The 144,179-nt window shown below is 43.3% G+C and overlaps 4 protein-coding genes across 7 annotated transcripts; 2 read left to right on the top strand and 2 right to left on the bottom strand.

Annotated features, from left to right (window-relative positions):
* Nucleotides 1-13,210: 13,210 nt before the first annotated feature.
* LOC121530972 (sodium- and chloride-dependent GABA transporter ine) lies at nt 13,211-55,969 on the bottom strand. 2 transcript variants are annotated; one of them, XM_041836398.2, is made up of 13 exons: nt 55,032-55,969; nt 45,934-46,068; nt 39,931-40,141; nt 39,549-39,681; nt 36,119-36,253; nt 35,779-35,882; nt 27,554-27,678; nt 24,914-25,026; nt 20,333-20,473; nt 19,953-20,052; nt 19,657-19,757; nt 19,283-19,453; nt 13,211-16,647 (listed from the first exon to the last, which is right to left on the bottom strand). In XM_041836398.2, the coding sequence occupies exons 1-13, from the start codon at nt 55,285-55,287 to the stop codon at nt 16,537-16,539; spliced, it is 1,836 nt and encodes a 611-aa protein (XP_041692332.1). In that variant the 5' UTR covers nt 55,288-55,969; the 3' UTR covers nt 13,211-16,536. The 2 variants fall into 2 exon arrangements, with proteins under 2 accessions (XP_041692332.1, XP_041692334.1); XM_041836400.2 differs by having other exon boundaries at nt 55,732-55,969.
* Nucleotides 55,970-72,735: 16,766 nt separating this feature from the next.
* On the top strand, nt 72,736-105,622 carry LOC121530971 (LIM domain kinase 2-like). The gene is made up of 16 exons (XM_041836397.1): nt 72,736-72,948; nt 75,128-75,224; nt 87,560-87,695; nt 90,737-90,846; nt 91,364-91,552; nt 91,956-92,061; nt 96,829-97,043; nt 97,194-97,380; nt 97,499-97,585; nt 98,067-98,198; nt 98,815-98,871; nt 101,040-101,105; nt 101,896-102,073; nt 102,192-102,247; nt 102,457-102,614; nt 103,108-105,622. Exons 1-16 carry the CDS (start codon nt 72,933-72,935, stop codon nt 103,328-103,330), a joined length of 2,013 nt encoding a protein of 670 aa, XP_041692331.1. The 5' UTR covers nt 72,736-72,932; the 3' UTR covers nt 103,331-105,622.
* A 726-nt stretch (nt 105,623-106,348) lies between these two features.
* On the bottom strand, nt 106,349-133,993 carry LOC121530970 (phosphoinositide-3-kinase-interacting protein 1). 3 transcript variants are annotated; one of them, XM_041836395.1, is made up of 15 exons: nt 133,815-133,993; nt 133,230-133,437; nt 132,804-132,890; nt 130,521-131,057; nt 130,257-130,407; nt 130,060-130,137; nt 121,498-121,648; nt 120,047-121,249; nt 119,741-119,901; nt 119,345-119,432; nt 113,470-113,598; nt 112,791-112,907; nt 110,291-110,458; nt 109,895-109,973; nt 106,349-108,155 (listed from the first exon to the last, which is right to left on the bottom strand). In XM_041836395.1, the coding sequence occupies exons 10-15, from the start codon at nt 119,385-119,387 to the stop codon at nt 107,936-107,938; spliced, it is 756 nt and encodes a 251-aa protein (XP_041692329.1). In that variant the 5' UTR covers nt 119,388-119,432; nt 119,741-119,901; nt 120,047-121,249; nt 121,498-121,648; nt 130,060-130,137; nt 130,257-130,407; nt 130,521-131,057; nt 132,804-132,890; nt 133,230-133,437; nt 133,815-133,993; the 3' UTR covers nt 106,349-107,935. The 3 variants fall into 3 exon arrangements, with proteins under 3 accessions (XP_041692329.1, XP_041692330.1, XP_041692328.1); XM_041836396.1 differs by having other exon boundaries at nt 130,060-130,134; XM_041836394.2 differs by lacking the exons at nt 119,345-119,432; nt 119,741-119,901; nt 120,047-121,249; ... (5 more) ...; nt 133,230-133,437; nt 133,815-133,993 and adding an exon at nt 113,978-114,432.
* A 3,285-nt stretch (nt 133,994-137,278) lies between these two features.
* Nucleotides 137,279-143,806, top strand: tctn2 (tectonic family member 2). The gene is made up of 17 exons (XM_041904256.1): nt 137,279-137,412; nt 137,527-137,640; nt 137,743-137,813; nt 138,135-138,333; nt 138,453-138,553; nt 138,639-138,838; nt 138,982-139,102; nt 139,250-139,406; nt 139,521-139,715; nt 139,852-139,944; nt 140,051-140,146; nt 140,371-140,488; nt 140,871-140,974; nt 141,114-141,261; nt 142,946-143,083; nt 143,214-143,302; nt 143,400-143,806. Exons 1-17 carry the CDS (start codon nt 137,325-137,327, stop codon nt 143,519-143,521), a joined length of 2,154 nt encoding a protein of 717 aa, XP_041760190.1. The 5' UTR covers nt 137,279-137,324; the 3' UTR covers nt 143,522-143,806.
* Nucleotides 143,807-144,179: the final 373 nt, after the last annotated feature.

Raw genomic sequence — 144,179 nt, 5'->3', positions numbered from 1 at the left:
GATCGTACGTTTTGGAGAAATGTCATCTGGTCTGATGAAACAAAAATAGAACTGTTTGGCCATAATGACCATCGTTATGTGTGGAGGAAAAAGGGGGTTGCTTGCAAGCCGAAGAACACCATCCCAACCGTGAAGCATGTGGGTGGCAGCATCATGCTGTGGGGGTGCTTTGCTGCAGGAGGGACTGGTGCACTTCACAAAATAGATGGCATCATGAGGAAGGAAAATTATGTGGATATATTGAAGCAACATCTCAAGACATCAGTCAGGAAGTTAAAGCTTGGTCGCAAATGGGTCTTCCAAATGGAAAATGACCCCAAGCATACTTCCAAAGTTGTGGCAAAATGGCTTAAGGACAACAAAGTCAAGGTATTGGAGTGGCCATCACAAAGCCCTGACCTCAATCCTATAGAAAAATTGTGGGCCGAACTGAAAAAGCGTGTGTGAGCAAGGAGGCCTACAAACCTGACTCAGTTACACCAGCTCTGTCAGGAGGAATGGGCCAAAATTCACCCAACTTATTGTGGGAAGCTTGTGGAAGGCTACCCGAAACATTTGACCCAAGTTAAACAATTTAAAGGCAATGCTACCAAATACTAATTGAGTGTATGTAAACTTCTGACCCACTGGGAATGTGATGATAGAAATAAAAGCTGAAATAAATAATTCTCTCTACTATTATTCTGACATTTCACATTCTTAAAATAAAGTGTTGATCCTAACTGACCTAAGACAGGGAATTTTTACTAGGATTAAAAGGTCAGGAATTGTGAAAAACTGAGTTTAAATGTATTTGGCTAAGGTGTATGTAAACTTCCGACTTCAACTGTACGTCTCATGTCTGAGCCGTTGAATTGTGACTCCACTTTGTCTCTATACTGGTGTTTTGCCTGTTTGACTGCCTTACGGAGGGCATAACTGGATTTAGTATTCTATCATATTCCCATGTTTAAATGCGAAGGTTCGCACTTTCAGTTTTGCCATCTATGCACGGTTTTTGGTTTGGATAGGTTTTAATCGTCACAGTGGGATCAACATCCCCTATAGACTTCCTGATGAACTCAGTCACTGTGTCAGTGTATACGCCAATGTTATTCTCAGAGGCAACCCGGAACATGTCCCAGTCCACGTGATCAAAACAGTCTTGAAGCATGGATTCCGATTGGTACGACCAGCATTGAATAGACATTAGCACGGGTACTTCCAGTTTGAGTTTCTGCCTATAGGAAGGGAGGAGCAAAATGGAGTTGTGATCTGATTAGCCGAATGGAGGTCAGGGGAGGGCCTTGTAGCCATCCTGGAAGGGAGAGTAACAATGGTTGAGAGTTTTTGAAGCGCGAGTACTGCAGGCGATGTGTTGAAAAAACTTTGGTAGCATTTTCCTCAGATTTGCTTTATTAAAGTCCCCAGCTATAATACATGTGGCCTTAGGATATGCAGTTTCCAGTTTGCACAAGATCCAGTGTAGCTCCTTGAGAGCTGTTGTGGTATCGGCTTGAGGGGGAATATACACGGCTGTGACGATAACCGAAGAAAATTCTCTAGGGATGTAACGCTGTCGGCATTTGATTGTGACAGGGGGTGACTCAGCTGGCTCATGATCCAGGAAGTCACAGTGACATACTCCTCTACAGTTGTAGGATTTTAATTTGATCACTCTTTTGTTGCTGCGAATTTTCCTGCACCGCAGGAAATGCAGATGAGCTTCACTGAAAACCTGCATTAACACATGGTTATATTAAGAGTATTGCACTTTTCAAGTAGCCTAATTTTGGCCAGCTAATAGCCTAACCACCGATCAAGCAACATAATAGACTACAGTGCCTTCGGAAAGTATTCAGACCCCTTGACTTTTTCCACATTTTGTTAAGTTACAGCCTTATTCTAAAATTGATTAAATTAATTATTTTAGGCATCAATCTACACACCATACCCTATAATGAGAAAATGAAAACAGGGTTTTAGACATTTTTGCAAATGTATAAAAAATATATAAAAAACATTATTTACATAAGTATTCAGACCTTTTGCTATGAGACTAGAAATTGAGCTCAGTTGCATCCTGTTTCCATTGATCATCCTTGAGATGTTTCTACAACTTGATTGGAGTCCACCTGTGGTAAATTCAATTGATTGGACATGATTTGGAAAGGCACACACCTGTCTATATAAGGTCCCACAGTTGACAGTGCATGTCAGAGCAAAAAACAAGCCATGAGGTCAAAGGAATTGTCCGTAGTGCCCCGAGACAGGATTGTGTCGAGGCACAGATCTGGGTAAGGGTTCCAAAAAAATTCTACAGCATTGAAGGTCCCCAAGAACACAGTGGCCTCCATTATTCTTAAATGGAAGACGTTTGGAACCACCAAGACTCTTCCTAGAGCTGGCCAACCGGCCAAACTGAGCAATCGGGGGAGAAGGGCCTTGGTCAGGGAGGTGACCAAGAACCCGATGGTCACTCTGACAGAGCTCCAGAGTTCCTCTGTGGAGATGGGAGAACCTTCCAGAAGGACAACCATCTCTGCAACACTCCACCAATCAGGCCTTTGTGGTAGAGTGGCCAGACGGAAGCCACTCCTCAGTAAAAGGCACATGAGATCCCGCTTGGAGTTTGCCAAAAGGCACCTAAAGACTCTCAGACCATGAGAAACAAGATTCTCTGGTCTGATGAAACCAAGATTGAACTCTTTGGCCTGAATGCCAAGCGTCACGTCTGGAGGAAACCTGGCACCATCCCTACGGTGAAGCATGGTGGTGGCAGCATCATGCTGTGGGGATGTTTTTCAGCGACAGGGACTGGGAGACTAGTCAGGATCAAGGGAAAGATGAACGGAGCAAAGTACAGAGAGATCCTTGATGAAAACCTGCTCCAGAGCGCTCAGGACCTCAGACTGGGGCGAACGTACACCTTCCAACAGGACAACGACCCTAAGCACACAGCCAAGACAACACAAGAGTGGCTTCGGGACAAGTCTCTGAATGTCCTTGAGTGGCCCAGCCAGAGCCCGTACTTGAACCCGATCGAACATCTCTGGAGAGACCTTAAGATAGCTGTGCAGCGACGCTCCCCATCCAACCTGACAGAGCTTGAGAGGATCTGCAGAGAAGAATGGGAGAAACTCCCCAAATACAGGTGTGCCAAGCTTGTAACGTCATACCCAAGAAGACTTGAGGCTGTAATCGCTGCCAAAGGTACTTCAACAAAGTACCAAGTAAAGGGTCTGAACACTTATGTAAATGTGATATCAGCTTTTATTTTGTTATTTTTTTTTAACATTTGCAATAGAATGAGGCTGTAACGTAACAAAATGTGGAAAAAGTCAAGGGGTCTGAATACATTCCGAAGGCACTGTAAACATTCAAATCCTGTTGCTGCAGGATTATTTTTCTGCCACAATACTGGTCAAATTAATATCCTACATCTGTATGTCACATTCCATCTCCTCCTCCCACCCTCTATATCTGTCACCCTGTGAAGAAGAAGTTAAAAGGCCACCGGCGCTCACCTGACTAGACTACACAATCACAAGGAAACCTGGATGAAGCAAATTAGGAAGTGTAGTAGTGGTCGACCAGTGCTTTAGGACCATGCAGATGCCTCAGAGCGGTCGGGTAGGCTGTTTTCCTGTTTCAGCCGGAGGATTTATGACCGCAGGGACACCACAGAGCGTGCTGACAGGCTGTGTGAAGGCAAAGCATCTGAAAGGCTGGCGTATAGGACCAGCATGGGAGAGATGAACAGAGGCAGCTGCTGTCTGTGTTGCGCTTTTTCTCCGAGTTTTAAAAGCAAGCAGAGCATAAACTGGCTACTCTTTATTTGACTGATCTAGCTGGCAGAAAAAAAGTATGTATTCCCAGTGCTGAGCTAGTAGTAATTGACATGTTATGTTAGCTAATGTTTCATCCCCTCTCGACTGAAGTGAATGAACTACTAGCAGCTAGTTAGCTAGCTAGTAGCCTCTAGCTATCTGTCAGGTAGCAGTACCTAACAGCTGTTGTGTGTATGGAAATGTCTTGTAGCCTTTGTTTTGTCCCGTTTTAACAGAAGTAATTTGATGATGTACCATTAGCTAGAGCTAGCCAAAAGTTGGTTAACTTTAGATAGCTAGCTAGCTCACTAACTTTAGCTACTATTTTTGCTCAATTACACTAGACCTGAATCAAACAATGAATTGAAGACTGATATTCTGACGTTTTTTCAGCGCAATGTTATTTCTTATTAGTCAGTATAGTAATGTAACGTTATTGATCTGTCAGTTTCCCTAGCTAATTCCCTACTTTTCACACTGACGCGGTATAAACAGCTCTACAGGCTTCACTGTCATGGTGAACAGTCAGTACACACACTATGCTCATCATGTCTTAGCAGGATCAGATGGTGACAGGTGTCCCTGCAGGGTCAGACAGCCAGGGAAGACCAGTCTACGGAGCTCAGGTGAATTTTGCGATGTATTATTAGTGAATTGATACAAAGTTCCATCTTGAGTTGATGGGTAGGCTACAGTCTGGGATCTGGGAATAATGGTAATTTCAATTATTGAACCATTTATTCTATTCACAGATAATATAATGTATAAGTGTACACCAAGGTAATTCTTTGTCATGCCTGATCTGAGCAGGATCAGATGGCCACAGGGGTCTCATCAGGGTCAGGCAGCCAGGGAAGACCAGTCTGTGACAGAGCAGAGGTGAACTTTTGCCGATACAACACTTTATTCTTTCTGTGCAGCAAACACTGGACAAGCAAGAAGCTTCAAAGATTGAAACTATTGTAAGGCAGTCTGACAAACCTCTAAAGTTGATTTCCAAACTGTATCAAGGGTTGATATTGACTTTAACAGTTGACACAAAACATGTTAAACAAAAATGTGAGGAAGACCTGGGAGATGCTATTGATGATGATGAATGGATACAGATATGTTAGAATGCCCAGTCATGTTCATATAATCGCAGACATAAATTACTGCAGTTTAAGACCATCCATAGAATGTACCATATGCAAGTGAAACTGAATATCATGCACTCAGAAATTGTATTATTCTGCTGGAGGTGTAAAGCACAAAAGGGGACCTATTTGCATATGTTATGGTCTTGTGAAGGCTGGCTGAATTCTGGCAAACAGTATGTTATTTTATCTCAGCATGTCTACAGATTCTCCCTTCACCCTGTTTTTGTTTGCTTGGAAAGGATACTGAAGACTGTTATCAGAAGAAACTGCGTAACCTAGCATTTATAGCGGCTAAGAAATGCATTGCCATTAATTGGAATGTTGGTTATCCTCCCACAATGTATGGAAGAAATGTCAAGTTATGTACAGTATCACTAAATTTGTTTTATTACAAGATTAAGGGTATGCTGTGCAACTTTTATAAGGTCTGGATGCCTTATATGGAATACTGTACAACAAAAGGAGTCTGTATCGAAAACATGCCCACGTCAGGGGAGATACCTATTTAGGCAATCCCTAGCTGATGGGCTGCTCAGTCCTGGCCCTGGGGGTCTGCTGTACTGTTGTCACACTGGCCTTGACCTAACACACCTGAAACCAGTAATTAATGTTTCACTAAGATCGTAATGCTGAGTGGGGTGTGTTGGGTTGGGGAGCTACAGGGCCGTGGACCCCTAGGGGCAGGACGGGGTGACCCAGCTATATTGTGTGCAAGTAAAAAGAGCTCTACAGCACTATTAGGCCTTTGATATTAATTATATGGAGGGTGTACTGTTTCTGTGTGTTAATGTGTAGGTGTATGTGTGTTTGAATTCAACTTTTGTTGTCCAAACCTTTCCCTTGAGCCAAGAAAAAAGAAATTGAAGTTGTGTTGGGAAGTTGTTTTGGGGAGAGAGTTGAGTTATTGACTAGACTGGCTGGGCGTTCTGGCTGAAATGTGATGTAGAGGATGTCTTAATAAAGGCAATCAAAAGTTAAGTCTTTGTACATTATTTGTAAAAGTTGTTCATTTGTTAGGCTATTGGTTAAAGGTGCAACACAATATTGATTATTTAATTATCATTGATCTAGTTCAGCCTTATCAATCACTTAACCATATTTAATAATCTCTTACTGGGCATCTTTGCTTAATTTTTGTTGTTCTAAATAGAGACGGCTAGAAGGGCCATTGGTCAAATTAGATTGTGTAGAAATGCAGGAAATGTGCTTTAGATGCCCCCAAAAATGTGAGGATCCCCAGACCCCCCGCCAAGTTATGTCCCCCCCACTTCTAAAACCAAAGTTGCACCCCTAATGTCTACCCACACCTACCAAACACATCACAGCTACAGTGGGGGAAAAAAGTATTTAGTCAGCCACCAATTGTGCAAGTTCTCCCACTTAAAAAGACGAGAGAGGCCTGTAATTTTCATCATAGGTACACGTCAACTATGACAGACAAAATGAGGAAAAAAAATCCAGAAAATCACATTGTAGGATTTTTTATGAATTTATTTGCAAATTATGGTGGAAAATAAGTATTTGGTCAATAACAAAAGTTTCTCAATACTTTGTTATATACCCTTTGTTGGCAATGACACAGGTCAAACTTTTTCTGTAAGTCTTCACAAGGTTTTCACACACTGTTGCTGGTATTTTGGCCCATTCCTCCATGCAGATCTCCTAGAGCAGTGATGTTTTGGGGCTGTCGCTGGGCAACACAGACTTTCAACTCCCTCCAAAGATTTTCTATGGGGTTGAGATCTGGAGACTCCAGGACCTTGAAATGCTTCTTACGAAGCCACTCCTTCGTTGCCCGGGCGGTGTGTTTGGGATCATTGTCATGCTGAAAGACCCAGCCACGTTTCATCTTCAATGCCCTTGCTGATGGAAGGAGGTTTTCACTCAAAATCTCACGATACATGGCCCCATTCATTCTTTCCTTTACACGGATCAGTCGTCCTGGTCCCTTTGCAGAAAAACAGCCCCAAAGCATAATGTTTCCACCCCCATGATTCACAGTAGGTATGGTGTTCTTTGGATGCAACTCAGCATTCTTTGTCCTCCAAACACGACGAGTTGAGTTTTTACCAAAAAGTTATATTTTGGTTTCATCTGACCATATGACATTCTCCCAATCCTCTTCTGGATCATCCAAATGCACTCTAGCAAACTTCAGACGGGCCTGGACATGTACTGGCTTAAGCAGGGGGACACGTCTGGCACTGCAGGATTTGAGTCCCTGGCAGCGTAGTGTGTTACTGATGGTAGGCTTTGTTACTTTGGTCCCAGCTCTCTGCAGGTCATTCACTAGGTCCCCCCGTGTGGTTCTGGGATTTTTGCTCACCGTGTGATCATTTTGACCCCACGGGGTGAGATCTTGCGTGGAGCCCCAGATCGAGGGAGATTATCAGTGGTCTTGTATGTCTTCCATTTCCTAATAATTGCTCCCACAGTTGATTTCTTCAAACCAAGCTGCTTACCTATTGCAGATTCAGCCATAGTGGAGTTTGGAGTGTGACTGTTTGAGGTTGTGGACAGGTGTCTTTTATACTGATGACAAGTTCAAACAGGTGCCATTAATACAGGTAACGAGTGGAGGACAGAGGAGCCTCTTAAAGAAGAAGTTACAGGTCTGTGAGAGCCAGAAATCTTGCTTGTTTGTAGGTGACCAAATACTTATTTTCCACCATAATTTGCAAATAAATTCATTAAAAATCCTACAATGTGATTTTCTGGATTTCTTTTTCTCAATTTGTCTGTCATAGTTGACGTGTACCTATGATGAAAATTACAGGCCTCTCTCATCTTTTTAAGTGGGAGAACTTGCACAATTGGTGGTTGACTAAATACTTTTTTTCCCCACTGTATGTCTACTCTACCAACACCTACCAAACACGTCACAGCTATGTCTACCCACACCTGCCAAACACATCACAGCTATGTCTACCCACACCTGCCAAACACATCACAGCTATGTCTAACCAGACCTACCAAACACATCACAGCTATGCCATCTTCTATAATCCCATCATCCTACACCTCTGCATAATTTTCTCTGTTTTAAAACCCACCATGTCTTTTTATATAATCCTTCTTTGAAGACTTCTTTGAGGGTGGCTGGTAGATTCACGCCCACACTTCACCAAAGTTCTCATTATTTGGAGACCCATCAAATCGGGCTCCTTCAGAGTTCATGCATATTCAGCTGCTGCCGTCTGCCTGCCTGGCTCCAGGCTCCACATAGAACCACTGCCTCCCGCTCAATCAGGGGAAACAAGAAAAACACATTCATCTGGTGGCCCTAAGAGCACTCATTCACTCTCGGGACTGTTAGCAGCAAACAGCCAATATGCTGTCTCAAGGATGCATGGAGAGGACTGGAGAGGACACCTCCCATCACCATATAGCAAATAGGAAAATGTGGGTACTTGAGGTAAACCAGCTTAAAATGTCAAATGCAGCATTAATTTTCAAATAAGTGGAACCTCAGCCTGTAAACGGCCATTGTAAAATGTTGATATATGTATGTTGGGCTTAGCCATACATTCAAATGTGACCTACCTTTCTTTTTTTCTGTCTCCCATACACACCACTGTTCTCCCTATTTACTTGGGCATACACACAACAGCATCCTCAGCAGGGAGTCATGGGAATTGTCACTACAAAATAATCTGAAGACAGTGTATTTATTGTAGAAGGAAGGAAGCCCTAGTGAAGCTTTGATTTTTGCCCTCATTTTCTGTTGGGAGGTGAGCTCTATTTTGGGCTCAGCTCGTTTGTTACCAAAACAAGCCCAACAACCCTTATTAAACTAAAGCGGAACGAACGAACGTGCCGCAGGAGCGCACTGTAGAATCTGCATATGAATAGTTGTGATAGTTAGCATATTAATAGGTCAAAAAGCCAAATATAAATAATCAAAAAATGCTTATTTAAAAATGGAAGATTTAAAGGTGTGTAGGCCTACATGAGAACATAAGGGATCCCTGGGGATTCTTTTCAAATAGGCTGAGTATATGCTCCTGGTCTACTGAATTCAGCCACTACCTGGCACTACAAATAGTTGAGCACCAAGTCTCAAACCAGCACCTCACCTCTCCTCCACTTTGTCAACCCAGGTCTCTGATTAGCACCAAGCCTTTGGGCTGGATGTTTTCTTAGCAAATTGCATTGCAATATCTAATTTCTACAAAAGGTAGCTGCATCCACAAATTGCATTCTAACAGTGCTCACCAAGGAGTTTACAGTTAATTGCACATGAAAATGAACAGCGGTTATAGCAGATGACAACATGATCAGGAATAAGAAAATATTAACCAGCTGAGGTAAGCCATGTACTTTGTCATCTACATGGTAATTCGTACAATATCTACTGTATGATGCACAAACAGAATAATTCTTAAACCCAAACAATGTTTCCCATAGAAAAAAAAGTTGTTATTGTCACATACACCGGATAGGTGCAGTAAAATGTGTTGTTTTACAGGGTCAGCCATTATAGTATGGCACCCCTGGAGCATATTAGGGTTAAGTGTTTTGCTCAAGGGCACATCAACAGATTTTTCACCTTGTCGGTTCGGGTATTCGAACAAGCGACCTTTCGCAACCTCAACTGGTGTTGTACATGGAAAGAACAAGTCAGATGATGATACATCAATTTACCTCCCCCCTCCATGTCCAAACTGTCAGATATATTTGTTTCCACAGGGTGGAGGGCTGAAATGTGACATCACAGCATGGATTCATCGGTCAGCGCCACATCAGCAGCCTCACTCACTCTGCCAACAGAAAGACTCTGACATTTACTTTAGCCCAGCAAAAGGACAAGAAAATACATTGAGATGAATTGCCTTTGCCATCGGAGAGTAGAGGAGCATCACAAATGAATAGGAGAGAATAAAAGGAATACTTTTTATGTTCTTGTCTTTATAGTTTAGCTCCAATAGGCTCTTTAAAACAGGACCCACACTATGACACATTATTGTCAACACAGATCCAAGCCTGAATATTGTAACTAACAGCATATCAATGAAGCCATACTATCGCTCAGCAAACCTTATGGCTTATCACACTGTGGATCTGAAGGCCATGATGATCCTCAGCCACAACAACCACCCCCAAATTCACATCTAAACTGACATTTGTAAATGTTTCTAAATAATGATTTATTGAACATTAATTGAATCATTCTAAATGTATGATGTTTTTATAGTATTTATTTTATCATTATTTTTTATTTTAGTTTAACATAATCATTCACCATAATGACAAACATACAGAATGAGTGACAGGATATACTGTAGCAATGCTGTTTCCTGTGTAAGTCTGTCAGGGCCAGGGAAAGATACGTTTTAATTTCCCACTATTGCTGATCGTCTTTCACAGGCACTGAACCCTGTTAGACACACAAACACAGTGCTTCTAAAATACCTGCAGTGTTGCTGGGAGCCTGAGGCCATGCTGATCAGATGGGCCGAGAGGCTGAGAAAGCAGATGTGCTCTGCTTTTCTGTCAAATGACTTTTCCCCAAACTCCTACCTCCTGCCTTAAAGCGAGTGTTTGTTTCCACAGGCACTGCAGAGGTCAGCCAAGGCCTGGAACTGCTTCAGTTTTGGATTCTCTCTCTCTGGCTGCCTTTCCCTTCCTGTCTCTCCACTCTGATTAAGCTTTATTGATCAGAATGGAAACGTTGGTGAAAATAAATCCATTAGGTCTAAATTGTTTCTGAAGTATTCAAGAATACCAGTGTGCTAGAGTTCATTTTTTCCTCCCAGATGCCTCTCCACTTTTACCAGAGGCCCATCGTTTAACAAACCTCTTCCATCACACCAGACAGACCTACATACACTACTGCCCACTCTTTCCTGCCCATGAATTTACTGCCCCATTGGCTGCAGAAGTCTATGGCTATTGATCTAGCAACCCCGCCAGCAGTAATTTAGTGACTGCGATACATTTGTCACGAAGGGGGCAGGAAGGGGATATCGATCACAGTGCAGGCCTATGGTACAGACCCTGCTCAATGCTCAGGGCACTGCACTGCTCCACTGTGAGGCTAATTAACTTACCCACCTCCAAAGGCACTACAGTCAAATAGGCTCTGACTCCCTCTCTCCTCTGCTCTGCTCTCCCATGCATGCACAGATCTGTCCCTGTTTTATTGCACACTTCAGGAATCCCACATTCTCAAAATGAAGAATGAAAATGGATTTGTGCTTAATTATGCCAATAATTCTTCACAATGACTAATTAGATCAAATAAATATAAAATTTGGTGAGTGCATAACTGCAAGCAGGTAACCAGATACATTCATTCATTCATTCATACATTGGTCCTCTGTAGCTCAATTGGTAGAGCATGGCGCTTATAACGCCAGGGTAGTGGGTTCGATCCCCGGGACCACCCATACGTAAAAATGTATGCACACATGACTAAGTTGCTTTGGATAAAAGCGTCTGCTAAATGGCATATTATTATTATTCAGCTCGGTCTGTTTTGCATGCCAAATTATAACTATAGTATATAATATTTGTCTAAAGTGCTGAAAGATGTCCACTAGTTTGAGATAGGCTATCCTATAGGATTACCGTCTGCAAAAAATGTGTAATGAGTGTATTAATACTAGCTTCTGGTTATCACATCCTGTATACAAGTGACTAAAACAGCTTGAGTGAGTTTTTAGAAATACCAAAACTAAAAATTATACATTTTCAAAATTGTATTAACATAAGCTGATGTACATAGAAATGCGTGTTAAGAATAATCATTGACATTTGTACTGGCCTGTATGGCAACATGGCCACGAGCTGCATGTTATTTACTGTCTGTACTATACTGCCATCTACCGTTAACACATGTTCTTTAGAACGGACACATTGATGAATTGACAGGGCTCGTAAAAATCTAACATATTTGCCAATAATGTTCTTTATTTAACACAAATACCTCTGTGCAATAAACAGACATTATGAATCTCTTTTTCTTTTTCAACGTTTCAGATAAAAAAATAAAAGTAAAACAGAAAGTACACTTTAAACAAGATACATGTAAATAAACAAAGAGATAAATCATTATTTTATGCTAAATCAATTTAAAAAGGAGAAACAGTTGCTATCTTAAAAGCATAATATGAGCAAAAACATTTCTACCATTAGAGTCAAGAGCACCACCACACACAGAGTTAATGGAGAAATAGTAACCGTGTGTTTGTTATTCAATATAGCATTTTGTTTGTTACAAAAAAAGACATTTGAAAATAAATGTATAGAATATTTGGTTTGAATGTACATATGAGAACAATTAATAAAAAACAACCAGCAGCAGTAACCCTGCATTTTGTCCAACTGCAATTATCACTGGTTTGAGAGGCCAATATAACGGAAAGATTCAACATGTTTTCAACATTATGTAAACTAATCTCTGATGCGACTCCATTGAGTGTAAGGAACGTGGAATCAGGGGAAATCCTGATCTATATGGAAAATCATCTGGAGAGAAAGTTTAGTATACTACTAGTGGTCCTCTGTAGCTCAGCTGGTAGCGCACGGCGCTTGTAACGCCAAGGTAGTAGGTTCGATCCCCGGGACCACCCATACACAAAAATGTATGCACGCATGACTGTAAATCGCTTTGGATAAAAGTGTCTGCTAAATGGCATATTATATATTATCACTACTGTTGGGTAAAATTCTAGAGGCTAAAATGGTGTGCTTTGTGTGTTAACATGTTACATGAGAGCCATCCTCCCATTGCTAGGGCAACAGAGAGGCAATGTGACACTACAGAGGGTAGTGCGTATGGCCCAGAACATCACTGGGGCCAAGCTTCCTGCCATCCAGGACCTCTATACCAGGCAGTGTCAGAGGAAGGCCCTAAAAATTGTCAAAGACAAGGCAAGCAGTACCGGAGCACCAAGTCTAGGTCCAAAAGGCTTCTTAACAGCTTCTACCCCCAAGCCATAAGACTCCTGAACAGCTAATCATGGCTACCTGGACTATTTGCATTGCCCACCCCAACCCCCTCTTTTACGCTGCTGCTACTCTGTTTATTATTTATGCATAGTCACTTTAACTCTACACACATGTGCATATTACCTCAATTACCTCGACTAACCGTTGCCCCCGCACATTGACTCTGTACCGGTACCCCCTGTATATAGCCTCCCTACTGTTATTTAATTTTACTGCTGCTCTTTAATTATTTGCAATTTGTACTTTTTTGTCTTATCTATTTTTTACTTAATACTTTTTTTTCTTCTTTTTTTTAACTGCATTGTTGGTTAAGGGCTTGTATGTAAGCATTTCACTGTAAGGTCTACCCCTGTTGTATTCGGCGCATGTGGCAAATAAAATGTGAGGTAATATTACAGCACATATAAAATAAGACAAACCATACAATTGCATAGAATAACAAAAGTGTATTAGGCATGATTATCTTTTTAACCTCTTATTGTGGTTTGGTAGAAATATAGACGATTGTCATTTAAACTAATTAGTCAAAACTAAATGCTGTTTGGCAAACAGACACAAAATGCACTCTAAACAGCTCACTAAACGTGGATTTGATCTTGTAAACACTTTAAATTAGAATTTTGTGAATTTTTTTAATGATCCTTAAGATGGGTTGGTGATCATCTCTATGATATATTTATATATTTTGGTATTTTCATTAAATATTGATCATCCAAAATCTATATTTTTGATACATGGCACTTGAGGCAGGTGGCAAACGTATCTTCACTTAGTCACATATTTGTGAACCCTCAAAAGAAACCCCATTGTATTTATTTCATACATTTGACCATCTAATCATATTTATTTCTTTGAGCCTTTCAGTCCGATAGTCCAATGACAATTCCAATATCATTGGATCTTTTAATGACAAAAGGCACTCCTGGTAAAGCTGAGCTCAAATTGTAATTGTTGTAACAAACATGAAGACACACGACTGAGGCCCAAACTATGGCAGAGCAAGTCAAATATAAAACTCCACCCAGAACCCCAAAACGTCAATTACACTTCAATGTCCATTCAAGTGTAAAAAAGCTGATGAATGGTGTCAGAACACTGGACTCTCCCCACTAACAGATGTCATGGCAATGACACTGCAGTGTTGCCTCCTCACATTTAACCTATATACATCTAATTGTATACATCTCTCTAGGAGAGGAATGTATATTGTTTGAACAAAGATCATATGCATCTTCCTATATTAGACTAGCCTGGTTGTCCAGTCAATCGCAGAGATCAATATTCACATGAGCCCCAACTGACCTCACGGTGTGAGTAAAAACTTTGAAATGGCCACAAGGTGGCGATGTTGATTCAATGTGGACCTTAGTCCATGAACTCTGTCTGGTGAAAGGGAAAAGGTTTGTTTTCTCACTGCTTTGCCTGGCCATCATTTGTTGCATTGAGCGGATTTCATATTTTGAGCATGCATATTGCCTAAACATGTTGTGTGGGTAAGCCTGGGGAAAGCTCTGCACATTTGGGCGTCTACATAATTTGGCACTCGCATTCCTTGAACTGAACGAAGCTAACTAGCAAAAACAACCTGACAATGGACACTATACTGCACCTCAAACAATCACTGAGTGGTTCACCCTAAAGGACAACGAATGGACTTCATTTACAAGTAAAGGTAGGCCTAAATTCATTTTCCTTTGCAATTTGCGGTTTAGGCTACTGTTGAATGAACATGGCTGGCTAAATTCCCAATCTGGCCCCATACCATCCACTCGATTAGACAACAATCACCCCATTAAAAGGTGGAAACATCTTACCAATCACACCTAAATCATCCCCAGCTTCCAATTGGATCATTTATCCCCCCTCCTCTCCCCTGTAACTATTCCCCAGGTCGTTGCGTAAATGAGAATGTGTTCTCAGTCAACTTACCTGGTAAAATAAAAACAAGAGAATAGACAACCTCCCTTTAATGCATTTGATTTATCAACCTAGAATTCTTTTTTTATGAGACTGCATTTTTTAGTCATTTCAATTGTTGATATGGAAATGCATTATGTGTGTGTAATAATATTTCAAATAGTAATATTATTATGGGTGTTTGTGCAAGACTCGCGCATTGCATTGGAAGAATTATAAATCATTGTGAAAGGCTATGGAGTTTGCGTTGCAAACCATTCAGATGAAATGTGTCCATATATTGGTCTTTTAGTGCCACCTATTGGTTGTAACTGTGGATGCTACATCGGTCTAAGGCTGAGCTGAGTTGAGTGAGCAGTGTCATTTTGTGATATGAAATATGCCGCTATAGGAGGCTATTGCTTGTGTGTGTCTTGGCTACATTTGTGTTTACATTTGGTGAAAACTGTTTGTCAATTTAAGTTGGGAGACACAATATGTTAGGTCCAGGGGGAGAGGAGTTGGTTGAAGAGATTACCAGAGGGACGAGTTGTCCTCCGGAGCTCATAGTCTTGTGACATGATGATTATGATTATGATTATGTTTACCATATCATAATCAGGGGTGGAAGTAAGGCGGTACGGTCCAGTATAACGTCCTGGCAAAATAAATAGTGGGGGTACGCCGTACCAGTAAAACGTGAGCCTATCACAATTAATACAACATGCCCCAAAAACTATAGGCTATTACACCATTATTTAACATTACTGCATGTCAGCCGCATGAAAAATTAGTGAATTGACTTGAAACTGGGTGGTATATGCTCCAATAAAAAATAAAAAAATCTGTTTATTGTTTTAAATCACATAGCTTACAGTCGGAAGGGCATACAATTTGGGCAGCGGGCGCTGGAAATACCAAATAGGCTAGATGATTGTGGAGTTGCGACTGTCAGTGAAAAGCAGAGACCCAGCCAGGCATATCGCAATATTTAAAAATACAATCACGGAAAAACTGTTTGGAAAGCAAATAGCTATTGCTGTAAAGACCTGACAATGAAAAGACTCCAATCTGTCTTTTAGTTATCAAAATTCTTAACTTAATTGAGCGAACAGTAGCCTATCTTATTGGTACCAGCGGAGAACATCAGCCATATCCCCGATGAGTGTGCATATTCACTTTCTTTATCATTGGTTCAATGGCACTTTTTGTTTTTGGACAATAATTTCCTCCTTCAGGTTAGATGGACGTCATATTGTATTTGTCTTCCTCTTTTTCGTTGGCCGATTATATGAATCAGACAACATCGTTTTTATTCATATGTTTGTCAGTGTCAGTAAAGTAGGCTACCCTTTTAGTAGTATAAAAAAAAATGTGTGTGAGCACTTGGGTGTCCAGTACCGGTAAGAAAAATCTACTTTCACCCCTGCAATAAAGTGCTTCAAGGCAAGGACATGTCATGGCACTTGAAGTACATCTTTGAGGTCCATAACCTACTGTTTTACGTTGACTGTTTTCCTATCAAGGAATATTTTAACTTGCTCAATCCCTGTCTATTTCACTATAGGTTAGGTGTCATGTATCAGTGATTCATAGAATAAATATTACGGTAAATACATGAAAAAGTTATTTACATAAACTACCCAACAGCCCCCACCTCCCCATCCTAATAGAGCACTCACACACAGTCACAGTGACTCACGCACTCACGCACCTAGACACAGTGGTTTTGTCCCTGTTCACGGAGGACTGATAAAGTCAACAGACTCCGGTATGTCCACTCTCTGCTTCTCTGGTAAATGGTTGACAGGGTCCAACTCTATTGTAGGAGTCATGGCTGTTTTTATCCTCTGAGGGCACAGAGAATCGATAAAAGAAGAAGTTCAGAGTCACATACATAGTTTAACTTCTACGGTTTCTGCCAATGCCCAGAATGTATTTCCCATGCATTTTAGTTATGTATATGACTGCCATGTGTGATAGAACGTACAGTATCAAATATATCTGTCTGTCTCTCTCTCTTCCTCTTTAGGGTTCCTCTCCCAGAGGACCGGAGCCTTAGGACCGTGCCTCAGGACTACCTGGTCTGACGACTCATGGCTGTCCCTGTCCGCAGTCCCCCCCGGTCGTGCTGCCGATCCAGTTCTGCTGTTCTGCCTGCGGCTATGGAACCCTGACCTATTTCACCGGACGTGCTACATTCTCCCGGACCTGCTGTTTCGACTCTTTCTCTTGCTCTCTCTCTCCCACACTTGCTGTCTCAACCTCTGAATGCTCGCTATGAAAAGCCGACTGACATTTACTCCTGAGGTGTTGAACTGCTGCATCCTCTATAACCACTGTGGTTATTATTTGACCCTGCTCGTCACCTATGAACGTTTGAAGAACGATCTGGTCTTAATGGCCATGTACTCTTATAATCTCTACCCGGCACAGGCAGAAGAGGACTGGCCACCCCTCGGAGCCTGGTTTCTCTCTAGGTTTCTGCCTTTCTAGGGAGTTTCTCCTAGCCACTGTGCTTCTGCATCTGCATTGCTTGCTCTTTGGGGTTTTAGGCTGGGTATCTGTAAAGCACTGACAACTGCTCATGTAAAAAGTGCTTTATAAAATACATTTGATTTATTGATTTCTGTGTGTGCGTGACTGTGTGTGTGTGTATATGTGTGAGTACCAGTATACGTGTTCAGTATGTATGCATGATGCTAAAACAGTATCTGTGAGCTATACGTACAGTGAGGGAAAATAGTATTTGATCCCCTGCTGATTTTGTACGTTTTCCCACTGACAAAAGAAATGATCAGTCTATAATTTTAATGGTAGGTTTATTTGAACAGTGAGAGACAGAATAACAACAAAGAAATCCAGAAAAACTCATGTCAAAAATGTTATACATTGATTTGATTTTAATGAGGGAAATAAGTATTTGACCCCTCTGCAAAACATGACTTAGTACTTGGTGGCAAAACCCTTGTTGGCAATCACAGAGGTCAGACGTTTCTTGTAGTTGGCCACCAGGTTTGTACACATCTCAGGAGGGATTTTGTCCCACTCCTCTTTGCAGATCTTCTCCAAGTCATTAAGGTTTCGAGGCTGACATTTGGCAACTCGAACCTTCAGATCCCTCCACAGATTCCCCGGGACCACCCATACACAAAAAATAATAAAAAATTATGCACGCATGACTGTAAGTCGCTTTGGATAAAAGCGTCTGCTAAATGGCATATTATTTTCTATGGGATTAAGGTCTGGCGACTGGCTAGGCCACTCCAGGAACTTAATGTGCTTCTTCTTGAGCCACTCCTTTGTTGCCTTGGCCGTGTGTTTTGGGTCATTGTCATGCTGGAATACCCATCCACGACCCATTTTCAATGCCCTGGCTGAGGGAAGGAGGTTCTCACCCAAGATTTGACGGTACATGGCCCCGTCCATCGTCCTTTTGATGCGGTGAAGTTGTCCTGTCCCCTTAGCAGAAAAACACCCCCAAAGCATAATGTTTCCACCTTCATGTTTGATGGTGGAGATGGTGTTCTTGGGGTCATAGGCAGCATTCCTCCTCCTCCAAACACGGCGAGTTGAGTTGATGCCAAAGAGCTCGATTTTGGTCTCATCTGACCACAACACTTTCACCCAGTTCTCCTCTGAATCATTCAGATGTTCATTGGCAAACTTCAGACGGGCCTGTATATGTGCTTTCTTGAGCAGGGGGACCTTGCGGGCGCTGCAGGATTTCAGTCCTTCACGGCGTAGTGTGTTACCAATTGTTTTCTTGGTGACTATGGTCCCAGCTGCCTTGAGATCATTGACAAGATCCTCCCGTGTAGTTCTGGGCTGATTCCTCACCGTTCTCATGATCATTGCAACTCCACGAGGTGAGATCTTGCATGGAGCCCCAGGCCGAGGGAGATTGACAGTTATTTTGTGTTTCTTCCATTTGCGAATAATCGCACCAACTGTTGTCACCTTCTCACCAAGCTGCTTGGCGATGGTCTTGTAGCCCATTCCAGCCTTGTGTAGGTCTACAATCTTGTCCCTGACATCCTTGGAGAGCTCTTTGGTCTTGGCCATGGTGGAGAGTTTGGAATCTGATTGATTGATTGCTTCTGTGGACAGGTGTCTTTTATACAGGTAACAAGCTGAGATTAGGAGCACTCCCTTTAAGAGTGTGCTCCTAATCTCAGCTCATTATCTGTATAAAAGACACCTGGGAGCCAAAAATCTTTCTGGTTGAGAGGGGGTCAAATACTTATTTCCCTCATTAAAATGCAAATCAATTTATAACATTTTTGACATGCGTTTTTCTGGATTTTTGTGTTGTTATTCTGTCTCTCACTGTTCAAATAAACCTACCATTAAAATGATAGACTGATAATTTCTTTGTCAGTGGGCAAACGTACAAAATCAGCAGGGGATCAAATACTTTTTTTTCCTCACGGTATGTATGTATCAGTATGCGTGTTTGGTTTGGTTTACTGAACGGATGCTCACCTGCATCAGTGTGCCCTTATTTCTGCAGATCTCTTGCAGGGCTCCCAGGGGGATCCAAATGATGGAGACCAGGGAGATTCCCCAGCCCACCACCTCTGCCCAGACAGGGTATGTGTATGACTTCCCATAGCGAGCTGGTGTGTACTGGACGATGCTGGAGATCAGAATGCACTGCAGGGGAGAGGAGGTTAGGCTTGGATGAAAACTCTAATACAATGAAAGGATCATGAAGTCTTAGGTACAACTATCACTACTATTATGACTACAAAAAGTAAAACAACTACAAACCACAACAAATCCTCACCACCGTCATCATTATGCTTATTGTCCTCATCATCACCATCATAAAAACATGAGTCAGCCATAGCACTCACCAGGACCAGCACAGGGGAGAAGAACATCCAGCAGGAGCAGAAATAGATGTTGGGAGCCTTTCCCAACATCCTCTTGACCATGATGGTCATCCGCCGCAGTCCTGCAATAACACATTGTATTAAATACTTACATTTACTCCGAGACATACATACATACTATCTATAGAGCAAAGTGGGTTTTATTCCTTGTGTAAATACACAACATAATTAGGATGTTATATGTAATCAATTCCTGTAAGAACCAAGTAATTTTCAGGCTGTTAAAGTTCATCATAAAGGGTAGATTAGAGTGTTACCAAAAACCCAGCAGACAGCGAGGACCTCAAAGAAGGCCAGGAACATGAGAGACACCACAGCAGTGTAGTGGTCCATCAGCTGGAACACATACATGCCCCCCTGTGTGTGTGTATGTGAGAGAGAGTGAGAGTGAGATTTAATTTTAAAAGGTTAATTTCCTGACGGCATCTTGTTCTCAATTTACTGGGGAAAAAGCAACCCACTCCACAAGACAGAGAATCAGCTGGTCAACCATGCACTGCTTACTGGCTGTATGTGTCTTAGTCGTCTACTGACAGAAACCAAAATAAAAGTATGCTGTCTAAGTCAGAGAAAGAGAGATAGGAGGGGCGGGGCGTTACCCAATGGATAGTAATAATATCTGACAGGATCACCTTACCTTAGTGATGTGAGGAATGCCTAGAAGAAAGCCGATAACACAGACAGCCAGAACGATGATCTCCTGTCTCTTCAGGACACGCAGCACCTTGGGGCCACAGCCGTCCATTATGGACGTCACCGCCACCTCCACCATGGCAAACTGTAGGGCACAGTACAGTACAGCGTAAATTTACACAGATCTAGGTTTGAGACAGGCGCCTGTTTTTGGGTAGTGTAATGTAAAAACAGCAAATATCCATTGATATCTCTGGTATTGTTATGTGATTTCAACACTTTGAACTCACTAACCCTTTAGCTTTGAGGAAGAATTGCTTCCTGTGTATTCTATGATAAACAAATAAAACAATAAAATGCACAAACATAGCCTGTGTCAGAGTTTGGTTTAGTGGTAACACTGACAACTGTGAAATACACCCGAGGTCAGGTTTCAATTCCCTGGTCTGGCAAGTCTACACTTGCTCTCAGAGTGATAGGGCAGTTTTCTTCTCTACTGATGGTTACCTGCAGCAAATAACTGTCGGTCTCACAGTAATAGACCGTTAATTAACATAAACACATTTAGCATGTCCTGGCTTCCACACATAGCCTACAAGCCACTGATGCAGACCTTTGGAACATCTACATTAAAAAAAGTCTAATAAATCCATGTAATATAGCCTACACCATCACAATAAATCCATTATTTATTTTAGACAGGTCTAAAGAAGCATAATATGAAGAAAATGTAGTCTATTTCAGAAGAACAGAATAGCATACTCTGAGTTGTCCTTATGTTAGATCCTGATCTGGCTATGTCAAATGGCTTTGGGCTACACTAGTTCATTTAGCAGACAAGATTTGCTTAGAATTCCGTGGCATTATTTTATAGTATTAAGAATACAATTAAACATTTCTGAATAAAATAGAAAGGACATTTTCTCCTAACGATTTGAGGGAATGCCGCACATGCGGTTATTCTGTGTTGAGCTGTTAACAAATAAATATGTACTCCTATATGCTTAATTTAGAGTAATTAATGTAACTTTAGTTGTTCTACAAACGTTGGGATATATGTTTTGATTTTTAATACATTGTAAGGTTGCATGATGCGACTCTAATGATGATTAGAAAAAAGTCACTTGAAATGCATGAGCTCTGCTGTATTTTTTGCGCAGGCTGTACACACTCAGTCTCTCATTCCCAATTTGACAAGCACTTGATAATGCCTAGAATTTCACGGCGGCATCCCCTTTCTGTGGCCGTAATGCACCCTAAAAACATCCATGCCTTTTGCTGCCAGTGGCCGTTGTGCCCTTCTCGCCGAGTGCTGCACGCTCCATCACATGATCGGGTCTTTCTCACAGGCTATAAGTGAAGACAGACACATCGGGACGCAACTGCGCGCGTCCTTATCCAATTCTGAGGTGCATATTGAAGATATTGGAAGAACTGTCCACATTTACTTTTCATCAGCCAACAAGATGAGGAGGCCTAACGAACAGCAAACGCACTAGCCTATGTCAATCTACTATCCCCCATAGTACAAAAGTCGACCTCTTCTAATCTGTGCGAGAAATAAATATTCCAACATGTTGTGGGATGCGATAGATCCCAAATTAATACAAATTAATACAACCTCTAGCATCCCCAAAAACATGTTTGGAATGTGGCTGACACAACAGATCAGAACGTTTAGCTTAAAATGTTGATAAACTATTAGGCTATTTCTTTACATTATAAGCGCAGCAATGCGCACATGGTAGTAGGCTATAAGCGCGAATGTTCCAATAGTGGAAAACACCATTATCAAAAGTGACTGCAAATGCAATTATGCATGTAATGCTTTTATTATCAAGGTTCATTTTTATGGTGAAAATTATCTTCCCCAAACATGAAACTCACACGCTGCTTATGTATGCCAGTTAGGCTCTACACCCCTTGTAAAGCGGATGAATGTGCTTAATTTTAAGAAGTTATTTGGCCACTTTAGTTGTGATACAATCCTTATTAAAACATATAGGCTTATCGGCTAGGCTACATGTATTTGTATTTTTTTTATTTAACCTTTATTTAACTAGGCAAGTCAGTTAAGAACAAATTCTTATTTACAATGACGGAGGTGTGTGACTATGATTCGAAAAAGGTCACACAAAAAAAAGACATTGTTTCTTATGCTGGGCATCATTCACAAGTGATATATTATCACTTGTGAATGATATATTATCACTTGTGAATGATATATTATCATTCACAAGTGATAGGCTAATATTGTCACCCATCAGACTATTCTTGATTTAATCTTGTCTTTACATATACTAAATAATATATGTATTAAATTTGTTTTTATTTAGAATGGACCATTATCATGCACCTGTATCGAAACAGGGGCAGCGGGAAAAAATACATGTCATCTATGCACTTAAATAGCGAATGGAGTATGCTTTTCCCCGTGGTTTATTTTCATGCCAGCCAGGTAGGCTATCCTCCTGTTGTAAATATAAGCAATGTGCTTAATATTAGGAAAGTTGAGAAATAAATAGTAGGCCTAGCCTATAGAAAGCTGATGGGATCCTCCTCTTTTTAGTAGAGGATATCACTCGGTTTTCTCGTGCAATTGCATAGCCTATTGAAATGTTGCGCAAAATGAGCTCACATGAAGTGTTTGATTAGATTTTCGAAGGCATTTGCATTGATGTCAGAATGATTAGAGGGACAATATAGTGCTGAGTACCAGGCAGTTAGCAAGTTTGGTAGGCTACTAATGACCATCAGCAGCATCAGAGCTTGGAGAAGCCTAATTACCGTGACTAAACGGTCACGTGGAATCTGACTGCCTTTATGACTCGTGACCACCGGTGTGGCGGTAATACGGTCACCGCAACAGCCCTAACCTGCATGTAAAACTCTGGAACCTAGATGTAGCAGGGACCTTCAGGTTTTCCCTATGCCTGGGGAAAATGAACTGAGCAGTCGGGCAGTTGAGCCTGCTCTAAAGTTGCCCCAGGTGATTTATTTTTATGAAAACAACAAAACTGTAAGGAATTCCACTAGGCCTATCCTAAAACGGATCTTTCTCATTCACCCCCATTGTTTAAGTGAAAGACTGACAATTTATGGCATTTATGGCAGTCGGAAAAGTTGAGCCTGCTCTGTGTTTGTTCCATTAGGCAAGGGATTAAAAAAAAACTGAAAACAACCAAACTGCAAAAAATTCCAGTAGCCTAACATATCTACACTGGGGCGTCGCAAAAGCGGTCTGTTTCCTTTACCTGCTACACTGGAAGCGTAACTTTTGGTTAGGGCGTGGAGAGTGCGAGCCACCTGATTTTATTGCTCTCACAAGGGGGGGATTTACTTTACAAGCGGTATTCACCTAGCAAGAAGGCTAGGTAGTGCTAGGTATCAACAGCAATTGTCAACCAATCCAGTAGGAGCTGGAAGGTATGGTGAACTTCGATTGGTCACTCACGCCGCGATATATCGGAGGATTTGCATAAAGTTCATTAACACAGTCTACCTATGTCATCACTATTTGTTGATTTGAATAATTCCAGTCAATAATTTTGTATTAAAAATGGCCTAGCCAACCAAAGTTTGAATATAAAACAAATTTTTACACTATAAATACATAACATTACCACTTTGTTTCCCCTGGCCAGATGGGACAGGGCGCATAGGTAGGCTACAGTTGGTCAAACCGATTGCTAATGTTTACGTGTAGGCTGCTACAACACTTCTGTAAAAAGTTTTAGCTTGTGTATGTCGAGAGTGAGTTCTTTTCCTGTTTGCTAAAATAATACCGGAGGAATGTGGAGTAGCGAGCTCTGCTTTCTATAGACGTGCGCCATGTCCAACCTGTGATTTCTGTGAGTCTTATTGGTCAAGACACACACACACACACACAACCTGCAGCACTCTGATGAGAAGGACAGACTACTAATTGTGCTCAAGTTGACAAATTATGAGGCAAGTCAGTCAAAAAAAAAAAAACAGTAGGCCTACTTTGTCCCTGTTCTCAACACTTTTACATCCAAAAAAAGTGTATTAAACCAAATCAAAAGTGGTTGGGCAAATGCCTGCTCGCCACACGTTTGCCGGCGGCCCTGCTTCCTCTCTTCCCTCATCTGTCAGCCTAGCAGTTAAGAGTGTTGGTTCAGTAACCGAAAGGACGCTGGTTCAAATCCAAGAGCCAACTAGGTGAACAATCTGTTGTTGTGCCCTTGAGCAAGGCATTTGACCCTAAATGCTCTGGATAAGAGCGTCTGCTAAATGACTCAAATGTAAATGTCAAATGTAATCAATCTAAATAAATATTAAAAGGTATTGTAATTGTTGTATGACCTACAATGTCTGTTTTTTACCAAAAGTGGTCTCTGAAAATAGATTACATGACGACTAAAGAAAAACACGACGACTATGACACAAACATGTTATTTAGTGGGTATATTATCGTTACACTGTATGCACTGATATGGGAAAAACATGTGCACTGAAAACTATAATTAAGTATGAGAGAGTGGCTTCTTCTTTTCATTATCGGCTTCATACCATAACCACAAGCGTGTGTGTGTGTGTGTGTGTGTGTGCGTGCATGTCTAACCTGACTGTCCAGTCCCAGGCAGAGAAGCATTAAGAAGAACAGAGGAGCCCACAACTGGGGCAGAGGCATAGTGGAGAAGACCTCTGGATACACCACAAACACCAACCCAGGACCTGTGGCACACAAACACACATGCACCATAGGGTGTCAAACAAGAAGGGTAAGAAAACACCCACAACATTAGCACTGGTGAAGTCACTGGTTTAGAAGTTGACAAGGCCAAAGATGCCAAATTGGAAACATTGTATTAATGAACCGGTTTCCCAGGCACAGATTAACCAGTGGTTATCTCATCCGACACTAGGAAGTCAAAGCGTTCAATAACAAAACAAGGTACGCGGAACACCTTACCCACCCTCAAAAGACTTCAATAATTCATGCGGTTGACCTCATCAGTATTATGACCTAACAAAAAACATGTTACATTAAGGAAAAATTGTGGCATACAGTAAGATGATAGCAATGGTGATGTTATAAAGATATCTGGGTCGGTTTCATTCCATTCACAATTACCTGAGGAAGTGTCATGCTTGGAATGGGGGAAAAAACGATCTAATCATTCATCATAAGTCATCTTCCACAATAAATGATTCACTCGCAGACAACTGAACACTGTGAACACTTCTGAAGTCACCAGAGGTCAGTGGGTGTCAAAACAGTTAGTCAGCAGTGAGTCAGCGGTATCCAAGACCATATTTGGGACTGATCCAAGCCTGAGCAGGTGCTTATCAGCAGAGTCCAGCAGGCACAATGGCTAACCCCAAATTTACTTTCTACAAAAAGGTCCTAATACACTGTGTGAACAATGGAAACGTTTGCTGTTACACCTACAGTTCACCTCAAGCTCATCCAAGTTTAATTCACCTTTCATTTCAGATATAATACAGTATTATTTTTGAACAAAATCCTAGAGGTAGACGTCCAAGTGGTAGGTAGACATCCACTATTCAGGGCACCATCTTGTCCTACTGTCTATGATTAGAAATACTTAGTGGTTATTTACTTAGTTACTACCCAACAAACCAAAGTAGGTTCTGTGAAAGTTTCCCAGAACATTAATGGGAATCTTAGCTAATGTTCCCGGTTTGCTGGGTATTTTCTGTCCTGGTTATTCATCGACAATGACACTCTCATTCATGAAATAACTACTTGATAATCCATAATATTGAGCCAGTAATAAACACTTGTGGTGAGAAAGAGCGAGCACTTTCATCTCTTAATCCATTGTCTATCCCTATAACCAGTACAGTAGTTATGGTATTCTGTCTGAGAGAAGAGGGAGGGGGGGGGGGGATAACAGTCATTATTGATGCCTCTTTTCACATAAGTCAAATAAGTCCCACGGGGGGTATGAGAAAAAAAATATTTGTAATGTATGCACTAACTGTAAGTCGCTCTGGATAAGAGCGTCTGCTAAATGACGTCAATGTAAATGTAAGTCACACTGTTCACCTGTTAAATGATAGCAGAGAGAGCGAGAGCGAGAGAGCGAAATAGAAAGGGTTCATTTTAAAAAGGTTAATTTCTTGACCGCTTCTTGTTCTCAATTTACTGGGGGACGAACAACCCACTCCACAAGTCAGCAGTGACTAATGCATCCTTTATAAATGTATATAGATTTTTTTTCATATTTCCAAAATTATCTGTGTGTATTTTAGAGCCTCACCAAATCCCGTTTCCCAAATTGTAGTATGGGAAATTCCTATTGGGTCACAGCTTAGGATAGGACTGAGGCTATAAATACTGTTCTGTTGATACAAATGTCTTTACACGGGTCATGACAGAAACTACTTTGGAAGCCCTGGTGACACTTTGGAAGCCCTGGTGACACACAAAATAATCTCTCCTTCTTCCTGAAGTGTGCACTCATTCACTACTCCACAAACATTTAAAAGCATTAGATTGGTGTAGACATGGGCTAAATGGAGTTTTCTATGTACAAGTCATTTCCATTCAAATCCATGAAGGGAAGTGAACAAGTGCACACTTCAGGAGAAAGGAGAGATTACTGGGACTCAAACCAGTGTGATGCAGCCTGGCCCAGCCCTCTGAGCTCCACCTGCCTCCCTGCCGCCGGCCTGCCTGCCAGGTAGGGAGGACACTGTCTGCCTCTACAAAAACACTCCCTCCAAACGCTGTAGTTTTCCACACTAGCACCCCAGAGAGAAGTGCATCCTTGTGAATGAATTCCTTTGTATTCTACTCTGTGCCCTTGTACGTTTTCCAGGAACTAATTAAATGAGGAAGGTGATGCTTCTGAACTCATTTGGACTTTTATGGGTATTATTCCCAAGAGTTATTCCCAAGAATATATGGGTCATGTTTGACATACTTCCCTATATACCCACTACACATACTGCACTAAACATCCATCTGTCAATGGTGAAGTTATTTGGTGGTGGTATTACTATGGCACGTTACCAATACCTACTGACTATGACAAATTAACACTCTTCAAGGTATTAACAAACTTAGTGGTTAAAAGGATGTGAAGAATCATGATCTCCTGGACCATGAGAGGAAGTTTTAGGAGACAATAACCCATCCAAACATGAAATAGCCACTCTGGAAATTAAACAGGCATTTAAACAGATGGATGACCAACATCAAAGAAGTCCCACTTGAACAGGAAGTACTTACCATCTGTGGCGATGTTGTCTACTGAGAGGTTGTGGATATGAGCCATGTAGCCAATGGCTGAAAATATCACAACGCCAGCCAGGATACTGGTGGCGGAGTTAGCTAAGGAGACAATCAACGTGTCCCTAGGGGAGGAACAGAAAACAAACACAGACTGATGATGGGATTTCTCATGGTCAAGTGGATCACTAAGGAGAACAAAACTAGCCATTTGGATTGAAGGACAGTCAAATCAAATCATATTTTATTTGTCACACGCGCCTAATTCAATGGCTGTAGACTTTACTGTGAAATGCTTTCTTACGAGCCCTTCCCAACGATGCAGAGTTAAAAAATTATAATAAAAAGAGAAATAGAAACAAAAGAGGAATAAAATACACATTAATGGAGCTACAGTATATACAGAGAGTACCTGTACCAGATCAATGTGCAGGGGTACGAGGTATTTGAGGTAGATATGTACATGAAGACAGGGTAAAGTGACTAGGCATCAGGATAGAAAATAATAAGAGTCAAATAAAGAACAGAGAAGCAGCAGCATATGGTGAGTGTAAAGGTGTGTGTATGTAGTGTATGTGAATGTGAATGTGGGTGGGTTTTGAGTGAGAGTGGCAGTGAAGTGTGTGTGAGTGAGTGTTTATATAGTGTGTACAGTGCATTAGGAAAGTATTCAGACCCCTTGACTTTTTCCACATTTTGTTACATTACAGCCTTATTCTAAAATATATTATATAATTGTTTTACTCATCAATCTACACACAATACCCCATAATGACAAAGCGAAAACAGGTTTTTACATTTTTGAAAATGTATTAAAAGTAAAAAACAGAAATACCTTATTTACATAAGTATTCAGACCCTTTGCTATGAGACTCGAAATTGAGCTCAGGTGCATCCTGCTTCCATTGATCATCCTTGAGATGTTTCTACAACCTGATTGGAGTCTACCTGTGGTAAATTCAATTGATCGGACAAGATTTTGTCTATATAAGGTCCCACAGTTGACAGTACATGTCAGAGCAAAAACCAAGCCATGGAGGTCGAAGGAATTGTCCGTAGAGCTCCGAGACAGGATTGTGTCGAGGCACAGATCCGGGGAAGGGTACCAAAACATTTCTGCAGCATTGAAGGTCCAATAACACAGTAGACTCCATCAATCTTAAATGGAAGATGTTTGGAACCACCAAGACTCTTCCTAGAGCTGGCCGCCCGGCCAAACTGAGCAATCGGGGGAGAAGGGCCTTGGTCAGGGAGGTGACCAAGAACCCAATGGTCACTCTGACAGAGCTCCAGAGTTCCTCTGTGGAGATGGGAGAACCTTCCAGAAGGATAACCATCTCTGCAGCACTCTACCAAATAGGCCTTTATGGTAGAGTGGCCAGACGGAAGCCACTCCTCAGTTAAAGGCACATGACAGCTCGCTTGGAGTTTGCAAAAAGCACCTAAAGGACTCTTAGACCCTGAGAAACACGATTCTCTGGTCTGGTGAAACCAAGATTTAACTATTTGGCCTGAATGCCGAGGGTCATGTCTGAAGGAAACCTGGCACCATCCCTACAGTGAAGCATAGTGGTGGCAGCATCATGCTGTGGGGATGTTTTTCAGCGGCAGGGACTTGGAGACTAGTCAGGATCGAGGGAAAGATGAACAGAGCAAAGTACAGAGAGATCCTTGATGAAAATCTGCTCCAGAACACTCAGGACCTCAGACGGCCCTAAACACACATCCAAGACAACGCAGGAGTGTCTTTGGGACAAGTCTCTGAATGTCCTTGAGTGGCCCATCCAGAGACTGAACATTTAACAAAGTACTGAGTTAAAAGGTCTGAATACTTACAGTACCAGTCATATGTTTGGATTCACCTACTCATTCAAGGGTTTTTCTTTATTTTTACTATTTTCTATATTGTAGAATAATAGTGAAGACATCAAAACTATGAAATAACACATATGGAAACATGTGGTAACCAAAAAAGTGTTAAACAAATCAAAATAGATTTTAGATTTTAGATTCTTCAAAGTAGCCACCCTTTCCCTTGATGACAGCTTTGCACACTCTTGGCATTCTCTCAACCAGCTTCACTTGGAATGCTTTTCCAACAGTCTTGAAGGAGTTCCCACATATGCTGAGCGCTTGTTGGCTGCTTTTCCTTCACTCTGCAATTTATCCCAAACCCTTTCAATTGGGTTGAGGTCGGGTGATTGTGGAGGCCAGGTCATATGATGCAGCACTCCATCACTCTTGGTAAAATACCCCTTACACAGCCTGGAGGTGTGTGTTGGGTCATTGTCCTGTTGAAAAACAAATGATAGTCCCACTCAGCGCAAAACAGATGGGATGGCGTATCGCTGCAGAATGCTGTGGTAGACATGCTGGTTAAGTGTGCCTTGAATTCTAAATAAATCACAGACAGTGTCAACAGCAAAGCACCCCCACACCATCACACCTCCTCCTCCATGCTTCACAGTGGGAACTACACATGCAGAGATCATCCATTCAGCTACTCTGCATCCACCGGTCTAATGTCCATTGCTTGTGTTTCTTGGCCCAAGCAAGTCTCTTCTTCTTATTGGTGTCCTTTAGTAGTGGTTTCTTTGAAGCAATTCAACCATGAAGTCCTGATTCATGCAGTCTCCTCTGAACAGTTGATGTTTTTTTTTTTTTTTGGGGGGGGCGGTATACAGAAGATGGCCCTATTTGGTAAAATGAGGCTGGTAACTCTGTGGAACTTATCCTCTGCAGCAGAGGTAACTCTGGGTCTTCCTTTCCTGTGGCGGTCCTCATGAGAGCCAGTTTCATCATAATACTTGATGGTTTTTGTGACTGCACTTTAAAAGAAACTTTCAAAGTTCTTGATATTTTACGGATTGACTGACCTTCATGTCTTAAAGTAACGGTGGACTGTCGTTTCTCTTTGCTCGTTTGAGCTGTTCTTGCCATAATATGGACTTGGTATTTTACCAAATAGGGCCATCTTCTGTATACCGCCCCCCCCCTACCTTGTCACAACACAACTGATTGGCTCAAACGCATTAAGAAGAAAATAAATTCCACAAGGCACACCTGTTAATTGAAATGCATTCCTGGTGACTACCTCATGAAGCTGGTTGAGAGAATGCCAAGAGTGTGCAAAGCTGTCATCAAGGGAAAGGGTGGCTACTTTGAAGAATCTCAAATATAAAATATATATTTTGATTTGTTTAACACTTTTTTGGTTACTACATGATTCCATGTGTTTTTTCATATAAAATAGTAAAAATTAAGAAAAACCGTGGAATGAGTAGGTGTTTTTTTTTATTTATTTCACCTTTATTTAACCAGGTAAGCCAGTTGAGAACAAGTTCTCATTTACAACTGCGACCTGGCCAAGATAAAGCAAAGCAGTGCGATAAAAACAACAACACAGAGTTACATATGGGGTAAACAAAACATAAAGTAAAAAATACAACAGAAAATATATATACAGTGTGTGCGAATGTAGTAAATTATGGAGGTAAGGCAATAAATAGGCCATAGTGCAAAATAGTTACAATTTCATATTAACACTGGAATGATAGATGTGCAAAAGATGATGTGCAAATAGAGATACTGGGGTGCAAGTTAGCAAAATAAATAACAATATGGGGATGAGGAAGTTGGATGGGCTAATTACAGATGGGCTGTGTACAGGTGCAGTGATCGGTAAGCTGCTCTGACAACTGACGCCTAAAGTTAGTGAGGGAGATAAGTGTCTCCAGCTTCAGAGATTTTTGCAGTTCGTTCCAGTCATTGGCAGCAGAGAACTGGAAGGAATGGCGGCCAAAGGAGGTGTTGGCTTTGGGGATGACCAGTGAGATATACCTGCTGGAGCGCAGACTACGGGTGGGTGTTGCTATGGTGACCAGTGAGCTAAGATAAGACGGGGATTTGCCTAGCAGTGATTTATAGATGACCTGGAGCTAGTGGGTTTGGCGACGAATATGTAGTGAGGGCCAGCCAACAAGAGCGTACAGGTCACAATGGTGGGTAGTATATGGGGCTTTGGTGACTAAACGGATGGCACTGTGATAGACTACATTCAATTTGCTGAGTAGAGTGTTGGAGGCTATTTTGTAAATGACATCGCCGAAGTCAAGGATCGGTAGGATAGTCAGTTTTACGAGGGCATGTTTGGCAGCATGAGTGAAGGAGGCTTTGTTTCGAAATAGGAAGCCGATTCTAGATCTAACTTTTGATTGGCGATGCTTAATGTGAGTCTGGAAGGAGAGTTTACAGTCTAACCAGACACTTAGGTATTTGTAGTTGTCCATATACTCTAGGTCAGACCCGCCGAGAGTAGTGATTCTAGTCGGGTGGGCGGGTGCAAGCAGCGTTCGGTTGAAAAGCATGCATTTAGTTTTACTAGTGTTTAAGAGCAGTTGGAGGCTACGGAAGGAGTGTTGTATGGTGTTGAAGCTTGTTTGGAGGTTTGTTAACACAGTGTTCAATGAAGGGCCAGATGTATACAAAATGGTGTCGTCCGCATAGAGGTGGATCCAAGCGTCACCAAGAGCAACATCATTGATATACACCGAGAATAGAGTCGGCCCGAGAATTTAACCCTGTGGCACCCCCATAGAGACTGCCAGAGGTCCAGACAACAGGCCCTCCGATTTGACACATTGAACTCTATCTGAGAAGTAGTTGGTGAACCAGGCGAGGCAGTCATTTGAGAAACCAAGGCTATTTAGTCTGCCAATAAGAATGCGGTGGTTGACAGAGTCGAAAGCCTTGGCCAGGTCGATGAACACGGCTGCGCAGTACTGTCTTTTATCGATCACGGTTATAATATAGTTTAGGACCTTGAGCGTGGCTGAGGTGCACCCATGACCAGCTCGGAAACCGGATTGCATAGGTGTGTCCAAACTTTTGACTGGTACTGTATGTAAATGTGATATTTCCGTTTAAAACAAAATACATTTTCAAAAAATTCTAAAAACCTATTTTTGCTTTGTCATTATGGGGTATTGTGTGTAGATTGATGAGACAAAAAACAAAATTTCATCCATTTTAGAATAAGGCTGTAACGTAATAAAATGTGAAAAAAGTCAAGGGGTCTGAATTATTTCCGAATTCACTGTATATACACTGTAGAGTCAGTGCAAGATAGGGTCAGTGCAGATAATTAAATGGTTACCTAGACTAAGTATTTACCAGTCTTATGGCTATTTAACAGTCTTATGGCTTGGGCATGGAAGCTGTCTCGAAGTCTCTTGATCCGATGCTCCGGTACAGTTTGCCGGACGGTAGCAGAGTGAACAGTCTATGACTTGGGTGGCTGGGGTCTTTGGCAATCTTTCGGGCCGTCCTCTGACACCACCTGATATAGAGGTCCTGGATGGCAGGGAGCTCGGCCCACAGTGATGTACTGGGTTGTCCGCACCACCCTCTGTAGCGCTTTGCGATAGAGGACGGTGCATTTGCCATACCAAGCGGTGATGCAGCCAGTCAAGATGCTCTCGGGGGTGCTGCTGTATAACTTTTTGTGGATCCGAGGGCCTCTGCCATTTCTTTTCAGCCTCCTGTGGGGGAAGAGGCGCTGTCGTGCCCTCTTCACGACTGTGCGGGTATTTGTGAACCATGTTAAGTCCTTAGTGATGTGTGCGCCAAGGAACATGAAGCTCTCGACCTGCTCCACTACAGCCCCGTCGATGTGGATGGGGATGTGTTCTCCCCTCTTTCTCCTGTAATCCACGATCACCTCCTTGGTCTTACTGACGTTGAGGGAGAGGTTGTTGTCCTGGCACCACACTGCTAAGTCTCTGACCTCCTCCCTATAGGCTGTCTCATCGCCATTGTTGATCAGGCCTACCATCGTCGGGACAAAGCACACACCCTTGAGGTGGCGGATGTGTTTTTGCCTACCCTCACCTCCTGGGGCCGGCCCATCAGGAAGTCCAGGATCTAGTTGCAGAGGGAGTTGTTCAGTCCCAGGGTTGGAGGGGACTATGGTGTTGAACGCTGAGCTGCAGTCTATGAACAGCAGTCTCACACAGTTATTTCCCCTCTTGTCCAAATGGGAGAGGGCAGTGTAAAGTGCAATTGAGATTGCGTCATCTGTGGATCTGTTGGGGCAGTATGCAAATTGGAGTGGGTCCAGGGTGTCTGGGACAATGGTGTTGATGTGTGTCATGACCAGCCTTTCAATGCACTTCATAATTACAGATGTGAGTTCTACAGGGCGATAGTCATTTACCCAGGTTACCTTGTCTGTTAAGACCAGGGGTTGGAACCGGTTCAGGGACCAGAACCATTCTATAGCTAGAGGATTCTTGATATATACAGAAGAAGTATAATTTTTGTCTTAATCTGTTGTTATCTAGTACTGTCTTTTTGCTAGCTAGGGCCATCTACTTTAAGTGCTGCCTGTATTTCTAGTAGCCTACTTGGTGTGTGAACTGCTGACTGCTCATAACTTGCAGGTGATTGTTGACACATCAACCAGGATTAAGGGGCAGGGCAATTTGTGACTGTTGTGGTTTTGGTATCAATGTCAGTGGTGGTGTCGTTGTCAAAACTAAGACCGTCGGTGAAACAAAGACGTTCTGCCTAGTTATTCGATGAAGAGAGGAAGGCTCCACACCACTCTTTCACTTGAATATCTTACCTAGTTATTTTCAGATAATCTAATTTTGTGTTTTGTAACTTTGGCAACGTGTATTTCTATCTCAGTTCGCTCCTCTCCCTGTAGGCTTTACAGACCCCTTGGCTGCAACCCTTCTAATTTAGTGTACCCTGGGCGCACAACCCATGTGGAATTCCTGGTCTCCGGCAGGATTTGGAACTGGCGATCTGCGGTCAAGGACGCCAAGTTAATCTCAGTCTCTAGACTTTTTGGCCCTGACGGAGACATGGATAACCCCAGAGAACACTGCTACTCCAGCTGCTCTCTCTTCATCTGACTATGTTTTCTCTCATAGTCCGACAGCATCTGGTCTTCGAGGTGGTGCAACAGGGCTGCTAATTTCTCCTAAGTGGAGATTTTCAATTTTTTTCTCCCTCACTCACCTATCCATCTCCTCATTTGAATTCCATGCTGTCACAGCCCAGTCCAAGCTCTTCTCTGTCTTGGCACCCCAATGGTGGACCACTTGCCAGCTGGTCTGCACATGCTTTCAGAACACGCCCTGGTATTCCGTCTGGCCCGGTGGCCTTGAGAGTGATTCAAAGTTTTACTCACATTGACCATGGAGAGCGAGATCACACAATCATCTGGAACAACAGGGGCATTCACGCAAGACTCAGTGTTGTATTCCTCGAAGCAAGTATAAAAGGCATTTAACTTGTTTGGGGGTTCTGCATCACTGGGCATCTTATCGCTGGGTTTTCCATTATCGTATACAAGCCCTGCCACATACGACGAGCGTTGGAGCCGGTGTATTAGGATTTCACCTTCCTCCTTTATTGTCCTTTTGCATGTTTGATTTCTTGTTGGAGGTCGTAGCGGGCTTCTTGTATGTGTCCATGTCCTGTTCCCTGCAAGCAGTAGCTCTTGCCTTTCACTCATCTTGGATATTGCCTGTAATCCATGTTTTGGGGTTTGGATATATTCATATAGTCACTGTGGGGACGACGTTGTCTATGCACTTATTGATGCAGCCCGTGACTGATGTTGCAAACTCCTCAACGCTATCGGATGAATCAAGGAACATATCCCAGTCTGTACTAGCAAAAAAGTATTATAGCCTTGTGTCTGCTTCATTGGACCACTTCTGTATTGAGTGCGTCACTGGTACTTCCTGTTTGAGCTTTTGTTTGTAAACAGAAAGCAGGAGAACAGACTTGTGGTCAGATTTGCCGAAGGGAGGACGAGGGAGGGCCTTGTATGCATTTCTGTCGGTAGAATAAAAGTGGTCTACAGTTTTAGTGCCCCTAGTGGCGCAGGATACATGTTGGTAGAAGTGAGGTAGAACAGTTTTCAGTCTCCCTGCGTTAAAGTCTCCGCCCACCAGAAACGCTGACTCTGGATGAGCGGTTTCTTGTTTGTTTTATGGCCCCATACAGTTCGTTGAGTACCAAAGTGGTGTTGGCTTGACAGATCTTTTGATGTACAAAGCATGATGGGTCTTATTGAGAAGACACAGTTAACTGCTTTTAGTCACCATGAGAGGCAGTTATTATTTTTTAACTATAGAATTACACTGTGGATCTGCATATAAATCATGTGATGGCAAAGACAAAGTGGTACAGGAGACTGCATCTCTAACCTGAGGATGTTATTGTTGAACTTGTTGTAACTGGCCATGGAGATCATGGTGCCAAATCCTATTCCAATGGAGTTGAATACCTGGGCTGCAGCGTTAATCCAAACCTGCAGTAAGGCAGAGGTAAGCAGATAAAAGGTGAGAGATGGACAATGTTTTAACTCATACTGTAAAACAAGAACACAAATACACTTCTGGGCAGTTTCCTAGGCACAGATTAAGTCTAATCCTGGACTAGAAAGCTTTTTCAATGGAGATAATTTTTAGTCCAAGACTAGGCATAATCTGTGTCTGGGAAACTGCCCATTAATCGTCATTCATCCTCTAATACAGTATGTCAGACCTGAACTTCAAGCAGCTTGCTCCACTTAGGCTTCAGGAAGTAGAGCAGCCCATTCTTGGCTCCAGGAAGCTGGACATTATTGATGAGCAAGACGAACAGAATGAAGTATGGGAACGTGGCAGTGAAATAAACAACCTAAAGCACAGAGAGTGAGAAGAAAAAAATACTCAGTAAGTATAACATGAGTTTAAATGTATTGTAGATCAAAACATACAAGATGTATGATGCGACATAGAGGTGGAATAAATTCTGTCTCCTCTAAATACCAGGAGGAGAAACATGATATTTGACACCCATCAGTTCTCCTCCAACACCCACCAACAATGTAGACCCCATGGCAATGGAAAACCTTTACATTTGAATAATGATTCCCCACTAACGAGACAGCCTGAGAGCATACAAAAGTTATAAATGTATACATTTAAGGACAAAGAGTATAACTGGTGAATGCAACCATTTAAAATGAAACAGTAATATCTATACATTTCAGTTAACCCAAGGGTGTCAAACTCATTTTAGCTCAGGGGCCACATGGAGGAAAATCTATTCCCAAGTGGGCCGGACCGGAAAAATCATGGTATATATAACTTAAAAACAACAACTTCAGATTGTTTTCTTTGTTTTAATACGATCAACATACAACATAAAGCTGGAGCCTGAGGACAGTGTGTCCAAAATAGTACAAGCACAACATCACTATTAATCATAAAACATGTCAAGTTTATTTGAAAATTCTAAAGAAAAAGAACACACAAACACACAATGCCTCAGTGATTAACAGAACTGTTTCACAGATCACAGAACTATATCAGGGTGTCATTTCTCAGGCAGAAATGTAGATAAAAATTATGAAATTCTGTTCCCCAAACAAGTGCAAGAACCACAGAGTCAAGAATAGGTTAAATATACAAATAAAATAAAATCAATTAAAAACAATAGCACATCAACATAAAAACATATAAACATAAAGCTGGAGCCTGAGGACAGTGTCCAAAAGCACAACATCACTATTAATCATAAAACACCTCAAGTTATTTGAAAGTTCTGAGGACAAAGAACACATAAACACACAATGCCTCAGTGATTCACAGAAGTATATCACAGATCACAGAACTATATCAGGGTGTCATTTCTCAGGCAGAAATGTAGATAAAAATAATGAAATCCTGTTCCCCAAACAAGTGCAAGAACCACAGAGTCAAGAATAGGTTAAATATACAAATAAAATAAAATCAATTAAAAACAATAGCACATCAACATAAAAACATATAAACATAAAGCTGGAGCCTGAGGACAGTGTCCAAAAGCACAACATCACTATTAATCATAAAACACCTCAAGTTATTTGAAAGTTCTGAGGACAAAGAACACACAAACACACAATGCCTCAGTGATTCACAGAAGTATATCACAGATCACAGAACTATATCAGGTGTCATTTCTCAGGCAGAAATGTAGATAAAAATAATGAAATCCTGTTCCCCAAACAAGTGCAAGAACCACAGAGTCAAGAATAGGTTAAATATACAAATAAAATAAAATCAATTAAAAACAATAGCACATCAACATAAAAACATATAAACATAAATCTGAAAGCGTTGCTCAAACTCCCGTAACAGTCCCGTTATTTTATCTTTGAACCGCTTCATGTCTGCCAAATGTTGGGTCGCGCACACATTTTTTCAGACAGGGGAAGTGAGCTGCATCACCACCGGCAAGTTGCGTCTCCCACAATGACAGCTTCAACTTGAAAGAACGTATGCTGTCATAATACTGCGTGACAACTTTGTTGCGCCCTTGCAGCTGTTTGTTCAAGTTATTCAGGTGCTCTGTAACATCCACCATAAATGCAAGGTCCTGCATCCATTCTGCGGAATGAAATTCTAACACTGGTTTGCCCTTTTCTTCCATGAACTGTTCAATTTCTTCTCGTAAATCAAAGAAACGCCTCAGCACCGCACCTCGGCTTAACCATCTTACCTCAGTGTGGTATGGCAGGCCATAGATGTGGTCTTTCTCTCTGAGAAGGCTGTCAAACTGACGGTGATTCAGGCTTCTGGATCGGATGAAATTAACAGTTTGGATGACCACCTTCATGACGTTATCCATCTTTAATGACTTGCAACACAAAGCCTCCTGGTGCAAAATACAGTGAAAAGTCAAAAAATCACGTCCTCCATTTGCAGATTGCACTTTCTCTCTGAACTTTGTCACAACGCCTGCTTTTTTCCCGATCATTGAGGGCGCACCATCTGTAGCCAGGCTGACAGCGGGACCAGTCCACTCCGACCCTGTCCAGCACGCCGACGAGTGCGTAAAAAATATCAGCTGCTGTCGTTGTATCTGTCATCGGCACCAACTCCACGAACTCCTCGGTGACGGTCAATGTGTCATCAACTCCGGATGAAAATGGCCAGTTGTGCAACACCTGTAATGTCCGTGCTTTCATCAATTGCAACCGAAAACGCAATAAATGACTTTATTTTTTGCTTCAACTGGCTGTCCAAATCCACTGAAAGATCGGAAATCCTGTCTGCAACTGTGTTTCTTGTCAGGCTGATATTTGCAAAAGCCTGCCGCTTTTCAGGGCACACAATCTCCGCTGCCTTCATCATGCATGCTTTTACAAATTCACCCTCACTAAATGGGTTTGAAGCCACTGCGATTTCATTAGCAATGAGGTAGCTAGCGTTCACTGCAGCGTCACTGATGTCTCGGCTGTGAGTAAACACAGACTGCTGTTTCTTCAGACCCGCCAACAGTTCATTCACCTTCTCTCATCTCCGCTGTCCTTGAAAGTTGTCATATTTGTCGGCATGAAGACTCACATAGTGGCGACGAAGGTTATATTCTTTCAGCACTGCAACATGCTCTGAACACACCAAACATACAGCTTTCCCATTCAATTCCGTGAAGAAATAGGATGACCATTTTTCTTGGAACACTCTGCACTCTGCCTCCACTTTTCTCTTTTTTGACAGAGACATATTGGGGCAATGAGGGTGCCAAAGCACATAATGTTAAAAGTAGAAGCCGTAATAAATATCGCGGGCAAAACAAAGTAGCTCATTGGCTGCACGTGCTTGACCTACTTGCTCTGCCCCGGTATAAACAGTTTGCTTGCTTAACACAATTGCTATTGCGCCATCCAGTGGACGCAATTGGAACAGCAGTTTATTTTATTGAAAAATTGCAGCGCATTTTTATACTTTACAAAATTATTATTATTATTATTATTATTATTTATTTATTTTTAAATCATCTCGCGGGCCGGATTAAACCCGTTTGCGGGCCTGATCCGGCCCGCGGGCCGGACGTTTGACACCCCTGAGTTAACCTATACCACAAATTACTAACACTAAACAATCTACAGCTCTAAAGAGGAATAGCTATAAGCAGCTACTGTTGAGTGAAGAGAATGCACTCTGACCTTGCCAGTGGATTTGACGCCTTTGAAGATGCACAAGTAGACAATGACCCAGGCCAGGATAAGGATGCCAAACAGCTCCCAGCGTAGTCCTCCTGCCTCCTCAATACCATTGGTTATCTCCAGAAGTCTGTGACTGAGAGAGGAAGTAAGGGTCAGGATGGGAAACAATGCTAAAGAAACTTTCATAGCTTATCAAACTGTTATCTTTCAATAATACAAGAGCCCTGACTTTACAAAAATCTGGATGGGACATCTTTGTTTTGTGATAAAACAAACTATAACAATAACCACAAGAGTCCTGAGCCCTACCCATGCCAGCGACTTCTAGGCCCTACCACAACATCAATAAAAATGTGATTAATTGAAGAAGATTGGTGCTTACTCAAAGTATTGCTGACTGGCCGAATGCAGGTGGGTGGCATTGCCAGGGAAACCGATGGAGCAGTTACCTACGGCATTCCAGGTATTGTTGCAGGACTGCCAGGGGAAGTTGGCTTGGAATGAGTTGAAGAAGTAGTAGAGCGCCCAGCTCATGAGAACGTTGTAGTAGGTGCAGAGCACAAAGGAGATCACGACTGTGGCAATTCCCACACCTGTAGAGCAACAGGGAGGGCAAAGGGGACAAAGTCATGGAACTTTCCTACAATGGTGATGCCCCAGCAGCAGTAGCTACTTTCTCCTCTGGTGTCTTTTGTGTGTGGGCCTCCTTCAGATGTGTGCTGTATGTAGATCTGTAAAGGTAGGCATGGGTAAACAACAAATGGTAGTGCTCCCATTACCAATTAGCTGTTGACAAAGTTTTTTTTAAAGATACTGGACAAAGATTCTGACTACATGGTACACTTCCAGTTCTACCCTACAGTGTAGTACTAGGACCAATAAATCCAGCAAGAATATGTGAGGTTCCAAGAAAGATGAGGCTGCTATGTGCCTAAAATCCAACAAACACTTTCCAGGAAAGCCAAAGGACAAGAAAAATAATAATAAGGTTCCTGTACTAACAGGACTGACCGATTCAAAGCCATGCAAAACCAGAGGTGGGTATCGAAGGCAACATTGGCCAGGCATGTGCACAGATAGAGGTCTACCTGTGCCTGAGCACCTGCCCCTTTGCCCTCCCACTTGCCAAATGCCCTTTTGGGTGGTGGTATAAGATTATTTTTTTTGACAGTTTTTGTCATTGTTGTTCTGAACCAACTGCCCGCAAGTCGCCACCCACCACCCCGTCCGTTGGTTGCGCCTGTTGGTCTACCCTGGAGCTCGCACACGATCGGTTGCACCGGTTTCCCGGTCTGCCCACAGAGATTGCGTGCAGTATCCAAACATGAATGTCTTGAGATGCATGAGTGTGTGTAGCAAACTACATATTTTAAATATCAACCGTATTAAAAAGGTGTGATGGGTCCCCACTAAAAAATATGTTGCATAAAGCTTACTTCATAAAAAAATATATATTTTCACTGCATCAGGGATAGCGTACACACAGACGTTTCGGCTTTGCAGCCTTCTGCTGAATTCATGGGTTTTGCACACCAACCAAAGTTCTGGGAGAGCACAATAGTCCCCTTTTAAATACTGTATCAACAGTACTGCCACAGAAGCTGCAGCATAACATTTAATTAACACTTGATTTACATCATCAGTATTCGGTCTGGTTGGCTGATACTTGGAGCAGAGCGAGGCAGAAAGACAGAGAGGAGTGGCTGCATCTACAGACCCAACTCCATCCTTTCTTCAGTTCACATGTGTATCAGCAGCAGCAACCGAGGTAGTCGACTCTAGCTAACCACCATATACTAAAATATCCACACAGGCCACTAACCAGCCAGCCATATATTATGAGTTAGAAGATTATTAATATTATATTATGAAGTTATTATTTAGATAAATCACAATCCGTAAAATAATTGTCGAGCTAGCTTACTAGCAGATTTACATCAATCATCAACGATCAGCTGATAGCCCACCCACTTTTTATGATATCAATCATGTCTTCAGGAGGCAACTAGCTTGCTTACAATTTGTGATGAGTGAGTGTGTTGTTATAGAAATAAATAGACCTGTTTTTAATTATCTATTTTTTTTTCACCTGCCCCCTGAAACGTCTGTGCACAGCCCTGACATTGGCCATAACCGGGTCACAACTAAATAGGCCAGCAGTTCGTAATTTAGAATAATTCCACTCTATTTTATGGGAACTGAAGATGAGTCATATGGACATCTAGTTCCAGGCATCTGTGGATATAATGAGTTGGGATTTCATTTGCGACACAGTCTTTCAACAACATGATAAAAATATATCAAATTTAGAAAAACACAATAGGCATACATATTTTCAGTTGTGTTTATTCTTTAGCTTTATGTTGCAGTTCTTTTTTTGTGTGTGTGGAGGGGGGACTATTTATTTTTGTTTCTGGTAGTGTACAGAATGACTCAAGTATTAGAACTACATCCCTGGTGACATGATTAGATCTTATGATAAGAGTAGTCCAGGTTTACTACCTGAACTTGACATGGGTCCTCTGCTGTGCTGGGTCAAGTGTCTCTCAGTTGGACACTGAATAATCAAACATTGTGCAATTTCTCATAAGAAAACATCACTGAGAGCTGGGCTTAACCGTGGCAGCCAGCCGATTCACAATTAACAACAAGTTAATCTTATAATCGCATTAGTCAAAAACAGTGTTAAGAGTGTTTCTCTTCTCTAAACAGTTTTGAATAACAAAGTTATTTAGTTAAGTCCTTAGCTCCTAGAATATGTAGAGAGGTTCCAACAGTTTAGCAGTTGTGTATTCTAAAAGATAATGTAATAATTGTCTACTGTTCATAAAGCGTTCCACTGGACTCTGCATTACGGTATGTACATTAATGTACTATGAGAGAAGAACTGAATATTGACAAACAAATCCCTGTGAGGTCAGGTCATGTTTGGTGCCTCACAAAATAATCTCCAAAATGCTTCATGCCCCTAACTTACAAAAATACATTGAGTGTACAAAACAGACTGACCAGGTGAAAGCTATGATCCTTTATTGATGTCACCTGTTAAATCCACTTCAAATCACTGTAGATGAAGGGGAGGAGACAGGTTAAATAATTATTATTTTTTAAAGCCTTGAGACAATTGAGAGTTGGATTGTGTATGTGTGCCATTCAAAGCGTGAATGGGCAAGACAAAATATTTAAGTGCCTTTGAACGGGGTATGGTAGTAGGTGCCAGGCGCACCAGTTTTCAGTGTGTCAAGAACTGCAACGCTGCTGGGTTTTTCACATTCAACTGTTTCCCGTGTGTCTCAAGAATGGTCCACCACCCAAAGGACATCCAGCCAACTTGATACAACTGTGGGAAGCATTGGAGTCAACAAGGGCCAGCATCCCTGTGGAACGCTTTCAACACCTTTTAGAGTCCATGCCCCGACAAATTGAGGCTGTTTTGAGGGCAAAAGGGGGTGCAACTCAATATTAGGAAGGTGTTCCTAATGTTTTGTACACTGTGTATGTTGGCATTGTTAGCAGAGAAAGAATAATGGAATGCTGTGGACAATATGGATGGTGGGTCAACTAGAAAACACCTCTGTCAACACAGTGGTGGAGCCCAATATAACCCTACTGATCTCCAGGATCAGTTGGAACTACTGCACATGGTACACCATAAGCCTCCCTTCCTTTCATCCATCCCAGAGTTTGCACTTTCCCTTCACACCACTAATTAAGGGGATGGTCTGCTCTATTGGCTGGTCCAAACACACCCAGAGTGGCGTAATGGTGTTTGCGTTCTCCCTGTCAAAAAGGGTTCAATCTAGTGTTCAATAACAACCCAGGGCTGCTATACTGCTGACGACAGAGAATTTAGTAGAAGTGGTACAAAACATTAGATCATTTTAAGAATTGCTTAATTTTATGTACTGCGATTTAAGTTACATTAATTATGTGAATTGTAAGGGATCAGGGGTCGACCTCCAAATGTTCAATTACAGAAAAAGCAGATAAAATACAAAAAACATAAAACAAAACATTGTTTGTGTATATAAATCCACACACATACGTACACACAAACATACTTACAAAGAAATATAGGGCACACAACCAAAATAATCCTAATTCAAAAGCAAACAGATGTTTTATCAGTCGTTGTTAGCAGCCATCAGGTAAACTGAGCCCCTCCAGGAGTTATTCTAAAATTGATTAAATTGTTTTTTATCATTCTACACACAATACCCCATAATGACAAAGCAAACCTGTTTTTGCTTTGTCATTATGGGGTATTTTGTGTAGATTGATGAGGGAAAACTGTATTTAGTCAATTTTAGAATATGGCTGTAACGTAACAAAATGTGGAAAAAGTCAAGGCGTCTGAATACTTTCCGAATGCACTGCATCATGTCAGTGTATTATTTAACTGGATGGAAAAAAGACTGGCCAACAGTTACAGTGCCTTAAGAAAGTACTCATACCCCTTGACTTTTTTCACATTTTGTTGTGTTACAGCCTGAATATTAAATTGAGATTTTTTTGTCACTGGTCTACACACAATACCCCTTAATGTCGAAGTGGAATTAAGTTTTTAGAATTTCTTAAAAATGAAAAGCTGAAATTAGTCAATAAGTATTCAACCCCTTTGTTATGGCAAGCCTAAATAAGATCACGAGTAAAAATGTCACATGGACTCACTGTGCGCAATAATTTAGTTCAACATCATTTTTGAATGACTACCTCATCTCTATACCCCACACATACAGATAATTATAAGGTCCCTCAGTCGAGCAGTGAATTTCAACCACAGATTCAACCACAAAGACCAGGGAGGCTTTCCAATGCCTAGCAAAGAAGGGCACCTATTGGTAGATAGAAGTTATTGATTACACTTTGGATGGTGTATCAATACACCCAGTCACTATAAAGATACAGGTGTCCTTCCTAACTCAGTTGCCGGAGAGGAAGGAAACTGCTTATGAGGCCAGTGGTGACTTTAAAATAGTTATAGAGTTTAATGGCTGTGATATGAGAAATTGAGGATGGATCAACAACATTGTAGTTACTCCACAATACTAACCTAATTGACAGAGTGAAAAGAAGGAAGCCTGTACAGAATACAAATATTCCAAAACATGTATCCAGTTTGCAACAAGTCACTAAAGTATTACTGCAAAAAAGACGTGGCAAAGCAATTCACTTTTTGTCCTGAATACAAAATGTTATGTTTGGGGCAAATCCAACACATTACTGAGAACCACTCTCTATATTTTCAAGCATAGTAGTGGCTGCATCGTGTTATTGGTATGCTTGTAATCATTAAGGACTGGGGAGTTTTTCAGGATAAAAAAGAAACGGAAAGGAGCTAAGAACAGGCAAAATCCTAGAGGAAAACATGGTTCAGTCTGCTTTCCACCAGACACTGGGAGATGAATTCACCTTTCAGCAGGACAATAACCTAAAACACAAGGCCAAATATACACTGGAGTTGCTTACAAAGAAGACAGTGAATGTTCCCAAGTGGCCTAGTTACAGTATTGACTTAAATCTACTTGAAAATGGTTGTCTAGCAATGATCAATAACCAATTTGACAGAGATTGAAGAATTTTGAAAAGAATAAAATGGGCAAATGTTGTACAATCCAGGAGTGGAAAGCTCTTCCACAGAAAGATTCGCAGCAGGAAATCGCTGCCAAATGTGCTTCTACAAAGTATTGACACAGGGTGTGAATAACTATGTAAATTAGATATTTCTGGATTTCATTTTCAATACATTTACAAACATTTCTAAAAACATGTTTTCACTTTGTCATTATGGGGTATTGTGTGTAGATTGATGAGGGGGAAAAAACAATTGAATCCATTATGAATTCAGGCTGTAACAACAAAATGCGTAATAAGTCAAGGGATATGAATACTTTCTGAAGGCACTGTATGCGTCTTAGAAGTAGTTTTCAGATACAAACTTTACATGTCTGAACTCAGAATCAAATATGCTTTCCAAAAATAACACAGTCGCAGTGGTAGAACGTTCATTTTGATTGCCAATTTTCTGCATTTATCAGAGTGCCATCAGGTTAATCTGACCATCCACAATAATCACATTATTGTGTGCATGTAACCATGCTCAATGTTTAGTGGCACCGGAACCTGATAACAGACAGTTATTTATCCCTTCCCCTTTTGAACAGCGTGGCAAACTGAGCCGCCACGTGTTAATCCCTTTACCTCTGCCAGGGGCCTACTGTTTGTATGCACTCATTAAAACATCATTGCCTCTTTGCTGGACTGTACCACGTTGACTAAAAACCAACAGGAAATGGTAGCTAAATGCTTAACAAAACCAGCCTGTGGCTGTTCTTGCACATAATGTGAGGCCTTGGTAAACAATAGGCCTGTGGATATCACTCACCTTTGAACAACGGGCAGATTTTGGCTAGAGCGTGCACTGGTCCCAGACGGGTGTACTGCCCAATGGCAAACTCCATGAAGAGCAGGGGGATGCCACACAGAAACAGCATGAGAAAGTAAGGAATGAGAAAGGCACCTAAAAGAAGGAATAGAAGGACACAAATAGATCAGTTATATATATAATATATATAATATGATAATATAAGAACAGTAAAGTACATTTCTTGTTTCATTTGTGATTCATTACAGACCACCATGGATCTGTTCCACGGTTGTAACTAGACGAAGAACAGCTAGACCGGAAGTTACTTTTCGTAGCAGGTCAGGAGAGCATTTTAGCTAACCCTAACCCTTTTCCTAACCTTCACCTAATTCTCCTAACCTGCTGCCACGAAAGTTACTTCCGGTCGTAGCTGTATACCAGCTAGTCAAAATCTGTTCCACAGGTGCTAGTTAGAAAAATGACCCAATAGTGATAATTGGTTTAGAGAAGACAAATGACCAGGCTAGAAAGCACTTCAGATGACAGTAAATACATCATACAGTGCCTTCGGAAAGAATTCACACCCCTTGACTTTTTCCACATTTTGTTCCGTTACAGCCTTATTCTAAAATGTATTAAATTGTTTTTTCCCCACATCAATCTACACACAAAAACGGAAATATCACATTTACATAAGTATTCAGACCCTTTACTCTAGTACTTTGTTGAAGCACCTTTGGCAGCAATTACAGCATCGAGTCTTCTTGGGTATGACGCTACAAGCTTGGCACACCTGAATTTGAGGAGTTTCTCCCATTCTTCTCTGCAGATCCTCTCAAGCTCTGTCAGGTTGGATGGGGAGTGTTGCTGCACAGCTATTTTCAGGTCTCTCCAGAGATGTTAGATCGGGTTCAAGTCCGGGCTCTGGCTGGGCCACTCAAGGGCATTCAGAGACTTGTCCCGAAGCCACTCCTGCGTTGTCTTGGCTGTGTGCTTAGGATCGTTGTCCTGTTGGAAGGTGAACCTTCACCCCAGTCTGAGGTCCTGAGCGCTCTGGAGCAGGTTTTCACCAAGGATCTCTCTGTACTTTGCTCTGTTCATCTTTGCCTCGATCCTGACTAGTCTCCCAGTCCCTGCCGCTGAAAAACATCCCCACAGCATGATGTTGCCACCACCATGTTTCACCGTAGGGATGGTGGCAGGTTTCCTCCAGACGTGACGCTTGGCATTCAGGCCAAAGAGTTCAATCTTCATTTCATCAGACCAGAGAATCTTGTTTCTCATGGTCTGAGAGTCTTTAGCTGCCTTTTGGCAAACTCCAAGCGGGCTGTCATGTTCCTTTTACTGAGGAGTGGCTTCCATCTGGCCACTCTACCATAAAGGCCTGATTGGTGGAGTGCTGCAGAGATTGTTGTCCTTCTGGGAGGTTCTCCCATCTCCACAGAGGAAGTGTAGAGCTCTGTCAGAGTGACCATCGGGTTCTTGGTCACCTCCCTGACCAAGGCCCTTCTCCCCCGATTGCTCAGTTTGGCCGGGCTGCCAGCTCTAGGAAGAGTCTTGGTGGTTCCAAACTTCTTCTACTTAAGAATGATGGAGGCCACTGTGTTCTTGGGGACCTTCAATGCTGCAGAAATGTTTTGGTACCCTTCCCCAGATCTGTGCCTCAACACAATCTTGGCTCGGAGCTCTACAAACAATTCCTTCGACCTCATGGCTTGGTTTTTGCTCTGACATGCACTATCAACTGTGGGACCTTATATAGACAGGTGTGTGCCTTTCCAAATCATGTCCAATCAATTGAATTTATCACAGGTGGACTCCAATCAAGTTGTAGAAACATCTCAAGGATGATCAATGGAAACAGGATGCACCTGAGCTCAATTTTGAGTCTCATAGCAAAGGGTCTGAATACTTATGTAAATAAGGTATGTTTTTTTTTTGTAATAAATTTGCTAAAGTTTCTAAAAACCTGTTTTCGCTTTGTCATTATGGGGTATTGCGTGTAGATTGAATCCATTTTAGAATAAGGCTGTAACGTAACAGAATGTGGAAAAAGTCAAGGGGTCTGAATACTTTCCGAAGGTATGTGGACACCCCTTCAAATTAGTGGATTCGGCTATTTCAGCCACACACGTTGCTGACCGGTGTATAAAATTGAGCACACCGCCATGCAATCTCCATAGACAAACATTGGCAGTAGAATGGCCTTACTGAAGAGCTCAGTGACTTTCAACATGGCACCGTCATAGGATGTCACCTTTCCAACAAGTCAGTTCGTCAAATTTCTGCCCTGCTAGAGCTGCCCCGGTCAACTGTAAGTGCTGTTATTGTGAAGTGGAAACGTCTAGGAGCAACAACGGCTCAGCCGCGAAGTGGTAGTCCACACAAGCTCACAGAACGGGACCGCAGAGTGCTGAAGCGCGTTGCACGTAAAAATCGTCTGTCCTTGGTTGCAACACTCACTACCGAGTTCCAAACTGCCTCTGGAAGCAACGTCAGCACAATAACTGTTTGTCGGGAGATTCACGAAATGGGTTTCCATGGCCAAGCAGCCGCACCATGCGCAATGCCAAGCACCGGCTGGAGTGGAGTAAAGCTTACCGCCATTGGACTCTGGAGCAGTGGAACCACATTCTATGGAGTGATGAATCACGCTTCACCATCTGGCAGTCCGACGGACAAATCTGGGTTCGGAGGATGCCAGGAGAACGCTACCTGCCCCAATGCATAGTGCCAACTGTAAAGTTTGGCGGAGGAGGAACAATGGTCTGGGGCTGTTTTTCATGGTTCAGGCTAGTCTCCTTAGTTCCAGTGAAGGGAAATCTTAACGCTACAGCATACAATGACATTCTAGACGATTCTGTGCTTCCAACTTTGTGGAAGGCTTTTCGTGTTTCAGCATGACAATGCCCCTGTGCACAAAGTAAGGTCCATACAGAAATAGTTTTTCCGAGATCGGTGTGGAAGATCTTGATTGGCCTGCACAGGGCCCTGATCTCAACCCCATCGAATACCTTTGGGAGTCCCCACAGTAATGTTCCAACATCTAATGGAAAGCCTTCCCAGAAGAGTGGAGGATGTTACAGCCACAGAGGGGGGGACCAACTCCAAATGAATGCCCATGATTATGGAATGAGATGTTCGACGAGCAGGTGTCCACATACTTTTGGTAATGTAGTCTATGTTGCCTTACTAGCACTCAAATACAGGAAACAATTAACTGTCAATGTTATTTCAAATTAATTGAATCCATGGCAGTGCACCAACCATTGTCTATTAATACCACTACTACTGCATCTCTGTTTACATAGTTTACAGAACCCTCTCTCAGTAACTGGAGAGAGGGCTGAACTGCAGGGGGACGGTCATATGGTCATTATCATGACAACTAGCTAAACACTAAGAAGGGTGAATAGACAACACATGGTGTCTTACAATAATGACAGTGTCTAATTTCCCTACGCTACAACTAGGATAGTCATTATAGCATTATACTTGTTTCAAGCCCTCCGGTGAGGGAATGAGATACAGGCTCCTCATTGTAATTTTGACGGGTGTGATCTGATTTTGAAGTCGCAGACAGGGCTACCTCATCACGAGCCCGACTCATGTCCGTTACATTCAACCCCCTTTGACCTCCTCCCCCACGAGTGGCCGTCCCACAGTTGGGCGCCACTGTCGTGGGCGGAATCTGAACCCTGGTCTCACATGGGAGAAACAAACGTCTTGACCATTAGACCAAGAGGGCTACGTCATCATGAGACCCTCATGTCCGCTACATAATCTGGGATGTGAATGACGTGTCTGTCAAGGTAGCACCTTTCTGTTATACAGTGGCAAGGTCTATAAACACAAAGACATAAACCCTGCCCATTTCTAATCCATCCCTAATCATTACATTTACATTTAAGTCATTTAGCAGACGCTCTTATCCAGATCATGAATTATAATTTTTTTGTGGCTGTATAATCTGACTTTGGGGTTATAAAAGCTATTGGAAACTCCATGGCAAGAGGGCAACGCATGCTGAACGAAAGAGAGCTTGGTTTGTTTCCGAGAGGGTTTTCTTGAAAATAAATTGTTTACTAGCCTACCTGTTTAATTTGGACCCCACAACTTGCTTAGCCTCAGTTGCTGGGACCACTACTATCTGTCCCGGGATACTGTCAAACCCTAAAGTCTGAAGAGCTGCTGCTTGACGAAGCAGCTTGCCTAGCTGCTTGCTATCAAGCTAGCCATGTTTCCTTGAGAGTTTGAACACAGCCCGCAAAACGGTTAGCCCTTGCGGCTGGGACCAGGGAAAGTCCTGGGCTTGTGCCTCTTTAAATCCCTTCTGTTTGTTGCTGTTTCCATCGGCCCTGCGAGCTGTGCTGGCTGGAATTGCGTGGAGTACCAGCTTTAGCCCACGTTGCTACCATGACAAAGACCAAAGCCGGAGGGAGTACCATTGAGGACAGTGGTGTCTCTGTCACAGGTGAAGGATCTTTTACACAAACAAAAAGTTCTAAAAGCAGTTGTTACAACAACAAGAAAATAGCTTCAAGTGTTGTGTCCAAATACTGGTGGAGTCAACTAATAAAATAATGGACGATCTGACCAGAGGTCCAGGACCTGAAGAACAGTTTGCAGTTCTCCCAGGGTCAGCTCGATGAGTTTAAACAATAGAACAGCAAGATGAAAGCAGTAAGTCATTGAGAGAGGACATCAGTTCTGTATGTGAATCCAAGATAACAATGACGGAAAAATCTGATTATCTCAAGAGACAATCAAGGCAGAACAACATTGTTGTATACAGAATTGCAGAATCTCCACATGAGACCTGGACGGAGTCTGAGGACAAAGTGAGGGAAACGATCTCTGAGAAACTGAAGATGGACCACAGGAAGATTGAGGTGGAGCACACCCACAGGACTGGAAAACCCACCACCGGCCCAGGTGACAGGCCCAGGCCGACAGTGGTCAAGTTCCTGAGGTTCAAGGAAAAGGCAGCTGTTCTGGAAAGAGCCAAGAACTTGAGAAGAACGTACATCTTCCTCAACGAGGACTACCCTGAAGCTGTGCGCCAGAAGATAAAATAACTTATCCCAGCCATGAAAGCTGCCAGGGCGCATGGGGACATTGCTTATATCTGCTATGACAGGCTCAGTGTCCACCTTCCTTCCCAAAAGCCTGGAAGGGATGAGAGAGCCAAGCCTGTGGGTTCATAGCGTCAACTATTTTTAGGCAGTGGAATTACTTTAGCTTCCTTCCACACCTGTGGATACTGATAGAAGTATTTGTATGTTTAGAGTAATGACTAAAAGTATTCCACCCCGATACTGTTTAACTGTGTAAACTGTGTTAGAGTTATAAGACAATAAAACCACTAACAGAGAAGAGGGGTAGAAACTGCTTGAGACAAACATTCCAGGGGAAAGGATACCTAGAAACTGCTGAACTTAAAGACTGCTATACTGTGGAAAGTCACAGGCCGCCTAAAGGTGGGCAGAGCAAAGTTCCTTTGTGTGAAGGCATATAAAAAGTCTGTGTGTGTTTTTAGCGCCAGAGCTCTCATTAATAAAAAGACTGACCTATTGCAGAACGGGACTTTGTTTAATTAATTATTAAACCAGAGCCTTACACCCTCTGGGAATTATTCAAAGCTTGAGTGATAGTTCAACCATTGAGATAACAACATTCTCGTGACAGATACACACACTCCTTTAGCCTTTGGTTAAAGATATAGCAAATAGGGGTGGCAATACAGTCTGCTACCATTCTCAATAATTTCCCATCATGGTTGTCTATACCTGTTGGCTTATTATTGATGGATAACAATCGTTTTTCCACCTCTCCCACACGAACTTGACCAAATTCAAAACAGCAATGCTTCTCTTTCATTATTAGACATTTTATACAAAAATATGATGGTTCACTGTTCAATATTGTCATTTAACTTCTGAGTTTTTCCACTTTACTAGTGAAATAGTCATCGAAATGATTGTCAATATCGTAAGGTTTTGTTATAAATGACCCATCAACTTCAATGAACGATGGAGATTAATTGAGTTTTCTGCCCATGGTATCATTTCAGGTACTCCAAATTCTTTCCACTGTGTTTTATGTCATTTATCTTGGTTTGGTAAGGTAATTTCTTCTTCTTTTTGTTAAGTTTAGTCACAAAATGCCTCAATTTACAGTCTGTCAACCAATCAGCTGAGCAGCCTGACTTGTTTGCCACCTCTTTTGCATTATTTCTTTGAACCATACCATTTTTCAATGAACCATCAACCCAGAGGGCTGCTCAAACAGTTCTCACAGCTAATTTCTTAACAGGCACATGCTTGTCAACAATTGGTAATAATCATTTTAGAAATACTTCCAGCGCAGTATCTGGATTCACTTCCTCATACACATCAGACCAACATACATGTTTTACATCATCAACAAAAGAGTTCTGAGAAAACATTTTGTGCGATCTCTTATAAATTACGTTAGGCCCAACCTTTGGCACTTTGGCTTTCCTTGTTATCGCCACAATGTTATGGTCACTACAGCCAATGGAAACTGATATTGTGTTGAAAAATAGCCTGTATTAATATATGTAGCCTTAGAAATAAGGTTAATGAAATCAATAACTTGCTAATATCAGATAACATTCATATATTAGCCATTTCTGAGACAGTTAGATAATTATGTTGATGATACAGCAGTAGCAATAAGGATATATCATCTACAGAAGAGACAGTAATGCCTATGGGGAGGTGTTGCTGTATATTTATTCAGAATCATATCCCTGTAATGCATAGAGAAGATCTCATGTCAAGTGTTATTGAAGGTTTGTGGTGCGCCTCATCTAAGGCCTATTATTTGAAGATGTTGCTATTGGCCACCAAGTGCTAACAGTCAGTATCTAGATTATGTGTGTGAAATGCTTGATAGTGTGTGTGATGTTAACAGAGTTACAGTCAATATCAGAATGGGTGATTAACAATAAACTGGTCTTAAATACATAACTAAAACAAAAAGCATTGTATTTGGTTCAAAACATTTCCTAAGACCTAAACCTCAGCTGGAGTTATGTATAAAGGGTGTGACTAATGAGAAAGTTGAGGAAGCTAAACTCCTATGTATAACATTGGATGGTCAGTTATCATGGTGAAGCCATATTGACAAAGTTGTTGTGAATATGGGGAGGGGTATGTCTCCCCATGTTTGACACAAACATTAACCGTACTAGTTGTTGAGGCTCTGGTCTTGTCCCATCTTGATTACTATCCGGTAATATGGTCAAGTGTAGCAAAGAAAGACCTAGCAAAGCTGGCAACTGGCTCAAAACAGAGCAGCACGCCTTGCCCTTAACTGCACATACAGAACTAACATCAACAACATGCATGCCAGTCTTTCGTTTTTTGAGGGTTGACAAGAGATTAACTGCTTCTCTTCTAGTTTTTATGAGAAGTATTACTGTAATGAAAATTCCAGATTGTCTGCATAATCAAATAACATTCAGCTCAGACACCCAAACACACCCCACAAGACATGCCAACAGCGGTCTCGTCACAGTCCCCAAGTCCAAAATGGGCAGAGTATCGCTGAGATCGGCTTGGATGCTACCTTTTTATTAAAGCCTTTGCATAGTTTAGCTAAATCCTATTCTAAAGGCATGCAAGTAAGATTAGATCAGCAAGAAGTAGGCAAAATGTCATACATCTCCCTCTAGAAACAAACATCCAACATCAATAAGAGTCGATATCCACGCCCCCGCTGAAATCTAATTAGCATAATAAAAAAATCCCCATAAAAATGTGTCAATTTAAGCTAGAAATATGTTTTTTTGCATTGGATGAGTCTCAATCCACTGCATCCGCCTATGTCGCACTTCCACATCTGCGGTGAAAGGTGACAGAGCTAGAGCGGTGTTTGTCATACCATGAGACATCCCGATAAACAGTCTTCTCACAAAATCGTCTGTAGCATCTGAACGGTTTGGCCGACAAACTATTACCCCTCTATGGAAAGATGAGACGCTCACGAACACGATGTGTTCTCCGTTTTGCTCTACGACCCCTACAAGCGTCTCGGGACTCTTCTGAAGTTTGTACAACTGATCTACCAACTTCTCTCTGTAGCATCCAAACAGTTTGTGCTACACACTAATATGACCCCTCTATGGAAAGGTGAGACTCACGAACATGTTGGTTGTTTTGCTCTAGGACACCCACAAGACTTGTCTGTAGGTCCCCCGGTACCAGTTGAAAACATTAATTGAAGTTTATATGGAGACTGTTTAGTGCCAAAAATAAGGGGTTAAATACATGTAAAAAATAAAATAAATGAAAAAAGTCTAAGCACCGTGTGATGAGGTGTGAATGACGGAGTCAGGCGCAGGAGGTAAAACACAGAAATCAAGTTTATTCAGTGTACAATAATGTAGCGCATATAGCAACAGAACGAAACTAGCACAAGGGAAAATCAACCTCAACCGAGCTACTCACTCTCACAACGAACAATCACTCACAAAGGACAAGGGGGCAGAGGGAACACTTATACACAGACTAATGAGGGAATGAGTACCAGGTGTGTGTGATTGACAAGCCAAGACAAATGGAGTAATGATAAATGGAGCGGTAGTGGCTAGTAAGCTGGTGACGACGAACGCCGAAACCTGCCCGAGCAAGGAGGGGCAGCCTCAGCTGAATTCGTGACACACCGGTTAGACAGGGCTTAGACTGTAATGGGTTAAACAATGAATACATTATCTTCATTATGAAAGCAAGTCCTTATTACATAGTGAAAACACTCATCTCTGCTTTTAATGAGTGAGGCTATTGTTCAACCAAAGGCACTCACATGTGGCTCGTGATGTTTAGCCTACAGGGTTGCAAACATATGGCATGTGCCTAAGATGGTTCAGTAATTAGACTGGTTTCTAAATTAAATAAACCAAAAAAATCTTCCTGCACTTGCATTCTGTATTTAGATTTCCACATGTTCAAGATCTGACTTGTGCATAATAGCAGTATGGAACACACACTTTAAATCTACATTACTGACGTTACATTATCCCTCTCCGTCTGTTGTTCTGCCAGACTTTTATGGACCCAAAGAGTCAATAATAGCCTACATGTGCTTACCTCCACCGCTCCTGTAGCAGAGGTATGGAAACCGCCACACGTTCCCAAGTCCAACCGCGTACCCCACCGATGCAAGGACAAACTCAAGGCGGCGACCCCAGGTGGATCTTTCTGCAGTCGCGTGCCCCACTTTCTTTGGTAACATAGCCTCTACGTTTAAGGGTGCTTTCAGAGCGATATTTGTCTCCTCTTTGTAAACCCCATGGCGAATGGATAGCTTGGTGGTGGATGCTGTATTTTCGAACCCCACTCCCATTTTAACGTGTAGGCTAGTAGTCTAACTCTCACTTAACAATTTAAATTACCTTATGGGCTATTATGCTAATATTACTAACAGATAATATTACTAAAATTTACACATAGGCTAAATGTGACGAGAGAGAACCTTTATTTCCGAACCGTTATTCTGCATATTATGACAAAGCCTATAGCAATAAATTTATAATAGACACACGACTAAGATATGTCCATGCCAATTAAAGACAATCCCGACAACTAAATTCCTTATGAAACACAACTCTATTGCAAGTAGTTTAAGTCCACGACGTGCGCTATCTGACTGTAGGCATCAGACACCTCATTCAATGACTGCCGGACATAAAATGAAATGCCCCGATCTACTCTTAATTGACATGCAGAATAACATGCACCAAACTCCCGGTAACCCACCGCAACATTGATATGCAAGTTATCACACTACCTGCTTATGTACCATCAGGGTTACACAAAAAATGTTCGGTAATCCGCCCCCACGTGCCGTAGTTCCCCGTTAGCGACAAAGACACTGTATAATAATGAAAATATTGTCTTGTTTCCGCCCTAACAATTGGAGTCGTTGTCGCAAAATCGGGAAGGCAAGCGGTATGCTTATCGGTCTGCTTATCGCTTGGACAGATTTTGACGAAAGTGGACACTTTCGCTGCGCCTCTTCCTCTCTAGTAGCGATGACATTCTGTCGAGCGCGAGTGTGACGTCTGACGTATCCCTGCCCCTCATCCAACGTCACTGTCTTATTGGCGCTCAAGGTCTTTGTGTAACGTGTTATTGTACCCCCTAGCCCAACTGTCCTTTGTATATTCTTTATGTATACTTGTGTTCACCTTTTGTATCGATGTATTATTGTAATACAAATAAATAAAATAGAAAACATTTTCAGTGGAAGAGAAAGCAGATGCTCACTTCATTACAATCCATGACTCAATCAATTCCCCTGTACAGTTGTGGTCAAAAGTTTTGAGAATGACACAAATACTAATTTTCACAAAGTCTGCTGTCTCAGTTTTGATGATGGCAATTTGCATATACTCCAGAATGTAATGAAGAGTGATCAGATTAATTGCAAAGTCCCCCTTTGCCATGAAAAACATTTTCACTGCATTTCAGCCCTGCCACAAAAGGACCAGCTGCCATCATGTCAGTGATTCTCTCGTTAACACAGGTGAGAGTGTTGACGAGGACAAGGCTGGAGACACTGTCATGCTGATTGAGTTAGAATAACAGACTGGACGCTTTAAAAGGAGGGTGGTGCTTGAAATCATTGTTCTTCCTCTGTTAACCATGGTTACCTGCAAGGAAACATGTGCCGTCATCATTGCTTTGCACAAAAAGGGCTTCATAGGCAAGGATATTGTTGCTAGTAAGATTGCACCTAAATCAACCATTTATTGGATCATCAAGAACTTCAAGGAGAGAGGTTCAATTGTTGTGAAGAAGGCGTCAGGGCGCCCAAGAAAGTCCAGCATGCACCAGGACCGTCTCCTAAAGTTGATTCACCTGCGGGATCGGGGCACCATCAGTGCAGAACTTGCTCAGGAATGGCAGCAGCCAGGTGTGAGTGCATCTGCACGCACAGTGAGGCGAATACCTTTGGAGGATGGCCTGGTGTCAAGAAGGGCAGCAAAGAAGCCACTTCTCTCCAGGAAAAACATCAGGGACAGACTGATATTCTGCAAAAGGTACAGGGATTGGACTACTGGGGTAAAGTCATTTTCTCTGATGAATCCCCTTTCCGATTGTTTGGGGCATCCAGAAAACACCTTGTCCGGAGAAGACAAGATGAGCGCTACCATCAGTCCTGTGTCATGCCAACAGTAAAGCATCCTGAGACTATTCATGTGTTGTGTTGCTTCTCAGCCAAGGGAGTGGGCTCACTCACAATTTTGCCTAAGAACACAGTCATGAATAAAATAAACACATCCTCCGAGAGCAACTTCTCCCAACCATTCAAGAAGAGTTTGGTGATGAACAATGCTACTTCCAGAATGATGGAGCACCTTGCCATAAGGCAAAAGTGATAACTAAGTGGCTCGGGGAACAAAACATCGACATTTTGGGTCCATGGCCAGGAAACTCCCCAGACCTTAATCCCATTGAGAACTTGTGGTCGATCCTCAAGAGCCGGGAGGACAAACAAAAACCAACAAACTCCAAGCATTGATTATGCAAGAATGGGCTGCCATCAGTCAGGATGTGGCCCAGAAGTTAATTGACAGCATGTCAGGGCGGATTGCAGAGGTCTTGTTAAGAAGGGTCAACACTGCAATTATTGACTCTTTGCATAAATGTAATGTAATTGTAAATAAAAGCCTTTGACACTTATGGAATGCTTGTAATTATACTTCAGTATACCATAGTAACATCTGACAAAAATATCTCATAACACTGAAGCTCAAAACTTTTGACCAGGTTCGAATAGGCCTACTGTTAAAGCTAGAATCATTAATTGAAACAATAACAAAGAAACACCCCGCCTCAGTTTTGGTAAAATGCTGATGGATGGGCCTGGAGAACTCTCAAATTCATAGATGCAAGGACTGACCATCCATGATATCAAAATGATCATTCTAACCATGTTTTGAGGCTATACAGTGTTTGTTGTCCCCCACGATGAAATCGGGGAGGGGGCTGTGGATCTTTCTCCGTCCATTAGTACTTTAGTCACACGCGATATCTCAGACAGCACTGTCCCGATTTTGACTAAATGTGGGTGAATGCTGTGTCTTGCCATAGAGATCCGGCATTTATAAAATGACACTGATTGGCCCAAGGCGGGAGCTATAGTAATTCACTGAAATGTGTTAGTCACATGCAATATCAAAATTGGCCCAAGGGGGGCGCTGCATCATTCATGGGGATCGACATGTTTACATTTGTTGCCCTGTTTACATTTACATTGTTCACAAACATTGGAGTAAAACAAGCATATATTTTGGGTTCTGATGGGGTATGACACTTTATACAGGCAAATATATTCATAAAAGTCACCTTGTCCTAGAGAGATTTACACAGTTATCAAAATGTCACGTCAGGCTAAGCCTATATGAAAAACAGTCCATATTTTAAGTGTTTCTAAAATCCCCTATGGGAAAAACGAATGGTGGAAAAACAATTGGAACCATTTCCCTGTTTGACTGCTAGGTTTTATGGGTATTATGACTCATACTGTGAGCTTCCAAAATATTTTTTACACTGGTGGGGGAGTGCCAAGATGGAGGCGTGGTGGCATCAACATAGCGCCCCCGGTCAGTCATCTAGTGTATATATAAATCATTGGTTCAATCCAATGACATATTTAAACCCAGGATTGCTGATGCTATGTATTGGCCATATTGGCACTCCCTAGTAGGAGCAATCCTCCATAGGAAAGAATGGAATTCTACAGTATTTCAATGAAATGTTTCAAGGACAAAATTACATTTATTTAAATATGTTGTTGTTGTAGTGGGGACAGTAACATTAGTACTCTCTAAAAAAGATACTTTAAGGAATTTTTTAAAAATATTTAGCTCACATAATTTAAAAGTATGCAATTAAGATGTCGTAATAGAATAAATGTGTCAAAAACGAATGTAGACATTGTCACGGCCCCTCCTCTGCAGTGCAGGGGCGGTTCCTCCTGCAGGCAGAGGAGGGTCGTTAGTGATTGGAGTTGGTGTGATTGGAGCCACCTGGGCTCAGGGTATTTAAAACTGCTTCACTAACCACTCTCTCTCTCTCTGCTCCTCCAGGTATGATCCTGTTTTGTTTGTTCCTTTGTAGGTTTACTTAGTTTCCACTCAGTCATGTTCACACACACACACAGATTCATGCATCCATGCACCTTACCTACATTATGACATTTCCACACCTCATTCCTTTTTATTTGTTTAAAGTTAATAGTTTTTGGTTTACAATAAAGAACCTTTTGATTGGCCTATACCTGTTGTTCATGTCCCCTCATTTTTGTGACAGGCTATGAGCCGGCCTGTGACAAGTGGGGGCTTGTCTGTAAGTTAAAGTTAATTGTACTGTAGTCTTACTTTATTTTAGTTTACTTTAACATTTTGTTAGTTGGTTAAGGTTTTGTCTAGATTGCCTTTGCTTTATTATTGGTACGTTTGTTTATTTGTAATTTGGCTTATTTGACTATTGTTTTATAGTCAATTTGGGCTGCCAGTTTCTGGTTGTCTTTTCCACTCCACTGGTTTTGTGTGCATAAAACCCCACCACATGTGACTGCACGAAGACTAGGGCCAGTTAGTTGTTTTTGGAGGATAGTGGGGTGTGGCTCTTGTCCTTGAACCCAGACTGACATAATTAAATTAAAGAGACTGTTAAAGCAGGGTTTTATGGAAATAGGTGTTTTTTTCGGGTCAATCTGCTAGTAGTGAGGGTACAAGCTTTCAGTCTAACTTTTGAGCAGCAGAGGGAGCTGTTGCATATGCAGTTGGAGAGAGCGCGATTGAGAAATGCTAATAGACCAGAGGGACTACCACAGTTTGATGTTTCACGGAATCTTTGTTTGTTGCCTAAATTTGATGAGTCAGATCCAGACACGTACTTTGCTTTATTTGAGCGTATTGCAGAAGCTAGAGCTTGGTCAGATTTGGACATGACTATGTTGTTGCAATATGTACTTACAGGTAAAGCACGTGAGGGTTTTGTAGCACTGAGTGTAGCTGACAGTAAAGTGTATGATACAGTTAAATCAGCAGTTCTGAAGGTCTACGAGCTTGTGCCAGAGGCATATCGTCAACGTTTTCGTTACAGGAAAAAGTTAGATTCACAAACCTATTCTGAGTTTGTTTGTGATTTGACTTCTGCATTTAATCGTTGGTGTACAGCTTCTGAAGTTAGTACTTTTGAGGGTCTGTCTAATTTGATTGTGTTTGAACAGTTCAAAAATTCTGTGTCTGACCAGGTTGCTACATACATGAATAAACGTAAAGTTAAGTCTCCAAGTGATGCAACAGTCCTTGCAGATGAGTACAGGCTAACACAAAAGCCATTTTGAGTCAGTGACATGTACCATAAAAATAACTTTACTTCTAGGAATAGTAGGTCACCTTATTTTGGAGCTTCTTTTCAAAGGCCTCAGCAGAAGTTTGGGTCTGGAGGACTGAAAAGCACCGGTTAATGCTAATACCTGTCGCTACTGTTTAGTTGAAGGACATTGGAAGAAAGATTGTCCTCTACTTAAATCAAAAAAGTCAGGTCAAGTTAGAGCTGCTGTGATGGCAGCTCCTGTTACAGCCTCTGACCACCAGAATGAGTTTTTTCAGCCACTAGTTGAGTTTGATTCAGTCTTCCCACTGTGATTTTTCAGCCTTTATTTCAGATGGTGTAGTGTCCCTGGTAGATGGCAACCAAAATGTTTCAATCAAGATCTTAAGAGACACTGGAGCTTTAGATTCTTTTATTTTGGAATCTGTGTTGCCATTCTCTAAGGAGTCTGATACTGGCAGATGTGTAATGGTACATGGTATGGGTTTAGTTCCATTCTCCTCTCCTTTACATGAAGTTACCCTAAAATGTGGTCTGGTAGAGGGTGATGTAGATGTTGGGGTTAGACCCCAGTTGCCAGTAGAGGGAGTACACATGATTTTGGGGAATGACTTGGCGGTTAGTAAGGTGTGGGCAGATGGCAAATTAAACATCTTTATGAAGCAACCTTCAGTGTCCCCAGCAAGGATATCTCCAGATCTCAACTGTGTGTCTCCTAAGGTATTTCCAGTTTGTGCTGTTACCCGCGCTGCCTCGTAATAATGTTGAGAGTAAGCCAGAAAGTCTTGAGTTGCCAGTCAAACTCCAGACAGAACAGTTGACTAGTTCTAGAGATTCATTGATAGCTGAGCAAAAGGCCGATACTACCTTGGCTGATCTGTTTGATAAAGTTGTTCCTGATTCAGTGGTGAGGAATAGTGCTCAGTGTTATTTTCTTCTTCATGGGCTGTTGGTCAGGAAATGGGTTCCACACTATGATCAGGGTCTAGGAGAACCAGTCTTTCAAATAGTTGTACCTACTACTTTGCGAAATAAAGTATTGCAAACTTCACATGATGATGTGGCAGGTCATATGGGTGTTCGTAAAACTTATGGTATACTCCGTTATTTTTTCTGGCCACGTTTAAAGTGGGATGTAGCTCAGTTTATTAAAACGTGATGTCACAGGCCGGCTCATAGCCTGTGGCAAAAATGAGGGGACATGAACAACAGGTATAGGCCAACCAAAAACTAACTAAACGAAGAAAAGGGAATGAGATGTGGAAATGTCATGTAGGGTGTAGGTAAGGTGCATAGATCTGTGTGTGAACATGACTGGAAACTAAGTAAACCTACAAAGGAACCAGAGGTGGGTAGAGCAGCAAAAATTGTACTCAAGTAAAAGTAGTCATCCAAATAATTGAGTAAGAGTAAAAAAGTACTTGGTGAAAAACTACTCAAGTTGAGTAACGTCTGATTTATTTAACACAAGACAGACAAATACAAAATAATCATCTTTAGGCAAATTATAGTTCATCCAATCAATAAAATGAATTACAAAATAGCTTAAATTAAAATAATTCAGGTAAATTAAGTACTTATAAAATATAAATAAGCACAAGTAACACATTTCCAAACCTTTATACTTTTTTTACCAGGCAGAACTAGAACGAGGCAGCCCATAAACTCTCAAACTGTGTGTGTCTCCACAGTGACAGAACAGAAGGAAACACAAACATTTCATACCATGCATGCTGAACAGAACTGCACACCAGAAGGAAGCGGTCAACGTAAAATAATCAATAGGTGTTGATTAGGCCTACTCAGTACCTTTGTATTGCATGGCAAGCAACAGCCCTTTTTCTGTGTGCCTAGAAATTAATACTCTGATCTGTGATTAGGCCACACTGCACATCTCACTGAGCAGAGGAAAAGAGCAGCAGTACACATCAACTGAAAAAGCATGATAGATGGCCAAATAAAACAATATTGCAGGCCTAGTATCCCAGAACACAAATTAAGCTGAATGCATGTTCCCTAAAAGGCATCAGAGGAGAGTGATGTAGTTGTAGATGGGGCATTATGTTTACTTCCAGTTCCAATATCTAACAAGAAAAGTCAGCAAAAAAAAGTCACACTTGTTCCCCCCAAGATGGCGTAGCAGTGCGGTCGTTCCAAGATGGCGTAGCAGTGCGGTCGCTTTAATTTTTCGTCCTGTGTAAATATCCCGTTTCTTGTTTTTTTGTCTATATTTCTCAATTTTTTTTTTACTTTCATTCTTTAACTAAATATACTTTCCTGCAACCCGCCTCACCCAACGTGGAAAGGATTCTATTATTTCTTTATAACTTTCATCAAGAACCGTAAGCTGAAAGTAGTGGCTACCTGTTATTAGTCACCGTTAGCGTCTTCACCATTGTCCGTGGCCTACACTATCCACCAGCCAGCTCTAGCCTGGACAATTCGTCGGCCAGTCTGCACAGCGTGCTATCGACCCAGCGTGCTATCGACCCAGAGCTTATTGGACTTTCTGCCGGAATCACTGGACCCTAGCGCCAGATCATCACAACCAGCTAGCTAGCTGCAACCTGTTGTTGGCTGATTACCATTACCATAGCCCTATAGCAAGCACCAGTTAGCCTTGAGCTAGCCTCAGGCCCATCTCCCGGCTATCTACCTCTCTGTCAACCGGACGGGACCTCCTAGTGTTGACACTGAGCCCCGCCGATCCAACACGACTGGTCTGCCGACTAAATAGTCTGATGTGGTTTCAACAGGCTTCCCGTTGCGACGACCACGAAGATCCATCTCCTGGCCCGCTAGCACACGCAAACTACAACTGTGCTCCCTGCTAGCTGTGCTGAAGCACCAATTTGAACTGCTCTCGGACTCACATATTGCTGTTCACTGGACCTTATGATCACTCAGCTGCACAGCTGATGCCTGCTGGACTGTTCCTTTACACGGTACCCTGTCCTGTTTATTCTGTTTAGTCTTAGCCCAAACGTTATCGCTATTTCCAGTTGTGTCTTAGCTCTCTCTAATAACACATGTGACTGCTTTATGCCTCTCTCCCATGTCAATTATGCCTTGCCTATTGCTGTTTGGGTTAGTTCTTATTATACAATTTCAATGTAGAACCCCTAGTCCCTCTCAAACTGCCTCATATAGTTCCTTTGTTCCTCCCCCCATACACGCCGAGACCGGCTCAATCGATGCCTCCAATGACGCTATCTCTTTCATTGTTACCCAACGCTTAGGGTTACCTGAACTGTACTCATATCCTTCCATATCCTTTTCTGTACATAATGCCCTGAATCTTTTCTACAACGCCCGGAGAACTGCCCCCTTTATTCTATGTACCCAACGCACTAGAAGACCAGTTCTTAAAGCCTTTAGTCGTATCCTTATTCTAGTCCTCCTCTGTTCCTCTGGTGATGTAGAGGCTAACCCAGGCCCTGCAGCCCCCAGTATCACTCCTACTCCCCAGGAGCTATCATTTGTTGACTTCTGTAACTGTAAAAGTCTTGGTTTTCTGCACATAAATATCAGAAGCCTCCTTCCTAAGTTTGAGTTATTCACTGCGTTAGCACACTCCGCCAACCCTGATGTTCTAGCAGTGTCTGAATCCTGGCTTAGGAAGGCCACCAAAAATTCTGAAATTTCCATCCCCAACTATAACATTTTCCGTCTAGATAGAACTGCCAAAGGGGGTGGAGTTAGCCTGCAGAGCTCCATCATACTATCCAGGTCTGTGCCCAAACAGTTTGAGCTTCTACTTCTAAAAATCCACCTTTCCAGAAATGAATCTCTCACTGTTGCCGCTTGCTACAGACCCCCCTCAGCCCCCAGCTGTGCCCTGGACACCATATGTGAATTGATTGCCCCCCATCTATCCTCAGAGTTCGTACTGCTTGGTGACCTAAATTGGGATATGCTTAATACCCCGGCCATCCTACAATCTAAACTAGATGCCCTCAATCTCACACAAATTATCAACGAACCTACCAGGTACAACCCTAAATCCGTAAACATGGGTACCCTCATAGATATCATCCTGACTAACTTACCCTCTAAATACACCTCCGCTGTCTTCAACCAGGATCTCAGCGATCACTGCCTTATTGCCTGCGTCCGTAACGGGTCCGCGGTCAAACGACCACCCCTCATCACTGTCAAACGCTCCCAAAAACACTTCAGCGAGCAGGCCTTCCTAATTGACCTGGCCCAGGTATCCTGGATGGATATAGATCTCATTCCGTCAGTAGAGGATGCCTGGTTGTTCTTTAAAAGTAATTTCCCCTCAATCTTAAATAGACATGACCCATTCAAAAAATACAGAACTAAGAACAGATATAGCCCCTGGTTCTCCTCAGACTTGACTGCCCTTGACCAGCACAAAAACATCCTGTGGCGTACTGCATTAGCATCAAATAGCCCCCGCGATATGCAACTTTTCAGGGAAGTTAGGAACCAATATACACAAGCAGTTAGGAAAGCAAAGGCTAACTTTTTCAAACAGAAATTTGCATCCTGTAGCACTAACTCCAAAAAGTTTTGGGACACTGTAAAGTCCATGGAAAATAAGAGCACTTCCTCCCAGCTGCCCACTGCACTGAGGCTAGGAAACACTATCACCACCGATAAATCTACAATAATCGAGAATTTCAACAAGCATTTTGCTACGGCTGGCCATGCTTTCCACCTGGCTACCACTACCCCGGCCACCAGCTCTGCACCCTCCGCTGCAACTTGCCCATGCCCCCCCGCTTCTCCTTCACACAAATCCAGACAGCTGATGTTCTAAAAGAGCTGCAAAATCTGGACCCCTTCAAATCATCTGGGCTAGACAATCTGGACCCTTTCTTTCTAAAACTAGCCGCCAAATTGTCGCAACCCCTATTACTAGCCTGTTCAACCTCTCTTTCGTAACGTCTGAGATCCCCAGAGATTGGAAAGCTGCCGCGGTCATCCCCCCTCTTCAAAGGGGGTGACACTCTAGATCCAAACTGTTACAGACCCATATCCATCCTGCCCTGCCTTTCAAAAGTTTTTGAAAGCCAAGTCAACAAACAGATCACCGACCATTTCGAATCCCACCGTACCTTCTCCGCTATGCAATCCGGTTTCCGAGCTGGTCATGGGTGCACTTCAGCCACGCTCAAGGTCCTAAACGATATTATAACCGCGATCGATAATAGACAGTAATGTGCAGCCGTTTTCATTGACCTGGCCAAGGCTTTCGACTCTGTCAACCACCGCATTCTTATTGGCAGACTAAATAGCCTTGGTTTCTCAAATGACTGCCTCGCCTGGTTCACCAACTACTTCTCAGATAGAGTTCAATGTGTCAAATCGGAGGGCCTGTTGTCTGGACCTATGGCAGTCTCTATGGGGGTGCCACAGGGTTCAATTCTTGGGCCAACTCTTTTCTCTGTGTATATCAATGACGTCGCTCTTGCTGCTGGTGACTCTCAGATCCACCTCTACGCAGACGACACCATTTTGTATACATCTGGCCCTTCATTGGACACTGTGTTAACAAACCTCCAAACGAGCTTCAATTCCATACAACACTCCTTCAGTAGCCTTCAACTGCTCTTAAACACTAGTAAAACTAAATGCATGCTCTTCAACCGAACGCTGCTTGCACCCGCCCACCCGACTAGAATCACTACTCTAGACGGGTCTGACCTAGAGTATGTGGACAACTACAAATATCTAGGTGTCTGGTTAGACTGTAAACTCTCCTTCCAGACTCACATTAAGAATCTCCAATCCAAAGTTAAATCTAGAATCGGTTTCCTATTTCGCAACAAAGCCTCCTTCACTCATGCTGCCAAACATGCCCTCGTAAAACTGACTATCCTACCGATCCTTGACTTCGGCGATGTCATTTACAAAATAGCCTCCAACACTCTACTCAGCAAATTGGATGTTGTCTATCACAGTGCCATCCGTTTTGTCTCCAAAGCCCCATATAATACCCACCACTGTGACCTGTACGCTCTTGTTGGCTGGTCCTCACTACATATTCGTCGCCAAACCCACTGGCTCCAGGCCATCTATAAATCACTGCTAGGCAAATCCCCGCCTTATCTTAGCTCATTGGTCACCATAGCAACACCCACCCGTAGTCTGCGCTCCAGTGGGTATATCTCACTGGTCATCCCCAAAGCCAACACCTCCTTTGGCCGCAATTCCTTCCAGTTCTCTGCTGCCAATGACTGGAACAAATTGCAAAAATCTCTGAAGCTGGAGACACTTATCTCCCTCACTAACTTTAAGCATCAGTTGTCAGAGCACCTTACCGATCACTGCACCTGTACACAGCCCATCTGAAATTAGCCCGCCCAACTACCTCATCCCTATATTGTTATTTATTTTGCTCATTTGTACCCCAGTATCTCTATTTGCACATCATCTCTTGCACATCATTCCAGTGTTAATACTAAATTGTAATTATTTTGCACTATAGCCTATTTTATTGCCTTACCTCCATAACTTGCTAAATTTGCACACTGTATATTATATGTATTTCTGTTGTATTTTTGACTTTGTTTTGTTTTACCCCATATGTAACTCTGTGTTGTTGTTTTTATCGCACTGCTTTGCTTTATCTTGGCCAGGTCGCAGTTGTAAATGAGAACTTGTTCTCAACTGGTTTACCTGGTTAAATAAAGGTGAAATAAAAATAAAAAAAATAAGTGACAGCTTCTTGATGTGAGGAAAGGTGTGGAGTAGATCCATACCTGCAGGGGACAGACATGAAAGGTAACGCTCCTACTTGTGATTTTCCCAACTCCATGGATGCAAAGAAGTCGTCTTCATCAGAGAGGCCGCTGTTTGCGCTGGTGACATCATCCAAGTCGGTGTCGAGGTGATTTCTGATGTAGTCAAGGCCTGTGGGTTTTAGGGCAAGATAAATCATTTTTCAAACAAATTAAGTCTGCACATTATTCTTACCCTTCTACTGTATAGGCTGTCAAGCTGCTGATGTTTGACATTAAAAGCTACCTGAGCTTCTAACTACACTGCTCAAAAAAATAAAAGGGAACACTTAAACAACATAATGTAACTCCAAGTCAATCACACTTCTGTGAAATCAAACTGTCCACTTAGGAAGCAACACTGACAATACATTCCACATGCTGTTGTGCAAATGGAATAGACAACAGGTGGAAATTATAGGCAATTAGCAAGACACCCCCAATAAAGGACTGGTTTTGCAGGTGGTGACCACAGACCACTTCTCAGTTCCTATGCTTCCTGGCTGATGTTTTGGTCACTTTTGAATGCTGGCGGTGCTTTCACTCTAGTGGTAGCATGAGACTGAGTCTACAACCCACACAAGTGGCTCAGGTAGTGCAGCTCATCCAGGATGGCACATCAATGCGAGCTGTGGCAAGAAGGTTTGCTGTGTCTGTCAGCGTAGTGTCCAGAGCATGGAGGCGCTACCAGGAGACAGGCCAGTACATCAGGAGATGTGGAGGAGGCCGTAGGGAGGGCAACAACCCAGCAGCAGGACTGCTACCTCCGCCTTTGTGCAAGGAGGAGCAGGAGGAGCACTGCCAGAGCCCTGCAAAATGACCTCCAGCAGGCCACAAATGTGCATGTGTCTGCTCAAACGGTCAGAAACAGACTCCATGAGGGTGGTATGAGGGCCCGACGTCCACAGGTGGGGGTTGTGCTTACAGCCCAACACCGTGCAGGACGTTTGGCATTTGCCAGAGAACACCAAGATTGGCAAATTCGCCACTGGCGCCCTGTGTTCTTCACAGATGAAAGCAGGTTCACACTGAGCACGTGACAGAGTCTGGAGACGCCGTGGAGAACGTTCTGCTGCCTGCAACATCCTCCAGCATGACCGGTTTGGCGGTGGGTCAGTCATGGTGTGGGGTGGCATTTCTTTGGGGGGCCGCACAGCCCTCCATGTGCTCGCCAGAGGTAGCCTGACTGCCATTAGGTACCAAGATGAGATCCTCAGACCCCTTGTGAGACCATATGCTGGTGCGGTTGGCCCTGGGTTCCTCCTAATGCAAGACAATGCTAGACCTCATGTGGCTGGAGTGTCAGCAGTTCCTGCAAGAGGAAGGCATTGATGCTATGGACTGGCCCGCCCGTTCCCCAGACCTGAATCCAATTGAGCACATCTGGGACATCATGTCTCGCTCCATCCACCAACGCCACGTTGCACCACAGACTGTCCAGGAGTTGGCGGATGCTTTAGTCCAGGTCTGGGAGGAGATCCCTCAGGAGACCATCCGCCACCTCATCAGGAGCATGCCCAGGCGTTGTAGGGAGGTCATACAGACATGTGGAGGCCACACACGTATCCCGCTTTAAACGTGGCCAGAAAAAATAACGGAGTATACCATAAGTTTTACGAACACCCATATGACCTGCCACATCATCATGTGAAGTTTGCAATACTTTATTTCGCAAAGTAGTAGGTACAACTATTTGAAAGACTGGTTCTCCTAGACCCTGATCATAGTGTGGAACCCATTTCCTGACCAACAGCCCATGAAGAAGAAAATAACACTGAGCACTATTCCTCACCACTGAATCAGGAACAACTTTATCAAACAGATCAGCCAAGGTAGTATCGGCCTTTTGCTCAGCTATCAATGAATCTCTAGAACTAGTCAACTGTTCTGTCTGGAGTTTGACTGGCAACTCAAGACTTTCTGGCTTACTCTCAACATTATTACGAGGCAGCGCGGGTAACAGCACAAACTGGAAATACCTTAGGAGACACACAGTTGAGATCTGGAGATATCCTTGCTGGGGACACTGAAGGTTGCTTCATAAAGATGTTTAATTTGCCATCTGCCCACACCTTACTAACCGCCAAGTCATTCCCCAAAATCATGTGTACTCCCTCTACTGGCAACTGGGGTCTAACCCCAACATCTACATCACCCTCTACCAGACCACATTTTAGGGTAACTTCATGTAAAGGAGAGGAGAATGGAACTAAACCCATACCATGTACCATTACACATCTGCCAGTATCAGACTCCTTAGAGAATGGCAACACAGATTCCAAAATAAAAGAATCTAAAGCTCCAGTGTCTCTTAAGATCTTGATTGAAACATTTTGGTTGCCATCTACCAGGGACACTACACCATCTGAAATAAAGGCTGAAAAATCACAGTGGGAAGACTGAATCAAACTCAACTAGTGGCTGAAAAAACTCATTCTGGTGGTCAGAGGCTGTAACAGGAGCTGCCATCACAGCAGCTCTAACTTGACCTGACTTTTTTGATTTAAGTAGAGGACAATCTTTCTTCCAATGTCCTTCAACTAAACAGTAGCGACAGGTATTAGCATTAACCGGTGCTTTTCAGTCCTCCAGACCCAAACTTCTGCTGAGGCCTTTGAAAAGAAGCTCCAAAATAAGGTGACCTACTATTCCTAGAAGTAAAGTTATTTTTATGGTACATGTCACTGACTCAAAATGGCTTTTGTGTTAGCCTGTACTCATCTGCAAGGACTGTTGCATCACTTGGAGACTTAACTTTACGTTTATTCATGTATGTAGCAACCTGGTCAGACACAGAATTTTTGAACTGTTCAAACACAATCAAATTAGACAGACCCTCAAAAGTACTAACTTCAGAAGCTGTACACCAACGATTAAATGCAGAAGTCAAATCACAAACAAACTCAGAATAGGTTTGTGAATCTAACTTTTTCCCTGTAACGAAAACGTTGACGATATGCCTCTGGCACAAGCTCGTAGACCTTCAGAACTGCTGATTTAACTGTATCATACACTTTACTGTCAGCTACACTCAGTGCTACAAAACCCTCACGTGCTTTACCTGTAAGTACATATTGCAACAACATAGTCATGTCCAAATCTGACCAAGCTCTAGCTTCTGCAATACGCTCAAATAAAGCAAAGTACGTGTCTGGATCTGACTCATCAAATTTAGGCAACAAACAAAGATTCCGTGAAACATCAAACTGTGGTAGTCCCTCTGGTCTATTAGCATTTCTCAATCGCGCTCTCTCCAACTGCATATGCAACAGCTCCCTCTGCTGCTCAAAAGTTAGACTGAAAGCTTGTACCCTCACTACTAGCAGATTGACCCGAAAAAACACCTATTTCCATAAAACCCTGCTTTAACTTAGCTTTAACAGTCTCTTTAATTTTTTTTATCCACAATCTGATAATGTTCAGCAATTTCAATTAACTGCTCCTTAGTACACAACTCTAAGGCTACCTCTGAAGGAGCTTGAACAAAACCACTCAGAATGTAAGACATTTTACTCAACCATTACACTACACCCCACTATCCTCCAAAAACAATTTGGCAATCTGAACTAAACTAACCCAAATTGACTATAAAACAATAGTAAAATAAGCCAAATTACAAATAAAACAAACGTATCAATAATAAAGCAAAGGCAATCTAGACAAAACCTTAACCAACTATAACAAAATGTTAAAGTAAACTAAAATACTAAAGTAAGACTACAGTACAATTAACTTTAACTTACAGACGAGCCCCCACTTGTCACAGGCCGGCTCATAGCCTGTCGCAAAAATGAGGGGACATGAACAACAGGTATAGGCCAATCAAAAGGTTATTTATTGTAAACCAAAAACTATTAACTTTAAACAAATAAAAAGGAATGAGGTGTGGAAATGTCATAATGTAGGGTTTTATGACGCAGTGGCGCAGTGGTCTAAGGCACTGCACCGCAGTGCTAGCTGTGCCACTAGAGATCCTGGTTCGAATCCAGCCTCTGTCGTAGCCGGCCGTGACCGGGAGACCCATGGGGCGGCGCACAATTGGCCCAGCGTCGTCCAGGGTAGGGGAGGGAATGGCCGGCAGGGATGTAGCTCAGTTGGTAGAGCATGGTGTTTGCAACGCCAGGGTTGTGGGTTCGATTCCCACGGGGGGCCAGTATGATTAAAAAAAATAATAATAATAATGTATGCACTCACTAACTGTAAGTCGCTCTGGATAAGAGCGTCTGCTAAATGACTAAAATGTAAATGTAAATAAGGTGCATGGATGCATGAATCTGTGTGAACATGACTGAGTGGAAACTAAGTAAACCTACAAAGGAACAAACAAAACAGGATCATACCTGGAGGAGCAGAGAGAGTGGTTAGTGAAGCAGTTTTAAATACCCTGAGCCCAGGTGGCTCCAATCACACCAACTCCAATCACTAACGACCCTCCTCTGCCTGCAGGAGTTTCCCATTTCTATAGCTTCCTAAATATTTTTTTCAATCGAGGAGATGGCTGCGCGGTGCCTTCAATACATCGCCCCCTGTCAGTTATCCAGGGTTTATACACATCATTGGTTCAGTCTCATGATTAGGCTGAGCACTAAACTAAGCCAATCTAGTAATGCCATCTGGTGGTTGTATAGGGCAGTTGACATAATACTGTAGCAAGGTGGTCATTCATTTGTGAAAATGTAACAAGAATGTCCATCAAGCAGGACAGGGCGATAAGACCTCACACACTTAAGTAAGGTTAAGTAACCACTAGAAACTTCAACATACTATAGGTTAGATAGGCAAAATACCTTAGGTAAAGCATTAATGATTAAATCATTAGGCCACAGCACCTATGCAATTTCAGGCAGAAATTAGCGTTTGAATCAGAAAAGTTTCCTCTTATGACATCTACAGGCCAGAATGTTGAATACAATTATATTTTAATTTACTTTACCGGTTGTCCGTGTAGTTGGTCGTTTTTAGCGGTAGGAATGTTAGACAATATCTACAGGAAAGTATAATTACATCAACTTTTCAAAACGCTGGTAGTGCATTCAGATTTCTACCACCTGAAGCACGCGCACAATATAAAAAAAAAAAAACATGCATGCATACTTGCCGAGCTCGTGCACATGTTTACATGGTTCTGTGCATGTTTCAGGTTATAGAAATCTGAATTCACGTACAGCACTTTGAAAAGTTGATGTAATTAGGCTATACTTTCTTGTGGATAGCCTTTTGAATCACATTCCTACCGCCAAAAGGACCAATCGCACAGGCAACAATGGCTTCCCTAAGCAGTTTCCTTCTTACCAGCTGCTCGATTTGGACTTGCATGGTAGCCTATTCAGTGTAATGTTTACAACAATTTTGGTTGACTAGTGTCAAAGTCGTGTTTTATCTTCAGGTATGAGTATCCACTCGCCGCACAGACATACTTGGGAACAGTAGGCTATCCTGCGTCTCCGGAGGACTCAGTCATAACATAAATTGGCATTATGGATGCTCAGGGAATGTCAGAATATAAACTATTCATATATGAATATGGTTCAACTAAAATAATAACGTGAAATCTTTTTGGCAGTAGATGGTGCTACAGTTTCAGTGTAGTGGATATTTGCCTTTTGGGCTCTCCAATTTTCTCCTGTTCCAGGTGTTGCTGTTGCCGATCCCTTCCGGTCTCCGTAAAGGAATGTCAACTGCATGACGTCATCCTGCCAACAAAGTAGGCTATTCCAAAACTAAACGGGGATATTTTCCCTTCTCAGAAAAATTTCACCGGATTTAGACTACCATTTCTATATAAGATTCTTGTATTCGTAGAATGAATAACCCTCAATGTAACTCACACTGGATCACTGTGAGAACTTTCTGAAAAAAAGAACAAATATCGACGACACACAACAATTAGATGGAGGACCTGGAAGGTGAGATGTCTAAACTTCTCGCCCAGTTGATAGTTACTCTTACATGTGGATAACAATGTCGATTTATTTTATTTATACTTGCAATCTATTGTTTGGGGAAAGGGAAGTCCAAGCTAAATCGAGTAGGGGGATGCACGATCTTCTAGACTTGATCCATTTGCGAGCTGATATTGTTTGTCAAATGAGAGCTTGTTATCTGTATCATCATCATCATAACATACATAGTTAACGTTACTTTGTAACAACGGCAATGATTCTGCCATCAAGTTCGAGCTGATGTGTAAAATAATGTTACTTTAACTTGAATTTAGCAGCTTGGATCCATTCATTTCAAAACCCACAGGATTTATTGCATTGGAATCAAAGCCTTGCGAATGCATGCTTTTGTGAGAACAAACGAAATAGCTCAACGAAAGAGCTGGAATCTTTAATTGCTACATCCATTTTTGGACTTATATATTAACGATATACACTGAGTATACAAAATATTAGGAACACCTGCTCCATGACAGACTGACCAAGTGAAAGCTATAATCCCTTATTGATGTCTCTTGTGAAATCCACTTCAAATCATATTAGATGAAGAGACAGGTTAAAGAAGGATTTTTAAGCCTTGAGACAGAGACATAGATTGTGTATGTGTGCCATTCAGAGGGTGAATGAGCAAGACAAAATATTTAAGTGCCTTTGAACGGGGTATGGTAGTACGTGCCAGGCGCACCGGTTTGAGTGTCAAGAACTGCAACGCTGCTGGGTTTTTCACGCTCAACAGTTTCCCGTGTGTCTCAAGAATGGTCCACCACCCAAAGGACATCTAGCCAACGTGACACAACTGTGGGATGCGTTGGAGTCAACATGCGCCAGCATCCATGTGGAATGCTTTCGTCACCTTGTAGAGTCCATGCCCCGACGAATTGAGGCTGTTCTGAGAGCAAAGGGGGTGCAACTCAATATTAGGAAGGTGTTCCTAATGTTTTGTACACTCATTGTATACAAAACATGGTTGAAACTATAATGTTAATATCATGGTCAGTCCTTGAATCCATAGCTCAATGAATTTGACAGTGGTTACATTTCTCCAGGCCCATCCCTCAGCTTTGTACCAAAACACAGGCGGGGCGACTGGTTTGTTATTGTTTCAATTAAGGATTCTAGCTTTTAAAGGTCCATTGCAACTATTTTTTTCTCAATATCAAATAATTTCGGGGTAACAATTAAGTAGCAATTAATTAAAATGGCCAAAAAGAAAACAAAAATAGCTTCTTAGCAAAGAGCTATTTCTCAAGCAATAATTTTGCTAGGACTGTCTGAGTGGTTTGAGTGGAGAGGGGTAAACTGAAAATGAGCTGTTATTGGCAGAGAAGTTTGGAACTTAAATATTGGTATATTTAAGCAATAAGACCCGATGGGGTGTGGTATATGGCCAATATACCATAGCTAAGGGCTGTTCTTAAGCACGATGCAACGCGGAGTGCCTATATACAGCCCTTTGCCATGGTATATTGGCCATATATCACAACCCCCCGAGGAGCATAATTGCTATTATAAACTGGTTCCCAATGTAATTAAAGCAGTAAAAATGTATATTTTGTCATACCGATGGTACACGGTCTGATATGCCACAGCTTTCAGCATTCAGGGCTCGAACCATCCAGTTTATAATAACTAATTTACCACGTGGTGACGTCACCATGAAAGGACAAAACTCCCTCCCACCAAAACAGGCTGACTTTTCAGGCGGTCTTTTCAAACCGCTCTTACACTGAAAGAGCATTATCACCACTTTCACAATTTCACAGTATTATTCCAACCTCATAGTATGGATATAAGAATGATCCTCAGGCTTGTCTAAAAGTTTTCCTTTTTACTTGAGAATAATTTATAGCCTGAACATTATAATGTAAACAGCCTGTGTCAGCCTATGTTCTACAAAAACATTATCCCTATAATAATTGACCGACTCTATTTGAAATTACTCAAAATTGATTGTTATTATATGTAAGGGAATTTCCCTATATTCTTATTTTCTTCTTAAGAAAAATGTGACTATGCAAAAAGATTACGAGTCACACCTTTGTTCAGTCAACAAAATATATGCAGAAATTCATTGCTACTGTGATATAATTTTATGGATGGATAGAGAATGCTTTTCCTGTAGTGACATAATTGAACCCTACAGGTACAGATGGACGCCACTGTGCGGGTTGCGGGGGAACAATTCAAGACACATTCAATGTGAAGGTTCTTCAAGGAACTTGGCACAATGCCTGTTTTCAGTAAGTTGTACTTTTAAATGTGGATTTCAGTTACATTCACTGTTTAATGTATTTCTTGGATAATTTTTTTGTAGGACTCACTGCAGTAGACACGTGAGCTTGGTTTCCTTATGACATTGAATAAGCAGCAATGAAATCAATAGAGACAATAGATGCACATGCTTAGAAATTGACTTTTGGGTAGTCCTGGAGAGTTCTACCTGTGGAATGTTTTAGCATCATTGTGGGCAGGAATGTTTCCGTTTAGTTTTCAGACCATTCTACAGTGAGGCAGAACTCCTGTACAGTGCATTTATGTACACATCCCAGTGGCAGATACCACCATTCTACTCTTTTGAACCATTGTAGTTAGTACAACAAGTTAACAACTTAGAGGCGGTAGATGTTTGTCGTCCATTTGCCTTTTAAAGGGGAAAATGGTAAACATGTGTAGGAAGCAACACTCACACTTGAATTTGGGTGGGTCACAGGGACACAATGTGAGGAGGATCCCACCACATCTCTGTCTCTCTGGCCTTGATGACTTTGGCCCTGGCAGTTTCTCTTTGTCCTGTGGCTTAATCATTGTCTGGATGGAGACTGACATTAACTATCTGACATTCCCAGGTTACTGGCCCCCATTGAGAAACCTCTGGACTTGAGCTGAACACTGAGGGCAATACAATAGGACATACAGTTCATTTGGAAAGTTTCAAACCCCTTGACTTTTTCCACATTTTGTTACGTTACAGCCTTATTCTAAAATTGATGAACAAAAAAGAAAAATCCTCATCAATCTACACACAATACCCCATAATCACAAAGAAAAAACTGGTTTTTAGAAATGTTTGCAAATTTATAAAAAATAAAAGAAACTTTGCTATGAGACTCAAAATTGAGCTCCTGTTACCATTGTTCATATTTGAGATGTTTCTACAACTTAATTGGAGTCAATCTGTGGTAAATTCAATTGATTGGACAAGATTTTGAAAGGCACACACCTGTCTATATAAGGTCCCACAGTTGACAGTGCATGTCAGAGAAAAAACCAAGCCATGAGGTCGAAGGAATTGTCCGTAGAGCTCAGAGATAGGATTGTGTCGAGGCACAGATCTGGGAAAGGGTACCAAAAAATGTCTGCAGCATTGAAGGTCCAAGAACACGGTGGCCTCCATCATTCTTAAATGGAAGATGTTAGGAACCACCAAGACTCTTCCTAGAGCTGGCCACCTGGCCAAACTGAGCAATCGGGGGGGGGGGGAGAAGGGCCTTGGTCAGGGAGGTGACCAAGAACCCGATGGAGAGCTCCAGAGTTCCTCTGTGGAGATGGGAGAACCTTCCAGAAAGACAACCATCTCTGCAGCACTCCACCAATCAGGCCTTTATGGTAGAGTGGCCAGACGGAAGCCACTCCTCAGTAAAATACTGCCTGTTTGGAGTTTGCCAAAAGGCACCTAAAGGACACTCAGACCATGAGAAACAAGATTCTCTGGTCTGATGAAACCAAGATAGAATTCTTTGGCCTGAATGCCAAGCGTCATGTCTGTAGGAAACCTGGCACCATCGCTACGGGGAAACATGGTGGTGGCAGCATGCTGTGGGGATGTTTTTCAGCGGCAGGGACTGGGAGACTAGTCAGGATCGAGGGAAAGATGAACGGAGCAAAGTACAGAGAGATACTTGATGAAAACCTGCTCCAGAGTGCTCAGGACCTCAGACTGGGGCGAAGGTTCACCTTCCAACAGGACAACAACCCTAAGTACACAGCCAAGACAACGCAGGAGTGGCTTCGGGACAAATCTATGAATGTCCTTGAGTGGCCCAGCCAGAGCCCAGACTTGAACCTGATCGAACATCTCTGGAGAGACCTGAAAATAGCTGTGCAGCGACACTCCCCATCCAACCTGACAGAGCTTGAGAGGATCTGCAGAGAAGAATGGGAGAAACTCCCCAAATAAAGGTGTGCCAAGCTTGTAGCGTCATACCCAAGAAGACTCGAGGCTGTAATCACTGCCATAGGTGCTTCAACAAAGTACTGAGTAAAGGGTCTGAATACTTATGTAAATGTGATATTTCCGTTTTTTTATATTTAATAAATTTGCTAAAAATTCTAAAAACCTGTTTTTTATTGTGTGTAGATTCATGGGGGTGGGGGTGGGGGTGGGTGGGGGGGGGCAATTTAATCAATTTTAGAATAAGGCTGAAACGTAACAATGTGGGAAAAGTCAAGGGGTCTGAATACTTTCTGAATGCACTGTATGTGGGCAATTCCACGGTAACAGTGTGACACAGACTCAGATTTTTCATAAATGTACAGTACCAGTCAAAAGTTTGGACACACCTACTCATTCAAGGGTTTTTCTTTATTTTTACCATTTCCTACATTGTAGAGTAATAGTGAAGACATCAAAATTATGAAAAACACATTTGGAATCATGTAGTACCCAAAAAAGTGTTAAACAAATCAAAATATATTTTATATTCTTCAAAGTAGCCACCCTTTGCCTTGATGACAGCTTTGCACACTCTTGGCATTCTCTCAACCAGTTGGAATGCTTTTCCAACAGTCTTGAAGGAGTTCCAACATATGTTGAGCACTTGTTGGCTGCTTTTCCTTCACTCTGCGGTCCAACTCATCCCAAACCATCTCATTTGGATTGAGGTCGGGTGATTGTGGAGGCCAGGTCATCTGATGCAGCACTCCATCACTCTCCTTGGTCAAATAGCCCTTACACAGCGGGGAGGTGTGTTTTGGGTCATTGTCCTGTTGAAAAACAAATGATAGTCCCACTAAGGGCAAACCAGATGGGATGGCGTATCGCTGCAGAATGCTGTGGTAGCCATGCTGGTTAAGTGTGCCTTAAATTGTAAATAAATCACTGACAGTGTCAACAGTAAAGCACCCCCACACCACCTCCTCCATGCTTCACGATGGGAACCACACATGCGGAGATCATCCGTTCACCTACTCTGCGTCAAATTTGGACAGGTGACTACCTTATGAAGCTGGTTGAGAGAATGCCAAGAGTGTGCAAAGCTGTCATCAAGGCAAAGGGTGGCTACTTTGAAGAATATAAAATATAATATATTTTGATTTGTTTAACACTTTTGTCATTACTGCATAATTCCATATGTGTTATTTCATAGTTTTGATGTCTTCACTATTATTCTACAATGTAGAAAATAGTAAAAATAAAGAAAAACCCTGGAATAAGTAGGTGTCCAAACTTTTGACTGGTCCTGTATGTCAAACAAAAACCAATGTTTGCAAAGGTAAACAAAACAAACAACTCTATGCACAAGGAGTACTTTTAACAATTTACACTGAACATTTTACAAAAACACATTTACTTGAAGACCAATGCAGATGTAAAGTTTGTAAACAGAATTACGGTTTGTGCCGTTCTGTCATTCTGTTTCCAAACTTTGCATCTGCGCTGTGGAATTGCCCATGTAGAGACGCTCAAACAAACAAACTTTTAGCTCCTCTAAAGCTCTGTTTGTGAAATACAATCTCTCAGGTTTTACTTTCCCTGAAGATAATTTCTCGATATGATAATGGGGCTTCAGATAGACATTCCAAGAATGAACTGGTCATGGTCTAGAAGATGACAATGCGCTCCACAGGGTTTTTGTGAGAGGGGAAGCTGGGATTGAGGGCAGAGTCACGGCAGCTCTGTTCATATAATGAGGCGAGGAGAGGGAGTGTGTTTCTGACACTCACTGTGCCCATCCAGCACACAAGGTTACGTAACACGAATGAAAGTGTAGAACTAATGAATAGTTGAATATAACTGAATAGAGTATAGCTGTTTTTCTAGAGCTCTGAATTGTCCCTGAATATAATAAATGAATGAAGTCTAAGATGACCTGAATATTGCATCCTAGCGTGAGGTATTTCCGAGTATGTCTCCCTAGAGTAGAAGGGGCTTGCCATTTGTGAGTGTTCCTTATTTTTTCAACTGAAATTAGTCCAAGCACTCAAATTTCAAGCAAAGCTTTTTAGCAGCACAATGTCCTTACATAACCCAGGATTTGGGTCTCTTTCTGTATTTCTATAATTGGCTGTTTTATAGCATCTCTGCATCAGTCAGTTCAAAAGTCAAGCCCTTGATGCAGTTGTGCAACTTTCTCTCTTTCTCTGCCCCCCCCCCCCTGCACTGAAACCACCTCACTCATTTTCTGTGAAATGAACTCATCAGATGGAGCATCTGCTTTGGAAAAAACCTCCAATCCAGACTACCATACTGACGCTAAACCAAGTGTGCTGGAGTTCAGCCCTCAGCAGTCAAAATCTTCCTTTTCCTCAAATGTTAGCCTCTTTTCTGGTAACTTGAGACAAAAAATCCTGTTTTTGAAACATTTAGTCCATTCATTTTGTCCTTGTATTACAGAATAATTTTCACTCCATGTGGGACATTGTCAAACTCTAAAGCAACGACAGTAGTTTCCTTTTCCATGTTACCCCCTGCTCTGTTCTATTGTGCACAAAGAGCCCTGCACCTCCTCCAAGTTGTACAGCATTGTTAAAGGCTGACGTTATCCCTGTTCCAGTAAAGCTGACATTGTCAGGCGAACGTATAGGTAAAGACTGGACAGTGTGTTGTGTGCCCCACTGCCGCATTCCTAGACAGCGAATCAGAGTCGTGGGCCCGCAGCGCCAGACACTGCACAGAGTCCTTTGTTTTTCCCATGGAAAACTGGATCCTGGGTTTCCAGCATTGTAGAATACATTTCAGTATGAATTATCTATGGAACCTCCTTGCGATAGAATTAAGAGGAATGATTTTCTCTCCCTCTCAGAAACTAGTAGTGTAACATGGGAGCACAACAGAGTCACCCTGAGATAAGGGTCCGTGCTATCCGGGATCCTTGGGACTTCATCCCTACCCCATTGAAGTTGAAATGTGAAATGGTTAAGGGGTAGGGTTTGGGGGGGGGGTGGATTTTTCTCAGCTCGTACAGGAGTAGTAAAGGCCTAGTGCACTATATATATATATATATATAAAAGTTTATACTTTTTTTATTGTAATTTATCAAGAGGTGCTGCAGCACACTCAGCACCCCTACTTCCCGCGGCTATGCATATCGATGTAAACTTGGAATCACTGGATGATATGGTATATGGTCCTTCCTCTACGACTCATGAAACCAATCAGTTTATTAGGCTACAGATGAAATAAGTTACGGGGAACTTAACAGGGTGGGTAAAGTGCACGGTGATGAGGTTGATGATCCTTTCTAATAAATATCAAGGGTCTTATTCTGATGACATGATGATCGATGCTTGACTGCCATTTGACAAATACAAATATTCTCGCTCTTATCCATAATAATCTCATCATGTAGCCTAGCCTAACCACACAGCCTACCTGCACTATCTGCGAGCTGTTGGCTAGAGCGCATGTGCCAAGACCAGAGTAGGCACATTTGCTATTTAACGCAACAGTTTTCATGATGTTGGTAGAGTTGAAAATGCAATGGAAACACATTGCACTTTCGATTTTAATTGGGTACATGAAAACTTAATCCAAAAAGTACATGTTGTGTGCACTACGTCATCACGCACTGATTTTGGTCAGTTTGGTGGAAACACCACTGGTGGGGAAATTAGCATATTTTCTTCATGCGGATTTTATAATATTTGCATGAAAATCTGTCGCCAATTGGATGGAAACCTAGCTTAAGACCAGCTTTAGATGTACTGCCTGCCTGGGAGATTCTAGTACACTCCCAACAAAAGGCATTTGTATAGGCCTTCCACTAGTTATGTGGAATTGAGGAAATCAAATGAGTAATGTTTGCCCGTTGGTGTTTGTCTAAGCAGGGTAAGTCCCTGACATTGTTGGGAGGACCAGTCCTTCCTCTTACCTGAGACACGTCTCTCTGTTTTTCTTTCGTTCTTGGTTGAGAAATGGCACCAGTGTTGTTTATTCTGCTGATTTAGTTTATTTTTTATTCTTTAGATCAGATAATCTTTGTTTTGGTCTTTAGGCTATTTCTTCAGGGACATGACTGTGTACTCTTCAGTTATCCTTTATCCCCCACACTAGGACCGACCAATCCAATGTTTCTCCTCAGGTATTGGGTTGTTTTGGTATGACAGGGAGGAAGGACACACTGACTCAACAGGGACCATCCAAATGTTACATTGTTCAGTTTTACAGTGAAAGTTGGTTTCCCTGATGCACACCTGGAGACAAGACATTCTTCACACCTGTGTGTGTTTGTCAGTGTATATTGTAGCATTGCCTCCTGTTTCTGTCCGTTTCTATGACTGTGTTATAAAAACACTCTGGCTCTTTACACGCACAATGATGATATAAAGGTTGCTCACAAATAATCACATACAGTGAGTGCATGAGACACCCATGAGTGTACATGCAATATTCAGGTTTACTATCACTTAGAGTAGGGCACTACTACTGACCACAGATTGGCTAACACTAAAAAATACTCTCAGTAGTATAGAGGAGAGTACAGATTAGGAAAAAGACTAAATCCATTTTTAATTCAGTTCCTTTTTAGTCACTTGTTTAGTTTCATTCTGTAACCGAGATGTATGATCAGGTCAACATTCCGTCAGTCAAAAGGCTCTAATTTGGGCGTTAGGCTAGTCCGAGGGCAGCATTCCCTATTACATACAGCACTCCCCTCACAAATGTGATCTTTATCTGGACAGCCTTTCAGCACCCCTCTGCTTTTCCACACCATCCCTCTGTGCACCAACCTGGTCTCTGAGCATTTCATATTATTCTGTACGTAAATATCATCACACTCCATTTAGTATGATATGTTACGTTTCGTATGGTATGTATTAATTTGTGGATGTCCATCACCAATTTCGTATGATATGTTATGAATTACAATTTGTATTATATGTTACGAAATTGCAAAACTTACAATATGTTACAAATTTGCAAATGTACAATATGTTATGAATTTGCCCAACGTATGATATGTTATGAATTCTAGCTATGCTAGGGGTTAGGGTTAAGTTTATGAGTTCCAGTGGGGAAAAAAAGTATTTAGTCAGCCACCAATTGTGCAAGTTCTCCCACTTAAAAAGATGAGAGAGGCCTGTAATTTTCATCATATGTACACGTCAACTATGACAGACAACATGAGAAAAATAAATCCAGAAAATCACATTGTAGGATTTTTTATGAATTTATTTGCAAATTATGGTGGAAAATAAGTATTTGGTCAATAACAAAAGTTTCTCAATACTTTGTTATATACCCTTTGTTGGCAATGACACAGGTCAAACGTTTTCTGTAAGTCTTCACAAGGTTTTCACACACTGTTGCTGGTATTTTGGCCCATTCCTCCATGCAGATCTCCTCTAGAGCAGTGATGTTTTGGGGCTGTCGCTTGGCAACACGGACTTTCAACTCCCTCCAAAGATTTTCTATGGGGTTGAGATCTGGAGACTGGCTAGGCCACTCCAGGACCTTGAAATGCTTCTTATGAAGCCACTCTTTCGTTGCCCGGGCGGTGTGTTTGGGATCATTGTCATGCTGAAAGACCCAGCCACGTTTCATCTTCAATGCCCTTGCTGATGGAAGGAGGTTTTCACTCAAAATCTCACGATGCATGCCCCATTCATTCTTTCCTTTACACGGATCAGTCGTCCTGGTCCCTTTGCAGAAAAACAGCCCCAAAGCATGATGTTTCCACCCCCATGCTTCACAGTAGGTATGGTGTTCTTTGGATGCAACTCAGCATTCTTTGTCCTCCAAACACGACGAGTTGAGTTTTTACCAAAAAGTTCTATTTTGGTTTCATCTGACCATATGACATTCTCCCAATCCTCTTCTGGATCATCCAAATGCACTCTAGCAAACTTCAGACGGGCCTGGACATGTACTGGCTTAAGCAGGGGGACACGTCTGGCACTGCAGGATTTGAGTCCCTGGCGGCGTAGTGTGTTACTGATGGTAGGCTTTGTTACTTTGGTCCCAGCTCTCTGCAGGTCATTCACTAGGTCCCCCCGTGTGGTTCTGGGATTTTTGCTCACCGTTCTTGTGATCATTTTGACCCCACGGGGTGAGATCTTGCATGGAGCCCCAGATCGAGGGAGATTATCAGTGGTCTTGTATGTCTTCCATTTCCTAATAATTGCTCCCACAGTTGATTTATTCAAACCAAGCTGCTTACCTATTGCAGATTCAGTCTTCCCAGCCTGGTGCAGGTCTACAATTTTGTTTCTGGTGTCCTTTGACAGCTCTTTGGTCTTGGCCATAGTGGAGTTTGGAGTGTGAATGTTTGAGGTTGTGGACAGGTGTCTTTTATACTGATAACAAGTTCAAACAGGTGCCATTAATACAGGTAACGAGTGGAGGACAGAGGAGCCTCTTAAAGAAGAAGTTACAGGTCTGTGAGAGCCAGAAATCTTGCTTGTTTGTAGGTGACCAAATACTTATTTTCCACCATAATTTGCAAATAAATTCATAAAAAATCCTACAATGTGATTTTCTGGATTTTTTTTCCTCAATTTGTCTGGCATAGTTGACGTGTACCTATGATGAAAATTACAGGCCTCTCTCATCTTTTTAAGTGGGAGAACTTGCACAATTGGTGGCTGACTAAATACTTTTTTCCCCACTGTAGGTTAAAGGTGAAGGCAGGGTTTCCCAAACTCGGTCCTCGAGACCCCAAGGGGAGCACGTTTTGGTTTTTGCCCTAGCACTACACAGCTGATTCAAATAATAAACTAATCATCAAGCTTTGATATAAGAGTTGAGGTTAGGGGAAGGGTTAGCTAACATGCTAAGTAGTTGCAAAGTAGCTAAAAAGTAGTAAGTAACTCGCAACCTTTGGGTTGTTATTATACGCCCACCCATCCACCCCGACCAACCATCCCACCTTTAAGTAACCATCTGTCTTATGTAACCATACCAAACGTAACATATCAAACTAATTTGAATGTCCCAGATTTACGTTTACTATGTTACGTCTAGTCTATGAGACCAGACTGTGTGCACGGGAAGGCCTGGAAATCACTTTTTCACTCTTTTCCTGCTTACCTATTCTTGCTTTAATCTCTGTGTGTGTAGGCTGCATGTTTTTGGAGCATTGGTTTCCTCACACAATGTACCAGAAGCCATGAACCACCTCCATAAGGTTTAGTCCAAGTAACCAGTAATAAGAGTTGTGTTAAAGAATTAACCATTGTAAAAGGGAATTTACCTGCCTAATCTCCAGGAGTGGATTTTCTCTCCAAAGGCTGATGAACCAGAATCAACGCTACTGCAGGTTAATCAATAACTGTGATCCATAGGCCCAGGCCTGCCCACAGACCCAGGCTAGCAGTGGGATGTTCTGGTGCTTTATAAAGGGCAAAACTACACCAAATCCCGAGAAAGGCAGGTGTTTGGCATATTTGTTAAGACCGTTACCTCAATGTTTGTCTGTTGCCAGTTTACCGAGTGTCCTCCAGTCATGGGGCCTCATTTATAACCGTTGTGTAAATTTGAAGCAACATTTCTGCGTGCGCGATTTCTGAAAAGTCCACACACGCCATATTGAGATTTATAAACTTGGCGCACGCCATACATAGGCTACGCATGTTTCCCGTTATAAATCAGACGTCGTAAATCTGTGCACACGTGACGAGTATTAAAACGCCTGGAAACGCCTCCATTCACCTTTCATGGTGACAATAACGCCCTTTATTTGCTGTATCATTTCGAACTATTGGCATTAGGCCACGGCATGCATAATACTGATTGTTGTTTAATATTTAGTTTATCAATAGATTATTGGGTTCATACAGTATGTACTGCCTTGGTGTAGGCTCTGAGATTAAATAGGCAATGATGTCACGCTCCTATCGCACAGCTATACTGTAGCCTACCCATACTGTCAACAATTTTACAAAAGCTACTGGTCTATTTACTGTGTTGGCAGAATGTTTTAATCTTTAGCATTCATTTATTCTGTATCTGGAAAAGGACTGTGTCCATTTCTGAATGAGAAAACAATGGCACCTTCTCGTGGACCTGTCAGCAGAACGTTTGAATTCAACAATGTTTTATATCTACTTTTTCCCCAACCTAAATATGATGGACTGGCCGCGAATTCTGAAACATTGTCGGGCAGGCTACTAAAAAAAATGCGATTACAGTACTTACAGTAATTAGTTCTAATTCTCGTAAATTTTTGTTCTACTTTACTTTTTAAATTAATTTTATATAGTACTAATGATATTAATTACTGCATTGTTGGGAAAGAGCAAGAAAAGGCATTTCACATGACAATAAAAACTTGAAACTTGATACATAGGCCTACTTCAATGTAAAAGATCAGCTGTTAAATTCGACTGTATACCAGTATTATAAACCGCGCTGCCTATGATATTGCAAAACTTGAAATACATACTGTATAGCCTATCTATTTACTAGGCTACTAGGTCCAATTAAATGAGAAATGCTCATGGTAATTTCAAATTTGTTGTATGGCTCCTTCAGGAATATGAAACCATCACGGCCAGAAAAGGTGAGGAATATATTCTGCAATGGTTATGAAAATAAAATGTCTAATAAGATTCCTATGTCTAATTATTTTACATTCTAAATATAAAACACATAGATTTTAGCTCTTCTCACTAATGGCAAATGGTTGCATCCTTATTCATATGTTTCCCTGTTAGTTTTTTATGAATAAGCTTTTCATCATATCCCCCATTTGCACAAAATATTTGCCAGCTTGAAATACAATATTTCAACCACTAGCAGATGTGCTTACACATGGTCTAAAGTTTGCAGGGAGGTGAGCACATTCTCACTTCAAGTAAAACATTTGAAATGCCAATTTTTGCGTGAGAACTGGCACATACACATTTTGGGGTATATTTTGTATATATGCACGGTTTATAAATGAGCTTTCAGATGAATATCAGTCAGTATGCAGAACTGGCAACCTCTTCTTCACAGAGATTATGTGTAAGTGGGTTGCCAGTTTAGTGACCTAGACTAATCTCTTTGAGAGAGGTTTAAAATTGATTGTGCGCCTGACACAGCTTAACCTGGTGCCACAATTTTGCATAACCTGTGACACTATCTGAAGGTACGTTCATAGCCTGCAGGTGCTCCCTGCTCTCTCGGCAACTTCAGCATTCCTAACTCTCTGCCCATTCTGTCTCTATTGTTAAAGCCATACATTTCTGCCTGATTTGCCAAGTTTCTCTCCAGTCAAGGATATGGATCAATCAGCTCTGGAGTAGTGGTGTGGCGGGAGAATTGCTTTGCGAAAACTGAAGGAAGGTTTTTGTACAACAACATAATAAAATCAAGCATCACTCAACTAGAAATTCAGACACATCAGTGCATTCACCACATTTGTTGTTGATCCCCCTCCACCAGGCTGTAGAGGGTTGTCGGGGTTTCTGTCAGAGAGGTGTTTCAGCCTCCTCAGAAACAACTGGAACTCATTAAGATGCTGGAATGTGGCTGAGGATGGGGAGAGCTGAGGGCAGCCTTTGGTGTTAGATGCTGGTATTTACTACAAGGTTAATGATCAGCGTTTCCCAAGGTCTGCTGCTTATCGCTTTATTCTTCTGGGAAACCACAGCCCTCAGGTAGACACTGTGTGTGTAGTCGCTAGTCACCCTCTTCTCACAGTGTTACCTACCTTGTGCTGGAGCACACCAACGAGATGTGACATGTCTACGGAACAAGGTAACCTACTTCCTTTAAATCGTACCCGGACGATCAGAGACTAGTAGATACCATCATCCTAAAGAAAGACCTGAAGCAACCGCTGCACTCCAGTGCAACCTGGGAATGGAAAGTATCATGTTCACCAGTGTAATTTCTCACGAGATGAATTGCTTCTGCTGCACTGTCTACTGTGCCAGTGCCTCTAATTAAGGGATAATTTCACAGTCACTTTCTTTGTAAAGAGGATTGGTTGAGGGAAAGTGTACAGACAGGTCAATTGTTTGGGTGTTGGTTAAACTATTTCCAATATTACCTGACTTAGATCGCACACTAAGTCCCCAGTGTATTTGTCTTTTCTCAGATGCTGTTTTCTTTCAGGATCTTTTGCTAGTTATTCTGCTCTAGCTTTGTCTCCTGTTTATTGGTTCTATATCTGCATGTCATCTCTCAGACTCTCCTCCATTGTTTGAGTGGTGGGAATCTCTGCTCAATAGGAATCTTTCAGAAATCTAACACAAGCCTTTGAGATTGTCAACAGGTCTTTGAAATACTCCCAGGCTTTGTAGTGAGTCTCCTCTAAATCACCTTGAAACAGATGCTCTACACTTGATATGGTTTCTGCTGAAAGGATCCGTATGTCCACTCTTCTCTCTTCATTTCCTGCAGAGGTAAAGTGTTTTTTCCCATCCACAGGTGCTCGGAGTGCTGTGACCACCTGACCAACTGGTACTATGAGAAGGATGGCAAGCTGTACTGCCGTAAACACTACTGGGAGAAGTTTGGAGAGCTGTGTCACGGCTGTTCTCTGCTCATGACTGGACCTGCCATGGTGAGTCACCCCACTCCATCCTCCTCACTGTCAGTAGACACTGAGACTATGGTTTGTCATTTCCACATACCGGTGTGATCCTGGAGCTTCTGCGCACCTGGTCCGTGCTATCACTGTGTGAAACCAAGTGATAGCATTATATTATTATTATATTATTTTATTATTATAAACCAAGATGAACCCTGGTTGCCATTGAGGTTGGCCCAGGATCCAGAGTATCAGGTATTAGAATGCAGTAGGCTTCAGGCTTGGTTCACTTTTAGATCTCATGGAACATGAAGACAACAGTGTTGGTATGTAGAAGAGTCAGAAAAAGCTGTACATTTGATAATATATTATTAATAATTCACTGTGAGGATTACTATTGTATTCAGAGGTTAGATGTGTAGGGCCACACTCGGCTAACACCAACTCACAGGGAATCACTGTTCCTTGATATGAGCTCAGTGTGTTGTGCAGCAATAGGATCTGTTTTTCTCCATGTGTACAAATGAGGGAACTGTCAGCTTCACCCACTTTTCCCCCTCTACTCAGCTTTCAGCAGAATCCCTAGAGGGAAGGCTAAAGCCCTCTGTTGTAACAAACATCTCCTTGGTGATTGAGGTCAATACTTATGTACAGGAGAGGTCATGGGGGCTGGCCTCTGGCTAAGCAGTAATCATCCACACAGAGCAGCCATGCTCTGCATCCTGGTTGCTTTGAAAGATGGCAGACTGAACCTGAACTTTCTCTCTGTGTTAGTTAGGTCCCCCATCACAATGTGTGTGTCTGTGTGTTAGTTAGGTTCCCCCATCATGGCCCCGCTCTGTTTTCCTCTGTACAGTCTCCACAGTTCACTTCCCCCAGCACATAGTGAACTTCTGGGGGGGAAACGGAGAACAGTGAGTGGTTTTGGAACCAGTCCATCACCTGATTCAGTCCACTGCGGTGGAAAGGCAACAGATACTACCCACATTGCACCGCCAGTCTGCCACCAGACCACCACAGTGTTTATTGGGGACGGTTTTTGAAAGATCAAGTATCTGTTATTAAGGGAAGGTTAGAATGTTTAGGCTCGACTGCGTTTGTCAAATCAATGTTAATCTTTCAGGATTAGACCATGAGCTCATGGTTATGCTATTAAAGAGTAGCTGAAGGCTGGATATCGGTTAGCTTACTTCTTGTTTCATCAGTGCTATGGAATTCCCATACCCCATGCATAGGGGTTGGAGTGCTGTGCTTTTTAATGGAACTTCATTTTAACAGTGTTATGGGCCCCATTAAACCAGGTCTATATACAACTAGAACTGCTGAAAGCACAAACAATTGCTGGTCACAAAAGGGTCATTTCGCTTTAACTAGATTAAAGTGGGCCCCAAAATGAAGTGTTTTTTTTAACCTGAAGTTTGCCAGTATGCAATACACATAATGGGCCATCTATTTGGTTTTGGACACATTGGCTCTGTAAGCGAAGTGCCAAGTATTTCTGGCAGGGTTGAATTGGCAGCCTTCTCTTACCCAGCAGCCGAACCAACACTGCGTAAAATCGTCTAGCTGTTGGGTCTCTCAGGAGAGGAGAGTAGTGTGGAGCAGGCAGCTACTTAAGGCTGTTGTGTGTTTGTGGGGCAGGCTATGGCACCAAATGCCATTTTGTTCTCTGGTGAGGAGATCGTCGCATGCCATTTTTAATTTCAGTTTGCCTACTTTTCTCTGTGGCTGTGGAGACATTTTACAGTTCTGACACAAGTTGTAAATCCTCTTAAATTAGACCGCTTTTGAATATCCTTATTTTGTTCTTTTTCAATTGGTAAGATGGGAAATGAATAGAGACCAGCTTCAGTGTGATGTGTAAGACAATGCAGAGACATTGCCTCTGGATTCATGTTGGTTATACACACACGCGCACACACACACACACACACACACTAGCCTCCCCTTGCCGAGAGAGCCTGCGCACACACACAGACACCTATGGACTATGACACAGCTGTGTGTGTCTAGCTGGGGCTCCTTCAGGCTGTTTCTGACTGGGGTCAGTGTGGTAATGCTTCAGCCTGGAGGGAGGGAGGGAGCCACAGACACACACATGGATTACATCACTCAGCCTAATCCTACTGCTGCCTGCACCAGCAACAAGATCCTTTCCCAACACTTTTACTCATAGCAGCCTACAATGAAGAGCTGGGAGAATAGAAAATATTATCCCACTTCAAAGACTACAGGTTTTCATTAATATCTTCACATTCTTATAAGTTATCCTGTTTTTAAGTAATCTGGTGAAGAGCTTACGTCTTGGGACAAAATCTCTAACCAAAATTGAATTCAAGTTCTAGAAAGCATTGCAGCTCTTTTTGTTGTTGTTGCAGGCTTAAGACTCCAATGAAATTGAAGTCTGTTAACACTGACTGGTTTAAATAGATTATCTCCCCAGACTCTCCAGGCCTCATGTACAGGAGCAGATTTTCCAGCTGCACGCCCAGCCTTAACATCACGTGATCACTTCAGATCCAGGAATGAAGTTCAAACCCACATGAAGTGGCCTCTGAACCTCCTCAATGGCACAGGCCCTGTGTGTGTGTGTGTGTGTGTGTGTGTCCCTTGCTTCAGGAGGTGGATACTTTGTCTCATTTAGCATGAGAGCAAGACCAACAGATTGGGAGTGTGTAAGTTATAGAGAAGTAACATGTGAATGAGTAAGCTGGTGTACATGCGTGGGAAAACCAGACTTTCATTCAGAGTTAGTGAAGGTGTGAAAAGAGAGCGTCAGCGAGAGGCATGCAGTGATTAGAGAAGGCAGTGCTTGGGTCCCGGGGAAGTGGATGACATCATAGCAGATTCCAGATAGGCTGAGAGTGGAGCAGGTGTTACTGAATGTGTCACTGCCACAAAGAGAGGAGGATAGCACACACACAACACCACACATCACCATCTAGCACACAACACCACACATCACCATCTAGCACACAACAACGGACAGTACAGAACAGCACACAGCACAGTGTTCTCTCCATGAAGCTGGAACCCCATGTGAAAGACAACCCCACCTGTATCTGTTCTTCCAGGTGGCCGGAGAATACAAGTATCACCCAGAGTGCTTTGTGTGTCTGAGCTGCAAAGTGGTCATCGAGGACAGGGACACCTATGCCTTGGTGGAGCGCTCCAAACTGTACTGGTGAGAGTTGTTTTAATTCTGTATAATTATTTTGTTGTTTAGTCTGATGTTGATAGAGGGAGTTTAGGGAATGTGATTTATGTTATTGAAAACAGGCAGCAACACTCTATTTCTTTTAGGAATATGGTGTGTCTGTCACACCTGAGCCCCCTCTACGTTCTGACTCTCTCATAATCCTCCTTCCTGCTCTCTCCTCTACATATATTTCTCCAATAAAACTTTACTGTTCCCAAAGGGCAATTATTTTGAAGCAAAGTACAGACAACAGACATAGGTAAGGAAGTTGGAAGTAGAACACTTTGATGTTTGAACACTTTGATGTTTGAACACTTTGAACCACTTTCAACTGGTAAACATTTTAATAACATCATCATTATCCACAACAATGACCCTTATTCCTTGTTTTTTCTCTCTTCCTCTTCCTCCTCTTCCTCTCTCCTCCTCTTCCTCCTCTCTCCTCCTCTTCCTCATCTCTCCTCATCTCTCCTCCTCTCTCCTCCTCTTCCTCTCGGTGCAGTGGGAAGTGCTATAAGCAGATAGTCCTGGCGCCCGTGTTGGAGAAGCGTTCGGCCGACTCGGCCCTGGACTCTCTGCCTCACACGGTCACCCTCATCTCCATGCCCTCTGCCACCAACAGCAAGAGGGGCTTCTCTGTCTCTGTCATAAGGGACGCGGCCAGCGGCTCGGCTAGCGTGCAAGTCAAAGAGTGAGTGGATTGAACTGTCACTCACAGCCAGTGAATCTATACACCCCTGACTGTCTAGGGCTTGAGTGGGACAGGATGAGTCATGTGTTGTGTAACTGATTATAGCTTTGCTGAATAACAGGGCATTAGTCCTTGGTACACAGCTGTTTGTACATCACCAATAAGACTATGTAACCTGGATGTTAAATCCCACATCTCTTTACTTTGGTGGTGTTATTATAGCCTTGATCCGGACTCTGCCAAAGGAGTCGCTCATTAGCTGATTGATGTACTTGATGTTGTGGACAGTCAGACACACCCACCTCTGTATTGTCTAGGTAACAGACCTGTATGGATTCTGGTCGTAGTTCATTATGATACTGGTGCTTCTGACTGACATGTCTTTGTGCTGTATTTCTCTCAGGGTCAGAGGGATGCATATCAGCCCGGAAGTTCGGAATGCCATCCACGTTGGTGACAGGATCCTGGAGATCAATGGTCTTCCAGTGGGGACACTGATGGAGGAAGAGGTGAGTTGCATGATCCCGCTTTTCACCATCCACTGACGTTTTATGTGATTAGCTGCATAACATTCAGTAATGTAGTCTCTATTCAGTAGTAACCCAGTGGTGTTTTATAAAGGGTGACTATTACATAAGTATTTGCGACCGTTGCTCTATTATCCACCTCATTTTCAAACACTTTTCAAACACGGAAGCCAAACACGGAAACTATGGATACAACTTCCCCCGCGCTCACACATTATCATAATTAATATGTGCGGCACTAGAAATCCCTGCATTAGCATGTTTCTGTTAGCCGTAACATCCTGACAAAAGACAATATAGTACTACCCTAATGTACCTGGACCTTGTAGACTAAACTGCTGAGAAAACCCCCCATCATTTATCCAAATGTTTACCCAATCAGGCAGGCGAGATGCAGTTATTTCGAAATGAATACCGGGATGCATTCAAAACGGCAGGCGTTTGAGCGGTTATTCAAATGACATAGGCTATTCACTGCAGTTTACAACCTAGACTAGAGTTTTGTACTCACTTGAAAACAATAATAACATTCTTCATTACATTGTGTTGTTGTAGCCTAGGTAGGATATTTCTTGTCCCTAGGCGGCAGGTAGCTTAGTGGGTAAGAGCGTTGTGCCAGTAACCGAAAGATCGCTGGTTCTAATCTCCGAGCCGACTAGGTTTAAAAATCTGTCGATGTGCGCTTAAGCAAGGCACTTAACCCTAATTGCTCCTGTAAGTCGCTCTGGATAAGAGCGTCTACTAAATGACTGAAATGTAAATGTAAAATGTAAAAAACTGAAACATATGGTAGCTTTTCCAGCTGCATACCCAGGGACTGGGAGGGAGCACACTCAGCAGAGCTTCGGGAGCACACAGTGTAGCTACCTATGATTTCGTTATCTGATCAACTTTTTTACTTTCACTGTAAATTGACTAGACATATTCACTGTGGTATTAAGCCTGCCATTGAGCTCATGAATTATGGTATAATATGCATACTCTTCTACTTAGGCTATAGGTTACATTTCTAGCCTGTCTGTCTTTGTTCTGTTGCACAATTACGCACCTGGCCTCTCTGCTGCCACGGCTATTCCTCTTAAATCTTGTGAAGTCCCAGGAAAAACCAGACTACAAAATCTTGTTGGACACTTATTTAGACTTTTTATTTTGCCTACTAATAGCCTATTGGAGGAGAGACGCACGCTTGCTCTTGCTTGCTGAATGTAAAATAGGCTACAGCATTAATGGCCGGGGAGTTGGAAAGGAGGCCTATCTTAACACTGATAGGCTACATCCTGACAAAATACAGCATATGAGCGGCCTGCTAATGCACCTTTCTGGACCTTCTAAACTGTCGAGAATAGACCCAAACTACACTACCATTGAAAAGTTTGGGGTCACTTAGAAATGTCCTTGTTTTTGAAAGAAAATCATTTTTTTTGTCCATTAAAATAACATCAAAATGTTGTAAATGGCTATTGTAGCTGGAAACGGCTGATTTTTTTTATGGAATATCTACATACGTGTACAGAGGCCCATTATCAGCAACCATCAGTCCTGTGTTCCAATGGCACGTTGTGTTTGCTAATCCAAGTTTATCATTTTAAAAGGCTAATTGATCATTAGAAAACCGTTTTGCAATTATGTTAGCAGAGCTGAAAACTGTTGTGCTGATTTAAAGAAGCAATAAAACTGGCCTTCTTGAGACTAGTTGAGTATCTGGAGCGTCAGCAATTGTGGGTTCGATTACAGGCTCAAAATTGCCAGAAACAAATAACTTTCTTCTGAAACTCGTCAGTCTATTCTTGTTCTGAGAAATTAAGGCTATTCCATGCGAGAAATTGCCAAGAAACTGAAGATCTCGTACAACGCTATGCACTACTCCCTTCACAGAACAGCGCAAACTGGCTATAACCAGAATAGAAAGAGGAGTGGGAGGCCCCGGCACACAACTGAGTAAGAGGACAAATACATTAGTGTCTAGTTTGAGAAACAGGTGCCTCACAGGTCCTCAACTGGCAGCTTCATTAAATAGTACTCGCAAAACACCAGTCTCAACGTCAACAGTGAAGACACGACTCCGAGATGCTGACCTTCTAGGCAGAGTTGCAAAGAAAAAGCCATATCTCAGATTGGCCAATAAAAAGAAAAGATTAAGATGGGCAGTACAGCGTTGTATGAGATCTTCAGTTTCTTGGCAATTTATCGCATTGAATAGCCTTCATTTCTCCGAACAATAATAGACTGACGAGTTTCAGAAAAATGTTATTTGTTTCTGGCCATTAATTGCTTTTCTTTCGACAACAAGGACATTTCTAAGTGACCCCAAACTTTTGAATGGTAGTGTAATCCAAATTGTTTCGTAATCAGGCCTAGGCTGTAGGCCTAATGCAGTTATTTCGGCATGAAACAAAACAGGATGTTTGAGCGGTTATTCAAATTAGCCTACATCACTGCAGTTTACAACCTATGGTCAGAGCGCAGCCTGGAGGAACGCACTACAGATTTGCCATTTTATCATCTGTAAACTTTTTAAGGCTTTCTGCTAGATGTTGGAACATTGCTGTGGGGACTTACTTCCATTCAGCCACGAGCATTAGTGAGGTCGTGCACTGATGTTTGGCGATTAGGCCTGGCTCACAGTCGACGTTCCAATTCATCCCAAAGGTGTTCGATGGGGTTGAGGTCAGGGCTCTGTGCAGGTCAGTCAAGTTCTTCCACACTGATCTCGACAAACCATTTCTGTATGGACCTCGCTTTGTGCACGGGGGTATTGTCATGCTGAAACAGGAAAGGGCCTTCCCCAAACTGTTGTCACAAAGTTGGAAGCACAGAATTGTCTAGAATGTCATTGTATGCTGTAGCGTTAAGATTTCCCTTCACTGGAACTAAGGGGCCTAGCCCGAACCATGAAAAACAGCCCCAGACCATTATTCCTCCACCACCAAACTTTACAGTTGGCACTATGCATTCGGGCAGGTAGCGTTCTCCTGGCATCCGCCAAACCCAGATTCATCCGTCGGACTGCCAGATGGTGAAGTGTGATTCATCACTCCAGAGAACATGTTTCCACTGCTCCAGAGTCCAATGGCGGCGAGCTTTACACCACTCCAGCCGACGCTTGCGCATGGTGATCTTAGGCTGCTCGGCCATGGAAATCAGTTCTTGTGCTGACGTTGCTTCCAGAGTCAGTTTGGAACTCAGTAGTGAGTGTTGCAACTGAGGACAGATGATTTTTACGCGCTTCAGCACTCGGCGGTCCCGTTCTGTGAGCTTGTGTGGCCTACCACTTCACGGCTGAGCCATTGTTGCTCCTAGACGTTTCCACTTCACAATAACAGGACTTACAGTTGACCGGGGCAGGGCAGACATTTGACGAACTGACTTGTTGGAAAGATGGCATCCTATGACGGTGCCACATTGAAAGTCACTGAGCTCTTCAGTAAGGCCATTCTACTGCCAATGTTTGTCTATGGAGATTGCATGGCTGTGTGCTCAATTTTTTACACCTGTCAGCAATGGGTGTGGCTGAAATAGCCGAATCCACTAATTTGAAGGGGTGTCCACATACTTTTGTGTATATATAGAGTAGTTACACAGGCATAGCCTAGATGAACACAGTGGGGGAAAAAAGAGCCAAAGTAATTGACAACCATTAGAAAAATCTAAATCACTTGCAAACCACTTGAGCAATGAGTCAATGACATGCTGTAAAAGATGCGCAGGCTAAATGGCGCTTGTTGTCGAATTGCTACATTTAAATACAGGTTATATTCTTTTTCATTAGGCCTACATGTACATTGAAGAATTATTTGCAGTTTTCACTGACAATGAACACACCCTGAACCCACTGAATGGTCTGAACCAGTATCTGTGCGTTAGAGACTTCATGAATGGTCTTGTGTTACCACCTTAAAATAGACAGTGTGCAGTAGGATGCGTTGATCAGTTGATTGACAGGTGCAGGACTGTAGAACGATTCACTTTCCTGTGGATGCTCACCAACGTTTTATAGTTATGTAGCCTATAGTTTATCATTATAGTTATCGTTATTGGCTTGGTGGATGGCCCTTAACTCTTATACAACACCACTAACGTAATTATCGCAACAGAACTACTAATAGGTCTGGCTAACATTAGCGGACTTGAATGAAATAGGCTACATATACAATTACACTTACACATGTTTACTTGACTTTTATACTCAATACTCCTTCAAATAATTTACGCTAGCAAGTTTGCCACCGACCCGCAGCAGTAGGTAAGTAAAGCGGAAGTAGAATCCCTTCCATTGTTTGGCTGTGCCCATAGCAACGTTTGAAAATGAGGTGGATAGAAGACAGAAAATGTGATCTTTGCATTGCATTAATTCTGCCTTCATTTAAACATTCTTTAGTTGGGGAGGATAGCATCTGGAAGGACTTATCACACAATCTCACCACACCACCTCACCAAACCATGTGCATTCCAATGGTGCATTCACTGATTTATTTTTAGTTCCCACCTTTCCTGTTTGCCACCAGGTGCATTCTAATAAAAATTATTTGGCTCCATTCAAGTCATGTTGTATAAGTCAATTTGGTAGCTCTTCGGGTGGTCAGGAATCAGGAACCTGTTCTCATTGGAACCCTGCCTAGTTCTTCTAATTCCATCCCGTGTTCTATGGGCCTTATACCAATACCTCTCTAATTAGTGTTGCTTGCTAATGTTACTATGTCAGAGAGGACTTTGTCCTAGCAGATGATGTATTTTGATTGGTGTTTTCAGGTGGAGGACCTCATCCATCGGACCAGTCAGACACTGCAGCTGCTCATAGAGTATGATCCAGTCAGGCAGCGGTTGGACAGGCTCAGACTGGGGTCCTCGCAAAACCGCTTGGGAGTACCCGCCACCTCCCGCATGCGCCTGTCTTCGCCCTCTGACAGTGTCCTGGAGAGGACAGACGTGGTGGATGATGGCACCCTAAAGAGGAGGTCTCTAAGGTACAGCTGAACCTGCCGACCTTAGGAGAGAGAGTCTAATCATTGGGGGCAAAAATGGAGAGATACAAAGAAAACAAAGTTATTTATAATTTGTTCCAGTAGATCTTGATCAATGTCTAACTGACATTTGTCCCTCTCTGTAAATGGAAGGCGTAGCAACAGCATCTGTAAGTCCCCTGGGCCAACCTCCCCTAAGGAACACCCTAACCTGACCCGGGACATCGGGCGCTCCGAATCCCTGCGCTCCTCCAGCAGCTGCTCCCATCGCATCTTCCGCCCCTGTGACCTCATCCACGGAGAGGTGCTGGGCAAGGGCTTCTTCGGCCAGGCTATCAAGGTCAGCTCCTCACCCAACAATCAACCTCTTTTTCCACGCACATCTCAATCCCTCACATCTACTCCATGCCTTCACATCTACACAGATGTCAGTGTTTTGTTTTTCTCCTCATTGACAGGTGACCCACAAAGCCACTGGTGAGGTGATGGTGATGAAGGAACTGATTCGCTGTGATGAGGAGACCCAGAAGACCTTCCTAAAGGAGGTCAGTAGTCTTGTCCACTCTCATCTAGTCCAGGAGGCCTTTCTCCTGTGAGGAATATAATCATCTGGTTTTACATGGGGACATTATTTATTATACCCACAAATGAGAGCTTGCTACATTTTCCTGTATTTGCTTCATAAATGGTTTGCATTAGGCTTCAGTCTTTTGCAAAGATAAAATGTGGAAATTGATTGCTGTGGTGTTAAAGGTCAGATTGAAAACACAAAGGTGAGCTTAAAGATGGAATCCGCAGTAAGGGGAAACAGCGCCACTGGCCGCCCACCATCGTTGTTATTGTTTTTGTTGTCGAGTTGAGGAGCGTCGCGCAGCATGGTATAAAAAATTTCAGTACATAATGTGCTTTTCTATCACGCGTGCAATGATGTCCGAGGTTTGTTGTTTACAGGACGTGGCTGTTTCACCATTAAGGATTGCAGCTTTAAGTGTATCTCTCTCTCTCTCGCACTCTCTCTCTCTCCAGGTCAAAGTGATGAGGAGTCTGGAACATCCCCACGTGTTGAAGTTCATCGGCGTGCTATATAAGGACAAGAGGCTGAATTTAATAACCGAGTTTATTGAGGGAGGCACACTGAAGGATTTCATTAGAGACATGGTGAGTTTCAGCTAATTAATTCACTTCACCCTCTCTCTTCTCTCCCACTACACCAAAATAGCACTAGCATTAGCACAATGGCTGGAAGTCTGACTTCCAGCCACTGCGCTTACCTCAAACTTCCTTCATACTGGACAGAGACATAAAAATGGTATCCACAAGTTCATCTGACTCTGGGTAAGTAGATAAAGGGCCTCATTGCCAAATCCCGAAATATCCCTTTAAGGGCCTGTGCTATGTGGGACTGGGACTGACTTGACCTGAGGTAAACTCTGCTCAGATAAAGGCTGTTGCCTCAGTGGTGGGCTGGCTGGCATGTCAACCAGCAGAGACATGGAAACAAGTGTTCCCAGGTGAAAATTCAAAGGAGTTTATTGCCACCCTTACCTCCCAGATTGGATCATTTAAACCGCAGTTCAACAAAACATATGGTCAACAGCAATCAGAGGGAACTGGAGTTTCAATTATTTGATTTGAGCTTTTCAGTGGTGGGTTACACTATATGATTTTGTATAACTTTCCTTTGAACTCCCACAATATTATGTGTAGCCATAAAGGCTAGGCAGGGGCCCACCTATTCATTTCTTGTTGTTTATTTTTCCCTGGGTTGTTACAGGACCAGTTTCCATGGGAGCAGAGGGTTAGTTTCGCTAAAGGCATTGCTTCTGGAATGGTGAGTTGGCCCCTTCCAGGGATATTTACCATTGACGTTTAAACACTGTCCATATAGACACTGGCTGCTTTTTGTTCAGCTGGAGCAGCTTCCAATATGTATGGTGGTAGTTAAACACAATGCATTTAAAGTTACAGTACTTGGTTTCAGGTTGACTCTGACTCTATGAACTGAGATCAGCTTACTTGAGGCAGGGATTGCCCTATGGGTCATACTGGAGTGTGGGGCTTTGCAGTGACCTAGGGGTAGCCATATGTTCCAGATACCTTACTGTCTGTCTTAGCCAACAGAGTGGAAGGCCTTCCCGTTTCCCTGGAGACCACTTCAATGCTGACAGTTCCTTATTCTCTGATTCCCTTTCCTTACAACCCACAGTCCCTCCACAGAAACACAAGTACAGTGGGGAGAACAAGTATTTGATACACTGCCGATTTTGCAGGTTTTCCTACTTACAAAGCATGTAGAGGTCTGTAATTTTTATCATAGGTACACTTCAACTGTGAGAGACGGAATCTAAAACAAAAATCCAGAAAATCACACTGTATGATTTTTAAGTAATTAATTTGCATTTTATTGCATGACATAAGTATTTGATACATCAGAAAAGCAGAACTTAATATTTGGTACAGAAACCTTTGTTTGCAATTACAGAGATCATACGTTTCCTGTAGGTCTTGACCAGGTTTGCACACACTGCAGCAGGGATTTTGGCCCACTCCTCCATACAGAGCTTCTCCAGATCCTTCAGGTTTCGGGGCTGTCGCTGGGCAATACGGACTTTCAGCTCCCTCCAAAGATTTTCTATTGGGTTCAGGACTGGAGACTGTCTAGGCCACTCCAGGACCTTGAGATGCTTCTTACGGAGCCACTCCTTAGTTGCCCTGGCTGTGTGTTTCGGGTCGTTGTCATGCTGGAAGACCCAGCCACGACCCATCTTCAATGCTCTTACTGAGGGAAGGAGGTTGTTGGCCAAGATCTCGCGATACATGGCCCCATCCATCCTCCCCTCAATACGGTGCAGTCGTCCTGTCCACTTTGCAGAAAAGCATCCCCAAAGAATGATGTTTCCACCTCCATGCTTCACGGTTGGGATGGTGTTCTAGGGGTTGTACTCATCCTTCTTCTTCCTCCAAACACGGCGAGTGGAGTTTAGACCAAAAAGCTATATTTTTGTCTCATCAGACCACATGACCTTCTCCCATTCCTCCTCTGGATCATCCAGATGGTCATTGGCAAACTTCAGACGGGCCTGGACATGTGCTGGCTTGAGCAGGGGGACCTTGCGTGCGCTGCAGGATTTTAATCCATGACGGCGTAGTGTGTTACTAATGGTTTTCTTTGAGACTGTGGTCCCAGCTCTCTTCAGGTCATTGACCAGGTCCTGCCGTGTAGTTCTGGGCTGATCCCTCACCTTCCTCATGATCATTGATGCTCCACGAGTTGAGATCTTGCATGGAGCCCCAGACCGAGGGTGATTGACCGTCATCTTGAACTTCTTCCATTTTCTAATAATTGCGCCAACAGTTGTTGCCTTCTCACCAAGCTGCTTGCCTATTGTCCTGTAGCCCATCCCAGCCTTGTGCAGGTCTACAATTTATCCCTGATGTCCTTACACAGCTCTCTGGTCTTGGCCATTGTGGAGAGGTTGGAGTCTGTTTGATTGAGTGTGTGGACAGGTGTCTTTTATACAGGTAATGAGTTCAAACAGGTGCAGTTAATACAGGTAATGAGTGGAGAACAGGAGGGCTTCTTAAAGGTAGGTGATCAAATACTTATGTCATGCAATAAAATGCAAATGAATTACTTAAAAATCATACAATGTGATTTTCTGGATTTTTGTTTTAGATTATGTCTCTCACAGTTGAAGTGTACCTATGATAAAAATTACAGACCTCTACATGCTTTGTAAGTAGGAAAACCTGCAAAATCGGCAGTGTATCAAATACTTGTTCTCCCCACTGTATGTGGGGCAACAAATATTTTTATTTGTTCCCACTTAGAAACTTCATCATTTGACAATGTCTTATCAGCCAGGCTTAGTGGGAGACGTTTAAAAGCTACATTGTTTTCTATGCAGCATAAAGCACTGTTTCTGTCTCTAATATGCCGTGTTTGCTTCCCCTTGTGGATTATTGGTTTGTTTGACTCATCTTCTTTCTTTATTTCAGGCTTACTTGCATTCAATGAGCATCATCCATAGAGACCTTAACTCTCACAACTGCCTGGTGAAACTGGTAGGTGACCTGTCCTGAATTGTACATGGCACGCTAACTCAAAGATCGATAGGGAGAGGAGAATATAGAAGAGCAGAGATCCCTTTCAGTTTTCCTGATCCATTTACAGAAACACATGAAGATACTACTCCTGCTTCATTATCTCTCATTAATCATAAAGTCATTGTTTCTCTCTTATACCAAAATGGGTTTGGCTTCTAAACTGTTAAAGATAGATGTACCGTGGGTAGTGTAGGTTCTTGTTTTAGATTAACCTGGAGGCAGGGTGTTCTAGAACATGTTTTGTTGTTTGACTGGGACAGAGTAGTCTTGTCAGTACAGGCCAGGACCAAGTGAGCTATGTTCTATTCTAGCAGCAGAACAACATGTTGTTTAAGTAGTGAAGTACAGGCTTATAAGGTCTTCACAGAGCTTTTACTGAATGGCAACACTCCATGAGGTGTAATGAGTCTTGTCTGTTATTTTCACAGATAGATTAATTGATTTACATGTAGTGACCTATGTATAACTGTTTACCTGTCTCAGTTCAGTGTCATTATATATAGGAAGACAACACACATTGTTTACAGTTGATATACATATCTGGTCATACTTCATTTGATTTGTCATTGACTTTACACACAACAAGCAACAACTCTTGGAAACAATCTTATCTTTTGTTGTTATTTGACCCATATTGATTGAGGTATGTTAAGTAATATGCTCCTCGACTGAACAAAACACCTGGCACTGTTACATTGCCACGTCATATTCTGTTGACCTCTGACCACTAACCCCTGACCTCCCTCAGGACAACACAGTGGTGGTGGCAGACTTCGGCCTATCCCGGCTCATGGTGGAGGAGAAGGTCAAGCAACCTCCCCCTGAGAAACTGGCCAATAAGAAGAGGGTGTTCAGGCGCATTGACCGTAAGAAGCGCTACACGGTGGTGGGGAACCCTTACTGGATGGCTCCAGAGATGCTGAACGGTGAGCAGAACAGGCGGACCCAGCTTGGAGCTGTGGATCACACAGATTATTCACTTCAACAATTCTTCATTCATTCTATGCTGGCCTGTTAATTAACTGTCCATTTTGTCATCCCCAGGTAAACGCTATGATGAAAAGGTGGACATTTTCTCCTTTGGGATTGTGCTTTGTGAGGTAAGAATGCCATTTTAAAGCCCTGCTTTTTATATTCACTCACAGAATCAGGCTATGGGCTGTATGTTGAAATGGAGGATACTTTTTGTGTTTGGAAATTGCGCTAATATTGCTTCAGTATTATTTATTCAGTTTGATTTATCCACAGTGTTGGTCAGATACTGCAATCTGGAGTGTGTATCCATTCTTAACTCTCTCTGTTATTGTAGATTATTGGGCAGGTTAATGCAGACCCAGAGTGCCTTCCCAGGACCTATGACTTTGGCCTGAATGTAGACAAGTTCATGGAGAAGTTTCTCCCTGACAACTGCCCACCAGCTTTCTTCCCATTGGCTGTGGCTTGTTGTGACCTCATCCCTGAAAACCGGTGAGTTGATCAATTTTTTTTATACAGTGTCTGATGGCTTAAGATGCTTTATAATGTATTACAGTTGAATGTATTACTTTGAGGAACAAGTCAGTGTAGTGACAACATAGCTGTAGTAGGCATGTTTACAAAACATTATGTAATTGAAGGCTCAAAGTAACAGTGAGAACAAAGGTACAGCGAGAGAGAGAGACCAGGGAGGGTGATAACAGTGAGGGGGAGCACTTGGGACAGAAAGCACAATGTTTGTAACTGAACTGAACGGCCACATGTGGGAAAGTTGTCCCCCGCCTCCCCATGAGACGTTATCCAGGCTATTCTCTGCCCTCTAGAGCCACAAAAGCAGGTGGAAAAACCAAACACTCCTCAGATCCAGATAGCGTCTCAGCCTGCCTTCACAGGCAGATTGCTCCCTCATGTTCCCTCACACCACAACCTGCCTTCCTGGTTGTAAGCTCTCACCCCCCTGTGTCTCCCCCCACTCCCTCCCCAGGCCTGCCTTCCAGAAGCTGGAGGACTGTTTCGAGGCCCTGTTCCTTAACCAGGAGATGGGCATCCCTCTGCCAGCCGAACTGGAAGAGCTGCACCAGAAACTGTGTCGACTCCACCCTCCCAAAGAAAGCTCCTCGCTCCCAGCTCCCCAGAGCACAGTCCCAACGCCAGCCCCAACACAAGCCCTTCCAGAGGAGCCCAGCCAGGCTGACAACGGCACCTAGCAGACGCCTGCCCCTCTGGATCCCCAAGCCCTCCCTCCAAGACCACGGCCTAGACTTCTGCACTAACACAGCTGGAGGAGGAGTGGGGAAGACGAACCTAACTCATGCCATCTGGGAACTGGATAACCTGAGCTAGCCGGACCAAGCTCCTCTCTCTCTGTGTGGGATGTTGATATGGTCTGTAGTGGATGTGTGTGAGTGACCATACAGCTCTGAGAGCACCAAGGAACTGCGGTGTGTATGTAAACTGGAGACAACGGAGGAGACACATTTCAATGAAGACTAGAGGTGTTTGGTATTTTTTTGTCCTGTTTAATATTTTTTTTATTTTTTTTGCACACACCAGGACATGCAGGGTTTTACACATCTGTTTACCATACTACCAGAACCTGTTATGTGGTTGGTTCACTGTCGGTCACTACTCTCTCAATATGATTCCTTATTTTATAGAGAGAATCTCTCCACAGCATTTAATATCAATCCCCATGTGAAAGCTGTTGTGTTTTTCACTAACTGTTTTTATCTCGTCGGGTGGGTCTGAAGTTATAGTGTGCTATGTGTGGAGATGAGACCCAGCCCATGAGAAGACTCGCTCGGCAGGCAGCAGCAGAGAAAATAGAGATGTGTAACAGACTAGCTGACGGCTGGCTCAGAGTTAACCCAGGGCAGGGCATTTGGGAGTGAAGTTTGTTTACCATCAGGAGGACAGAGGGGTATCCTACGAAGCAGGTTTGAGTAGTTAGCAAGGTAACTTTGGTCAACTCTGAGTTCAATTCGGAATAACCGGTCATACGGAAGTGACTCACCATTTATCCAGGTACATTTCTATGACAATGAATTCTTCAGAACTAACCTTCTCCGGGGCAGGCTAATTCAGTTGACTCCACTTACCCTGAAATGACTGAGCCACGAGTTGAGGACCAATGAAATCAGATTCCCTCCCTCTTGCAAAGATTGCATCATCATCCCTTTCATTTGAGGAAGACGACTGATTAAAAGATTACATTACACATTTATTATTGATGACATGCATAAAAATGTTCAGGCACGGTACCACTTTTGTATGACTTAATACAATTATTTTATCGATAGGAGTGGGGAAAAAAGGTGGTTGTGCATTGATAAGCACACTAAAGTCGGCATTAACGATAAGTAATAAATACACCATAGCCTGCTGAATTTGCAAGATAACTTTTATTTTAGTTTGACTTCGGCACAAATGAAAATGTGGCACTGACTTGCCCATGGATTGATGTTTCAGCATTGTCTCAATGAAGAGTTCGACTAGCCACGTGCGACATGCACTCGCAGTTTCAAGCCTGCTAGAGTTAGCGGCAGGCGGACGAGCAATATCAACCGTCATAGTACGGATGAAGCCTGAGCTGGAATGTGAAGTTAACTGAAACTAGTTAGCTTTAGAAAACCCTGAGTAGATTTAGCTTGCTTCGTAGGATACCCCTCTGGTGTGAAGAGCACAGCAGGGACCAAACAAGCACTCTGAGGAGGCCAAGAACTGTCACACTAGTCAGAGAAATATTTGGAGCTGTGTCAAGGGAATGTTATGAGCTCACTGACCAGGAATATCCTTGTCAGACAGTGCTTCACCTTGAAATGGGACTTTCTTTGAGGCCCTTGATCTTAGAGAACTTCCAAGCTTCACTGATGGCATCAGATCCACTCTACAACCGTTAACAGTAATCATCCTTTAGTTTTATTGTCAGTTGGTAGTTATTGTCAGTTGGTAGTTTGGTAGTTGTCAGTCAGTTGGTAGTTATTGTCAGTCAGTTGGTAGTTTGGTAGTTATTGTCAGTCAGTTGGTAGTTTGTGGGGCATCTACTGATGTCAAGTTACTGTAGAGGGTGGTAATGGTAGTCTATAGATTTTCTTAACATTAACTAAATGTTTTCAATCCACTAAATTAACTATGAATTTGTTTCTGTTCACATGGAGACAAAAATTGTATTATGATTTGGGAATTTGGAGCTGTTGACTGATTTGGAGTTTGTTATAGGATGAATAGTGTTTTTAGATGCACCACACCTTCAGAACCGGACTGGTACCTGGTGCTTGTTGTTAAGGACCACTCAACACAGAGCTCTGTATGCGCTCCAGAATCTCAGCTCTGATTGGACAGTGTGAACCTGGTGTGTACTCAATGGAGCTCTGCTCTCAAAGGCATTGTACAACTTACTAAAAAGGCTCCGTTTACACAGGCAACCCAATTCTGATATTTTTTCCACTAATTGGTCTTGACCAATCACATCAGATCTTTTCACAGCAGGTAGCCTAGCGGTTAAGAGCATTGGACCAGTAACCATTACGGCAGCTGGTTCGACTCCCCGAGCCGACTAGGTCAAATCTGTCTGTGCCCTTGAGCAAGGCATTTAACTAATTGCTCCTGCAAGAAGCTCTGAATAAGAGTGTCTGCTAAATGACACATTTACATTTTAATCTTTTTCAGAGCTGATCTGATTGGTCAAAGGACCAATTGCGCTGCTTTTGTAAACGCAGCCAAAGTGACTTGTAGTTAAATAAAACTGGATTTATATATTTAAGTTGGCTGTAAGAAATGTATATATGCCTATCTGGCAGTTTAAGGGAATCATGGGTTTGTAGATTTTGTTTAGACATGTAGAATATGGAGATAAAAATAAACGTGGTTTTGTATGCTAGCATAATCTAAGGTACTGACTTGTACACATTGTAATCACTTATCACCATAGTGTTGAATGAATAAAATACAATTTTGAAAGCAGGTTCTTTGATCTTTTTTTGCTAATATGGCTTTTTGCTAACTTTAGAAACGCACACAAACCCTACCCTCCCTTTGGAAATGGATGTATATGACCACTAGAGGGTAGTAGTGTATAATTTTGCTCATCGGATTGGTGAATCTTAATCTGATAGTTTTGAAATCCCAGTGAGCATGAGTCACTCATTCTTTTAGCAGGTTTCAGCTAAATTAAACTAAGGATATAATTTGTATTCATTTAAGGGTGAAGAATGAGGATGCAGTTATGCTTTTTCAAAGTCCATTTTATTTAGAAATCTGCCAAATTTACAAATCATTTAGAAGTACTAATTTCCAATGACGAGCAACAATACTTTGATGCATTGCAACAATGAAGAAACGTTTACAAAACAATGTTGCACCAAAATTAAGGAAACGCAATGATTGAAGAGTAACCAGTGATGGAGAATGATTTAACCATTTCAAAGATTAAGTGTAAATTACAAAAGACAACCATTTGGAGTGATGCAAGATTGTATTAGCAGAATAGAGCAACCATGTAAAGCAGAAAGATATTACAATTAACCCCAACAAGGGATTGTGCTGAAGTCAATGTCTCCGATGAAAAGTTACATTTTCTAACCAACTGTGGCATTACTTTCAGCATACCATTTCAAAACATGCGACAGGCTGCTTATTAAGTAGTTAAACCAAACTGTACATATCTAATATGGTAGGTCACCTCAGTTTTGGACTCATATCCTCTTTACTCTTTTACTTTGCTCATCTGCTTGCCCTAACATTTGGGGCAATTCAAACGGTCTAAATTCAATCTAATGCCCCAGGCTTCAACTTTCAAACAGACTTCTGTTCTACCCATGCGTCATTCAGACAGGCTCTGTCCGGTTCTAGCCAGACCTCAGACTAAGCTGTATTCTGTTTCACGGCAGTCCTGAGAACAGATCCTTCGATTTACAAAGACGTCTCCCTTTTCCTGTCACTCCCTAACCTGAGGAACCATACAGCCTGTCCTCATGTAAAGCCAACGACTGCTGATGTTTCTAGTTACTGCACATTGGTTTCTGTCACACAGCCTTATGAGTTAAACAGAAAGGTCACCAGGGGAACCATGTACAAATATTCAGAGGCATTATGCTAAGCAACGTCACAGCTTCAGAGAGTGGGATACGTTTCCTTTTCTCTTCCAGATCTGATTTAGACCTAGGCCTAATATAAAATGTTCCCTGATGCTAACTAATTACTCCACACATCTGTTCCAACGGTCTTTCAGATAGAAAACACAGATGTCTAACAGAGCTATCCTATTCCTACACTAGATGCCCACCCATAGCTGCCCTAGCACTTTCTCAGGCAAGCTCATAACACCCAACTGCCGAACACCTCAATATGAAAAAGAAAACGGAATAAGAAAAGGCTTTGAATTCCCTCTTTCCAAACACTGTCTCCTACTCTTCATCCAAAGCTTATAACATCACCATCATTAGTGTTGATTGATGCACATCCCATTCACAAGACAATCATACTGCTACAGCAGGGGCTCAGCCCATGATCATGTTTTCTTGGATCTCAAATGCACCATTTCTTAATGAGCATCCCTGACATGCACTTTTGTACACAACCATCACCAGATTCACCTGATGGTCTCCATTTGGAGTGAAATTAGTCCTTCACCTCCACCTATTGTTAAAACCAGGTCAATAAGGACACAGAGTTCAGTCTTTGGAGCTCAGCCCTGCTCCCCTTCTCGTAGGCCTTTAAAAAGAGGGGTGATTTGGGGACGGAGGTGAGGTGAGGGGAGTATTTGGATCCTCTAGGTTCGAATGTCCTTGTTCATTCCCATTCCAGTGGGGTGCTCAGGCTCCTGGGGTACCAGCCTGCTGGCCCATCAGGGGGTCTCGCCCCTCCCCCTCCATGCCCTCCTGGGTGGGGGTCTGCTCCTCGGCCATGATGACGATGGTGTTCTCATCCACCAGCTCACAGGTTGGGTTGGAGAAGGCCGACAGGGGCAGGGTGATCCTCTGCATCTCCCGCTCATACACACGCTGCTCATGCTGCTTCTTCAGGTCCCGACCCCTGCAGCAAACACACACATAAGAGGTTAGGATGATGGTGGTACTGATCATAGTGTCGGAGCAGATTATATAGGCGCATGGGGTGTTTACAATAACAGTTTACAGGACTAATGTCTTTAACCTGAAAAAAACACTGCTATGAATCTGAGGTTCATCATAGCGTGCTTCAGCATCTTATAATGACCTGCATCCTCTTTCTAAACACGTTGAGAGCCAGCTGGGCCATGATTTCTATTGATGACCAGAACGAGAGGCAGCGTACCGTACTGAGTCTCATATCACTGGGATGAGGGGATTGTCAACAGTGGCCATTAACGTTGCAGTAGCAAAAAACGACAGGGCCAGACAGACCGGTTCGAGACCGTATCTGGTCTGGAACAGGGAAGGGAATGTTTTGATGAAGGCCGGGGCTAGGTGGTGGCAGGCATCCTGCAGTATGACATAAGCCAGTCCAGGCAGGTGCCATTTGGGATAGAATCTGAGGGTGGTGTGAGATCTGCCATCTGCTGAGCCCCATCCAGCACAGGGAACATGCCATACTGTTGGACTGGCGCCTCTTCCTGCCTGACTGCTTCTATGCGACACGTTACGCAACTGTGCTCTGCTCCACTACAGCACTGATTCCTAAGAATTGGGTCTGCCTAATGTAATTTTAGGAATCAGCAAATCCTCCTAACCCCGCTATTCACCTTTTTCCTAGTCTTGTGGGGCCATCCTTCCAAATCTTGTCGACTCGATAAACACGGGCTTCAGAGGCTATATTTTTTTCCTAAACCTGATTACTGCGTGAGAAAGAAATACATTTCCTTGACCAATTTAATTCAAGCTACTTGAATACTTGAACCCCCCCCGAGCTCCTTAGAATAGATAACAGTCACATAATCAGATTGGACAGCCAAATTTGGTGCTCCAGAACATCTAGTTCTGTTCCAGAGGCCATCAGTCAGAATCCCCCATCTGCAGAACTTGGTCCCTCTCTCTGCCTGCTGCACCACTGCAGTAGATTCTCCATTTTACCCACCTCCCCCCAGGGCTCCTCCACACTCTCCACTCTTTCAGAAACATCAAATGCGGGTGCCTAAAATAGCCAGGCTACAGGCATGCTCTTCTCTTCTTTCTCCCTTCTGTTTTCATGTTGTTGTTGTGGCGGCAGTGGCTTCTGAACAGGCCTCATCACATTGGCGAGCGACAGCTAACAGGATGGATAGTGGGGGAGGCAGCCTGTGGCCTCTGCTCCACATCCTGGTAACATTCTGTGCCAACTGCCCACACTAGCCCTCCCTCACCCCACTGACATGCTGCCTGAGACGTTCCAAGCCCTCACAACTGCTGCTTTTTTCATGGACACAACAAGTCTAAGCTGTGCCAAGCCTGTGCAACGCTACATCAGAGTTCTGAATCACCACTACAGCGGAACATTTTGTTAATGTTCTATTTCGGTCTCTCTCTGCAGTAGAAATAAGCATCTGTTGCAAATCAATGTAACATTTACATTTTAGTCATTTAGCAGACGCTCTTATCCAGAGCAACTTACAGTTAGTAAGTGCATAAATTTTTCATACATTGTGTGTCCCTACTCTCCGAGGCACCATTTGGCCTAGTGGTTCACATGTTCCAGTTCTTATGTCACTAACACATACCACATGATGCAACCTAACAAAGTAGTAGACAATAGCTAGGGTTGTAATGCTCTGTGTCTCCAGTTGTAGCACCTAGTGTAGCATAGTGGCTGATACTGACCTCTTGTAGAAGTAGCCGAAGGTGATGCCCACCCCCATGAGGATGATGATGGCCATCATGAGGATGCCAACCACATAGCCTGAGAGAGACAGGACACAGGATCTATGGTTACCAAACTGAATTCACAAAAGTTTATATACAGTATGTATTTGAAAATGTGCATATCAGTGCACCTCACAGGCGGTGAGAGGGATAATTATTTTATCCCTATGATAATATTTTGAGTCCTTTCTAACTCATTTATATCCATCTCATTCTATTGTACCAAGCCGAGCTGCAACAAGCTGGCCCACTCTTTTTAGGAGAGTCCCTTGAGGCTCACGTGTTATGGCCCTATGACATCCCCCCTTTCCCCTATGTTAACCCCTCTGCTTCAGCAGTTAGATCAGGACATACCAAGAGTACCCAGGTCCTTCTTCTTCTTGGGTCCTGTGCGTACCCGCTGGCTGATGCCAATGACTGGCTGGACCGCAGCACCCCCTCCCTGGGCTGACCCAGACTTGGTCAGCTCAAAGACCTCTCTCTGTGCTGTGGTAAGGGAGCCTGCCTCTGTAGGGGCTTCGTCTGTGGAGACAATATGAGAAAATAAGATATGATCAACAGCCAGTCCCCAAACAACGCACGACCGCCATGTTAGTTTGCTTTCTAGGTTTCCTGTTGCTGCATTTGGGTTTGCATTCTTGAGAACATATGATAGTAATATTCGATTTAACTGTATTGTTTAATTTCACTCTTTATGTGCTTTTATTGTAGAATAAACGTTGAGATAAAATACATGCGTGAATAGAGCAAACAAAATTTCCACTTGGTCCCATTTTAGGAAATCAAAACAAGGCAGTGATTTAGAAACCACGTGGTCTGACGTCAATAACGTTGCCACAGAGGCTCAGATGGACGAGGAGAGCTACTGGATTTGCCTCATTTGTTCACTTTGGAAGCAGTTCTATAAAGAAATTAAATAATTAAAAAGGACAGCCATTTCACAGCAAAATGGGGCAGAAGTGCACTACACGTCTCAGGGGAAAGGAATCTGCAGATGTCAACATCTGCTCTTGAGCTCCACTGAGGAGTCAGGCCCTACCCCTCCAAAAGTTGTTTATCAACTCTGCTGGAGTTGAAGAGCCTGAGGTCATAGCCAGCAGTAGCCAATTACCTACTGTCTCCATGGTAAAAGTAAAAAACGTTCCACCAATGGGTTGAGGAATAGGGTGGGGCTTACACCTACCCTTAGGCAGCCGCCTGCCTAACAAGTTATGGCTCTGCAGGCTCCATAATGACAGGGCCCTTGTTATTGTTTGACATGCACTGCCTTCCCAGACAATGTGAGAGCAAAGGTCAAACCCCAGGAAACATCCTCAAAGTGGATTAACTGACCAACTGGCCTAGCCTTTTCTCTCACAGCTTCTCACGTGGGAGAAGAGATTTCTCTAGATAAGCCTAATTAGCTGTCTTATTTGAACATTGCGCACATAGAATTAGAATACTTTAATAGGATCTCTACAATTTTGCAGCAGTTTGTGTATAAATTGTTGCGTAACCATAAGAGAAGAACTACAAATATACCGTCGTCAAGAAATCTTGCGGCTAAAGTTCTCTAGTTTCCTTATGAGAAGAAATACGTTCTAGGTTCCCAAGAAAGAAACACATGGCTCCCCTTAGTTCTCTTTGTTCTCACGGCCCACGGGGGGGCGGGGGACAATCCCACCATACCACTTCCAGAGACTAACTTTGGACTTAATAACATTCACAGGGTTAGAAAGATCATCAGAAAAACATTTACATTTCACCTCTTTAAAAAGTTAGAGATTACCCAACTGCAGTGACTCCCTTTTCCAAGAACTGCATCGAGATTACATTTAGGGATGGGCAGAGGAGGCAGTCTTTTTCCCATCCAGTAATGTATTTTGCCAAGCCTTGACCTACATTTCAATGTGTGCATAATATTTATTCACTCCGTCGCAGCTATATTTAAACAGCATTTTACATACATTTTCCCAATGTAGTGCATTCACCTATGTACTGTCAGTGTATGTATTTCAGTAATCACGTTTCCATCCACATTTTATATGCAAGTAAAGTCATACTGTATAAAAAAAAAAAATAATGACAGCTGTGATGGAAACAGGAAGTTTCGGTACAATTTTATAAATGCTGACAGATTGTTCGTTCGACATGGTGAGATATTTTTGTGTGTAAAATGAATTATGTGAAAAATGGCAATGGAAAAGCCTTTATGTGCAAATATTGATATAACCACCATCATATCAAAGTAAACTTGGGATTCACACGATGATATTGTGTGTGGTCTTCCCACTATGACCTGGGAAACCATGCAGTTTATTAGGCTACAGATTAAATAAGTGATGAACTTCACAGGGTGGTGAAAGTGCACAGTGATCTTGATGCTCCTTTCCAATAAATATCGAGGGTCTTATTCTGGTGACATGATGATCAATGCTTGACTGCCATTTGACAAATAAAAATATCCTCTCCCTTATCCATAATAATCTCATTATGTAGACTAGCATACCTGCTCAGCATCTGCAAGTTGTTGGCTAGAGTGCATGTACCAAGACCAGAGTAGGCACATTTGCTATTTAATGCAACAGTTTGTGACAAAACTATCAGAGTTGAAAATGCGATGGAAACACATTGAACTTTAGAATTGTATTCGATACATGAAAACTTAAAAGAGAAAAAGTGTGTTGTGTGCACTACGTCATCACACACTGATTTTTATTTGCAACAAGTCTGTTTGGTGGAAACACGCCACTGGTGTGAAAATGCACTTTTTTTTTTTAATGCAGATTTTACAATATTCGCATGAAAATCCGTCGCCAATTGGATGGAAACCTAGCTTAAGATCATTTATTTGTATGACTGGGCAGCTAAATACCTTTGCAGGTGTCAATGGCACATGATTGTCTCTGGGCCTGTGTGTCTAGGCCAGTCACGTAGCACCAGGGCTTCTCAGAGGAGTCTGGGTTACGGCAGTAGTTATGGTCCCCAACACCTACAGAGCATAAAGAAAAGGACACATCAACCAGAAGTCCTCACAAGGATAGTAAAACAAGGAACATTCTGACAAGTGGGGACATGTCGCTGGTCCCCACAAGGAAAACAGCTATTTTAGGCTTAGGTTTACAATTAAGGTTAGGACCAGGGGTTTGGGGTTAAAGTTAGGTTTAGCGTTAGGGAAAATAGGATTTTGAATGTGAATCAACTGTTTGGTCCCCACAAGGATAGTAAAACAAACGTGTGTGTGTGTGTGTAGATATGCATGTGACATCTTTGATATACTGTAATACTGAAATGCATGCTCTGGTTCTGTATTTTGCCAACAAGATTCAAATACTTCCACCCTGACCTTACTAATATAACCCCACACAGAGCCTAGAGCCTGCAGTTATACACTAAATAACATCTATAACCAAACAAACTGTTTACCATTAAAACAAACGTGAGTGACATTTAAATCATGGCACTTCGAGTGAACACCACAGCAATGGTGGCAGATTATAAACTTGTGTCAAATCAATGAATTATCAATTTGATGGCATATTAATGTAATTTACCCATTTGTGAATCTGTATACGCCAAAACATCATAGTCCCGTGTTGTGTTGGTCCAGTTTAGACAGGTTAGCCCTGTGGAGGAGCTCTGTTGCTCCCCTCTGTACTCCACACCATTGGATCTGATGCAGTCTGGGGACACATTCAGTGATTCAGTGATTGAAAATGAAGAGGATAAATTACCAGCAAATGAAACATCTTAACTTACTGTATGTGTAGAATCTAAAAGTATAAGTCTGTTTCCACAATGCCATACATTCAAAAAGGAATTCCCATGGAAGTATTGCAATTATGTTTAATAATAATCATCAACAAAAATGGTACTCTTGAATCTCCTTGTTTGGACATTTTTTCTCAGGTCCTATACAATAATGTAGCTATAAAATCCACATTTTAAACAAAATAGGATAACTTTTTAAACAAAGCATTGGACATTGATTAAGTAACAAATGCAGACGTAGACTAATGTGAACAAAGGCATTGGTTTCCAGTCATATGAATGTCATGTTACCTTCAGCAATGGATGCGCTGTCCACAAAAGCGACGCTCAGCAAAACAAAGCGCAACGAGAAAAACATACTGTAGAATTTATAGGATGAATAAAAACGAAAACAATTAGTGCACACAAAGGAAATTGACAGGCTATTTCTCAACAACAACAAAAAGTTTTTGTGTGGAAGAGCCTATGCTGAATAATTCAGTCAAACTGCTCCCATCTGCAGACCAGCCCTTGTTTGTCAAAGGGAGTTGAGCTTTCTTCGTAAACAGCCTCTCTCTTGGACAAGGAACTCCCCTTTGCAGTATGGTGCGGCGGCGTCAGCGCGTTGCATCTTCAAGGTCCTAGAGCCATACGCGCTCCATCCAGAAAACGAGCTTTATCCATTGGGACCAAATTTGGGCACACGTCGCGTGACACTGTGCGAATAAAAGTAATGAAGCACTGCCGCAATGTTGTCTCTGTACAACAGGGTTCTTCAATTCCGGTCGTGGAGGGCCGAAACACTTCTGTTTTTTATTTCTACCTGGTAGTTAATTGCACTCACCTGGTGTCCCAGGTCTGAATTAGCCCCTGATTAGAAGGAGAGGATGAAAAACAGAGGTGTTTCGGCCCTCCAGGACCGGAATTGAAGAACCCTGCTGTACAACAACAACCTGAGCCTGCTGCAGGTAACTCAACTGATTAGTAATCCCAGCAAAACCCAATTAGTAGTCTACTAAATGGCCTTTGTGTCCATGTTCTAGTCCAGGGATGGGCAACTCCAGTCCTTTGGGCCTGATTGGTGTCACACTTTTGCCCCAGCCCCAGCTAACACACATGACTCCAATAATCAACTAATCATGATCTTCAGTTTAGAATGCAATTACTTTAATCAGTTGTGTTTGCTAGGGATGGGGGGCATGTGCGACACCACTCCGGCCCCTTTCCACAGAGGGTTCTACATGGAACCGAAAATGGAACTAGAAACGGTTATCCTATGGGGACAGCTGAATAACCCTTTACGAACCCTTTTTTCTAAGAGTGTACATGCTCAGATAGACTAGGCATATTTGGCACTGGATGCTACTCATTTTAATGAAGTTATAGTGAGGGTCATACAACACAGTTTAATTTGAATAACTCATGGTTTCTCCTGATTTTTGAGCAGCTTAATAAATGTTGCTTTTATTGGTAAATAATGTATCTGGATCCTTTATGCTCTTCTGATCTGAACCCTGTGTTAAATGAAAAATAGAGGAAGAACCATGAAGTTGTTACTCTAGTCTTGGTCACCAAGGGCCTTGTTATACTGATCACTGATCAGTTTTATCATATTTATTCTTATCTTTTTTTTATGGTGGTAAGACTTTATCTCCTCTTTTGGCAGCATAGAACTGCCCTGCCAATCATATTATAGGCTGCAGGAGACATGTAAAGAAAAAAGAAACAATCTCCCTGTACAATAGCAGCATTGAAACACTTCTCCCTTGTTTGTTCGCCATTTATCCTGCTGGCCCACTAGGCCAAATAGGACACATTACAGTACTCATAAATAATTTGCCCCACTGCCCTAACTTTGCCAGCTTCCAAAACACCACATTAGAGACTGTCCAGAGTCCAGACACTGTCCCACTGTATATCTCAAAACTCTGCCTTCCTGAGCTGTCCAAAGATTACCCCAAAAAAACTCACACCCAGCCAACAGACATACTGGATTAGTTTACATTTTATATTTTAGTCATTTAGCAGACACTCTTATCCAGAGCGACTTACAGTTAGTGAGTGCATACATTTTCAGACGTTCCTGCTTTTTAACACTAAAATAAATAAATAAAATTAGGTGAACAAACCACTCTAATGATTTACTTGCCTTCATTCTAAATACAATCCTTTCTGCAACTTTTGTTGACAGAGACTTCAACTTCACTGTGGCTTTTTGCTTACAGAGGTATAATCCCAGAGAAAGTTTAACCAAAATTATTCACAATATTTTAAGGACTGTGTTATTTTAGTGTCAGTTACTTGAATTATTAGACACACACTATAAAATAGTGCTGGCAATAGACTTTACATTCAACACTTTATCACCAGACAACCCCTTTCATCCCTCCACACAGCCTTCCTCCACCACCCCCCCTCTCTCCACCCTATTCTCCCTCAGCCTCAGGCACTGACCCATGTTGATGTCACTGACAGGCCAGGACTTCATAAGGCCATGGGGACCGAAGGAGGCCAATGTTAAATGTTATCTCCTCTCCCTGTGCAGGCAGCTGTGTGCTTAAAGGAGAGGCCCCTGTCATTGTTGGCTGACCCCAGAAGAAGGAGAGAGCCACAGGCCACTGGCAGAGCATGACTCAGTCAGCGTTCACTCAGCAGCGGCTTTTCAAACAAATGTCACCCTGCTTTCAGTCAATTACCAATAAAAACATTCTCCCTCTCTCTCTCTATCCCATTCTACAGTCACCCATTCTTTCTTCCCAAGCTAACACAAATACAGTCTCTCATGCTCTCTTTTTCTCTCCGTGTCATGTAAACACAAATACCCACCGTTGCTGATAACCTCCTCTTACACTGCTAAAACCAATCTTATGCAAACTGTTATTTATTTTAACTCTTTACATTGAGTTGACCTAAATCATGTTGTTGATGCGGAGTAAAGGGTGAATATTCCCTCTTATTGTTTTCTTAACCAGAACAGAAGACTGGCAGTGATATGTCAGAGTGGAAAAGCAGATTCCTTGTGACCTTAATGGAACACACAGCTCATAAAAGCCTTGGTGCTTACTTGGCCTTGTTCCTGTCTGCCGTGGCTAATTATTTCATTGCATGGACACAGACTTAATGAAAACCTCTGAGGCTGTATCCAGGTAACCCTGCAGTCTCAGGGAATGGTAACAAAGGCTCTAATAAGGCCAGATGGTCAGCCTCCAAGTTTCTATTAAACCGTAGCCAGAGTGCAGGAAACATACATACACACACACACACACACACACACACACACACACACACACACACTCCTGAAAATGCCCAACTTTACTTTTCTTAATTATCTATGGAAAGTTTCCCATGGAAAAACATTTGGACAGTTAAATAGGTCATAGTTAGAGTGAGCCAGATGAGGGAATAACACTGAAGTGAAAGGAGCAAGAAAATATTAAAATGTTGTGTATAAGATTACTCAAGTTGTTTCCATTATTAATTTCATAGTGTATTTTTTAGTTCAGTGTTCAGACATACTCAAGGACCGAAATCATAACATGTTATTTGTCTGTAAGTAGCACAGAGTTCACATAGTACAAATGTTTCTGTTTGTTTTCAAAGCATTTGAACCTCAGTGTTGGTATCACAACGGGTAAGTCACTAGACCCGTTTTATAGATTATGTTTAAGTGCTATAGTACAGTACCTCCTCCCAGCCTGCTGTGGCTCGATCTTAGACATATTTAAATCCTGTAGGATTATACACCCCGTTTATCTCCCTGTGTCTCTAATTTCTAAGACATGTCTTAGGAACATGCATTGAATAAGTGCCATGTATGAATTATTAATACAAATTTGATCTCAGAAGTGGTTACATAAAATAGATTAACACAGGTACGAGAGTTAGAGACTGCTCTCAAAGAAATATCTACAGAAAGCCAATAGGGCCCAACACTGTAAATACCACAGGATTATTTATGTTTTACTTGGTAAAGAAAATAAAGCATTCCTGGTAAAAGTAGCTAAAAAGCTTCACCACAACACTTGAGCATGAGGTGGATGACAGGCAGTCAGTGCAATGAAAAACGGATCTATGATAATGGTAACATGACTGAAAGAGACCGCATAGATATGCTGGCATTGGGAATGGTTTTCAGAATCAAACGTTCAGATAATAGACTCTTGTTTTCTTAAGTTATCACTACCCTCTGTGTGTGCTGCCCTCCACATCCTGGAGCCACACTATCATTTCCTCCAAGGCCAAGAAAGCCAATCCATCCATTCTGATGGCAAGCAGACTGCTGATCATATCTGGTGTATACGCTCCTCGCCTCAATAACACTACATCACACATGATCACACTGACCTCCTCCAAGCACATCTACAAGGACATATTAGAAAGGTCATTCAGACCCAATGTACACACAAACACTTCCAAAGAGGGTGGACAGCACAGTAGCTGTAGCCTCTTATCAAATATTTGCCTGCACTGATAGATGCACATCTCCAACAAAAGGAGTGGACTGCTGTAATGATGATGATGTAAGACTGTTCTAGTGTTGCAGGGCAACCAGCAGCTCTACAGTACAGTGAATCATCTTCATCTGAGGGAGGCAGGCGGTCTGACAATGGACACTTATCCAGGCAGAAGGCCAGCCACTAATGGAGCATAAAGCCTTGTATTCCCATGCTGTTCACCAACCCTCCTGTCTGTCTCTACTGCTGGCATTACGTCACTGTCTGAGTCTCTCTGCTGCAGATGAAACCCAATAAGAAGTAGCTAATATGGAAAGAAGAAGTGAGTCGTAAGACTACAGTACGTGGGTGAGAAGTATGTGAGACAAGGGAGATGTACCTGTCCAGAGTAGTTTATTAGGAAATGGAACTGTACCAAATAGCTCATTTTATGAAACAAACAACAATTTTGTCTGTAATAGAGCCCCAGAGTGGAGGTGTCGTAATACCCATAAAACCTAGTGGTCAAACAGGGAAATGGTTCCAATTGTTTTTCCACCATGTATTTTTCCCATAGGGAATTTTAGAAACACTTAAAATAAGGGCTGTGTTTCCCTGGCGTGACGTTTTGATAACCATGTAAATCTCTCTCGGACAAGGTGACTTTTATCAATATATTCGGCTCTATTTACGCTCAGATTCGAAAATGCTAATTAGCATCAAAATAGACATCATGCAAGACTACAAATTCCTGCAAGCTCCTTCACATCATCTCTAGCTGACACCTTTGCTAACAGGTATTGTGTCAATTTAAAACTTGAACAAGACAGTTCACAGAATTGTCCATTTAAAGAAATGTTGCCAATTTATTCATTACTACACTTAGATAGTTAATCCAGATATTCTTACCTTTGCCTCCATTCGGCAGTCTCGTCCAGATCATCTTGGTAGTTGTAGTTCTTTATGATAGCCACATTAGCGTTTCATTTTTTGGGGGAGAAATACAGGTGAATATATTGATAAAAGTCACCTTGTCCTAGAGAGATTTACACGGTTATCAAAATGTCACGCCAGGGTAAACCTACACGAAATACAGCCCTTATTTTAAGTTTCTAAAATCCCCTATAGGAAAAATGAATGGTGGAAAAACGATCGGAACCATTTCCTTGTTTGACCGCTAGGTTTTATGGGTATTATGACTCATACTGTGATACTCTATTGTTTGCCACTATCATTGCTGCCTAACCTTGCTGCATCAGGTACAAGCTCCTCTCCCCTCCTCCTCTCATAGCCTGCTCTCATCCTGCAGCAGGTAAAGCCCTGTGTTGATCAACCTGCACAGGAAGCACAAGAAGAGGACATTATCATACTGTGTTCAACCGCGTTGGATCTTGCCTAGCCATCTTGTTTCAAGAGGACCACAATGGAAAGTCCCAGACTTTATTGTGTGTTATCCTCTATGAATTTACTCATGTGCATGTATGGCTTTTCAAGTTTTATGTGTGCTTGTTCTTTTAAATGGTTGAATTATTAAACTAAATCATGATGAGACGAGATAAACGGCAGCAGATTGTGACAAGGTCAGTAGGCATAGTATAGTATACTGTACTTTTTAACCTACAACCCTGCTCTAGATCTCTACCTGGGGCTGAAGACAGGGAGAGGAGTGTGGTCCCTCATGGCCGTGCTCAGTAAGGAGGCCCCAGCCAGAGGGCCCAGGCTATCCTGAGAGCCTCAGGGGCCTCCGAGGCCAGGTGGACCTCCAACAAACTGCACCAGCGAGGGAACAGAGATGTCTGAAGACTGAGATCGAGGGAGAAGAAGAAGAGTCTGAAGGTTCGGTATGTTTTTACTGTTTCTGACACCATAATGACATGTTATTGTACAAGAAGTTATAAATCATGACAAAAACAGAGTGGAGTGTAGTGTGCCGAATCTGTATCCTGACCTTTGGGAGAGCAGCAGGCTGGCATCACATAGGGCCTGAGAGAGGGACTCTGGCCCCCCTCTGTTGCCCGCCAGGGCCCCCAGCAGCAGCTCTACACACTCCAGCAGGACTGGACCATCCAGGGTGGGAGAAGGACATGAGTCCTGGGACAGAGTAGGGTCAGCCCCAGGAGTCATCATTGCCACTAGGGCTGTCAGATACAGTATGTCCTGCTGTACTCCACACTGGTCCAACAACGCCTCCTTCAGATTGGCCGGAGCACAGAGTGCAATGTTAAACACCATTCAACATAACACACAGCAAGGTCAGGTCAGCATTGTCAATTCAGGAATGTGGAGTCATTAAAGGGTCTAAAAGGGAAGCCAATAGGCTGAGACACTTAACTGTCCAGAAACTGAAGGAGGTGTAAAACAGGGGCACTGACACAAGCATATTGATTGGCCTATGGGGTTTTATCAACAGCAAAATAATGTATATAGAGAAAGTATCAAGAGCTCTTATCAGACTATGCTACAGGAAACATTTGAGGACCGAAAGGCAGATCACTATTAGGTCACCAATGGGTTATGGAGAGAATGTAGTGCAGTGTTGACTTAGTTTTCTTTAATACAATAATCTCAGTGAACCCATAATGACTTCATAACACAGCAGTGAAATGGCAACCAAGGCTTTGGAGGTCAAGATCCTCACACTGTAGATGGGACTGGCAGCCAGCTGGAGCAGGGGAATCAGGAAGTCTGACAGAGCCCTGGGAACAAAGACTACATGGACCACTTTACATACTGCAGGGGGACGGACGCACAGAACACTGTACATGATTGTGTGCCTAATAGAGCATACAGGTTTGTCATCCTTAAACAGGTAAATGTACATAATCACCTGCTTCATTGAGTAGGGATCATTTTGCCTCTCTGTTTGAGGAAATGTAATCATGACATGAAAACAGTAATCACCCTGTTTGGTCTTGGATCCCTCGCTGGAGTTTGGCCAGGTGGGTGAGGACAGGGTAGAGGGAGGGGTGCAGGCGGAGCCGGGTCTCCCCTAGGGACCGTGCAAGTTCCCTGCCGCCCCCCTCAACTCCCCCAAGAGGAAGGGGTGCAGGGTGGGGTACTGGGTGAAGAAGGCGGGGGAGAGACATGCCTTGCTGTATGGAGCCCTCCTCACCCCCAGAGCACTGACCCAGCATCCTCGAGCACAGAGCGCCTGTGCATGGGAAAGGGTTCAGTCAGAGGGCGCACAATAACAAATAAATAATTTAACATGTATGTCTGATAGCTACATGAAAGAAATTGGAGCAGACCACTCAAGTGGGCCTAATGGATTTTTGCCAGGTCTATATAATTACATTTTTGATTTGGTCAGTTTCAGAGAATACAAATTACACTGAAACGTGAGCTTTGACTCTGTCGACAGTGTGTGCATTAAAGTAGTGAGAGGAGAGGAGGTCTTACAGTAGAGCTGCAGGGCAGCGTTCCTCGTGGCCCAGCAGGGGGAGCAGAGGAGGGTCAGGGACAGGATAGCCACAGCTGGGGCAAACTTCAGCACAGCCACCCCCAGCCCAGAGCCCTGCACCATGGCCTGTAGGGTGTGGACTGTACACACCTGGGGGAGAGGAGGGGGAAAGCCAACATTAGACCGAATGCTAACTGACCTGTACTTGAGTATCCTATTGGTATGTGTGTATCTCTATGGCTGTGCATCTCATCTGTGTTGGTGGTAGGTAACGTGCATGTACAGTGCCTTCAGAAAGTATTAATACCCCCTTGATTTTTTCCACATTTTTGTTACAGCCTGAATTTACAATGTATTAAATTGAGATTTTTTTTTGTCACTGGCCTACATACAATATCCCATAATGTCAAAGTGGAATTATGTTTTTCCCATTTTTTCCAAATTAATCAAAAATGAAAAGCCTTGAGTGAATAACTATTCAACCCCTTTGTTATGACAAGCCTAAATAAGTTCAGGAGTAAAAATGTGCTTAACAAGTCACATAATAAGTTGCATGGACTCACTCCGTGTGCAATAATAGTGTTTAACATGATTTTTGAATGCCTACCTCTCTGTACCCTACACATAAAATTATCTGTAAGGTCCCTCAGTCGAGCAGTGAATTTCAAACACAGATTCAACCCCAGATACCAGGGAGGTTTTCCAATGCCTCGCAAAGAAGGGCACCTATTGACAGATGTGTAAAATAATATCCCTTTGAGAATGGTAGTTATTAACTACACTTTGGATGGTGTATCAATAAACCAAGTCACTACAAAGATAAAGGTGTCCTTCATAACTCAGTTGCCTGAGAGGAAGGAAACCGCTCAGGGATTTCACCATGAGGCCAATAGTGAAAAGAAGGAAGCTTGTACAGAATAAAAAATATTCCAAAGCATACATCCTGTTTGCTACAAGGCACTAAAGTAATACTGCAAAAATATGGCTAAGCAATTTACTTTTTATCCAGAATACAATGTGTTATGTTTGGGGTAAATCCAATACAACACATTACTGAGTACCACTCTCCATATTTTCAAGAATAGTGGTGGCTACATCATGTTATGGGTTTACTTGTAATCATTAAGGACTGGTCAGTTTTTCAGGATAAAAAAGAAACGGAATGGAGCTAAGCACAAGCAACATCGTAGAGGAAAACCTGGTTCAGTCTGCTTTCCACCAGACACTAGGAGATGAATTCACCTTTCAGCAGGACAATAAACTAAAACACAAGGCTAAATTTACTCTGGAGTTGCTTACCAAAAAGACAATGAATGTTCCTGTGTGGCCGAGTTAAAGTTTTGACTTAAATCTATGGCAAGACCTGAAAATAGTTGTCTAGCAATGATCAACAACCAATTTGACAGATCTTGAGGAATTTTGAAAACAATAAATGGGCAAATGTTGCACAATCCAGGTGTGGAAAGCTATTAGAGACTTACCTAGAGAGACTCACAGCTGCAAGGTGCTAAAGGTGCTTCTACAAAGTATTTAGTCAGGGGTGTATTTGTATTTATTAGGGACCCCCATTAGCTGCTGCCAAGGCAAGTAAGCAGCTACTCTTCCTGGGGTCCAAACATATTAAAACTGTCAAGGATGTTGTAAGTGGGTGTGGTGGTGGAATCAGGCGCAGAAGTATAGTTCCAAAGACTTTAGTGAAATCTCTAACCGTGCAAGCATAAAATAGCCCGAAGGCGAAACTCCGCGCGCAGGCGAAACAAAACGGGCGCACAGACAGGTGCGACAAAACTCTCCAAACTATGGAGGACAGCTCTACCGAGCAAATAGTCAAAACATCCAGCAACAAAGCACGACAGTGAAAACAATCACACACAACACTAACACAAACCCAAGGAGAACTTATAGGACACTAATTCACTAAACGAAAACAGGTGTGACAACAATTAGACAAAAGCAAACGAACATAGAAACATGCAACGGTGGCAGCTAGTATTCCGGAGACAACGAACGCCGAAGCCTGCCCGAGCAAGGAAGAGAGGCAGCCTCGGCCCGAAACCGTGACAGTACCCCCCTTGACGCGCGGCTCCAGACGTGCGCCGACTCCGGCCTCGGGGACGACCAGGAGGACGCGGAGCAGGATGCGTCGGGTGCCCACGATGGAATTCCGTCCAGGAGAGACGGGTCCAAAATGTCCCTCCTTGGCACCCAGCACCGCTCCTCCGGGCCGTACCCCTCCCACTCCACTAGATATTGGAGACCCCCCATCCGACGTCTCGAATCCAAGATGGACCGCACGGAGTACGCCGGTGCCCCCTCGATGTCCAATGGGGCGGAGGAGTCTCCCTGATCTCACTTTCTTGGAGTGGGCCAGCTACCACCGGCCTGAGAAGAGACACATGGAACGAGGGGTTAATACTTTTATATTCAACAGGTAGTTGTAATTTGTAACACACCTCGTTCAACCTTCTCAGGACTTTAAATGGCCCTACAAACCGCCGACCCAGTTTCCGACAGGGCAGGCGGAGGGGCAGGTTTCTGGTAGAGAGCCAGACTCGATCACCAGGTGCGTACACCGGTCCCTCACTGCGGTGGAGATCGGCGCTCGCCTTATGACGCCGGAGGGCCCGCTGCAGGTGGACGTGTGCAACGTTCCATGTCTCCTCCGAGCGCAGCACCCACTCATCCACCGCAGGAGCCTCGATCTGGCTCTGCTGCCAAGGTGCCAGAACCGGCTGGTAACCTAACACACATTGGAAAGGGGTTAGGTTAGTGGAGGAATGGCGTAGGGAATTCTGGGCCATTTCGGCCCAGGGAACGTAACTTGCCCACTCCTCTGGCCGGTCCTGGCAGTATGTTCTAAGAAACCTACCCACATCCTGGTTCACACGTTCCACCTGCCCATTACTCTCCGGGTGGTAACCCGAGGTGAGGCTCACCGAGACCCCCCAATCGCTCCATAAAAGCTCTCCAGACTCTGGAGGTAAATTGGGGACCTCGATCAGACACAATATCCTCGGGTACCCCGTAGTGCCGGAACACATGGGTGAATAGTGCTTCGGCGGTTTGCAGGGCAGTAGGAAGGCCCGGCATGGGGAGCAAACGACAGGCCTTAGAAAACCGGTCCACAACGACCAGTATAGTGGTATTCCCCTGTGAAGGAGGAAGGTCAGTTAGGAAATCCACCGAGAGGTGAGACCATGGTCGTTGTGGAACGGGCAGGGGTAGTAACTTACCCCTAGGCAGATGTCTAGGCGCCTTACACTGGGCGCACACCGAGCAGGAGGAAACATAAACCCTCACATCCCTCGCCAACATGGGCCACCAGTACTTGGCACTAAGACAGTGCACTGTCCGGCCGATACCAGGATGTCCAGAGGAGGGTGACGTGTGAGCCCAATAGATCAATCGATCCCGAACCTCGAGCGGAACGTACTTCCGACCCCTCCGGGCATTGAGGTGGACTAGGGTCGGTGCGTAGCGCTCGCTCGAGTTCAGCATCGACCTCCCACACTACCGGTGCCACCAGACACGACTCCGGCAGTATGGGAGTGGGCTCCACGGACCTCTCCTCCGTGTCATACCGCCGAGACAGTGCGTCTGCCTTACCATTCTGTGACCCAGGGATGTACGTGATCTTGAATGTGAACCGGGTCAAAAACATATTCCACCTCGCCTGGCGAGGGTTCAGCCTCCTCGCTGCCCGGATGTACTCCAGGTTACGGTGGTCCGTCAAAATGAGGAAATGGTGTTGAGCCCCCCTCAAGCCAGTGCCTCCACACCTTTAGGGCCTGTACCACGGCTAACAGCTCCCTGTCCCCTACGTCATAGTTTCGCTCCGCCGGACTGAGCTTCTTGGAATAAAAAGCACAGGGGCGGAGTTTAGGTGGCGCGCCGGACCGTTGCGAAAGCACGGCTCCTATACCGGCCTCTGACGCGTCCACCTCTACCTGAAATGGCAAAGAGGGATCCGGATGCGCCAGCACCGGGGCCGAGGTAAACAGGTCCTTCAGCCTCCCAAACGCCCTGTCCGCCTCGGCAGACCACTGCAGACGCACCGGACGCCCCTTCAAAAGAGACGTGATGGGCGCTGCCACCTGTCCAAAACCCCGGATAAACATCCGGTAGTAATTCGCAAACCCCAAAAACTGCTGCACCTCCTTCACAGTGGTTGGTGTTTGCCAATTACGCACGGCTGACACCCGGTCTACCTCCATCTTCACCCCTGACGCAGACAACTGATACCCCAAAAAGGAGACCGACTCCTGGAAAAACAGACACTTCTCTGCCTTGACATACAGGTCGTGCTCCACCAGCCTCCGCAACACTCTGCGCACCAGGGCCACATGCTCGACTCGGGTAGGCGAGTACACGAGAATGTCATCTATGTACACAACCACCCCCTGCCCCTGCATGTCCCTGAAGATCTCATCCACGAATGATTGGAAAACTGACGGAGCGTTCATCAACCCGTATGGCATGACAAGATACTCGTAATGGCCCGAGGTGGTACTAAAGGCTGTCTTCCATTCATCGCCCTCCCTGATGCGCACCAAGTTGTACGCGCTCCTGAGATCTAATTTAGTGAAGAAACGCGCCCCATGCAATGACTCAGTCATGGTCGCAATCAGCGGGAGTGGATAACTGTACTTCACCGTGATCTGATTGAGACCACGGTAATCGATGCACGGGCGTAACCCACCATCCTTTTTCTTCACAAAAAAGAAACTCGAGGACGCAGGGGAAGTGGAAGGCCGTATGTATCCTTGTCTCAGAGATTCGTCTATGTAAGTCTCCATAGCTTTCTTCTCCTCCTGAGACAGAGGATACACATGGCTCCGTGGGAGCGCAGCTCCTGCCTGGAGGTCTATCGCACAATCTCCCTGCCTATGGGGCGGCAACTGCGTCGCCCTCGACTTACTAAACGCAATAGCCAAATCCCCATACTCAGGGGGGAACGTGCAATGCGGGCACCTGGTTTGGACTCTCCACCGAGGTAGCCCCTACGGAAACGCCCAAACATCGACCCACACACTGAGCAGACCACTCCATCAGAGCTCTCTCCTGCCACGAAATAGATGGGTTATGGGTACTCAACCAGGGCATGCCCAGCACCACCGGATACGCAGGCGAGTCGATCAGAAATAGCTGGATCATCTCCTGATGACCCCCCTGCACACACATCCTAAGTGGCGCTGTAACCTCCCTGATCAAGCCCGCACCCAACGGACGGCTATCTAGGGCATGAACGGGGAAAGGAACGTCAACAGGTAGAAGGGGAATCCCTAAGGCTAAAGAAAATTGCTTATCAACAAAATTCCCAGCCGCGCCTGAATCTACCAGCGCCTTATGCTGGGAATGAGGTGCTACCTGTGGAAAACGCACAGGTATACAAAAGTGTGCAACAGAGAGCTCTGGGTGAGTGGGGCGCCTACTCACCTGGAAGGACTCCCCAGTGCGGGACCTGTCGTCCTCCCCCCTAGGAGGCCATCCCCAGCACCTAGCCGCGGTGTGTCCTCCCTGACCACAGTTGGTGCAGGAGATGGACCCCCTCGTATTCCGACCCCTCCTCTCTCTAGCGCCAGCGCCACCGAGCTCCATGGGGCACAGCTCGGAAGCGCTGGAGGGTGAAATGGACGGACCCCCTCGGGGACGTCCGCGGGTAGCTAGCAGGGTATCCAGCCTGATGGACATGTCGACCAACTGGTCGAACGAGAGACTGGTGTCCCTACAGGCCAGCTCCCTACGGACGTCCTCACGTAGACTACATCGATAGTGATCGATGAGGGCCCGCTCATTCCACCCTGCATCCGCCGCTAGAGTGCGGAATTCTAAGGCGAACTCCTGGGCACTCCTCCTCCCCTGCCGGAGGCCGAACAGACGCTCCCCCGCCGCTTTCCCCTCCGGGGGATGGTCAAACACCGCCCTGAAGCGGCGGGAGAACTCGTCGTAGGTGATGGTGTTAGCGTCTAATCTCCTCCACTCTGCGTTGGCCCATTCCAACGCTTTACCGGAAAGGCAGGAGATCAGGGCGGACACGCTCTCGTGCCCCGAGGGCGCCGGGTGCACGGTGGCCAGGTAAAGCTCCACCTGGAGAAGGAATCCCTGACACCCGGTAGCGGTCCCATCGTAGGCCCTCGGGAGCGAGAGTCGAACTCCTCTGGGTTCCGGAGCGGGAAGAGGCTGACTTTCCGATGGCGCGGGCAGGGACGATGGTAGTGGAGGTGTCCCTCGGGTCTCCCAGCCTCTGATGGTGGTGATCACCTCCTGCAATGCGGACCCCATCCGCAGGATCTGGTCATCTAGCTGGCGGACCCTGTCCTCCAGCGTCGCCTGCGCTGCTTCGGCTCCTGCTGATTCCATTTAGCGGTGTGTGATTCTGTCAAGGATGTTGTAAGTGGGTGTGGTGGTGGAATCAGGCGCAGGACGCAGAAGTATAGTTCCAAAGACTTTAGTGAAATCTCTAACCGTGCAAGCATAAAATAGTCCGAAGGCGAAACTCCGCGCGCAGGCGAAACAAAACGGGCGCACAGACAGGTGCGACAAAACTCTCCAAACTATGGAGGACAGCTCTACCGAGCAAATAGTCAAAACATCCAGCAACAAAGCACGACAGTGAAAACAATCACACACAACACTAACACAAACCCAAGGAGAACTTATAGGACACTAATTCACTAAACGAAAACAGGTGTGACAACAATTAGACAAAAGCAAACGAACATAGAAACATGCAACGGTGGCAGCTAGTATTCCGGAGACAACGAACGCCGAAGCCTGCCCGAGCAAGGAAGAGAGGCAGCCTCGGCCGAAACCGTGACAAAAACACTTACATTACATATAAAACAAAAGATAAAGCAGTACATCAAATAACAGTATTACACCACTACATATCTGCAATACAAAATGTTTAATACCACCATACAACAATATCACAATGTGCGCCTTTGTGTGTCTTTACTTATGTAAATGAGATATTTCTGTATTTCATTTTCAATAAATGTGCTAACATTTCTTTCAAAGATAATTTGTAAAAATCCAAATAACGTCACAGATCTTCATTGTAAAGGGTTTAAACACTTGCTTGTTCAATGAACCATAAACAATTAATGAACATGCACCTGTGGAACGGTCGTTAAGACACTAACAGCTTACAGACGGTAGGCAATTAAGGTCACAGTTATGAAAACTTAGGACACTAAAGAGGCCTTTCTACTGACTCTGAAAAACACTAAAAGAAAGATGCCCAGGGTCACTGCTCATCTGCGTGAACGTGCCTTAGGCATGCTGCAAGGAGGCATGAGGACTGCAGATGTGGCCAGGGCAATAAATTGCAATGTCCGTACTGTGAGACGCCTAAGACAGCGCTACAGGGAGACAGGACGGACAGCTGATCGTCCTCGCAGTGGCAGACCATGTGTAACAACACCTGCACAGGATCGGTACATCCGAACATCACTCCTGCGGGACAGGTACAGGATGGCAATAACAACTGCCCAAGTTACACCAGGAACGCACAATCCCTCCATCAGTGCTCAGACTGTCCGCAATAGGCTGAGAGAGGCTGGACTGAGGGCTTGTAGGCCTGTTGTAAGGCAGGTCTTCACCAGACATCACTGGCAACAACGTCGCCTATGGGCACAAACCCACCGTCGCTGGACCAGACAGGACAGGCAAAAAGTGTTCTTCACTGACGAGTCGTGGTTTTGTCTCACCAGGGGTGATGGTCAGATTCGCGTTTATCGTCGAAGGAATAAGCGTTACACTGTACGCCTGTACTCTGGAGCGGGATCGATTTGGAGGTGGAGGGTCCGTCATGGTCTGGGGCGGTGTGTCACAGTATCATCGGACTGAGCTTGTTGTCATTGCAGGAAATCTCAACGCTGTGCGTTACAGGGAAGACATCCTCCTCCCTCATGTGGTACCCTTCCTGCATGCTCATCCTGACATCACCCTCCAGCATGACAATGCCACCAGCTATACTGCTCGTTCTGTGCGTTATTTCCTGCAAGACAGGAATGTCAGTGTTCTGCCATGGCCAGCGAAGAGCCTGGATCTCAATCCCATTGAGCACGTCTGGGACCTGTTGGATCGGAGGGTGAGGGCTAGGGCCATTCCCCCCAGAAATGTCCGGGAACTTGCAGGTGCCTTGTTGGAAGAGTGGGGTAACATCTCACAGCAAGAACGGGCAAATCTGGTGCAGTCCATGAGGAGGAGATGCACTGCAGTACTTAATGCAGCTGGTGGCCACACCAGATACTGACTGTTCCTTTTGATTTTGACCCCCCCTTTGTTCAGGGACACATTATTCAATTTCTGTTAGTCACATGTCTGTGGAACTTGTTCAGTTTATGTCTCAGTTGTTGAATCTTGTTATGTTCATACAAATATTTACACATGTTAAGTTTGCTGAAAATAAACGCAGTTGACAGTGAGAGGACGTTTCCTTTTTTGCTGAGTTTATATGGGACAAAAATAAAGCAGAGAAAATACATTATTTCACTTATCCTTCTGTCACTCACAATGTATTCAAAATAAATCTTATGGAAATTCTAACAGTTTACCTCATTGGTGGAATCCTCTAAACAGCCATTAAGGAGCAGTTGTTTTGATCTGGAGAAGAAGTCCCACCGTCCTCTCTGCTTTACCCAGTTGATCAAAAAGGTCATATTAACTACAAAACGGGAATAAAATCTCTTGGAATTAGCTTCATACTGGCTTCAATGTCCCGGTATCACCCATACCATACCCTTTCACTGACCTGGGGGCTGGCCCTTCTTCTTGTCTGGGCTCCAGGTGTCTGTGCAGGTCTCTAGTACAGCAGACAGCAGCAGCAGGACAGTCTTCTTTCTGGTAGCTGTGTCCTGATTCCAGGTAGGACACGGGCAGCTGGGACAGCCAGTCCACAAACACTACAATGATCAGCATAAATAGGAGATTAATAAATCACACCTCACAGCTAGATGGGACAAGGAAAGACACTGTAAAACCATTATTTAGTGGGTCAAACTTTCACAGATCTCACCTACTCCCTGATCAAGTGCTATCTCGGTCTCCTTTGTGAGGCTGGCACCACCGTCACTTTTTCCATTCCGTCCTCTGAGGTGGGCCAGGCAGCTGTCTCGGATCCGGACAGGAACCTCTTCACCCCCGCCTGGAGGTGCTCGCAGAACGGTGCCGACTCACTGTTGAGGTTCTGGGGGATAAAGGTCCTCATGGTAGACAGCTCCTTCGGCGTCGGGCCTCTTTGGTCTTTGCGCTGCAGCACAGCAGGTTGACGGTGTCCAAGTTGACGGTGGGCGCACATCACAAAGGCCCAGGCATGGAGGTGCCCTGGTGAGGCCGGGTCCAGACGGGCCAGCAGGGGCTCCACAGCAGAGGGGAAGACACACAGAGTCCTGGGTAGGAGGTGGCTGGAGGTGTTGTTCTGAAGAAGGGTCACGTCAGAGGTCAAAGCATCCAGGAGAGTGGGCCACCAACGCCTGGCCCACTGATTGGCCAGATCTAGCTCCAAGGTTGGAGAATCCTGGGTCATGCCCTCACACAGCTCCAGACTCTGCTCCTGGATCAGACACCCTTTAGAAATTACAGCACTTTTTGCACATACAGTGAGGGAAAAAAGTATTTGAGCCCCTGCTGATTTTGTACGTCTGCCAACTGACAAATCATGATCAGTCTATAATTCTAATGGTAGGTTTATTTGAACAGTAAGAGACAGAATAACAACAAAACGCATGTCAAAAATGTTATAAATTGATTTGCATTTTAATGAGGGAAATAAGTATTTGACCCCTCTGCAAAACATGACTTAGTACTTGGTGGCAAAACCCTTGTTGGCAATCACAGAGGTCAGATGTTTATTTTAGTTGCCCACCAGGTTTGCACACATCTCAGAAGGGATTTTGTCCCACTCCTCTTTGCAGATCTTCTCCAAGTCATTAAGGTTTCGAGCCTGACGTTTGGCAAATCAAACCTTCAGCTCCCTCCACAGATTTTCTATGGGATTAAGGTCTGGAGACTGGCTAGGCCACTCCAGGACCTTAATGTGCTTCTTCTTGAGCCACTCCTTTGTTGCCTTGGCCGTGTGTTTTGGGTCATTGTCATGCTGGAATACCCATCCACGACCCATTTTCAATGCCCTGGCTGAGGGAAGGAGGTTCTCACCCTAGATTTTACGGTACATGGCCCTGTCCATCGTCACTTTGATGCAGTGAAGTTGTCCTGTCCCCTTAGCAGAAAAACACCCCCAAAGCATAATGTTTCCACCTCCATGTTTGACGGTGGGGATGGTGTTATTGGGGTCATAGGCAGCATTTCTCCTCCTCCTAACACGGTCGAGTTGAGTTGATGCCAAAGAGCTCGATTTTGGTCTCATCTGACCACAACACTTTCACCCAGTTCTCCTCTGAATCATTCAGATGTTCATTGGCAAACTTCAGACGGGCCTGTATACGTGCTTTCTTGAGCAGGGGGACCTTGCGGGCGCTGCAGGATTTCAGTCCTTCACGGCATAGTATGTTACCAATTGTTTTCTTGGTGACTATGGTCCCAGCTGCCTTGAGATCATTGACAAGATCCTCCTGTGTAGTTCTGGGCTGATTCCTTACTGTTCTCATGATCATTGCAACTCCAAGGGGTGAGATCTTGCATGGAGCCCCAGGCAGAGGGAGATTGACAGTTCTTTTGTGTTTCATCCATTTGTGAATAATCGCACCAACTGTTGTCACCTTCTCACCAAGCTGCTTCGCGATGGTCTTGTAGCCCATTCCAGCCTTGTGTAGGTCTACAATCTTGTCCCTGACATCCTTGGAGAGCTCTTTGGTCTTGGCCATGGTGGAGAGTTTGGAATCTGATTGATTGATTGCTTCTGTGGACAGGTGTCTTTTATACAGGTAACAAGCTGAGATTAGGATCACTCCCTTTAAGAGTGTGCTCCTAATCTCAGCTCGTTACCTGTATAAAAGACACCTGGGAGCCTGAAATCTTTCTGATTGAGAGGGGGTCAAATACTTATTTCCCTCATTAAAATGCTAATCAATTTATAACATTTTTGACATGCGTTTTTCTGGATTTTATTGTTGTTATTCTGTCACTCACTGTTCAAATAAACCTACCATTAAAATTATAGACTGATCATTTATTTGTCAGTGGGCAAACGTACAAAATCAGCAGGGGATCAAATACTTTTTTCCCTCACTGTAGTCTCCCCCCAATTGATAATGCCTGAAAATGAAAGCTGCTGAAACATTACTGCATTGCTAAAGAATACTTCTAACCATGGATTCTTTTTAGAACAATAGATACCTACCTGATCATTTTCCACTCTGATGCACAAACAGGGATTGATCTCTCTAAAAACCAGCAAGCGGTTGACTTTCGCCAGATGTTGAAACATCTAATGACATGATCAAACACATATTCAGGATAGCAATTGACTTAATACCCAGCATTGAAAACATCACAATGGAAAAATCGAATGATTTATTATTGAAATATTGAAATAGCATGGGCGACCGAGAAAAACAAATTGGTACAATTTAAGGCCATGTGCCAAGCAATAATGCAGGCACTAGGGGATGGGGGTGTGAGCATGCGGGACTGGGCTATGAGATGTAGTCGTTGCTTGTGTGATTTTGTAAGTTGATTTTCGTATGTGTATGTTTGTATCTGGTTCGGGGGGGAAATGGTGGGAAAAAATCATAAATAAAATACTATTACAAAAAATTTAACCCACTTCTAGAGGGCAGAGCTTGTTCTGGACCTGGTCTCATTTGCGACTGGCGATGGAGATGTTAAACATCTACATCTGCATGGCGACGAGGAGCCTGATCAGTAGCAGGAGGTGCTTCTCCTCCAAACACTGGGGCTGCTTCTCTGGGATCTTCCTCAGCAGCTGGCCTGCCTCCTCCAGACTGCGCTATTTGCATCGCTTTATGCTGCTCCTGTGCAGAGACAGACAACATCTGATGCCATCAAGATGAGACAGTGACACAAACGGTAAACAATGAATGTGTAACAAGATGGTAGGAACAGTCGGAGTTGAGCTTGAACCAGTCACTCAGAGAATATACCACTGCTGCCACCAACATAGTGGTTGAATGAGAATAGTCACTGCAGAACTTGAACCAGCAACCTTGTGGTTAGGGGGTGAATGCACTACCACATACCACCTGTGCCCCAAAAGCCCAGATCTCTTGGCAGAAGCAGTAGGACATGCATTCACATACAGGGAGGCTACACATGCACTTCCCTACAACTGCATCAAGCTTCCCTACATCTGCCAAAGAAAACACATTAGGCACTTCCCAACCAGATTTACCTTGAGCACTCATCAAGTTTGTTTATGAAGAGCTTCAAAGTAGTGCTGACATCTGTGGGTATTTTATCCTCAGTGACCAGACAGTCTAGTACAGCTTTCATCTGATCTTCGACTGATCCAACAGGCATCATTGTTTGTTAATTCCTAAGGTTTTTGTCTTAAACTTATCCCTGGAAAGAAATAGGACACTCTTCCTTCCTCTTCTTCTTCTTCTTCTTCTTCAGTGGGGTTTATCGGCGGTTGGCATCCAACATTATGGTGCATTACCGCCACCTACCGTACTGGAATGTGGGCCAGAGACAGGGAGAAACTAAATCCTACCTGCCAACCCTGTTTCTCATAAAAAAGATAACAAAATATTTGAGACTATATCTAATGATGTTCTGCTCAATATACTCTTTAAACTAATTTCCTGTATCCCCTTCTCCCTCATACTAAATCTCATCCTCTCTCTTTCCCTCTGATACTGCCCACACTGTAACAATCCATGCTCCACAGTCTCTATTTCCTGACAATAATCACACTTTCCTGATGGATGCTTTCCTATCACGTTTAATGTCTTATTCAACTGGCTGTGTCCCACCCTTAATCTTGTAAAAATAGCCTCCTCTCTTCTGTCCCTTCCTGCCGTCCTCCCCTCCCCGACTTTCCTCTGTACCTGAAATAAATGCCTTCCCTTATTATTTATATTCCACTGCTCCTGCCATCTCTGCACCATCACTGTATATATCAGTCTTTTTGCCTCTGCCTTGCTCATTGACACTTCAACATCAACATCCCCACTACTAAGTGCTTGTTTAGCCTGTTCATCTACTGCCTCGTTCCCCTCCACCCCCACATGGGCTGGAACCCAAGTAAATCTTATCTGAATACCCATCTGTTCAATCCTGCCATGGGTTTGTAGCACCTCATAAAGCAGGTCTTGTCTGCTACGTGAGCTAAAGGACTGGAGACTCATTAACACTGCACATGAGTCAGAGCAAATAACTATTCTGTCTGGCTTAACTTCCTCCACCCACTGCAAGGCCAACAGTATGGCCATCAGCTCCGGCGTATATACAGCCAGATGATCTGTAATACATTTCCTGACTTCCACCCCACACTCCTGCACTACAAACGCTGACCCAGTACGTCCTGTCCTTGGATCTTTTGAACCATCTGTGTAAATTGCCACAAAATCCCTCTTAACCCTCCCGTTGTCCTAGGGTCAAAATGACCCGCCACTGTGTTGAACCAACTTTATTTAATTTTTATATTTTTGGGATCATTTGTGAGAAGGAGGCAGTGAGACTTTAAAGAAAGTATCACTGCCTCCTTCTCACAAATGATCCAAAAAATATAAAAAATAAACATAGTTGGTTCAACACAGTGGCGGGTCATTTTGACCCTAGGACAACGGGAGGGTTAAAGAAATCAGCTGGATCAACCCCCTCTCTATCTTTCTGTAGTCTCTCCAACACTTCTAGATCAACTACTGGAGGCGGGTGTTGCCATGGTGGATTTACAGGAATAACTATCGTTGGACTAAACTCCCTTCCATACAGTCCCATCTCCTCGCCTGGGTATTACCCACCTACCCAAAGCTTGTGTTCGGTCTTCGCTCATGTTCCCAGCATGCCTGTAAAATCCCTTTCGCAGGATGAGACACCCCATGTCCTTGTAGGTTGACCCAATAATTCATTGCCAGCTGCTGTCTCCTAATCTGCAACGGCATATCCCCCATCTCCACCTGTAATGCAGCCACTGGGGACGTCCGAAACGCCCCACTACATATTCTGAGTCCTTGCCCCTGTATGACATCTAGCCTTTCCAGTGAGGTCCGGGCTGCCGAACCATATGCTATACTTCCATAGTCTATTACAGATCGGATCAATGCAACATACATGGTCTTCAATGAGGAACGCCCAGCCCCCCACTCCTTCCCCGTCAGACAGCGCATCACATTTAGCACCTTCTTACACTTTCCCACCACTCTCTCAATGTGTTCTGCCCAGGTCAGTCTAGTATCAAAGTATACCCCAAGGAACCTGAAGGCCCCCACCCTCTCCAAGTTTCTCCCATATAACCTCAAGCATACCTCATCTCCCACCTTCCTCCTGGTAAAGAACACTGTTTGAGTTTTCTCTACAGAGAACCTGAATCCCCACATTATTGCCCACCGCTCTACCTCATCAATTGCTTCCTGTACCTTCCTGACTATGTATGGCACATTTCTTCCCCTCTTCCATAAGGCACCATCATCTGCAAATAACGATCTCCCTATATCTGGCTGTACCTGAGAGTAAACATCATTGATCATGATTGAGAACAACAGAGGACTAATCACGCTCCCCTGCGGTGTACCATTATCCACCAAGTAGCTGCCTGATAAAGACTTCCCCACCCTCACCTGGATAGACCTTCCAAACAGGAAGTCCTTTATCCAGTTGTACATTCTTCCTCCTACCCCCATGATATCAAGCTTGATTAACAACCCCTCCTTCCACATAATATCATACGCCTTCTCCACATCAAAAAAGACAGCTACAACAGTTTCCTTGTTCACCTGAGCCTTCTTGACCTCTGCTTCTAAGCAGAGCACTGGATCCATAGTTCCCCTACCCTTCCTGAACCCACTCTGATATGGCGTTACTAGCCCTCTGCTCTCCAGGAAGTAAGTTAGCCTCTCCGTAATCATACGTTCCATAATCGTACATACATGTGATGTTAAAGCTATTGGCCGATAGCTTGTTGGCTTCGTTGGATTTCATTTGGTAGAGCATGGCATTTTCAACGCCAGGGTTGTGGGTTCGATTCCCACGGGGGGCCAGTATGAAAATGTATGCACTCACTAACTGTAAGTCGCTCTGGATAAGAGCGTCTGCTAAAATGACAAAAAAATAATAATAATGTTGTGATGCTACCATGCTGTGTTGTCATGTGTTGTTGTCTTAGGTCTCTCTTTATGTAGTGTTGTGGTGTTTTGTCCTATATGTATATATATATTTTTTAAATCCCAGCCCCCGTCCCCGCAGGAGGCCTTTTGCCTTTTGGTAGGCCGTCATTGTAAATAAGAATTTGTTCTTAACTCACTTGCCTAGTTAAATAAAGGTTAAATAAATAAATATATTTATCGCCTTCCACCCCCATCATATATTTGGATGGATATATTTATCGCCTTCCATCGCCTTCCACCCCCATCATGCTCAGAAGATCTGACGCAGTGGGTTCTCACACGGGAGTTGGTGGGCAAGGTAAGTGTGTGACATGGTAAGTGTTGCATGTTGCAACTTGGCTTCAAGAAGTTAACTTTCTATAACAGTTGCATGATTGTCTGTCTGTTTCTATAGTACACACTCGGCTCCACGAGCGTCGCTGTTGACTGTCTGAACGGTAGCATGCCCTCTCTGGAGCATGAGAGAGCAAGTAATCCCCTAAACTGTGATTGGTTGATATGTCGTTGCCATAGCTAGACATCTCTACAACACTTTGCAAAAATGGCGACTCCATTGTGAACTGATATTTTCAGCGATGGCTAAAATACTTTCTGCCCCTGTTTTATGTCGATGTGCATACATTCTTCTGATTGTTTTGATTACAGATACAAAGAGCAATGTCGGTAAGTCATTCAACTCTTAGAATGTTTCCATCAATCAATCAACTAACTTGATGTGTTGCCGTAAAGCTAACGTTAGCTAGCTACCTGGCTAACACCAATCAATCCCTTTTCTAGTTTTTCAGCCGTCGTATCTCGTCACATCTGGACCTAGATTGTCGGCTTTCTTGCTTGGAAACTCATCTGGCATATCCCTGATCCTGAGCTCTCTATCGCCCTCCAGTTCCTCGGGTAAATTAGCTACTTACATGGTGTTGTCAATGAGCACTTGTCACTGTTCATGGCATGGGTTTTGTAAGCAATAACATGCATTTTGTGGATTCATTTTGACAGGTCGCCTTCCACCCCCATCATGCTCAGAAGATCAGACGCAGTGGGTTCTCACACGGGAGTTGGTGGGCAAGGTAAGTGTGTGACAAACTGTTCTCATCAGGAGCTGTTTTTCAGCAAGACAGAGTTCGCCCTGACCACTGCTATCTAAAATGACTGCTACCTCTTACTGGCCAAGTAACAGAGCTGTCCTTTTAGCAGCAGCACATACCACACAAGTGGGCTGATTTTTCATGGCTTAAAGTAGTCATAAAATATTTTGTTAGCAACCAAATAGTATTGTCTACACACAAAGACACTAAACGATTGACACCATTCAGAACTTTCTTCATGGAAATTACTCTCACCACCTAATTTCTGTCTCCCTGCAACCTCTCTCTTTCCCTGTGTCTCAGACTACAGTGCAAGTGCAGTTGAGTCTGAACCGCAGCCTGCTCCTGTGTGATAATAATAATGACACAGACTGCTGTCCTGAGCCACTGTGTGTGCTGGAGACTCTACGTGTGTCTGCCTGTCTGGGGAACACACCTCAGGCCTCACTGCTAATCCAGGCTAGGATCTATGCCCAGGTGTTTCCCACTGAACCTGTGTCTGGTAAGTCTGGCTCTTTTTAGAGTAGGTATCTTTGGTCAAGCCAAGGGATATTGTAGTACTTATTTCAATTGTTTGTCTGGTTGTCTCCCTTTTTAATTATGCTTTTACATTTTTGTCAGACAACAAAACAGTAATTCCCAACCAAGTGTACCGGCCCCTGGGCTCCTGTCCCTGTGACCTAACTGTGGGAGCCTGTGATGTGCGCTGCTGCTGTGACAAGGTATTTACATCCATTGTTACACATACTAATCCGCTTGCTCCGTGGCTAGAGTAGACATTTTGTTTCTGTCATGTGTCTCCCCCAGGACTGTTCCCCTGAAGCCCTGAAGTTGTTTCAGGGCCAGTGTCTTTCGGGGCCCTTTGGAGGGGAAATTTATCCAGTTCCTGATTACCTGTGCATTGCACAGTCTGCTAAAAATGCCCCCGATTGGTTTCCATTTCTCTGCGTCATCTCCCTGCCTGAAAACAATCCCTTCCTTGGACTCTTTTATGAAGGGGACACAATGTGAGACACCGTCTATTTCCTCAAGACATTTTTGTATCGAAATCCAGTTGTCATAAACAGACTTGTGTTTGCTATATCTCCCTTACTGCATTTTCATTGGCTTGACCTAATATGTGTTGTGCCTTCTTCTGTACCTGCTCCAGCACACCAAAGCCCAGGCCATCTTTCCAAAGGCCAGTGCTGTCAGCTCCACTGCCCACCAATATCTACCAGCAGGGGGATCCCATTTTTACCATGAGTGATCAGTATTTCACCATTCCTCAGGTTAGCCTTGTGTGTGTCTGATTCTCCCTCTCTGTGTATAAACTGTATGTGTTTGTAAATGGACAGTCAGAACTCTCTCAGGCTCAAAGTAACTGTTTTGGTCTTCTATGCCATCTGATATGTCTAATTGATGTCTTAATTCCTCAGAACTCCCTGGTTGGCCAGTGTGTAGATAATGCCCCTGTGGCATTTTTGAAAAACTTCCAAGCGCAGTGTGTGACCCATCTCCTGTCCTGCCCAACTGGACCCCCCTTACAGACGACATCAACTGAGCTGAGGGTGCAAGTTAGGGATGGCCAAGGGGGTACGTCTCTCTCCCCATGATCAGAATAATTACTTACTTTTTCAACTTGACCATTTGTTATTTTTCTGATTGATTTGCTTTAGTTTTTGTGTGCTCATTGGGGAAACATTTCAGGTGTGGTCACAGTGGATGTCACGGATAAAATGGCTGTTGATCTGAGCCCCTTTGTCGCGAGTCCTGTGGCTGAAGATGGCAGACTGCTGTGTGAAAATGTGACCTTGGCCTTGGATTACAAATTCTTCTGGAGAGGGAACGGCCTGACAAATATCACACTAACCCGCATACTTGGGAATATCCTTTCTGCTAGTGGTAAGGGCCTCTTTCTTTTAGTTTTTACCTGCTGGGCATTACTGGGTATTTGTAGTATCATTAATTATCATTATCAACGCTGACGTTGTTTGTCAATGATTAACACCTAAATTGTTCTGCTTTTATGTGTTTGTAGTTTCTCTTCCTCTCACAGTGGCTTTGACAGCCAGGTATTCAGTTGTGTTTCTGAATGGAGATGCTTTAGCTCAGCCCAACTCAGGGAACCCAGGTTTGTGCAACCTAATACACTTCTTATAAGCGTATCTTAATGTGCAACATAAAAAGATGAGACTAGTTTCACTGATTTACAGACAAAGCTTTGTGTGATCTCTCAGGTTACCAAGTGGGCAGGCCTGTGATTGGTGGGATTGTGGACACCTTGGAGAATGGCACAGTCATACAAAGGACCCCAGTCAATCTTAGGAAGCCAGGTAACGGTCGTCTTTGTACCATGGATAGTGCACTGGAAAATCAACAGCTTTGAAAGGTGTCAATTATCTAACTCTACACATCAAAAATATATAAAAATGTTTTGCTTAGGCACTCCGATTAGACTATTGTGAGAACCAGCAGTTACAGGTGTTGTAGAGCACTGTTGGATGGCTTGTGGCCTGTTAGTGAATGTGTATTCATGTTTTTCTATTTCTGTCTTCAGTAAGCAGTGGACTATGTTACTCTGCTGAGAGGAGGCCAGTACTGTTTGGGGAGAACTCAACTGCAGGATGTCTGTTACCTGTGAGCCTACAGAGCCTGACCCAGTGTAGCCTGCTCAGGTAAGTCACAGGATACACAAAAAACTATTTTCACGCCACTTCGATACCGAAGTTACTTTTTTGTAGCAGGTTAGGAGAATTAATGTAGCAGGTTAGGAGACTGAGGTTAAGGTTAGGAAAAGGGTTAGGGTTAGCGAAAATGCTCTCCTAACCTGCTACAAAAATCACTTTGTATCGAAGTTGTGTGAAAAGAGTGTGCCCCGTACTGTTTTATACCTACTGTATCCTGTGCATGTGACAATAAAACGTTGAAACTTGAAACACACACAGATAAATAGCATTGCTGGAGTTGATAAAATTACAGCTGCATGCATGCAAATGGAAAGGATCCATGTCTCCCTGTAAAATGTTTGACCTCCTTTTTTCTTTTTTCCTCTGCTAGGCAGAATGTGGCCTCTCTTCAGATGGCACTGAGCACAGCAACACACATAGCAAGGAATGGAGACCCAGATTTCCTGAACCTGGCTGACTGGTTGAACATTAGCTGTGAGGACAAACCTTTCAAACTTTAACTGTTCAATTAATTTAAATATTAGCCAAAATATTCACCCTGTTAATTCATTATTTTGGCTTTGTTGCTTTCTTCAATTATTCTTCTGTGTCCAACACACTGAATAACCAACAGTTGTGAAACTGAACTCCAGCCAGTCTGTCGGGGGTGGTATTGGCATATGTTCTGGGATTCCCTCCCACCGGCACATCCATGTTAGGAGCATTCTGGCAGAGGTGGTGGGGGGGTTGCCTCAGCGGGAGATACAAGCAGTGGAAGTCAGGTAAGTGGCAACAGCCTACAACACTGTCCATTGCCATCACACCCATCTTTCCTTTCTGTCTGTGCTGACCTTCTGTTCATACTCCGGTAGGGCCAATTACTATGCATTGATTGGATGTGTGATTGAATAAAGTCCTCCTTGTTTAGTCTACAGTCGTGGTCAAAAGTTTTGAGAATGACACAAGTATTGGTCTTCACAAAGTTCGCTGCTTCAGTGTTATGAGATATTTTTGTCAGATGTTACTATGGTATACTGAAGTATAATTACAAGCATTCCATAAGTGTCAAAGGCTTTTATTGACAATTACATGAAGTTTTTCAAGACCTCTGCAATCTGCCCTGGCATGCTGTCAATTAACTTCTGGGCCACATCCTGACTGATGGCAGCCCATTCTTGCATAATCAATGCTTGGAGTTTGTCCGAATTTGTGGGTTTTTGTTTGTCCACCCGCCTCTTGAGGATCGACCACAAGTTCTCAATGGGATTAAGGTCTGGGGAGTGTCCTGGCCATGGACCCAAAATTTCAATGTTTTGTTCCCCGAGCCACTTAGTTATCACTTTTGCCTTATGGCAAGGTGCTCCATCATGCTGGAAAAGGCATTGGTCGTCACCAAACTGTTCTTGGATGGTTGGGAGAAGTTGCTCTCGGAGGATGTGTTGGTACCATTCTTTATTCATGGCTGTGTTCTTAGGCAAAATTGTGAGTGAGCCCACTCCCTTGGCTGAGAAGCAACCCCACACGTGAATGGTCTCAGGATGCTTTACTGTTGGCATGACACAGGACTGATGGTAGCGCTCACCTTGTCTTCTCCGGACAAGGTGTTTTCCGGATGCCCCAAACAATCGGAAAGGGGATTCATCAGAGAAAATGACTTTACCCCAGTCCTCAGCAGTCCAATCCCTGTACCTTTTGCAGAATATCAGTTTGTCCCTGATGTTTTTCCTGGAGAGAAGTGGCTTCTTTGCTGCCCTTCTTGACACCAGGCCATCCTCCAAAAGTCTTCGCCTCACTGTGCGTGCAGATGCACTCACACCTGCCTGCTGCCATACCTGAGCAAGCTCTGCACTGGTGGTGCCCCAATCCCGCAGTTGAATCAACTTTAGGAGACGTCCTGGCGCTTGCTGGACTTTTTTGGGCGCCCTGACGCCTTCTTCACAACAATTGAACCTCTCTCCTTGAAGTTCTTGATGATCCGATAAAAGGTTGATTTAGGTGCAATCTTACTAGCAGCAATATCCTTGCCTGTGAAGCCCTTTTTGTGCAAAGCAATGATGACGGCACGTGTTTCCTTGCAGGTAACCATGGTTAACAGAGGAAGAACAATGATTTCAAGCACCACCCTCCTTTTAAAGCTTCCAGTCTGTTATTCTAACTCAATCAGCACGACAGAGTGATCTCCAGCCTTAACGAGAGAATCACTGACATGATGGCAGCTGGTCCTTTTGTGGCAGGGCTGAAATGCAGTGGAAATGTTTTTTGGGAATAAGTTCATTTTCATGGCAAAGAGGGACTTTGCAATTAATTGCAATTCATTTGATCACTCGTCATGACATTCTGGAGTATATGCAAATTGCCATCATCAAAACTGAGGCAGCAGACTTTGTGAAAATTAGTATTTGTGTCGTTCTCAAAACTTTTGACCATGACTGTACTGTCTCTGATGTGAGTGTTGCCTCTCCACAGTGACCATATGTCCACTTGGAAGTTTGAGTGTGGAGGGGGTGACCCCTGTCTGGAGCCGACTGGGACTCAGACTTTCCCTGTCACCTCCTCCATCACCTTCACTGATATCCCAATCAACACAGGACCACCCAAAACCAGGTGAACCCTGAAAGGCTAAAGCCCTGATAATTTAAATACAGCCTCAGTATAAGGTTTCATGACTACGTTGAACTGTTGGTAAGTGCAGTGAATAAAACCTCTGATGTGGTTCTGCCCTTGCGTCCTTCAGGTTTCAGATTAACTTTACAGAGTATGACTGCGACAGGAACGATGTGTGCTGGCCCCAGCTTGCCTTCCCCCTCACCAGGTATTATACAGGTGAGACTCTCTGCTGTCCCAAAATGTGACTATTCAAATATGCTAAATGGATGATGACAGTAGGATGAACTCTTTCCCTTCACCCCTCTACCTCCAGGTGAGTCGTACTCCCTGTCTCTGGCCAAGGGCCTCATCCTGGTGTTTTTCTTCATCGCTGCCTCCATTCTCGGGACTCCATGGAAACAGATCCGACAGGCATGGAGAAGTGCTTCTCTCTAAACCCACGAATTTGAGAAAGAGTGCGATAGTAAACAGACAGACTGACATGCACTAACTCTTGATGTGGTTTACCCACCTTGACTGTCTAATGGCTTGATCCTGCTGAAAAATAATGGATGAACATATTGTTATTGAGCTAGTAAACAGCCAGTCCGTAAGTCATTTTCAGGTGGTAAGTTTGAACAGGTTCAGCAGGTTTTTTCATGGTTTGTAAGAATGTAAATTGTCAAGTTGACTGTGTTTTGATATTTTTGAATAAAGATTGTTACCTTTTGGAAAATCTAATTTTTGATTTAGGCTTCAAATGTGAATCTGGCCTGGGATAAATCAAATCACTTTCTTATTTGTCACATGCGTCGAATACAACGGGCGTAGACTTTACAGTGAAATGCTTGCTTACAAGCCCCAACGATGCAGAGTGTAATTTTTTTTTTTTTTATATCAAAAAATATTGTAACACGAGGAGTAAAATACACAAGAATGGAGCTATATACAGGGGTGCAGGGGTATGAGGTACAGTATTTGAGGTAGATATGCACATGAAGGCAGGGTAAAGTGACAGGCATCAGGAACGATAACGAGTCAAATAAAGAACAGAGTAGCAGCAGCATATGATGACTGTAAAAGTTTGTGTGTGTGTTATGTGTGCATATGTAGT

The sequence above is a fragment of the Coregonus clupeaformis genome, chromosome 18 (assembly GCF_020615455.1).
Source record: "Coregonus clupeaformis isolate EN_2021a chromosome 18, ASM2061545v1, whole genome shotgun sequence".
In the NCBI taxonomy this organism is placed as follows: Eukaryota; Metazoa; Chordata; class Actinopteri; order Salmoniformes; family Salmonidae; genus Coregonus; species Coregonus clupeaformis.
Note: the sequence above shows the minus strand (reverse complement) of the source record. Positions and strands in the feature narration are given on the sequence as shown.

Excerpts from the sequence above, each read along its gene's own strand:
- LOC121530972 (XM_041836398.2), bottom strand. The coding sequence starts at position 55,287 with ATGGGAGTGGGGTTCGAAAATACAGCATCCACCACCAAGCTATCCATT. Across the intron at positions 40,142-45,933 it reads AATCTGCCCGTTGTTCAAAG|GTGTGGGAATTGCCACAGTC; the intron begins GTGAGTGATATC and ends GTTGCTCTACAG. Across the intron at positions 19,454-19,656 it reads TCTCCCCTGTGCTGGTCCTG|TGCATTCTGATCTCCAGCAT; the intron begins GTGAGTGCTATG and ends TCTCCCCTGCAG.
- LOC121530971 (XM_041836397.1), top strand. Across the intron at positions 90,847-91,363 it reads GAGCGCTCCAAACTGTACTG|TGGGAAGTGCTATAAGCAGA; the intron begins GTGAGAGTTGTT and ends CTCTCGGTGCAG. Across the intron at positions 97,586-98,066 it reads AGAAGACCTTCCTAAAGGAG|GTCAAAGTGATGAGGAGTCT; the intron begins GTCAGTAGTCTT and ends CTCTCTCTCCAG.
- LOC121530970 (XM_041836394.2), bottom strand. The coding sequence starts at position 114,044 with ATGTTTTTCTCGTTGCGCTTTGTTTTGCTGAGCGTCGCTTTTGTGGAC. Across the intron at positions 113,599-113,977 it reads CAGCGCATCCATTGCTGAAG|ACTGCATCAGATCCAATGGT; the intron begins GTAACATGACAT and ends ATGTGTCCCCAG. Across the intron at positions 112,908-113,469 it reads GTATACAGATTCACAAATGG|GTGTTGGGGACCATAACTAC; the intron begins GTAAATTACATT and ends TATGCTCTGTAG.
- tctn2 (XM_041904256.1), top strand. The coding sequence starts at position 137,325 with ATGGCTAAAATACTTTCTGCCCCTGTTTTATGTCGATGTGCATACATT. Across the intron at positions 137,413-137,526 it reads AGATACAAAGAGCAATGTCG|TTTTTCAGCCGTCGTATCTC; the intron begins GTAAGTCATTCA and ends TCCCTTTTCTAG. Across the intron at positions 137,814-138,134 it reads CACGGGAGTTGGTGGGCAAG|ACTACAGTGCAAGTGCAGTT; the intron begins GTAAGTGTGTGA and ends CCTGTGTCTCAG.